The following is a 143733-nucleotide window of genomic DNA, read 5'->3' as shown; positions in this document are numbered from 1 at the left end:
TACTCCAGTTGAGGCCTTATCCCAGTTGAGTGGGAAATTACTTCTTGTGTCTTGCTTACAACGCTCCTACTAATACATCCCAGAATGATGTTCACTTTTTTTGCAGTGATACTACATAGTTGACTCATATTTAGTTTGTGATCCACAATAACCCCCTAACCTTTTCTGCAGTATTCCTTCCTAGGCAGTCATTCCCATTTTATATTTGTGCAATTGATTATTCCTTCCTAAATGGAGTACTTTGCATTTGTCCTTATTGGATTTCATCCTATTTATTTCAGACCATTTCTCCAGTTTGTCATGATCATTTTGAATTCTAACCCTGCTCTATCCATAGATAGATGTAAGCTATTGGTGAGTGTAGATCAGTGGTTCTCAAACTTTTGTACTGGTGACGCCTTTCACACAGCAAGCCTCTGAGTGCAACCCCCCTTATAAATTAAAAACAGGTTTTTATATATTTAACACCATTATAAATGCTGGAGGCAAAGCAGGGTTTGGGGTGGAGGCTGACAGCTTGCAACCTCGTGATCACGGGGGTCCCGACCCCCCAGTTTGAGAACCCCTGGTGTAGGTTATAGATCCCCTGCTATGCCTCAGATACGGAGGTGATGACTGTTACACCAGTAGCTAAGGTAGCTTGCCTGTTTTGCTCAAGCTGTGACAGATCATGCTTTGTTTTTTACTCTGGAGGTCACTGGTTCAATACCTGGTGTGTTAGCCAAGATGCTGACTATCACGTCAATGTTGTTAGCAAAATTCCAACTGTAGAGCATTCAGGGCCAGGTTATGGTCATAGGCTCTGTGATGTGGACACCTGACCATTAGGAACTGGGCTGAAACCCAGCAACTAATTTCACATAGGCTATTGAACAGCCAAGAGAAGGTAACAGCTTGGCCTTGGGATGGATTTGCTTCATCAGCCTAATTGTGAAAGGCTTGATATCCCATTACCAGTCCCAGGACTTCCAAGAAATGGGACTGTGGCAATAACTGAAACTTTTATAGGTGTCCTCTGTCCAAACTGTGATATGAATTTACAGCAAGATATGTGATTTTTGGAACAACATAACAGAATTTCTTTAGTATAAAGGTTATATTCTTAGTTAAAATATTACAGATCAAGTTCTGGTGTTCTGGAAAAGAAATTGAAACAATTATATAATTTCTCCTTGGGTTAGGGAGGCCAAAAGTAAAAATCAATACAACTTCTTTTCCTGTTTCAGAGTAACAGCCGTGTTAGTCTGTATTCGCAAAAAGAAAAGGAGTACTTGTGGCACCTTAGAGACTAACCAATTTATTTGAGCATAAGCTAGTCTCTAAGGAGCCACAAGTACTCCTTTTCTTTTCCTGTATCACTTTGAGAAAACATGAGTGGAATTAACACTTCACAGACTGTCTCTGAACTTTCAAGTCATTGGGATTCTCTAATGTTGCACCAAGAGACTTATTTTCAACATGATGACTCATCTCAAAGAGCACTGAAATTCACACCTGTGAGAAGTGAAATCTGGGCAAAAGTAATGTAGAATAGCAAACCCTTACATCTGTGAGCCAGAATGAAAAAAAGAAAGGGAAGTGCAAGTTGGGGGTGGGTAGAAATTATCCACAAACAATGTAAGATAATATCACTGTTTCCCGAAGCTCCAGTGTTCCTTTAAGCATCCAAGATGGTTGTTCCTTCCCCGGAAATCTAATCTCTTCAGAAACTATTATCCAGGGCTGTCTGTACTCAAGCTACTTTGTTCTTTCCATTCCTAGAACTAAGTTTTCAGTTTTCTTTCAAAATCTAATGTGTTCTATCAGGCTTCAGGATGCTAAGTGTTCTTTTGACAGGTTTCAGAGTAGCAGCCGTGTTAGTCTGTATCCACAAAAAGAAAAGGAGTACTTGTGGCACCTTAGAGACTAACAAATTTATTTGAGCATAAGCTTTCATGAGCTACAGCTCACTTCATCGGATGCATGCAGTGGAAAATACAGTGGGGAGATTTATATACACAGAGAACATGAAACAATGGTAACAAGAGTGATCAGGTAAGGTGAGCTATTACCAGCAGGAGAGCGGGGAGCTGGCACTTGATGGCATATATCACATCGGTAGATGTGCAGGTGAATGAGCCTCTGATAGTGTGGCTGATGTGATTAGGCCCTATGATGGTGTCCCCTGAATAGATATGTGGACATAGTTAGCAATGGGCTTTGTTACAAGGATAGGTTCCTGGGTTAGTGGTTTTGTTGTGTGGTGTGTGGTTGCTGGTGAGTCTTTGCTTCAGACTGGGGGGCTGTCTGTAAGCAAGGACTGGCCTGTCTCCCAAGATCTGTGAGAGTGATGGGTCGCCCTTCAGGATAGGTTATAGATCCTTGATGATGCACTGGAGAGGTTTTAGTTGGGGGCTGAAGGTGATGGCTAGTGTTGTTCTGTTATTTTTTTTGATCGACCTGTCCTGTAGTAGGTGACTTCTGGGTACTCTTCTGGCTCTGTCAATCTGTTTCTTCACTTCAGCAGGTGGGTATTGTAGTTGTAAGAACGCTTGATAGAGATCTTGTAGGTGTTTGTCTCTGTCTGAGGGGTTGGAGCAAATGCAGTTGTACCGTAGAGCTTGGCTGTAGACAATGGATCGTGTGGTGTGGTCTGGGTGAAAGCTGGAGGCATGTAGGTAGGAATAGCGGTCAGTAGGTTTCTGGTATAGGGTGGTGTTTATGTGACCATTGCTTATTAGCACCGTAGTGTCCAGGAAGTGGATCTCTTGTGTGGACTGGTCCAGGCTGAGGTTGATGGTGGGATGGAAATTGTTGAAATCATGGTGGAATTCCTCAAGAGCTTCTTTTCCATAGGTCCAGATCATGAAGATGTCATCAATGTAGCGCAAGTAGAGTAGGGCGTTAGGGGACGAGAGCTGAGGAAGCGTTGTTCTAAGTCAGCCATAAAAATGTCGGCATACTGTGGGGCCATGCGAGTACCCATAGCAGTGCCGCTGATCTGGAGATATACATTGTCCCCAAATGTGAAATAGTTATGGGTGAGGACAAAGTCACAAAGTTCAGCCACCAGGTTTGCCGTGACATTATCGGGGATACTGTTCCAACGAGAGATTGCTGAATTGGAATTAATTTGCAAACTGGATACAATTAACTTAGGCTTGAATAAAGACTGGGAGTGGATGTGTCATTACACAAAGTAAAACTATTTCCCCATGTTTATATCCCCCCTTCCTCCCTCCCCCTCTCCCCCCCCACGCTACTGTTCCTCACACATTCTTGTCAACTGCTAGAAATGGTCCACCATGATTATCACTACAAAAGGTACCCCCCGCCCCTGCTGGTAATAGCTCACCTTACCTGATCACTCTCATTACAGTGTGTATGGTAACACCCATTGTTTCATGTTCTTTGTGTATATAAATCTCCCCACTGTATTTTCCACTGAATGCATCTGATGAAGTGAGCTGTAGCTCACGAAAGCTTATGCTCAAATAAATTTGTTAGTCTCTAAGGTGCCACAAGTCCTCCTGTTCTTTTTTCTAAGTGTTCTTGTAATCCAAAGGAGTAAACAAACACATTACCTTTGGCTGTGCCTGTTCGGGACAGCAAACCTACTCATAAGATTCTCAATAGCTTGTGTGACCCATGCTCCCCAAAGCAGTGTGTGTGGCAAATAGGAAGGAGCATTTTCCATGAGGTGTCCTTCAATCTTCCATTTGCTTTTCTCCTTGGTATGCCAGACCCCAGATTTAATTAACCTTGCAGGCATTTTGCAATGTCCATCTGTTTTCGTGGGCTTCAGGCAGACATGTCTATTTATATTAGTGTGGCCAGTTCTCACATTTCTATCGAGAGTATTGGGCTACTTGGTATTTTTCCTAAACCCCCAACACCTCGAGAGTCATGTGGCTACAGGAGACCCTTAGCTTTCATTTTTAAAAATGTAAGTATGCTGTCCTCATGGTTGTGCAGAAAAAGCATAAACATGTGACCCTAATGTATCCTAAAGGCTAAAAACCAGAAGGCGAAAAGAACACAAAATGCAGAGCTATTTTAAAATAATCTCATGATTTCTAAGCCAATCTCATGATTTTTGGAGCCTGACTCATGATTTTGAACATTTGAGATTGGCAGTACTGTTAGAGGCACTAAGGTAGACCGGGAATATAACTGAAGAGTTGGACTGGACTTTGCTTTGTATTATTAATTGTGAAACCCCAGGAAAAGGGTGTTTTGACCCAACACAGACTGTGCTGTAGTGCAGGTGTGCAAGTCACCTGTTCATAGTACTGAAAACAGTTGTTTTTGCAGGTTACTGCATGTTTCCATGATTTTACGTGCCTTAGATATTAATTTCCCCTGAGATCTTTGTAAAAATTGGGGTTCACTACCCCACAAGAAAAGCCTTTCATAGGGTACCTCAGTCCTGCCAGTCACATCTGGACCCTGGAAATGCAGAAGACAAAAATGAAAAATAAGGAGAAAACACAGTTGTGCAAACTTCGAATCTCACAGAAGGTGTGGAGAATGGTGGGCAGAGGTCTGTGGGTGTTTTAACTCACTTAAACTTGTTTGTGCCATCAGTTCTAACCAATGGGTATTCTGGATGCATTTAAAATCAATGCCAACACTACATAAAGTTGCTCCAGGAGTATTTCATAACATTTGAAGAGGGTTCTTACTACAAGAAGAGAAGTGGAAGTCTGGAGTGTGAGTCAATGTACCTTAAAATAGCAACTGATTATTAGGCAGAATTAAAGTGGAAAATGAAAGGTAAAAAAGAAAAGTGAGTGGAAACTAGTGTGAGCATTTCTGAAGCAAGTGAGTGTTACAACACAAGCTATGTGAATCAGACATGCTCTTCAGTGTCCATTTGGTGCAAGCTGAATAGACTTTCCATATGAGTAAATGCAGTCAGGTGTTCTCACAGTAAGATTCCAGGGCTGAAGTCATGCTGTAACCACTTCCTTTGGCCACGGATACTTTGCACAATAGATTGGCCACATGTATTCTTTTCTGGGCAAGGACATTAAAATATAAAGCCATCTCAGGGTTGTAGCACTGCACTGTAATAACGTCACTGTTCTCCACAAGCTCTGCAGAAAGAAACAATAAAAGGAGAAAATGCAGTTAAAGGGATGCAGCTAAAAAAAATTATATCTATGTAAAATCCCTTCCTGTGTTATTGATAATGTCTTGGACTATTAAGTCTGAAAGAATTTTTGTAAAAAAAAAAAAAGTCTATTTTACTCTTCAATACTTGTGAGGAAGGATGGTCCTGTGGTTAGGACAGTAGACTGGGAATGAAGAGACCTGGAAGCCGAAACTTGTCAAAGCTGGCAGTTGTAGGGGAAGGAGAAATGCTACCTGGTGTATCACATCCTTTGCTGATGCAATACTGCAGAGGGTGCATGGCTGGGGGTACACTCTCAAGTGTGCATTACAGATTTCAAGAGCAGCATACACTTCCCCTCCCCATTGCTGCTGGCCATCCTGAGTGCTGGACATACCTCCAATAATTTCCTACATGCCCCATACTACCATATAACAGTAAAAAGGCATATCACTCATCTCTACATAAACATGTCTCCTAAAACCAGCTGATGAAGAACAGATGTGGATATGAGGCCATATTTGGACAGAAGGCAGAGCAAGACAAGATTTTGTTCACTCTCCAATAAACTTAATTCAGAAAGGCTAACGAGCAGCTGCGGATGGGTGGCCAATTTCAGCATTCAGATACGTGCATCCAACTCTCACTGAAGTCAAAGGGTGGAATTTTCCCCTTAGTAAGTCTTTAGCATGAAATGACTTTCCCTAATTCTCTTTTACAAGCAGAGCTGTACTGCTAAAAACAATCCTTGGCATTCAGTCAGCGCCTTCCATTCAAAGACCTCAAAGTGCTTTAGACAGGTGAGAAAGCATCAGCAGGGGAGATTGGCCTAAATGAAAGAGGCCTAGCAATTGAATTCCACTGCTGCTTTTAAAAGCATCTGTTGGGAGGGTGAACAGTGAAACAGAAAACTTGGCTGTGTCCCAGCCCTGAGGTTGCATAATTGTAATTGCTTGTTCTGCAGTACCTGCAGCAGACAGCCCGTGTATGCTAATAATGCCAATGTCATGCCTCGAGGAGCTTCTGCACTGATAGGAATGCTGCCTCCTGGCAACTGTGCATGCTGGAGATGAGAATGAGGTCCAGTCACTTTCAGCCTTACTTTATTTTATGATGAACTCTTCCAGTGTTATCAGTTCCTGTCTTTAGCCACAAGCAATGGTATTCATGCTCTTCTAAAAGTGCTTTCCTTACCCTAAGTCACCCTTCCTTTGCTCACCTCTGTGCATTTACTCTGCGGGCATGATTTGCTGTTCCTTAAAAATGACCTGCAAGCTATGCTCTGATGGGAAGAAGGCTGGTCCAGCTTTTAGGGCAACGGCGTACAATTTAGAAGATCTGGATTTCAAGTCAAGAGAGCACAGGCATAAGAATGGCTCTATAGCTGGCTGGTTAGAACAGTCCACTGGGAGGTGGGAGACCCAGGATCCAGTTCCACTACTCCATTGACTCTTTAATTATTTATCCAGAGTTACAACAGCTTCAACAGGAGAGACTGAGAGAGCCCCCCCAGGAGACTCATAGCCCGATAGTTAGCACACTTGCCTAAAAGGCAGCAGTGCCCCGGCTCAAATCCCTTCTCCCGCTGAGGAACAGCATCGACATGAATACATCAACCATGGCTCAACACTGCTTGGGGAGTTGGTGTTCCTGTATCGGCATAAGGGAGAGCTTACATCGGTGGGAGACAAATTTAAGTGTAGACACATGCACAGCTAAGCCGACACAAGGCAATTTACTTTGATCTAACTTTATAGCGTAGACCAGGCCTCAAATCAGCTCTTCTCTGACAGGGTCTTTTAGCCCTCTTTGGCTACTGATAAACTTTCATTCTTAACGCTAGGTTTTAGATTCAAACTTGATTCCTGTTTGTTTATAAATTACTGAAATCACATTAATATTCATTTCAGTGAATCTTATCTCAAGCAGCAACAGACTTCTGAGGTTAGGCTGCAGGACACTAATACGTTGTTTTCTGGGAATCCACTAGGGTTGCCAACTTTCTACTCGCACAAAACCAAACACCATTGCCCCGCCCACTGTCCCTCTCCTCCACTGAGGCCCTGCCCATGCTCTGCCCCTTCTCCGAGTCCCCACCCCCTCTCACTCCATCCCCCCACCCTGTCGCTCATTCTCCCCACCCTCACTCACTCGCTCATTTGCACCGGACTGGCTCAGCAGGCTGGGGTGCGGGAGCAAGTGAGGGCTCTGGCTGGGGGAGCAGGCTCTGGGGTGGGGTCAAAAATGAGAGGTTCAGAGTGCGGGAGGGGGCTTCAGGCTGGGGCAGGGGGTTAGGGTGTGGGGGGCGAGCTGGCTGGGTGTGCGGGCTCTGATATGGGGCTGGGGATAAGGGATTTGGGGTGCAGGTGGGGGCTCTGGGCTGGGGCTGGGGGTGGAGACTCTGGGCTGGGGCTGGGAATGAGGGGTTTGGGCTGTAGGAGGGTGCTCCGGGCTGGGACCAAGGGGTGCAGAGGGTGGGAGAGGGATCAGGGCTGGGGCAGGGTATTGAGGTGTGGGGGGGGGTGAGGGCTCCAGCTGGGGGTGCAAGCTCTGGAGTGGGGCTGGGCATGAGGGGTTTGGGATGCAGGAGCATGTCCCAGGCTAGGATTGAGGGGGTTCAGAGGGCAGGAGGGGGATCAGGGCTGGGGCAGGGGACTGGAGCACGGGAGCGGGTCAGGGGTGCAGGCTCCAGGCGGCACTTACCTCAAGCAGCTCCCGGAAACTGCAGCATGTCCCCCCTCTGGCTCCTACGCGGAGGCATGGCCAGGCGGCTCTACATGCTGCCCCATCTGCAGGTGCCATGCCCGCAGCTCCCATTGGCCATGGAGCTGTGCAGGTGGCGCTTGGGGTGGGGGCAGTAGGAGCCGGAGCGGGGACATGCTGGCTGCTTCCCGGGAGTTGCACGGCATGGAGGCTAGCAGGGAGCCTGCCAGCCCCGCTGCACAGCGCTATCAATGGCCCAGCCAGCAGTGCTGCCCGGAGCCACCAGGATCCCTTTTCGACCCGATGTTCCAGTCGAAAACTGGATACCTGGTCACCCTAGAATCCACTTTTACTTTAATGCTATCAACAATATGCATTTTGGTGGGGAGAGATTGGCTCAATGGCAAGAGAGAGCACTGTGCTCTATTACGGGGGCTTATTTCCCAGTACTGCTCCCACAAGAAGATATGTATAATTACTGAGGTAGGAATTGCCATATCAAATCAGACAGACATTCTGATAAGTAAATTATCCAGCTTCTTGCCACTCCAGATCAAATCACTGGTCCATCTAAGCAACCCGTCTCTGCTGGAAGAGCATTGTGTGACAGAGATGGCAATTTCCTGCAATATCCTGACAAACCTTATGAAATTAAGTTAAGCCTTATTGAATTAAGTTTAAGTAACACTATGGGCAAGGGATTGTTTGTAATTCTGTGGGGGAAGGAGACCACAGACCTCCAAGAATTAAGAGCAGAGCGGGTGATTAAGCAAATTCACTCAGGTTGTAACACTTCCAATGAGCTACCACCATCTGGAGAGAGGCTCATATGTACTGGATCAAACTAGAGTCTCCAGGGAGCAACAGACAAAGAAAGGATTTTGGGATAAATAGCCTGAGTTTAAACTGACTCAGGGCCTTTTGTCTGATCCAGCAAACAAACAGGACTGCTGGTCCAATGGGGCCCCAATCCTTAGGGAAGGGTCGGAGGACTTGGGCCTACTGAGGCCCCATTAGACTGCATGTGCTTGTTCTGAGCAGAAGCTGTGATGAACTTGTGACCACAGGAAAAACACTGAGTGGGGTCTGAAGGACGTTTACTGGCCAGAGCCCTTGTTGGAGTCTGGTGCAGTTGCCCTGAATTGTGACACACACACAATGCATTTTGCAACCCCATGATTTTTTTCATTTAAATAATAAAATTATAACAATAACAGTTTGGTTCTTTTTATTTGCCGTCCGATCATTGAAACTTTAGGATGTACTCTGGTTACATTTTCAAGTTTGCTCTGCAACCACAAGGACTGGAAACTTACTTATCTTTTTTAATTGAAAATTGAGATTCTCATGAAACAACATGACTCTGGGAGCTGGGGTTTTAAGATAATCACCAAATATCACAAGACTGAAGATACAGTTTGCAAGAATTAACATATTAGTTTAGTGGCAGGGCTGGGATAAGAGTCAGTATCTCCTGATTTCCGATGTAGTGCTCTATTCATAGAACACACTGCCTTACAGATGCACCAGTTCTCTTTCCTGTTGTCTCTGGTACAAGCATGAAAGGAAAGCTCAAAAGGAATAGCCTCTAAATCTCCTTCTGGACTCATTTTCATACTTCCCCAGTTACATAAATAATCTTGTAAGTGATATAAAACATTTCCAAAAAACATACGTCAAAAGCATGTACCACTTGAGAGCCTCTGCCCAAACAGACTCTCTCCCTCTCCCCATTTCAGTGAATGCTCAGGCAGCCTCGTCATTTGGATAATTAGAGGTGCCAGATGGCCGTAAATATGCTCACAAACCTTCTTATCCAGCTCCCTTCTATCTGGTACCCACATCGCTTTACCCTGTAGCAAGCACCTGGCCTGTTCCAATTCTGCCAACCTCTTCCCCTCTCCTCTTTTGATCTAAATTGCTTCCTCTGGTTTTTATTTTCAATGCAGATGTAAAAGGAAGCTCTCCAGGTCTGGGCTTTGTGCAGGGTAGTATTCAATAAGAATCCTCATCATTGTCAATTAATGAATAATATGTTGCCCTCTCTTGAACTCTTTTGAGGCAAAGATCTCAGGGCTCTTTACAAAGGAGGGTAAATGTCATTATCCCCATTGTGCAAGGGAAGATGCAGAGATACAGAGGATGAAATCCAGCCCTGTGCAGAGAATCAGGAGAATGCTATGCATCATGTGAATCCTATTCTGAGGACTTAGGTCTCATGCTGTCCTTTCACATAGGGGTCAGTTTCACCCAGAATAAGCATGTGACTCATTCAAGATCACACCAAGGGAGTTACAACAGGCCTGTGCTCCAACCAGAAGACCATTTTGCCTCCTCTCTCAGTGCACACTATTTTTGCCCTGGAAGTTAATTATAGTCAGTGTATTCCAACCCTTCCACCCTTAGTCTGAGCTCTCAAGGGTAAATGTCACTACTACTGGGATGTTTATTGGTCAATGTATCGCTTTCAGGACCTGTCAGGTATATTTACACAGCAACTAGATGCTCATGGCTGGCCCATGCTAGCTATCTTGGGGCTTGTGGGGCTTGGGCTGGGGTGCTCTTTCATTGCTGTATAGACTTCCAGGCTCGGGATGGAGGCTGGGCTCTAGGACCCAAAAAGGTGGGAGGTTTAGTGATCAAACTCCAGTAAGTGGCAGCCCTAATATAATAATAGAAATGTAGGGCTGGAAGGGACCTCAAAAGGTCATCTAGTCCATCCCCACAACCTGAGGCAGGACCGAGTATACCTAGACCATCCCGGACAGGTGTTTCTCCAACCTGGTCCTTAAAACCTCCAGTGATGTGGATTCCACCACCTCCCTACATAACCTGTTCCAGTGTTTAACTATCCTTACAGTTGGAAAGTTGTTCTTAATATCTAACTTAAATCTACCTTGCTACAAATTAAGCTGATTACTTCTTGTCCTCCCCTTGGCAGACATGGAGAAACAATTATAACAACCTTTCACATAGCTGAAGACTGTTATCAAGTTCTCCCCTCAGACGTCTCTTCTCTAGCCTAAACATGTCCCGTTCTTTCAATCTTTCCTCACAGGTCATATTTTCTAACCCTCTTATCGCTTTTGTTGCTTTCCACGGGACTCTGTCCCATTTGTCCGTACATTTCTTAAAGTGTAGTGCCCAAAACTGTACACAATACTCCAAAAATCTTGCAGCTCCACTAAGGTTTAACTGAATTCCTATATGAACCTCTGTGCTGGAACCATGCTGGAAATTTCACAAGAGTGGATTTCCAAATTTCTCTGAATTCAGGAGTCTTTTATTTTTAGGATTACAGTATTTGTGCTTTAATTTAGACAACTCTGTTACTAGTGGAAACATTTCAAGCTTGCTAAGCAAGTCAGAAGAGGAAGTAGGACTGGTGAGAGGGTGTTTAAGCTGTTTAAAAAGTTGTTTTCAAGAAATCTTAAAAGATACACAATTAGTTTTTTTAAAAAGAAATCGAGAGGAATAAAAGGTCACAAGCTGTTTTTGGTGATTCATTTATGCTAAGGAAAGCCATACAGAGCAAAAATTCCAGATTACTGCAGAGGTTCAAAGGGTTAGCTTTAAAGGTTGATACATGTTAGTTTTTGCAGATTCTGAATACATTAATTTGGACTGTTACCCACATTTTATATAACAAGGCATAGTCATCTCTATCCTACCCAGCCACCAAATCAGTACCCTAACGAATGCTCCAAATGGCTTAAATGTAGTGGAATCTGGCTCTTGATCTCAGAATTGTTCAGTGGAGTTAATTTGGTTATTTCAGGGAATCCAGTGTAGTGTTTAGAGCAGGGCCAGCAGTGATCTCTGTGAGCAGGTACTCTTGGAATCTATCTCTTGACTTGCTGTGTAACGTGGAGCCCGTCAATTTAACTCTCTGTGCTTCAGATTTCCCATCTGTAACAGGCAGATCATTCTACTTCTTTACTTCCAGAGTGCTGTGAAGCTTAATCAATTAATGTTTGCAAAGCACTTCAAGAAACTCCCATGAAAGATGCTAGAAAATTTAAAGTCTTACTGTGCTGAAATCATTTCAACTTCTTTTTAACAGGGTGATTCTGGGAGGTGGGCTGGATTGTTTAATAAGTCTTTTCTATCTGTTTCTTTGTCTTTTTTTTTTTACACAAGTGGTCAGCATCTTCGTTTTATATCTCAGTCATAGCATGGCACCTCCCATAGCACAGCACCTGTCATCACCACAATAGGGTGGTGAATCAATACTGACCAAGACTACTACAAGCGGCAACTTGGGTTTTCCTTGGCCGTCTTGTATTCAAGTAGGCACCTGGCCTAACCCTATGTAGTTTATGAGATCTAATGTGCTTATAGCACTAGGTGATAAGGTTTAAAAAGATGTGACTTTTAATACTATCCTTGGGAGGAAGAAATATGCCCATCCCCTAAAACGCAGAGGCTGGCCCCTTTCCTGAGCATAATCATCCACTTCCAATGCATTAGCAATTTCTCTTTTAAACAGCTATGATAAACATTTGCCACCACTGGGCCCATCTGCTGAAACCCAGTCCCTTAAAGTACAATATTCACCATCTCCCCCCCAGCAGTTCCAGTCAATGCCAGCACTTGTGCACTGTTCAGGATCGTATTGTCAATCACTAATTATTGCAGCTCCGAATAATCACCCTCTGTCTGCGTGTGACGCTCGTATGAATCCTTTATTCTGACCACAGAGCCATGGAACGTCTCCTTCTCTTTATCAGCCTGAAAGGAACAGTTTCCAGAAATATACAGCTCTTTTGGGAACAGGCAAAAGTCATTTATATGCATAACTCCCATGCCACTAGCGTCATAAGGGTCGACCACCGACATTTAGAACTCTGACTTGTCCGACCCCTCCCATGCACTCAGGAAATTCAGGAAGGGCAAAGAAATTTCATTTGGTTTCCTCTGAGTTGGGCGATTTTGAAAGAGGCAAAACACAGCATTGTTTGGCTTTCATATCATCAAAAATTAATCGAGTGGAAGACTCTATATAGGTTTTTGCATTAAATAGTTTGTAGAAGCGTTCAAGAGACTCTACATGCCCAAAAGTATAGCAGAAGATTTCCTGTGCTGAGCCCTGTTGGTATAAATATTTCCAAAGAGAATAACCAGCAGCAGTAGTTCTCAACCTTTTCTATACCAGGACATCACTTTACAACAGAAGTTTCAGAATTCCCCCATCTAGCCATAAAGCAAGAGAGAATGGTCGTGATGCCTTGAGACCTGTTAATGACTCCAAGGAACAAGCTGTAGCCTTAAAAAACAACATTAGCATCTTCAAAGTGCTTCTTAAATGGATCATTCCCCCTAGGATCCCTGCGAGGTGGGTAAAGGATCATCCTAATTTTATAGATGAGGAAATTGAGGCACAGAGATCAAAATCTCTTGTCCAAAGTTACAGAGGGAGTCAGAAGTGGTTAGAATTTAAGAACTCCTGGCTAGAGCTGTGGAAATAATGGATTTTTTAGTTCACTGACCACTCCAAAAAATCAGAAAAAAAAAAACCATTTTTTTCAGATTGACCCTATAATGAAATGTTTCTGAATTTTCCTCAAATTGAAAATTAAAAAAACTTTCATTTTGCGTCAAATGCTGTCTTAGGGCAATTGAGGTTGTAAAGAGACTTTTATCCAAAGGTTGGCGGTTTGAATTCAGTCCAAGTTCATAATGACTGAAAGGCAGAGGCTGTCTAATGGCCGTTTGGTGGCCTATGTGAAATGTGTCCTTCTCAGTCCAGTTTGCAGGAGGAAGGCTTCCACATCACAGAAGCCACTGCTACTAATTGGCAGCCTCAACGAAGAGCCCAAGGATCTGAATGGGTGACAAAGACTGTTTAGACATGTCTAGAGGCACTTCTTGCAGAACAACGAGGGGACGACGTGAGTGGGGCCGGCTGTGGAGGAAGTATATATTGTACCTATTTCATTAGTAAGGGACTTCAAGATGGGCCAGTGGTTAGGGCCCTAGCCTGGGCTTTGGCAGACTAAACTTCACTTCCTTTCTTTGCTCAGGTTTCAGAGTAGCAGCCGTGGTAGTCTGTATTCGCAAAAAGAAAAGGAGGACTTGCGGCACCTTAGAGACTAACCAGTTTATATGAGCATAAGCTTTCGTGAGCTACAGCTCACTTCATCGGATGCTGTAGCTCACGAAAGCTTATGCTCAAATAGATTTGTTAGTCTCTAAGGTGCCACAAGTCCTCCTTTTCTTTTCTCTGCTCAGACTCCCAGATTATGTGTACGCCCTAGCAGCACACCTGTAGTACTGCAACTGGGTCACTATAGATGCGTCCTACATTGACAGTCGACAGAAGGCATTTTTTCATCAGTGCAGGCGATCTACCTCTCTGAGAGGCAGTAGCTAGGCTGATGGAAGTATCCTTCCATTGACCAAGCTGCGTCTACACTAGGGGTTAGATCAGGGGTTGTCAAACTAGGGGTCGGGACCCCTCAGTTAGTCACGAGGTCATTACAGGGTGGGGTTGCAAGATTTCAGCCTCCACCCTAAACCCCGCTTTGCCTCCAGCATTTATAATGGTGTTAAATACATTAAAAAGTGTAATTTACTTTATAAGGGGGGGTCACACTCAGAGGCTTGCTATGTGAAAGGGGTCACCAGTACAAAAGTTTGAGAACTGCTGGGTTAGATCAGTCTAACGACAGTGCTCAGATCACAACATTTTTCACAGCCCTGAGCAACGTAGCTAGGTCGACCTAATTTTTAGGTGTAGACCGGGCCCCAGTATCATGTTGACCAACTAGCTTGGGACCGAATACTCAAAAGAAGTTAAGAGCCCAACTCCGCCTAAGCATTTAGTCCATAGTACCCAGTTCGTCATCTCTACTATGGAGATAGTAGCACTTCCCTATCTCAAAGTGGTGTATGAGGATAAATACATTACAGAGTGTGAGATGCTCACACACTACAGCAATGATGGCTGGATAAGTATCCAAAACCTTTCCCAGATGCTACATTCATTCCACAAATTTTTTAGACCAGGGTCAAATTAAAACAGTGATTCTCCTAGCTTTTGTTTCACTCCTTTCCCAGACACACCTCCACTCTGTAAGCGCTCTGTTTCATAGCCGGTCTGTATGGACACACATGATTACTTATCACTGTCTGTCTAGGCTGTGATCTGGTGCATTCAGTTAGGTCAGTGCTCTCTCTCTCTTTTTTTTTTTGTATGACACACACTGTATATTCAAAAATAAATAAGGCCAAACTATGCTTTTCTTCACCAGAGAAAATACCCTGCCAGTGTTTGTCCACACAAGTATCAGCAAAAATTTGGATCCTAACCAAATCACTGCCAGCCTCAATTACCTGTGGTGTAATGAGAGACCCAAACGCACTCTTAAAACTGAGCCCAATAATGGGGAATTAGAACAAAAGATGAATCAGTGCCTTTTTGCTTATGATGCTGTTTCCTTTCCTATAGCCCTGATTCAGGAAAGCACTTAATCACATGATGAAAATTAAGCACATAGTCTGTATGCACACACATTCACACATCTACTATACACAAGTACACTCACACATGGACATTTGACATCTAATAATATTGTCATATTTGAGATTTTTTCTTCTTTAAGGAAAGAGAAGCTGTTCTCAAGGGAAGCTGAATCATCCACATTAATTCAGGAAACAAGCTAGATCTTGTTAAGTCAGTAATTAGCACTTGTGAATATAGGCCAAAGGATCTCAGGAATATTCTCTCTCTTTCCCTCCAGACTGAGAAGAGACTTTCATTTGCCATTAGTCTATGGCATTAAACTATGAGGTTACATAAGGATTCTCTACAGACAGAGCTGCTATCCTTTCCATGAGAGGTTTCAGAGTAACAGCCGTGTTAGTCTGTATTCGCAAAAAGAAAAGGAGTACTTGTGGCACCTTAGAGACTAACCAATTTATTTGAGCATAAGCTTTAAAGTGAGCTGTAGCTCACGAAAGCTTATGCTCAAATAAATTGCTTAGTCTCTAAGGTGCCAGAAGTACTCCTTTTCTTCTTTCCATGAGTGGCAGCCTATCCTCTACCAGTCAAATATCTGAAAGATCCCAGGAGTTCAGATAAATACTGTGAAACTCTCCAGTTTCATCCTGACAATAGGCAGCTGGCAGCAGGGCTCCTTCAAACATAATCCTTTCCTGCTCACCTCCAGTGAGGTGGTCTTTCAGATTATTTTGGCTGAACCATATCCACACAGTGGACCAAATTTTGCTCTCAGTTACACCATGTAAGTGTAGAGTAATCCCAGTGAAATCAGTTGGGATACTTTAGATATATATATCATAAGTGATAACACCATGCATGTTGCTTCAAACAAACATGCAAGCCTTCAAACATCCTGTGTTAGGCCCCCAAAAAATCATAATTTAAAAAATAATAAATTTGGGGTGCTTTTTATTTGCCTTCTGGTTTTTGAGCCTTTAGAGGTCACATTTTTTCAGCTTTTCTCTGCAGAGCTAGAAACATATTTATTTGTCTCTTAACAAAAGCTGAGATTCTCACATAGTCACCAGAATCCAGGAGCTGGGGCTTGAAAAACAACATCACATACTGTGAGACTTGTGATTAAGCTGTGAGATTTGGCAACATTGTGAATGAGGCCAGATCCCTTGATTGGAGCCTCTGGGAATAGTGAGAATAATAATAATTAATTAATTAATAATTATGTGGATGGCAGAATTCAAATCCTGCTGAATGTATTTGGCATAAATTATTCCACTGTAATCTGCTGTCAGTGTTTGAAATAAATGGGCTCAGAGCTCTTGCCCCGCTCCAGAAATAAACCATCTCTCCATCTTTTCAACATACCCTGCCTTGGCAGGCAGTATAGCCTAGTAGATAGAGCACAGGGGTGGGGACTCAGGAGCTCTGAGGACTAGTCCCAGCTCTACCACTGACTTGCTAGGTAACCTTGGCCAAGTCATTTCCCCTCTCTGTGGCCCACTTTTCCCATCTGTAAAATGGAGGTGATACGTCAAATGCTTTGAAATCTACTGATGAAAAGTACCATATAAAAGCTAGAGATTATTATTGTACCAAAAAAAGAAATCCCTTCTGGTGCTCTGTTCTCCTCGCCAGCGCACAGCAAGTACTCGCAGTCAGATCAGAAACCTGCATTTATCCACCCACCACGCTAGCTTCAGAAGCCTGACGGCGTGACTCACGATTGTTGATGCTGGGTGGTGGTTGGGTTTTTGTGTGTGTGTGTTGTTTGCTACTGCAATGGAAGCCTTGCATGCCGAATGCTTCTGGAGGAATATGAAATTACCCACCCAAGTTGTATTATCATAGACCATATTTTTGTAAGATGGAAGTACAGGATGCAAAGTGTTTTTATTTACACCACTCTAGCAGTGTAATGGGACCTTCAGGTGGGTGTAACTTCTAGTCACATCCCCCTAAAAGCCTCTTAACGCTACTGGAACAGTGTAAAGGGACCCTAGGGTACAACAGAATCAGAGTACTTACAGAGTACACGGAAGCATGACAGACATTTGCCTCACTCTGTCTATCTTGCTGTTGTATTCACCTCATCTCTTGAGTGGCTCTTTGTGGTACGGACAGCCTGTCTCTGCTGTGTTGGTACAGGGCCTAGTGCAATGGGGCCCTGATTGCTGTGGCGTGCTTACTACCTCGACCAAAATATACTGCAGCACAATTACCTGCCTTTTTATGTGTGCGAGGAGGTATGTATCTGTCACAGGCCCTGAGGGACCAATTAGGTCACCTGGCTGCACCTGGAGGGAGTCAGGCCTAACTGAACAAGAAGCCTAGGCTGGATTTTAAAGCCAGAAAGTTTTCAGCAGAAGGGGACTCTAGGGAGGGAGTCTGCAGGCACTCTCTGGGGGCAGAGAGGAAAACCCAAGAGGGAGAATAAACCCTGGGGTTGTAGCCCTGGAAGAAGAGTCAGCCCCAGAGGAGTTGAGGGGAAAGCAAGCTTGAGAGGCTAGGTAGGAAGAAGCCCAGGGAAACAGCAGCAAAGGGAAGGACTGTGGAGACCTTGGCTGCTTGTTGTAGGGACCCTGGGCTGGAATCCAGCGTAGAGGGCAGGCGGGAGTTCCCCTACCAGCCACTGGCAAGTGGCACAGGAAGGCCGGAGATGTCAACCGGACAGCTGGTCTGGAGAGACTTTGTTACCGCAGATCGGGGGCACTACACAGTGACCTGGCCAGAGGGCCGAGTCACGAAAAGGGAGCACCCCGAGTCCTGAAGAGAACGAGGGGCGGGGAGGGGGGTGTCACTGCTCGAGTAACTGATGGAAGACGACACCAAGCTGGGTGAGAGCTGACCCCCAGAGCAACCACAAGGAGGTGCCACTCACAAGGTGACAAATTTTTTCAGCTGTGAAATGTCTGTTTAACTGGAGTGTCATGTAGCCAGTTTGAATGTACTGATCACGAAGTGCAGCCCATTGTTGAGCGTATGTTATATGGCCCCTATGTGCCAGAACCACAGAGAATATCAGTCTCTTAGGATATGGGCCGCATGTGAGTACTTTTAGCTCAAGCTGCAGCAGTTTATGCTTTTAGCTCTAGAGGTTCCCTGGTTCAATCTCCGGGGTGTTAGCCAAAGATGGTGGCCGTCACCTTAGCATCCCCAAAATCTGAGTCAGAGATCCCGGAACTTTTCCAACATGGACCCCATTTTAACACAAATATGGTCACATTTGCCCCTTCCCATCCAAATTACAACCATGTAATGTTCCTGGAGAGCCACAGCAATGGCTCACGTGGAAAAGGAACATTAGGGGAGCGTTTAATGTGTGTTTAGGTTCTCTGAATGGAATTTAGGAGCAGAGAATCAGGAGGAGTTGCTAGTACCGTGTGGCCAGCCAGCTCCCCGCAAAGAACCCAGTCCCCTTGTGATCCACTGGTGAGTGTGTAGTACCGATCTCTCTCTGACAGGGTGTCCCCAGAAATTTTTCACCTGGTACACCCCAGGGCTCCCTTCCAGCTCTCTCCGGGCTGGCTCCCTGATCAGGCCCTCACCACTAGTTCTGTGGGCAGACCGGAGGGGACATGGGCTCCTGGAAGCGGGGCAAGGCCAGGCAGGGGGTAGTCCTGGTGCAGGAGCTGTTCCCACAGCACCAACGAGGAGGAGCAGCTCTGACAACACCACCGCCTGCTCAGGATTGGTCCTGTGGCCCGCTGTCCTGATGGAGTTGTGGGGCCAAAGCTGAGTGGTGCTGCTACCCCCTTGCATACCACTGTGGGTGCCAGTGCTTCTCTGCGCCTGATCTGTAGAGGACATGAGTTTCTTGCAGCTATGTTTTAAGGAGCTTTTGCTAAAGTTGTAACAGCGCATTCTTCTAGCTCTGGTGGCCCCCTGTTCAAACCCTGGTAATCAGCCAAAATAGCAGCTGTCGCTCCTAAGGGCCACGTTTTGGGAACTTCTCTGCCATCTCATTTATTCTATAGTTTTGCAACTGAACATTTATTCTTTTGTTATGAGAATTTAGTGCTTGTGAATTAACGACCGTGGAGCCTGAAATCCAGTGATGGAAGAACACAGTCAACAATACACAATCTAACAATCTTCCTCCGGCTGCTCCCCTTGCACCAGTATGTCTCAGCCTGGTCATGGAGCTGCCAACGAAGGGACTGAGAGGAGAATCTTAGCCTATGTGGTCTCGTCAGCCTTGGCTAAATGGCCAAACAGTATCAAAGACGCTGGGGTTCATTGAGCTGTAGTCACCTGTCCATTGGGAACTGAACTGAGACCCATTAATGCAGTTCATATAGGTCAGGGGTTCTCAGTGCATGGGTCACAACCTCCCTGTGCTCGGGGTCTGTCCTTCTTACATTGCAAAACAGAAGGGGAATCCCAGCGTGGTGAGGGGGGGAGTCTCTGGATGGAAAATGTTCCTCTTGAGACTGTTTATTGATGGTTTGTGTGAAAGGCGTCGCTTTCCATGATGCAGCACAGCCATGTGACTGCTCTGGTACACTCCCCAGAGGGGAGACCGTGGTGCACCATGGGAGATGTAATCTAACCAGGGAGCCTGGCCTCTGGAGGGGAACGGGAAGATGAAGCACCCCAAACTACAAATCCCGAGAAGCACCACGGCAGCATTTCGGAATTTAAATATTTCAAGTGTTTTTTGTTTGTTTGCTTATTTTTGTTTTGTTTTTGTTGTTGTTGTTGTTGTTTTTTACAAAAACTTGAAATCTCCTGTGGAAAATTTTGCTGAGAAGATTTTTTTTTTTCATCAAAATCTTCTGTGGGAAAACACCCCCGTTTTCTAACCAATGCCAGCTGATGTAGGTCACTGAACAACCAGCAGATGCTAACAATTTCCATTCACTTCTGATCCACGCTGCTGGTGAGTGAGCCCAGTTGCCGATTCCCCTATGCCACCCCAACCTATGTGCCAGAATGCTTTTCAAAAGGTAGTATAACTTAATGGTGCTCTGACACCCATGTTTCTGCTACACGGCTCATTTCCAGTGCTTCTGACCTGGTGTAGAAGTAGGGTCAATTGGTACTGTTAAAACTGCTGACTACCTCTGATCTTAAAAGCAACACAGTTCTTGGGTGTAGCAAAAGCCACTCTAGTTCTTAGCGTGAAAATAACAAAATATGTGTAAGACGGTTTGCAGATGTTAACAAAGGGTTTTGCATGTAAAGTTTTGCTTCCCTCCAATCTGGACTGGGCAGAATTTAAGGAATATGCAATGATGACTCCCCCTTACCTCCCCCTCTCCCACCGCACATGGATACCACTGTTGTCTCCATGGTGCTGATTCCACTAGACAAGATGCCGTTTGCAGGAGCATTCAGTACAGTGCTGACATAAGCTTTCTGCTGTGACAGGAGGTTGTTGCCTCGGTTAGTAGGTGTACGATTGTTGGGACACATGGTAATGAAAGGTGACATTTGGATCAATTCAGCAATCCAGTGATGGGTGGCTTTTAATATTACTTGTGAAATTGAGACGTGTGATCTAGGGTTGCTCCTCTTTGTATTTCTCAGCCCGTCAGCCCCAGATTGTGGCTCGCAAATAAACCTGACATTTTCCAGCAATACTGATCAGGTGGGAACTACAGTGAGGCAGTGTGCCCAATGGAGGGAGGGTTACAAAAAGTTCTGCTTCACTTTGCCTGTTGCTAGTGTCCCTTTTGCTGGTCAGGTGACTGAGTTCTGTTTGTGTGTGTGTACATGCGTGCTCAGGATTTCCTCAGCGTTACTTCTCCTTATATGGTGCGGAGCTTGAGTAAGTCAGTGATTGGCTGGCGGGGCAGCCAGACCAGAGGTAGTAAGGCAGCAAAAGAAAGAAAAGAAGAAGAAGAAGAAGAAGGGGGGTGGGGGGAGAGAATGAGACTTAAGGGAAGTGATCTAGCTGGCCACAGAGTGGCAGCTGACAAGCAAAGCAAAACGACCCACACACTCAGAATTTGTCAAGCAAATCCAAGCTATTTTAAAACCACACATGTAGCCAGCACATTTCGGCTGATATCCCATGGCCTGATCTGGTGTCACCAATGTTTAGAAAGAAATGACCCTCCTCCCACTCTACCCCTCGTGTGTGGTTTTAAAACACAATGATAATCATGCTCATAATTTGTTGGCCTGTGAAGATCTACCCAGACTGGCCCATTCTGTGCTATGGTGCCAGGCTGCTCTTTGTTGTTGTTGTTCTAAAACAAATGTCTGTCTCTGGAGCGGAAATAATAGAGCTGGCCAATACAGCCAGCTCCCTCTGGGAACAGCAGCCTCTCCTTGCTCCTCTTTGGGCCAAGTGTTGCCTTTGTGTGACTTTTATCCCCACATGGGTAGAGTCGAGAAAATGTCTGTGCATGATGTTTAAAGAAAGAAAAAAAAAAGGTCCGTGCTATTTTTGTTTGTTTTTTTGTTGAGGCTGCATGATGGTTCACCACAAAGATGTGAAGTTCTTCAAAAATGTCTTGAGTTGACGCAAAGGCTAGGGATGGCATAAAGGGGCAGGGTTGCTGAAAGCTCGGAACCAGAGGGCAACAAAATGAGGGGAGGGGTGGTTAAGAAGGCAGCCTGGGATGGAATAACAAGAGGCTGCAGTGAAGCTGGAGAGAGGTCTTGAAAGCGAAGACCCTGGAAGGAGAAGCCAGTGCAGTGATTCAAAGGATGGGGACAACATGGTCTGCATGGTTGGGAAAGGGATTTTGGCTTGGGCAGGTTGGAGGCAGGGGAGGTCACAGTAGTATTTAGTGTCGCCAACTGGCACAATATTTCATGCTTTTTCTTAAAGACCCAGGCTGCTGGAGTCAGGTGATGATGTCAGAATCTCAGCTTTCATTTTAAAAACACCAGTAAGTTCTGGCCCTCACAGTTGCAGAGAAAAGATAGAGAATGTGACCCCTAAAGGCTCTGACACCAGAAGACAAATATAAAGAATTCAGAAGTTCTTGTTTTTAAAAAAAAAGGCGTAAAATCATATTTCAAGATTTTGGGGGGCCTGGCTCATGATTTTTGAATGCTAATGATGCAGCAATCAAAGCAGCAGAGACGACTTTCAGTTATTTTTCATTTTAGTGCTCCTGGGTTCTATGTGGGACTCAAAGCACTGAAATGCCATGGGGAACGAGTTAATTCCTCAAATATCTCCAGACCATCTTGGCGCAGGAAGGATGAGGAAATCTGAGAAGTCTGTTGCGTAGACTCCCAGATTTCGGAGTGCTTATCCATATCAGACCTGAACTCTGAACCTTTTGAGGTTCTCCCACCACTAGGAACCCCCTTTCATGCGGTGAATTGCAGTTAGGTGACGACAGACCTGCTGCAGTCACATGTGCCCTGTGGTCAGTTTTTGCTCGCTGTGCTCTTTAGAAGCTTGCCATCTTGAAGGAACTATTGGGAAGCAGATTATTTTACCCCCAAAATGAAGAAGTGCAAAAGACTCCATGAAATCCAGAAGGGAAGTTGCAATTGCTGTCCATTCTGTGTGCAAGGCACTCAGCTACTACGGTGATGAGCATCAGCATAAAAACTAACTAGCTAGAGGGATGTGTATGGGGATGGATGGATAGCTAGATAAGGTGGTTTAAAGCCACTTTCTCCCCTTGTCGCCAAGATGTACATCTTAAAAGACAGCTCAGAACTGGGGCAGCTGAGAGAAAAATATGAGAACAGGGTTTATAAACTAGGTTATTTATTGCAACATGGCCTTGCATCCTAAGTGTAAAGCGTGGATTTGCAAATCAGGACTTTTCATTTAGGGTAGATTGGTGTCATTTGTAAATCTCTAATAGGATTTGTAAATCTGCAGCAGGATTAATAAAACTAGACTCAGATTTGTAACCAGAGGGGGAATGTAAATCCTACATCCTGGCTCCTACATCTGGTGAATGTTTTTAGCTAAATCTGATGTTTGAGAAAATGTGTTTTTTTAAAAATCAGACTAAAGTTGTTGGCATTTGCAGGCAAGATTGTTGTAAGCAGAACCAACATCCATTGTATATCTCATGCTCTAAGAGCAGGTATAGAAATCTACCTAGCAATTCATATTTCTGTCTACTCAGTATCTGTTTTTACCATAGGTTCTTCATATCTCAGTTTGTGTAAATGCTACCTATAAAAAGAGTATGCAGCTTCTTTATGAAAAGTGCCACTTACTGCTAAAGAGGTTACGATGCACCAAATCTCGCTCCCAGTCACACAGGTGTAACCTCAGAGTAACTCCACTGAGTCCAATGAAGTGAAAGGCCCATTCATGGAGTTTGGAACCTGGGCTTTGTATCTGGGTCTCAACTACAAGTTATTAAGCTTGAGGTAGGAATCACTGGGTGAAACTCACTGGCCTGCATTATGCGCTGGACTAGATGATTGTAATAGAACTGTTTGGCTGTCATATATATGGAAAGATTCCCCTTGACCTCAACTTACTTGGAATGAAGCCCTTACTCTGGGGTAGCTGAGAACAGACCCTCTCTTTGTAATGGTGGGAACTTACCTCTGGAGCACCCCCTGGCTATCTGGAGTAGAACTGCAGTTATGTCTTTGCCTCAGTTTCCCCTAGTGCACTTTCATTAAGTTCAATGAGGCTTGTACAAGGGAACAATGCCCGTTCAGGGTATGTAAACAAGCCTTCTCCTTCTGCCATAAGACCTATGCTTCTCCAGGGCCTGGAGTTCTGCAGTCTCTTTCCTGCAGACTCGGGGTATGTCTCAGGCCTCCCTGCCTGGACAGCTTTGTAGTCTCTCACCTCTGGAGCTCTTTCTCTTTGTGCTCTGGGGGCTGTTCATCTCTCTGGGAGCCTTTGTTCTCCAGGGAGATGTCAGGGGAATAGCTTCCTACCCAGCTCCCCCGAGGAGTGCTCGGCTCAGGATTTTCCTTTCTGTGTTTTAACATTTTTATCAGTGACCTGGAGGAAGACATAAAATCATCACTGGTAAAGCTTGCAGAGGACAGAAAAATTGGGGGAGTGGTAAATAATGAAGAGGGCAGGTCACTGTTACAGAGCGATGCAGATTGCTTGGTAAACTGGGCGCAAGCAAACAATATGCGTTTTAATATGGCTAAATGTAAATTTATACATCTCGGAGCAAAGAATGCAGGCCGGACTTACAAGATGGGGGACCCTGTCTGTCGTGGGAAGCAGTGACTTTGAAAAAGATTTGGGGTCGTGGTGGATGATCAGCTGACGTGAGCTCGCAGGATTAATGCAATCTTTGGATGCCTAAATAGGGGAATCTTGAGTAGGAGTAGAGAGATTATTTTACTCTGTATTTGGTCTGTCACAGGGAGCCTGGATGCATGATCTCTCAAGGGTCAGTTCCCATGACAGTCCTGTGAAGTGCAACAGACTATTATGTGAGTGATTCAGAAATATTCTGCATACTTTAGGTTATCAGGAACACCGAGATCTATGGTATTATTATTATGGAGTGGTCTTCCAAAAGAAGAGGTGGAAACTCTGTGCCTTGAGTCATCTAACAGGAGTGGACAAAGCACTGGAAAATAGACTGCCAGGATTAATTACCCCTGGAGGATGGAAAAGATGAGCTAATACTGGTATCTGTTCTGTTCAGGTTCTTATACTGTGGCCTTCATCATCATGGTATCTGAGTGCCTCTCGGGTGGGTCTTTTCCAGCTTTAATGTCTGTGATAGTTGTATGGCGTATTGCCAACATTACAATTTAACTATGACTACGTGTATTTTGGCAGTGTTTTGAGGCCCCAACTGCGATCAAGACCCCATTGTGTTAGGCGTTGCACAGACACGGAGTGAGAGACAGGCCTGTCCTTGAACTTGCCATTTAAAAGGTAAAAGCCAGTAGGTAATGCAAGAGGCTGCCATCTGATGGCTGCTTGGTGGCTTATGTGAAATAAATTGTTGGGTGTCAGGCAGGTTTCTCTCACTAAATCACAGTTGGTATTAACTTGTCTCCTGGCTGGCGGCATTAGCAAAGAGGCCAAGGACTGGAGAGAGACTGGGCTGGATAGAGATGGAGCCTTCTTAACAGCAGAGGTGGTTAGTGGGAGCCAGGCCCATGGCCCATCAGTAAGGGGCAGCAAATGCATGGATGTGCGGAGAAGGTCTGTCCCCAGAGCTGTCAATCCAGTGCTTTTGACAAGTACTTAACCCACCCAAAGCAAAGAAGTCCTGGCTTCCTTGCTGGTGGTTCCAGCAGGACTAGTCAAAGGGGGCTTTGTTCGTAAAACAGAAGAAAACAGGGTATCGCTCCCTGCAATGGTTCTGTGCTTCCAATAGAAACCCAGAGCGAGATTAGCTGCAAAGGATGGAAATAGACACTATAAGTCCTAACTGAGCTCCCAGCTACTGTCTGCCCTCTAGTAACCCCCCCCCCCCACACGCCCTACACACAATCCCTTCCTCTGTGGAGTTAATGAATCCTGCCTGAAAGGCTGGTCAATGGTGCTGTCAGGCTCAGCAGGTATAGAGGCATTACCAGACGCTGATGACCTTCCATGCAGCAATGAGCGAGGAACTGGCCTACCAACCTGCTGCTTTGCAAATCTCCAGCGGGAAACTGAGCTGGTTTTTAAAAGCTTCCAGTCATAGCAACACAGTAACAGGCTTTTATTTTTTATTGATTGATTTTTTTTTGCTGCTCTCATAGCTGAAAGCTGCTGCTGTGCTGGATTCTCCCCAATAGGCATAAACACACGAAGAGCTTGGACAGCACGGCCGAGTGGAGGGAAATGATTGCTGTGTCTCTGAATAGTGACGGAGTGTATTTTGAGGGTTTCCATGCATCAAAGGGGCCTACTCCATTCAAATGCTGTGTTCCCTTCCGCACCTCTCCCAAGCCCCCGGCCAAAAACCCAACGGACTTCCCAATGGAGAAGCCATTAGTGAATAAACTCTGGCTTTGAAATACTAACACTCCCTGAACCCATGAATTTGATGCCAGTAGTCGACCCAGCATTTGGATACTGTGCACTTCGTTGTGTGGGTATATCCCCAAACCCAGCATCTTATAGGTACTCTCTGTGGCTGTTAAAGATCCCAAATTCTTTTTCTTAATTGTGTTCATGCCTTGTTTGAAAGCAGCAGCCGCATTGGTGGTGCGTGAGATGTAGTGAAAGCTACGAGATGGAAACAACCACGCCATCCAGCAAAGGCTCTGCCACCTATTGAGCAGAGATGGGCTCAAGCCACCAGAGTTGGATCCAGATTTCAGGCAGCCCAATGTTGCAAGGTTTGGGTGAAGCCCATTGCAAAGAGAGGACCATTTTGCACAATTCCAATCAGGGCTCAGGTTTCCCAGAGGCGGGAAGTGTTCAGATCTTGGATTTTGATCCATGGGATGTGGTGTATAAACCCCACACTGGCTAAACATGGGTTAACAGGAGCCTGAGCCCAGTTAGCACCTGTGGAGGGGTGTGAGGCATAATTGGCATTTGGCAATCAAACCCAGCTCAGGAGGAGTTGGGGCTTCAAAAAGGAAGGAGCGCAGGGAAGTGGGGGAGGTCTAGGTGGGATATTAGGAAACACTATTTCACTAGGAGGGTGATGAAGCACTGGAATGGGTTACCTAGAGTGTTGGTGGAATCTCAATACTTAGAGGTTTTTAAGGCCTGGCTTGACAAAGTCCTAGCTGGGATGATTTAGTTGATGTTGGTGCAGGGGACTGGACTCGTTGACCTCCTGAGGTCTCTTCCAACCCAAATATTTTATGATTCTATGAAAGGCCAAGTGAGAATTAGCTGGGAGTTTCCTCTCTTGGTCTAAAGGCTGAAAGAGGCCTGAAGCTGGGAGTCACAGCTAGCGGGGCCTGAGCCAGGAGGAACCCTTTGCTCTGAAATAAGAACAAGACCGAACTTGGCAGGCATTAGGCTGAGCTCCAACATGAAGGCCTGAGGAAGGAGTGGGGCATGGGGAGGGGAAGACCTGGAAAAGAAGCCTGGGAAGGCCACTGGAGGGAGGGAAAACCCTGGGCAGTTAAAAGGCAATGGCTGCAGAAAACGGTGATGGCTGCGGCCCCAAACTGTGCCTGCTGAGTCACAAGAAGAGGAGGACCACCACAGGACCGTCATGACCATCACCAGGAGCACTAGAGGAGCTCTGCCACACCCAGCCACAAGGTCATGCACCAGTGCTGAGTCAACCCCTCTACAGTCCATTATTATGTATTTGTCCTGCAGTGACACCCAGCAGCCCTAGCCCTGGCCCAAGACTCCCCACGGTGCAAGGTGTTGTACAAACAGCGAACAATCTAAGTGTTTGGTCCAAGCCCAAATCTGTGGCTGCCGTACAATGCAATGCTGGAACCTCTAAAAGGCAAGTGATATCAAAGCAGATTCACAGCAGGCTTAAGAAGGAGGCTCAGATATAGCCAGCTTCTTCTCTTTTAAGGGTACTGCTTAAAATCAATCTGCCCCCCTGCCAGTGAAAAGAACTCTCTTCTGGTCTCTCTCAGAGGTTTTTTGGGAATCGGTAAGTTATGGGTTCACAAACAATGGACCTGGAGCCCTTTAAGACCACAGGGCATGCTGCAGTGCTCAGCAAAAAGCTTGTTAGATGAGAACCAGTCTCCATGTTTATTATTACCAACTGATCAGCAGGGGCTGGGGAACGTACCATGTGTGCTTCTGAATAAAGCCGCATTGCCAAGCCGTTCTTCTCCTTGCTGTGCTCAGTAATTGGATGTCTTTCCATTTGCAGGGTACAACTACAAGGATAGTTAAGCACAGGAATACATTACCGAGGGAGGTTGTAGAATCCCCATCATTGGAGGTTTTTAAGAACAGGGGACAAACTCCTGCCAGGGATGGTCTAGGTTTACTTCGTCCTCCCTCAGGGCGAGGTGGTAAAGGGGGTGGACTAGAGGATTTCTCGAGGTCCCTTCCAGCCCGGCATTTCTATGATTCTATGACTGCAGAAATCAAGTTTGTTTCACATGCTCTATGTTATTGGCTTGCAAACATGCCTCAAAAGGAGCTGCTGGAGGGGCACCCAAACACCAACGTCTCGTTGGAGACGTTCTGGGTTGCAAAGGGCTGCACCTGATATTTTTGGTCTGACACCACAAATAAGCACCCACCGCCTCATTACTTGCATCGGCACAGACTAAAAATGGCTTATTGCTTGCGTTCACCATCCGTAGAGATCTGCAGCGCGTCACAGCTTCTGACTTTAGGCTGAGAAGAGGGATACTCCAGGGCTCCATTTGGCCTGATTTTTTGGAAAACTGGATTCCGAAGGGTTAACCTCCATGATAGGGGGTGTGTGGCTGCTCAGAGGTAGATTCCAGATTATTGCCCATGTCTCCCTTTGTAAGCAATACTGTGCATTCCGCTTTGTTATAATGCCCTCTATCTAATTACCTGTTCCCAAACACAGTGCTATAACTGAGAAATGCTCCCGGGAAAGAATTGGATCCATCCATATGGAAAGATGCTCCAGGTGCTCAAAGTATTATACCTGGAAAGAAGTATCTGTACTAGTGAAGCAAAACCCATAAAAAAACACACTTTCTTCTCGGTTTTTATTGTTTTTAAATTCTCATTTTAATTTTATTTTTTTTTGTCACAGTCTTAAAATCAATCAAAGTAAACAGAGCTGCAACAGACTGGAGCAATGCCCCAGAGTCTGTACACATGGGAGGTTTATTTTACATAAAAATCAGTGCAGATTGTTTTCCGAAAGGAACACAAAAAAAGCGGAGAGGAAGAGGGAGAACTTTAAACACAAAATACAGATGGGGGGGGCGGGAGAGAAAAGAATAGAATTGGCCAATCAAGCAACAATATAATCCTGTTAGAGAGACACAACTTGGGTGAGGTACTATCTGTTATCAAACCTACTTCTGTTGGTGAAAGAGACAAACTTTTGAGCTTCAGACCTGAAGAAGAGCTGTGTGTAAGCTCAAAAGCTTGTCTCTCTCACCAAAAGAAGTTGGTCCGATAACAGAGAGCACCTCGCCCAACTTGTCTCTCTCATACCCTGGGACCAACACTGCAAGTGGAATCGTATCACATTTGTAAATAGTTCATTGAGTGGCTGTAGCAAAAGGTTGTAGCATCTTCAAAGCCCCTGGATACAATGCACTCTTAAGATGGGACTTTCCAAGACAATTAAGGGAGTAAGTGGTGGAATTTTCCTCAGTGCCTAAGGCCCAGACCCTTTATGGTATTTAGGTGCCTAACTTCCATTGAAATCAATGAGGATCTGGGCCTCAATGACTTGACTTTCAAAGGATTTGTGCTCCTAAATCTCTTAGAGAGTCTGAAAAATCCCTCCTTTGTTTCCCATTAGCCTCCTTTGAAAATCCCACCCTTCTCTCTGAGCCAGGACTTGCTATTTGAGTTGGGGGCAGAACCACGAGGTTCTTTAGGCACAAGGTATCGTAATCATGAGGGACTGATTTTCATTCACCGTCTCAGTTCTCACGCATGGAGTCTAGGGCAGCAGATGAGCACGGAGGGAGATGGGAAATACATCGGGGAAGGAAGTCAGCAGAATTTTAATTACAATAGCAGGAATAAAGATGAGAGGGGGAAAGTGGTATCTGATTCCTTCAAGTATTGGATATACAAAAATACACTTGTCTGTTAACAGTCGAGTGAAAAAGGGAAAAAGCTTCTTTATAATACAGAACACTCTAAAAATGGAAGTTATTCCCAGGAAAGGGAGATCGGGTGGTACTTTTATTAGAGATGGATCTGAACAAAATCCCAATATCCAAGTTTTCGTGCACTGTGAAGAAGTTCCAATGGGATCTAAGCTTTGTAGCTGGTTTCTGCTTCTATAATGCGCTGAGCCTAAGTCCTGGAACCGAAACCCAGTTATATCCCCCACAAACTTAGTTCAGATCAGAATTTTCTCCATGTGGCGTATGATGAGTGGGACTGGAGATAGAGGGTCCAATTCCAGGAAGGACGCTATTTGGTGGTTCAAACAGGTGGCCAGACTACGACTGGACAAACACTGGCCTTTATGCATGTAACATTGGCCTTGTGGTATGCTCAATAAAGATCTTACCTACAATTCTGCCTGCCTAATGCATCCCTCACAGCTAATGAAACACTATGTGCCTCAGGTCCGTCTCTAACCTCAGTTTAGGTGGCAGTACTAGGGGAATGTTTGCAGGCAGGGGTCTGTGTCCATTCACACCGGTTTCCCCCCCCACACACACACACACTCAGAATGCTAATAGTTTTCTATTTCTGGATGCACCACTCTTAAAACAATCTGGTGCAAGATTCCACAGCTGATATAAAGTGGCATGGCTGCATGGAAGTCAGCAGGTCACCAGATGAGAATCCAGCCCATTGCTTTTAGAGCAGCTGCTACATCATAACTAAAAGAATCGGTCTCTTTATTTACCAGGTGGAACCAGATCATGAGTTTGGAACCCATAAGAGGGGCTGCCCAAAATTTGCAGTGCCCAGGGCTGTGATGGCAATTCGTCATGATCACAATCTGCCTCTGCTTTTGTAACAAATAAATAAAACTCATATGGCCCTGAGCACCATCCGCATGTGACAGATGAACAGAAATGGCTCATTGGAGGAGTTCAGCAGCAGTAAGAACCACTGGCCAGTCAGCATTTGTACTGGCTTTCCTGTGATACGGCAGGAGCAGCTGCAGGTTCCATTTGAGGATCCTGGTTCAGTAAAATACTTAAGCAGGTGCTTAAGCACATCCCTGTCCAGCAAAGCACCTGAGAGCAAATTGCTGAATGGGGTGGACTGCTGAAATGGGACCAAACTTAGCCCTTGGGCCATGCCCAAATAGATCTGCATGTAGGTGTCTCGACTGCTTGCAATATACTCTTAGCCCAGCCCTGGCTTTGCCCACTGCACTCATTCTCCCTCCGCTTCTCTAACCATGACAGTGATGACAGAAATGGTCTATGACACCTTCGCTCTCTCTTCCCTTCTCTAACCAGCTTGGGAGAGATCCATGTGCCCCCTGCCCAGAGATTATCCCACTTCTCCTCGGGCTCTGGCGCTTATTTATAGTCTCATTTTATTGCTTTTAAAGAGTCCTATTGCCGTCTCCAACAGCTCTTCTCTCTTCACCCCCCTGCAGTTCCCCCACCCCATTTGTGTCATAATCATCCTCGTCCCTGTGTTCTGTTCCTCCAGCAGCCTTTTGTTTCACTGCGGTTTCCTGTGGTTCAGCTACAACCATCTCCCAGTCCTCTGGAGAGCCCGTCAGTGTTTACTGGGAGGGGGAATGGGACCATCACTTATTTCCCAGCTTGCAAATTGAAATTCAATGTCAGTTTAGCAGGGGAGGAGGGGCATGTGGGCGGAAAGCTAAACTAATCACTTAGGGGTTTAGCGCCTACCTGGACCGGCAGTGTCCAACTTACTACTGAGAGAGTTAAAAAAAAATAAATAGATAATCCTCCACCAACGTTGCTAGGAATAGGAGCCTGCAAGAATCGGGGGGCCCAGTCTGCTGGCAGAGGAAGGAGAAAAGTTGGCATCTTGTTTACTGCCTGTGTGGTATTTGTGTTTGTTCATTCCCACTAGACAGAGACATTTGGAGAGGCCAAAATAGGGATGTATCTGTACTCCACTGGGTTTAAGAGGGACTTTTTTGGAGGGACGTGAGTGTTTAGGAGTGTGTATATCGGGGGGGTGGGGGTGGTGAGAAATATTTCCCTGAAAAAAGAATACAGGGAGCGATTCTCTGAAATGAAAGGATAGACAGCACAGAGTAGGAGATTCAGGAAAACTGTTTGGAACCATTCCTAGAGAACTGGTTTAAGGACAGGCAGTTCTCTAAGGGCCCACAAGCACGGCTGTGTGAGGACATCCCAGATTCTGGGTTTTGTTATGAGCCCTGAACTTGAGTCAGGTTTGTTGAAGTTAAGATATTCTGAGCAAGCCCAGGGCTGGGTTTCAGACGAGATCAGGGCAGAGTATCAAGCCAGCCTGGGGGACAAGTTTCAGACAAACCCAGGTCTGACTTATTACTAAACTCAGTAAAAACCCACTAGATACAAAACCACAATAGAGCCTCGTCTACACTAGTCTTTTAAAAATCTCCCATTGTTGCTCTCGCATTGGTGGTGCCAGCACTAGTGTACACATGGCTCATATGGCCCCTGGTGTTTTCACTTCCATGCCAGCTACACTTCTACTGAACAGTAGTGGTAAAACCCCACTGTGCCTCAGTTTCCCCTCTCACCCCTTGTCTGTTCACACCATGGATTCTTTGGAGCAGGAACTATCTCTGTCTGAGCAGCACCAGGCACAATCTGGGTTGGGGCCTCTAGGCCCTCCCGTCCTATACATCAGTAATCCCTAGATCTGCACAGCAGTTCTCAACACTCTTTATCAAAGCAAGTCAGGTTTACAGTGATCTTTTTGCACAGGGTGGGGGAGGGGAATGGCGGCGCAGCAATGACATGACTAGCCCAAGGTCACGCAGCACCAGAGCCAGGAATTGAACTAAGGTTGCAGACTCCTAGTCCAGTCCCCTAGCTACTAAACCAATTCCCTTAGACAGTAGCAACAAGATGCATGCAACAGTCCCAGCTTTTAAGTCTGCCTTGCCCACTTAATGCCTTTCCCCGGGACCCAACAAACTCGCTGGTGGAATGGAGGCTAGGAAATAAGATTTTGAAGTGAGCTGCAACAGAACAGAGCTTGAGAGTCACTGTTGTGCCATAACACTCTTCCCAGCAGTGCTGCACAGGAAAGCACCGTGGTCTGGTGATTTTCATTGCTGAGCAGCACCGTGGTCTCTGGTGGTTTGTTTTTTTAACCTTTGAGCAGAGAATGAGACTAACTGGGGAATGGGTGGTTTGGTGACCAGTAGCTGCCTCACTGCAAAGGGGAACTGTGAGACAGAGTAGCTCTGCAGAGAGCGAGGGGAGATGTAGACAGATGAACAGCCAGACGGCCTATTCCTTGTCATGACAAATTTGGATAGAACCCTATTCCATTGGAATAGGAGGTTCCCGCAAAATTAGATCGATTTTGCTGGAATTTTGTTTTGGGGGCGAAAAAACAGGGTGGGAAAAAGTTCTGACAATATCAAAACATCCTGATTTGACATGTTCGGAATGAAAAATTTCAATATTTCAGTCTGAAACAACTTTTTCTTTATATATAATATAATGCAACTCCGCCAGTGCCGGACCCAAGCCAGAATCGAAAAGGAGGAGGGTCCCAAACTGAGATCAAAAAGGAGGAGGGTTGGTCGATGCGGCGGCTTCCCATCACTGTAAAAAAACCCCAAGTTCTAGCTACAGAAACTACTCACATAAACCACATAAACCAAAAATCACAGCCTGAGGAGGATGGAAAGTGACGAGAGAAAGTGATCAGGAACAGTCAGCATGGATTCACCAAGGGAAAGTCATGCCTGACTAATCTAATTGCCTTCTATGATGAGATAACGGGCTCTGTGGATGAGGGGAAAGCAGTGGACGTGTTGTTCCTTGACTTTAGCAAAGCTTTTGACACGGTCTCCCACAGTATTCTTGTCAGCAAGTTAAAGAAGTATGGGCTGGATGGATGCACTACAAGATGGGTAGAAAGTTGGCTAGATTGTCGGGCTCAACGGGTAGTGATCAATGGCTCCATGTCTAGTTGGCAGCCGGTATCTAATGGAGTGCCCCAAGGGTTGGTCCTGGGGCCGGTTTTGTTCAATATCTTCATTAATGATCTGGAGAATGGTGTGGATTGCACTCTCAGCAAGTTTGCAGATGACACTAAACTGGGAGGAGTGGTAGATATGCTGGAGGGTAGGGATAGGATACAGAGGGACCTAGACAAATTGGAGGATTGGGCCAAAAGAAATCTGATGAGGTTCAACAAGGACAAGTGCAGAGTCCTGCACTTAGGACGGAAGAATCCAATGCACCGCTACAGACTACGGACCGAATGGCTAGGCAGCCGTTCTGCAGAGAAGGACCTAGGGGTGACAGTGGACGAGAAGCTGGATATGAGTCAACAGTGTGCCCTTGTTGCCAAGAAGGCCAATGGCATTTTGGGGTGTATAAGTAGGGGCACTGCCAGCAGATCGAGGGACCTGATCGTTCCCCTCTATTCGACATTGGTGAGGCCTCATCTGGAGTACTGTGTCCAGTTTTGGGCCCCACACTACAAGAAGGATGTGGATAAATTGGAGAGAGTCCAGCGAAGGGTAACAAAAATGATTAGGGGTCTGGAACACATGACTTATGAGGGGAGGCTGAGGGAACTGGGATTGTTTAGTCTACGGAAGAGAAGAATGAGGGGGGATTTGATAGCTGCTTTCAACTACCTGAAAGGTGGATCCAAAGAGGATGGATCTAGACTATTCTCAGTGATAGTAGATGACAGGACAAGGAGTAATGGTCTCAAGTTGCAGTGGGGGAGATTTAGGTTGGATATTAGGAAAAACTTTTTCACGAGGAGAGTGGTGAAACACTGGAATGCGTTACCTAGGGAGGTGGTGGAATCCCCTTCCTTAGAAGTTTTTAAGGTCAGGCTTGACAAAGCCCTGGCTGGGATGATTTAGTTGGGGATTGGTCCTGCTCTGGGCAGGGGGTTGGACTAAATGACCTCCTGAGGTCCCTTCCAACCCTGATATTCTATGATTCTATGATTCTATGAAAGCATTATGACAGTGGATGATCAAATCCATCGGGAAGTCACCCACTCGATGGTCCAAATTCTGATGGCCAAAAAGAATACATCCATAGCTACCTGGAATGTACGAACTCTGAATAGTGCAGGAAAAGTAGCACAGGTAATCAAATAAATGGATAGATATAAAATTGACAACCTAGGACTTTGTGAAGTTAGATGGAAAGATGAAGGTATGATAACATCTGGAGAAAAAACAATGTTATATTCAGATGGAACTGAACATGAGGGAGGTGTAGAAATCATCAGGAATAGCGCTGCAAAGAAATCACATATGAATTGGCAGCCAATATCAGATAAGCTACTGGCAGCTCGATTCCACTCTCGGCACATTAAGTGCATCAGAGTCCAGGCATATGCTCCAACATCCGATGCACATGAAGAAGAGAAAGAGCGATTCTATGCAGAATTGAACAATGTAATGAAAGAAATACCAAACCACGATCTTGTCCTGGTTACGGGATTGTAATGCCCAAATTGGAAGTGAAAGAAGAGGTTGGGAAACAGTCATCGGTCCACATACAACTGGAACAATGACAGACCGTGGCACAAGACTTCTTGAATTTTGTGCCAAAAACAATCTTAGCATCTGCAATTTTTTCTTCCAACATAAAAACATACACAAAAAGACATGGATTTCACCAGATGGCAGAATTCTTTTGTCGACACCGCTGCGTCTACACTGGGGGTGAGGTTGATCTAAGTGCAGTGCTCAGGGCGTGACATTTTTCAGGGGCTGCATTTACCCAGTTCCAAACCAATCCTCCAGATGCCTTGTCTCCCTGGAGTGTCAACCAAAGGGCCCCTGCTGTCGCTGCACTGCTGTGCTCGTGGGAGCCACAGGCATCTGCTGTGTTTTGGTAGCACTCCTGTCAAGCGCTCTCCTTCTTGGGCTATGCCATTTCAGCCAGCTCAGGCTTGACACGAAGGGCTCTATGCAAAATGGATCTCGTTTTTTAAATCAAACTTGATAAAAACATTGATTACCCATTTCTTTTTAACCCTTTGACTATACCTATCCATCTTGCTATTTTCAGGGAGAACCCACCCGCAGTGCTGAATGCCCCAGGTACATACAGGTGGAACACAACTGCTGAGCTCCTGAATGTGCCATTCGAGGTGTCCTCCACCTGCCACGCCCAGGAGGCGCAGCTGGGGGAACCAGCAATGCCTGCCATATAGAGCGATGATTTCATTGCAGTGTGACTGGGTTTTGGGGCAGGTGCAGTGAGAATCAAGGAGCCAGCAGCAAAAGATTTAAGTAAGAGGCATGCAAAAAAAAAAAGTTATTGGCTTCTGGGCATATTCTCCCCTTGATTTGGTCTTAGTGGGTGGGGAGCAAGGATATAAAAGACCCCTTCACGTAGCGTTTTCCATGCTGCTTTATTCATGACCCCTTTTTCTCGGTCTAAATGAAAATTTGCTGGCAATTAGAGCCACGAATATGTGGCTGCCTGGTGCCAGGGGCAATTCCGGACCCATTTCTTTAACTAAGTTAATTAATTAAATAAAGCCACCGAGAAATTTTAAAGCTGAGCCTGCTGCTCTGTCTTTTTAGCTCAAGCTAGACACGAGCTCGACTCAGCTGGCTGAGCGCAGAGCCGACAAATGGGCGGACCGCACTGAGTGCAAAACTAGCTTTGAAGCCCCCAAGCTTGATTTTTTTCCCAATCATCCTGCACCCCATTTAGACCAGTGCAAAGTGGGGGCAAACACTGGTGTTCTGATTCTGTAGCATTATAGCCCACTTGGCACAGGGGTGAATCACACATGGTGCAGGCAATGGAGAATCGGGGAACCATGGCCACCGTGTTATTCACTGTATGTTTTGGGTCATGGGAGTCACAAAATGCCATTTGAGCAGGGGAGCTTAAGCCTTATTTCCTCACCCCGCTATTTCATAGGCTCCTTGAGTTGACGGCCAGAAGGGACCATCAGATCGATCATCTAGCTTGACCTCCAGGATATCACATTTCACCCAGTTACCCTTGCGCTGTGCCCAAAGATTTTAGTTAGACCAAAACATTTCAGTCTGCAGGAAATGAAACTGCACCACAGCCAGAGAACGAGTGGGAGGTGCCCCCAGTATCCCAAGCTCCTGCAATGGGAGGGAATTGATTAGCTGAGATGTCCGGATGATCACAACCATGCTACAGAGGAAGGTGGGGGAAAAAAACTCTAAGGTCCCCTATTCTCCCAACATACCCCAACTGATTTCAGTGGCAGGTCAGTGAGAACAGGAGAATGATTCCCTTCCCTGGATGATTGCTGGCTTTGTCTTTCGGGAGTTACAATCCTTCGGTTGCAAACCCATTCACTGCAGCTACGCTCTTTGTAGCCCTTGGTTCCTCAATTTGCCCACGGCATTGATGCGGCCTGAACGGCAGGAGTGGAATTTGACCTCAGGAGCATGGGATACAGTATAACAGAGAAATGAGCATGCAGGCTTGCTCTGAGGGCCATCAGAGCTGCCACTGGCAACCTTGGTCAGACAGTCCCTTAGCTACACAGTGAAAAAAATGGCCTTGCAATTGCTCCAGAACCAGAAAACCTAATACCAATACAAACTTTCCACACTAGTGTGCAGTGCCTTATAAACCAGACAGCAGCTAGTCAGCGCATCATAATATCTAGCTCTTACAGAGCACTTTTCATCCATAGATCTCCAAGTGGTTTACAGAGAAGGTCAGTATCTTTCTCCCCATTTCACAGCTGGGGAAACTGAGGGAGAGAGTGATTTGCCCAAGCTCACCCAGCAGCAGAGCTGGGAGTAGGATGCCGATCTCCTGAGTCTCAGTCCAATGCTCTATCCACTACGCCATGCTGCTTCCCAATATGCGCAGCTGGATTGAAAAGATCTGACTATGGAGCATCAGTGAAACTGACTCGATTTTTTGTTTCTTGATGCACAGAAGGTTTAAAACCAAAAATTGCAACTTGCTGTGAAAGATCAGATGAATCAACGACACACAGGATGTGGGGCCAGGTTCTCTGTTTGCCCTGCCCCTTGTTCAGTCATTTGTATCAGTGCATAATGGGTGTAAAATGCACCTTCTTTGCACTGACGCAAATGACTGCACAAAGTGCAAAGGAATGGAGAATCACACCCTTGGTCTCTTTACCCCACCTCCTCCCTACGCAGACCCCGAGTCCTCACGAACATTCCTCCCACACATTATCTCCCTTCCCCACCACAATTCCTCATGCCGTTTTTAACTCAGAAAGATGTGCTCGGAAAGGAAGGTAACAGCAGTACTAAACTGATTGGCATGTTTTCCGCACACATGCCACTCTCTCTTGTATTTGGCTTTTCTCTGTAATCCCACAAAAGGGATTGACAAATGGGGAAAATTTGGTGAAATTTAAAATAAAATAAAAGAGATTACAAGTGAATGGAGGGGGAATTATATCCCATGTTGGGGGCAAGGTCTGTCTCTTTGTTCTGTGTTTGTACAGCATCTAGCGCCATGGGACTTGATCCATGACTGGGACTCTTAGGCGCTACTGTAATAGACCTACCAGCAATAAAAATGTACCACATCTCACACAGTGAGTCCTGATACCTGACTAGAGCTGTGTGGGAATTGGAATTTCTGTTTTGCAGGAAATTCAGTGATCTCTAAATTTGCGTAATTACAAACTAGAACAAAACCAAAGAATTTCAAAATTTTCCAGAAACTGACATTTCTGAAAAAGTTTTGGTTTGGGGCCAATTGAAATGTTTTAGAGCTCCGTGTAAGCGCAAAAGCTTGTCTCTCTCACTAACAGAAGTTGGTCCAATAAAAGATAAGACCTCACCCACCTTGTCTCTCTTGTTTCAGTGTTGGCGTTTTAAAATGAGTTTACATTTTTGTAATATAAATTTCAAAACTAAAATACTGACGTGTTCCATTCTGAAAATGTCATAACAAAATGTTTCGAACTCATCAAAACTCTTGTTTTCCCCCCTCACTTTTTTCCCCCTGAAACAAAATTTTATCAAAATTGACATGTTCTCATGGGAAGTTTTGGTTTCCAAAGGAAAAACATTCCATTGGAAAATTTCCAGCCCGCTCTACAAATAATGAATGACAATGTGAACGTGCAGTCTTACCAAATTCTCTGGCAACGCTGCTGGGTGAGGGAAAGGCCAAAGGAGTGGGACAGGCCTGGCCAGCTTTGGGGCCTCTCTTTGTGCCACAGCGTGGGATTGTAAAAGCCAAGTGCTGTCTACGCTCATCGACCAGGGAGGGAGAAGGAGAGATGGAGGTGGGATATAGAAGGGGAATGAGCACCTCAAAAATAACCCCTTTGTTGGGACCCTTAAAATCTTAAAGTTAGCTCTGCTTCAAATCAGAAGGTGGAATCCTGGCTTCACTGATGTCAGTGGGGCCAGAATTTCACTCAGAAGCAGCTGCAGTAGGCATTTTGGAGGTGCCCACGGCACGGAAGGGTCATGAAAACCTTGGTGATGTTCATGACCCAGGCACAGAAACAAGGAGTGGGAGATGGCCCACCGTACCTCTTTCCCTCCCACCCCCAACATGAGCTCTGAGCTCACGGGCAGGGGGGACTTTAGGAATTTGATTGGATGGGGAGGATTCCAATTCCTTTGAGTTGCCGCTCATCCCAGTTTTTGTTTGGGTGATTTTTGAATCCCTTCCTCTTGGGATGCTCCAGGGTAAGATCAATGTCACCGTGGCATGAGGAGGAGACCGTGATCTCACAGCATCACATCATGACTCTGTTCTGATGCAGAATCATGATGTCCAGACATAAATGCTGTGGCTAGAGCTGTATGAAACTTGTCTGTTTTGGTTTTCAGGGGCACTAGTGTGATGGTTTCTTTTTTGAACTCACTTCACTGGGTTTGTATCACAGGACTTTTGGGCTGAACCAAACCCACAACTGCCCAATTCAGGCGTCAAAACCATGCAAATCCATCCGGAATGGTTCCCTCTACAAACCATAACTCTTCCCGCCCCCGTTTGCTCAGAAGTCCACCCTAGGTTAGCAGGAAGGTTGGTGAAGCTCAACAAAACCTGGTCCCAAGCTGAGAACCTGTTGCAAAATTTTGCACAGCTCCAACAACTACGTGACCTGTGAGTTTTCGTTGTAGGACAAACCTGCTTCCAAACCAACAGGTGGTCTCCTGCCCAGGTGCTGCAACTCCTTAGCTCCATAAATATACAGAGTATGTCTACACTGCAGCCACAGGGTGTACCACCATTCTTGTCAATAAACCCAAGCTAGCTTCAAGGTAGCAGACCTACTGTACAAACCTGCCTGGAACCCTGGGTAATTACTCCCATAGAGTGAAACTTGCACCAAGCCCCACCTCCAATGGACAAATCCACCCCTGTCTTAGGTGACTATTCAAGACACCTGCCAAGTCTCTAGGACTGTTTTGTTTTCCCTATAGTCAGATAACCACCCCTGTTAACCAAACAGTTTTTGTCATTACCTTGGCAGGTTGCACAAGACAGATTTTTAAGGAGCAAGTTTCTACATAACTGTGGGTTTCTTGGGTGTGTTCAGTGACCCCCATATGCGCCTTAGACTTTGGGCATCTTGCTAGAACTGTATAACCCAATCAGTGTTTTTACATACATACATTTTGATATTATTCAAGTGCCTAGAATCTCAACCCCACTCATGACACATGTCCATGCTAATCCAGTGTAATTAGAACCTCTAGATTTTAAAACAGCTTTTCTATTTTGAGAACTGGGTTATTTTTAATGCTTAACATTATATCTGAAAACTATTTGAAGATTTTTTTTCTTGTTTCCTTCTGGATCAAAGAGAGATGACATAGAAGGGCACTGTCAGAATGGCTTACATGTCAGGGTTTTTTTTTAAATCTCTCTTTTTTTTAAGGGATTAAATTTGATTCCACAGACTGTAAAAATGCACCCATTGAGTGGTCAAAATGTTAAAAAAACAAATCAAGAAAAGAATACTTCTTGTAAATTCTGTAAAAGCCAAATCTCCCCATTTCTATCATGACAGCATGTCTGTGTGGCTTTGTGATAAGAACTGAAGTGAGCCAGAGATTTTTCTGACGTTTGAAGGATAGGTTTTGAAAAGAGATATGAATATCTTAAAAGGACATTGTGAGGTGAAATTGGGCCCCAAATTTAAGCTTTGCAAACAACCAGCTGTTAAAGAAGCTTAGGCCAATAGAAATATTTCCACCAATGTTATTTAATTCCAACTGGTGGGAGCTTTTAAAAAACACAGATCAACATTTCCTTGCAGCGTTTGCAACCCAAACATCACAGCCTTAGCCGGCAATATGAGTGAAACTGACCAGACACAGACCTCAACATAACTAGTCTCATTTCAAATATGTGAGAGGCACAAAATGTAAACAGTGAAAAGGAAATTAGACATTAAAACTCAGTTGTTCTTAATATTCTCAGGGGTTCTTTGCAACATAGGCAAGGAAATTAGATTTCTTTGAAAAAACAACTGATGTTAATTTGCCAGTGTACTTTAAGCCCTGAGAGAAATCTTAGCATATTTCCCTCTTGTCCTGCTGCTTAAGTGCATGAAAGCTGAGCCACCTACTTAGAAAAGTGCTAGACATCAGTGAGGCGAGGATATCTGAGCTCTAATTTGGGATCCATTTGAGTTTCAGTGGGCCTGATACTGACCTCACATCAATGTCAGCTAAGAGACAATTGTGTGAGGCTCAATCGTGTAAATGGAGTGTGAGCGAGAGCAGCATCAGGCCCATTAAACCAACAGCAATTCTCAGTTTTTCTGTTGCCCTCTGTGCCAAACCCTGACTTTCCATTTCACTCCAGCCTAAATGAAGGAAAGAACAATGAAAAACAAATAATGACGGCCCGTTGGACTCCAGGCCTTGATCATCTGCACAAGAAGGAAGACATTGTGGTTGCTAAATCTGATTGCACCGGGCCAGAGGGTGTCTCCGAAGCATCGGCTGACAGACAGGGTTAGTTTTAACACAGATTGCATACCTGTTGCCTCTGTACAGAGGGCTGTATTTGTACCACATGTATTAACAGCTGCCTGCCACAGGAGTTTGCAAAAGAGGGTTTGGGATCAGTGCAGGAACAATGCCAGGGAAGAGCCCTGTTAACTGCAGTCCAGGAAGGAGCTCCCGATGCTCTCATGACACGTCAGACTGCATTCCAGGCTGGGAATCGCCTCGTTCTGACAACGGAATTCCAACCCCGGCTTGGATGTCACTGGCAAGCATCTTCCAGACAGTTTTTGGATAACAGGGACCTCCACGTGCTGATTCTTTTTTAAAGAGGAGGAAAAACGTACGCCATGTTGCCAATGCTCTTGGTCAAAGAGCTGTAATGCAGGACACTGGGTTCAGAGCAGCAAACCCAGGGCTTCTATAGAGGGAGAATATCTACCCCTGCTGCTGTGCATATGTCCCCACAAGTATGCCGGGAGCTTTCCAGGTCTTGGTGATCTTCCGTCCTGCAAGCATGACACGAGCAGCCCAAGAACGCAGAGAAAGGATACTTTGAAAAAAAGTAGGAATCCAAACTGGTTTATTTGAACACCTTTTGTTTCATCTGGGGATGGGGGGAGGGGGGAGATCTGGGGAGGGGAAGGGGTCAAGCTTGAGGAGCAAGTTTTGATGAGAACAGGCACCTTGTACTGTTTCGAACACTGTAAATAATAATAAAAAGAAATCACCACCATCCCACCCTGAAGCGTGCCTTCACATCATGCTCTTCCTGTACTGAGACTGTGAGATCTGTTTGGGTTTAGGGTCCAACGGTTGCAGTTCTAACTGTTTGTACAGGTCCCTCAGCTCTTTAATCTCCTGTAACACCTTCTTGGCTTGGCTCCAGGTGGAGGAGGCCTCACCCAGCAACCTCTCTGTCTCCCGCAAGATGCTCTCAGAGTCCGACTTGGAAGAGGAAGAAGTGGTGGTGGCGGCAGCGGCGAAATCTTTTGTCTTTCGCTTCCCTTCCCCATAGCCCTTCACCTCCGTCAGCAGTTCCTGAGTTTTTTCTAGTTTCAGTGCAACCAGTTCCTGTATCCGGGCCAGCTGCTCGGGCTCACCCGAGGCAAACTGAGCCTCCAGCCCCTTCCTCAGCACCGCCCGGTGCGCGGAAGAGTCCCGGCGAGACAAAATCTCCTCCATGGAGGCACATTTGTTCTTTTCCGAGTGCGAGAGCTTTTTGGGGACCTGCGGAGTGTACATGGTCCCTTTGTCGAAGGCGTCGTTGCGTTTCCCAGTTTTGTCCCACGAGGTCGCCTCCCGTCTCGGCAGGCTCACTGTCCGGCCTTTCTCCAAGGACTTGACGTTCTCCGAATCCGACCGGCGCCGGCCGGCAGCGAGGTGTGCCACAGACTTATCCAGGTCCACCCGAAAGCTCTCTTCACAGGTCCCGTGGTCCTCTGGAGAGGTGTCTTCCTCTTGGATAAGGTCCAGTGTCAGCATGCCATCCGACGTTGAGGTAGATGCCTGCAGAGCGTGGCGAGAAAGGCGGGAGTCATGAGCAGATGGACGAAGAGGCTGCCCACCCATTACTTTGAGCATCATAGCAACAATGGCACTAATCAACCTCTCTGTGCATTTCTAATGAGCCCATCAGCAGGGGGAGTCTAGGGGCTGAGGCTCAGGACACCTGGGTCCGGTTCCCAGCTCAGACACAGCCGCCTCCTATGACCTTGGGCAAGTCTTTTAATCCACCCTGTGCCTCAGTTTCCCACCTGTAAGGCACTTCTGTACTCGGAACTAGAATGAGACATGCCTTTTCATTTCACACAGGCCAGGAGACAGCCATCAGGCCTCACCAACCCGGGTTGCATTTCAACCCAGGGATAAAAGACTCTGTACCTTCTTCCATCCATTTCAAAATAAATAAATGTATAAGGGATTGCTAACATCGGAGGTGACCTATCTGAACTTGTGCCCAGGGTTTAGCTTACGTACCACAGCCATCAAGTGTCCCCGTGTCGGAGGCCGTCTGGAGTGTTGGATTTTCGCTCTGTCGCGGGTCGGATGGGCGAGGTAGCTGTCCTCCTCAACAGTCACCTGCAAGGACACACAAGCATGACAATAAAGGCCGTCAAGCATCCCAGTGCCTGAGAAATGCAAACCACAAGCCATCACTCCCTGCCTCTGCAACTGGAGCCGGGTCGATAATTCCTGGTGCATAATTTATTTAACCAGTTTTGTCTTTCTGTCTGTGATCTGTCCATGAGCTGATGGCAACACTTTCCAATGTTGCCACTGTGCAGAAAAATTTGCTCATTTCTTCAGGGAGGAACTCTCAGCCGGCAGATTGTTTGAATTGCAAACTGCAAATCCGACAGTCAAACATACAGTTTGCAGGTCACCCCTGGCAAATATGCCAGCTAATAAGAAAATCCAGCTTTGCATTATGAAATGCACCAGCGAAACCCAAAAGCTCTAACATTTGCCAAACACCATTTGACTCAAAACTTGCTTTGAACTGGAATCAGTTATTTGGGAGAGGCAAAAGAATTCCACTGGCGGTAACTCATCCGAACATTCCAGACACTGGCAAAGATTCACGTGATGTGCTGTCTGTCCTTGAAAGGCATTTGCAGAGCACTAAATGGTAGAGCTTTTGGTAGGGTCAAAAGCAAGAGAATTAAGAGAATCTAATCATCTGTCTTAGGTTTTTATACTGCCACCCATCACTGTAGTATCTGACCAGCTTCCGTGTAAAACAATTCACAACAGGGAAGTCCCTAGACTTGAATTACAGGTGAATGTGGGCTGAATTGATCACAGGGCATCACATCTGAGTTCTGGGAGAGGGACAGGCTAGTGTAAAACCATCTGCTAGGCTGTTAAACCATTTCGTGGCCCTCCTTTGACTTGCAGACCCCATATCTGCCATGGTAAACCATATGCAAGAGCACTGCTTTCCCAGATTGAGAGCTGCTTGCACCAGTTGAGAAAAAAGGTGCAATTTTATGCTGATGTAGTTAAACAGATGCCACTTTGCGTGTGGACACTCCTACCTATTTATACCTTGTTTGCATCAGTTTTGCTTGTGTTGATAAATGTAGGCCTTGTTTGCATGGGGAAGTTGGAACAATACATCTTTGTTTTTTCCAGCAGAAACTCCCTCGCATCCTCACACAAACAGCCTTGTTTTGGTTCATCCCGCACTTTAGTTCACAATAATGCAGCGACTTTGGAAGTGACCATATTCTAACAGGAGTGAGATCATATCCCCATGCTGGCCTGTGCCCCGACAGTTCGTCCTCCTGCTGCTATCGTACAGAGCATTGGTGAACAGCTGGATTGGCCTGTCTGGTTACCTGTGTGCACGCCACACCTACAAGCGCAAGCTGAACAGAGACAGCCAGCTTTAAAATGATACAAGTGCATTGTGAGGTGTTAGGCTCCAGCCAATCCCTAAGTTGGGAGCTGGTCAGGTGACTCACAGGGCAGGTATATAAGCCTCACGGGAGACAGAGCAGCTCAGTATGCCCAACGTAGCTTCGTGGCTTGGAATTGTCCCGTGCCTGAGAGAGGTGACAGACTTCATGGGCCTTAACCTGCTCCAGCCCAGCTCCCAGCCCTACTCTTACCTTGTTTCCACCCTGCTCTTGACTCCTGATTCCAGCACTGACCCCCAGGCCCAACTGCCACTGCTCTAACCTCTAAGCATGACCCATTCTCACCTCGGTCCCTGACATGCATCCACATAGGGCTTTTCACTGGCTCAAAAACCATCTTGAGTTAACCTGGTGCAACTTCTGGGTGCAGGCAAGGCCTTGCTCAGGGCCTCATTCTCATCTTTACCCCTTTGCATCACACTTGCCATGGGGAGGTGGGAGGGATGGGGCGGGGGATGCTGCTCTCCGGGTAGTTAAAAATACAAGGCCCAAATTCATCCTTGGCTATTAGCTAGGCCCTGCGCAGACACTTATCTAGAGACAGTCCTGCCCCAAGGAGCTCACAGTGTAAACAGACAAGACAGACAACAGCGTGGATTCCTGTGCACTTTGGTGAGGGCAAGATGGGCCTCGCATCTCATCTGTTTTCCAGGTGACCCCCTGGGTGCTTTATGGGGCTGTGCCTCAGGAGGCTGTTCTCCCAGGATAGATAGCCCCTGGAGATAACCTAGGAGTTGCCCGAGGCATATGGAAGTCATGCCTCGTGGCATGTAATCACTGCTGGCTTATTACGAGCTAGATGGTCACAGAGGGTCCACCAGAGCCAGGATTGCAAACGCCGATCCCCCCACGTGCCGACTGCCCTTAGCCAGAGCCCAGTGGCTTTGCACCATTGGTTTTGAGGCTGAGAAAGAGGGACATGCTTGCGCTGGGCTGGGAAGTGCGGGCGGCCTTCCCCACGACAGGTTCGTCTCCTCAGCCAGCGGCAGCTCGCAGCAGCCAGCTTCCCAGCCCGGGCTGACACATTCAGGATCACAGGGCTCATGCTACCGTGCTAAAAATAGTCGTGCAGACTGTGCTTTTAAGTCGTGGTTCAGGCTCTGAAGCCCACCCCCCACCCCAGACTTCATAGCCCGAGCCACAGCCCCTACACAGGCTGGGAGACTGGCTGCTATGCAGTCATACCTGAGGCAGGAGAGCTGAAGCCGAAGGCTTCACTCAAGCTTAAGGCTGAGACAACAAAGCTGGGGCCCGGCCCTGAGAGAACTTCTCACCTCGTCTAAGATGCGGTTTTTGGCTCGGGTGATGGCGGAGTTGAGGGCGTTGATCCAGGACTCTTTCTCTTCCGGACTGACGGCCAGGAAGATCAGATTTGGTGCCTAGGAGAGAGGGAATTCATGTCAATGCTGTGCACAGCGCCCGGGCGGCAACGCGTTGGCTTGGTCCCCGGCCACCGTGACGCCGCCAAGAAAAGGGTGTGGGAATATGCACAAAGCCCGGAGTCTCCGCTAACACAAGCCAGCGCAGCTCCACCCAGCACACAATTTATGGTAGCAGAGAACTAGACTGGGGGTCTGTTTTATTTCTCAGGAAGAAGCATATCCAACCAGCCAATCCACAACTGCCACTAACAGCTGAAATGTTTCCAGTCTTGCTAAATGGTTCGGTTACCGGTGAAGGATCTGGTCCACGTTGAGACCATCCCAAATGCTTTGCCTGTCCCTTCTTTAGACTATATAAGAACATAAGAAGGGCCATACTGGGTCACACCAAAGGTCCATCTAGCCCAGTATCCTGTCTTCCGACAGTGGGCAATTCCAGGTGCTTCAGAGGGAATGAACAGAACAGGTGATCATCAAGTAATCCATCCCCTGTTGCTCATTCCCAGCTTCTGGCAAATAGGCTATGGACACCATCCCTGCCCATCCTGGCTAATAGCCATTGATGGACCTATCCTCCATGAATGTATCTAGATCTTTTTTTAACCCTGTTATAGTCTTGGCCTTCACAACATCCCACTCCAAGGATCTGGAGCTAAATGATTGGCTTATTTAATTAGAGAGGCCAGAGGCTGGATTCTGCTGCCATTACAAGTCAATGGCAAAAACTCCTAGTCATCACTCAACACTGCAGGATCTACTGCCTCCAACAGATGGAGGTTCATAGGTCTTAAAGCCAGAAGGGACCACTGTGATGATCTAGGCTGACCCTCTGCATGGCACAGGCCAGAGAATTCCTCCCAGGGATTCCTGTGCCCAACCCAATAATTTGGGCGTGGGCGGGGACACTAGATCTTGGAGAAAGACAAAGGGGGGGACTGGGCTGTTGACTCATGCTGCCATAGTCAGTACAGCCTGATCTCTTGGTGAAGGTGAGCACAAGCTGAGTAGGAAGCTGTACCGTGTTTCCAGGCTGTTTGGAGTGTGCTAGCGTGAACTTGCTGTGGTTCTTTTTGCTTCTGCTTTTGGACTTCCTGAGCTCTTCGCATTTCTCATAGTCGCTCAGGTCAAACACTTCCTGGATGTTTTTTTCATCTTTGACCTACGAAGCAAAAAGTAGCAACTGTCAGTGGCGGGCTGCAGCCGACAAAGGTCTTCCGCTCCAGACTAGCTACTGCTGGGATGGCTTTGGTGGAATCACTCAGGGTTTATACATTTATAGCGTGTGTGGTGTAACTCTGTGTGTGCTTATTATAATTGCTTTCCGTTGTTGGAGCTGCACTGCATATCTACAGAGCCCCACACCTGATGCTAGAGCATTGTCTGTAGTCCACCCAGTACTGATGTCAGAGTAGTATACTCATTTATTTTTGAGGGCGCTTTCCAGTGACACACTTTGGAGTTAGGTGTCCACCTACCCTTCAAGAGGAAGGATGTGGTTAGAACGCTAGCCTGGCAGTTAAGAGACCTGGGGTTCAAATCCATGATTTGCTGCTGGCTTCCTGTGTGACCTTGGGCAAGTCACTTTGTCTGCCTCAGTTTCCCCTCTGTATAATAGCACTCTATCTCGGAGAGTTGGGGGTTGTGAGGATCACTATATTAAAGATTGTGAGGTGCTGCTCAGGTACTACAGTGATGTGGGGTCCTATAACTATCACAGGGACCTGATTCCCATTGAAGGTCAAATTCTATCTAACCGTCCTTTGAACTTTGAAAATCTGCTCCATTGATTTCTAACCTAGTCTGGGATTTTCAAAGTCAATCTGCCTTGTGCTCCTCTATTTAGACCCTTATGAAAATCTCCTCCTTGATTCCTGAGGGATTTCAAGGGGGTGGGGGGGGGGCAGAGCGCCCAACTTCCTTAGGCCCCTCAAAATCACAGCCCAAGCGCTAGGCACTGTTATAATTTTTAAAAGCCGTACACACAATGAAATTAGCCATGTAAATTGCAACACGTACTGTAAGGAAGCCATTAACGGCCCCCCCACGGGCTTAGAGCTCATGGCCAGTGTTTCCTAAAGCGGTGATGGGTACGGGGTTCCTCAGTATTTGGGATCCCCATGTGAGACAGCTTGGGCAGGGCTTCCACAACACCAAAGGAAGTCACCAGCAGAGGTAGCTGCTCAGGTCTGAAAATCAAGCTCCTTGGGAGTCTTAAATGGGGCCTCCAAAATCAGGGCCCCCTCGTGGACCATAAGTCCCAAGAACCCCCTGCCCCATCCAAGAGAACCAAACCTTTTGCCCCGTTTTGTGAGACGAATAAGATCCCACTCCTTGGCTTGCGGGGTGGGTTTGCAGAGAGCTGTGTGCCACGCAGCAGGTTACACACACAAAACGGTGGCCATTATCTGCAGACAGACCTGTCGGAAAAAGCTACAGTTCTCCCTTGGACTCTCATAACTGGTCACATCCTTGCCCTGGCTAACACCCCTCCCTGCCACTTATGCATCAGACCAGACAGCGGGCATAGGCTGGAGGAAGGAATATATCTAGTTCTATATTGAAAAACATGGCTTTGGTCTTGTTTCCCTGCCTCGAAAATCAACTCCAAACGGTGCCAAAACACTGCGCACGATCTGCTGAGCTAAAATTCAGGCACACTCCACCTTCTGTATCATTTTTACACCAGTGTCCCCCTGTTGACCCCGCTGAGCCAGACTGATCCTGAGTGACACCAGCGTCAGCAAGGGGCGCTCCATCTTTGTGCACGCGCTTGTGTCCCGTTGTGTGTGTGCATGCGTGAGCCGGAGCGTCTGGAAGCGAGTGGGCGTGTGTCTCTAGATTAGCAGATGCAATCACATTAGCGCTCAGTGCCTTTCGAAAGATGGCACAACAAAAGTTCTGGAGGATAAAGATTAGCACTTGCTATTTTTAACCTGGCTGCATTATTACAGCAGCCACGACAGCTGATTCAGGAGCCAGTCCCAGGTTTCTGATATGGCAAAGAAGCCACTTCCCCTGTTGCTGGGCCTCACCTATCACGAAGAGGTGAACAAGAAAAAACCATCAAAGCACAAAACTTCAGAGCACAGGGTACAGCAGCCTGGAACCCAGACAATTAATGGTGGACATGGACTGCTAGCCCAGCTCATCAGCTGCTTCCACACACAGTGTGTTTATGCAACCCCTTCAGAAGAGAATGCATTTTCAGGGCTGATTTGCATTTATACTATGGTCCCTCTATGCAGCATCCACCATACTTATGCACCTATATGACCCCCATTATCATAGATTCTAATGTATTTATCCTCACAGCCCTCTGTGGGGCAGGGCGGTGCTATTATCCTCATGGTATAGATGGGGAAACTGAGGCACAGAGCGAGGGAGTGGCTTGCCCAAGGTCACAGAGAAAGTATGTGCTAGAGTAGGAACTTGATCCTAGGGCCTAGGCTAGTTCCCTAACCACTGGGCCACCCTTCCAGTGCAAAGGGCCCTTAATGTGGGTATAACTGTAACTTACATCCACTTTAAGGCCTTTATGGAAGAGGGGACACCTGGAGGGGAGCAGTGGCTGTGGATCAGCCCATGCATTCCTCCCCAGGGGAATTCCTGACCGCCCAGGTGGATACATTGGGTTGGGGGCTGGGAAAAGGGTTTGGCCTCTTGTGTACAACAGGGCCTGAGCCCTGGCCAGGCTCCTGGGACTCCAGGCTTCATCTAGTCTGAGCCTTCCCCCATTATAGGATGGGATTTTCAAAGGAGTCTATATGAGTTAGGTGCCCAGCTCCCACTGATTATCAGCAGAAGCAGAATTGTGCCCTACATGCAGTCATGGGGCTTTGTAATGGAGTTTGAGCAAAGATTGCCATGGAAACCATGTAAGTATCTATCTATCCATACTTGAACAAGGCAGTATATAAATAAAACCCAACTATGGGCTAGATCCCATAGTCTGTGCACTGTAGAGCTTTTATGTACCGCCAGTATCTTCCAAAATACCGTCTCTTTCGAGGGATCCTGTTGATCGCTGCCCTGTTCACTTGCGATGGGCAAAGAGACCCCCCTGCTGTCACACTCCAGCCAACAAATTACTCATAATTCCAGATGTTGCCTCATTTAGGCCAATGGGACTTCACTGACCCATAAGTCCTTTCATGCACGCAAGAGCTCACCCCATCACTGTCAGGTTTGCCACCTGTCACGGGCAATGGAGAAAGTGCATCTCAAATGTCTTGCTTCTGGCACAGATTAACGCCTACAAAGCTCTAGAGAACTCAAGTGCACAACAGGCCGAAACCAAAACCCTGGATTTAGCCACTCTTGATCTCTGAGGAGGTTAAAAATCAAACGTGGGATTGGATTCACGGTTTGCAAATGACCCCTGTCTTGCTGATGGGTTGAGCAAACACCTCAATATCAGTGCACCCCTGTAGCTTAGCGCACTGAAATCCAGATCCAGATGCAGCCAATCTTTACAGAGAATGCATCACAATGGATCACTAGAATAGACCGTGGCATGAATAACTGTAATACACAGCAGCAATTGTCAACCTGTGGTACGTGTGATAAGCGTGGTTGGTTTAATTTGGCCCCCTTTTATAATACCGTCCGCAATTACATGAACACTGTCTTTAGTTCCATGATCACTGACTGTTTTTCCCTCAGGATCCCTGCCTCAGTCAGCGCACAGAATGGAGGAGGCTCACTAATGAGCAGCAAGTCAATATTTTGTTTTCTGCTGGTTACTTGTGCCCGTTGCTCCAGCTTGATGCCCCCGGAAGCACTCCCACTGATTTCCGGGGTGGGGGTGGGAAGACACAACTCACTCCTGTTCGCAGGGATGGATTTTGGGGAGCTGGATGCTTTGAAAATCCCAGCTTGAATCTGTATCACTATAAATACCCAGGGCCTGGTTCTCATTTATTCCAAGGCTCTGGCATTGGAAAGGGGACGTAAACTGAGTGGAGCTGTAATTTACGCCCATTTGAAGGTGCCTTTGTGCTGCCAGAGTGGTGTGAAGGGGACCTGGTGGCACTGAGAAATCCGGTCCCTTAGCGGTGACGTGCTTTTCACACCTGTGACATTGTTTTCACAAGCTGCCAAAGGTGCCCAAGCCTCGGATCACAACAGGACTCAACAGCTGATCCCTCCCACCTCCCTGCTGCCTCGAGATGTAGCGAGAGAAATAAGCAGAGAAGCAAAATGACCTGGATGGTGGATTCAGTGAGCAAACTGCAAGGCCAAAGAGAGAACCTCACAGGGAACCATCCACTTCGGTATTTCAAAGGTACCAGCCGGCCACCTCTGCCCCATGTGGGAAAGTCAGACTGACAGAAAAAAGGGGCAAGTGGGTGGAAATGTATTACATCCATGAGTCCTCAGCCGCATGTCAGAGAAGGGAACACTGACAAATACACCCTCTGAAATGAATCACCTGAAACAATCACCCTTGGCAAAGCCCGAGTTATCAAATCCCAGTGAACTGAGTGTCCCAGTTGCCTGCAGTTTGGTTCTGTCCCTTAAGAGCTGCCACTGCCTTTGCCTGAGAACGGTCTTTTTTAAAGAGGCTAGTCTTCAGCCAGCACAATTGCTTGAATGCCAAGTAGTTCACAAGGCTGGCTATCTATCGCCTTAAAGACGGGGCTCCAGGCATATAGCCTCTTCTGAGCTAGTGTGTCTCTCTCCGCTTCGCACTGTTCCATTCAGTATGGTGTTTTTGGCATGATCTAGCCCCACCATTCAGGCCAACCCTCAGTTTCTCCAGATTCCCAGTGCTCCCCGAGACATGCAGAAGAAGAGGGTTATATGGGATATGCCCAATTCTCTTCTTGTGTAAAATGGAGCATTTCCATTGATTAGGATGGACTGCCAATGACCCCAGCAGAGAACCTGACCCTATGTCTTTTCAGAATTCAAACAACATATGTTTCTTTGGAAGAACATTTCAGGTTGCCTAGAGGACCTAGGAAGGATGCAGCCGAAGAGGCTTAATGAAATACTGCGGCTATTCCTACCAGGGAATAAAGTGCAATTTCTCCATCAGCTCGAGTGATCTGTAAGGAGAACAGCGAGGAGTGGAATAAAGCTCTTGATTTTTGCTTTTCTCAGAATGACCCATCTCAGTTAATCGCAGCTCTGGTTGGCTCTGCCTCTCCGGAGTTAACCCCAAACTCAGAATGTTCATTGGGATTGTTCGATTTTTTTTCCCAGTTGAAAGAGTTTGGGGCTTAGAGTTTCAAAAGTGAGTAGTGATTTTGGGGACCTCTTTTCTGGGGGAGCCGAACCTGAAACACCCTTAAAGGGGCTTGATTTGCAGAGTGCTGAGACCAGGCACCCAAAGTCTCTAGCCACTTAATTTTTTGCAAGAAACAAAATAGAAGGTAAAAACATGATGATTTATGATTAGCATAATTCTAATCTATATTCTTTGTACTACTCTAATAATGTATCCATATAAACACCCATGATCTAATCTCTCTAGCTAATCTGATCTGCTTTCTTGAAACACGGTAAAGCAAGGAAGGCTGTCCCTGGAGACTGGGAATGGGATATGCAGCCTTTCTCCTTGAGCATTTTGTCTTCAAATTTTTCCCCGTTCAGTTGCTGAAAATCTTTGCCTGTGTATTGGCTTATGTGAAATGAGTTTGGTTGGGTCTCAGCCCAGGTCCTAGGGGGTAATGCCACCATGAAAATCAGCCTGATTCTTTCCAGGCAAGGATGCAAATGGAGATCGAGCTCCCTGCTCCCTCTTAGAGGGGGTTCTCTCCCAGGCAGGGGTGAGACATGTAACCAACGCAGGTTGGGGAGGACACTTGCCCTGCTGCTGTATTTGGTCTGTGGAGACCTGAGGTCTCCAGTGCTATTGATCTGGCGTGTTTCATTACACTCAGATCCACTGCCCTCTTTTGTCATCCATGCCCCGTCACTGAAGCCAATGGATTTGCACAGGTTTCCCTTTGACTGGTAGCTCTTTGGGGCAGGGACGGTCTTTGTAATCTGTGTTTGTACAGCACCAAGCACAGCAGTGTCCTGGCTAATGGCTGGGTCTCCTAGGCACTACCATAACACAGCTAATACATAGTAAGAATAATTTAATCAGGCAGAACGTGGCCCAAAATGAAAAGGAGTCTACAGGGGCGTTAAGTGGGTATTGGTCAGGCAAGCAACGAGCCAAGCTTACATTATGCTACATCGTGTTCATTTTGTTGCCTCATCCTCCTCCCCATCCTATCTGTCCCTTTCTAGCTGCCCATTGTAGTAGGAAGAGGGCCTGACACATAAGCCCCTGTATCAGAGCCCTGGTATGAGTCAGGACCTGCTCACAAGAACAGGGCTGATATTGCAGAAATAAAACATTCCTAAGACGTGCTAGGCACAGAGTGCTCACGCAAACACATCCCGATATCAAGTGGTACCAGAACATCCCGGTATCAAGGATGGTACAAAAACATTCCCCAAGGATAACAGGAACACACTGACCCCTCCTAAAAGATAGGATCAGGATGTCAGTATGTAACAGAGATGTTTTAATCAAACCAACATGTACAAGATGATGGGTGATAACTAGCAATGTCAGGAGGCAGTAACTAGCTGTGTCAAAGAAGCAATACTAACTTGTTTGTATCGGGGCATAAAGATGTATCTCAGAGGAAGAAGTATCTTTGTCTGGAAAGTCCTGCCGTTCACTGAGCTGGTCCATTGTTATGGGCATACATGTATCAAGGTCCAGTAGAGTCTGCGGGATACTAATAAACCTGGCTGGGTGCCTTCGTCCCTTACCGGATCTTGTGGTCATTGGGTGGTTCACTCAAGGTCTGCCGTGCCAGCTATCTATGCAGGGCTGGGGCATCACACAGAGGGAACACACACACGCAGCCAAACATCTATCAATGTCTAACCACACCCATCACAGGTCTGACATCTGGGCTGTAAATGCTCTGTCACCTAGTGCAAGTCACTTCACCTTTCTGTGTGTCAGTTTCCCCATCTGTCTCATGGGAAGAATAATACTAGCTCTCCTTTGTAAAGTGCTGTGAGATCTGCAGATGGAAAGTGCTTGATGAGATGTTGGGATTCTTATTATAGTGAGCCTGGTCCTTGATTGGAGTCCCTGGTTCTTAAAGCTAAAACTCAATGCATTGAGATGATGGTGATATTATCATAATAGCCACTGGGAATCCCAGCCATAGGCCAGGACCCTTGGTACTAGGCACTGTACAAACACAGAACAAAAAGACGGCCCCTGCCACACAGAACTGAGAATAGAATTCATTAGTACCAAGACGAGAGGCTTCCCCACTTCACCTTCTAACTTCAGAAAAGAGCTTAAGTAGCTAAGGAGTTTCTTTTCCTTTGCCAAGCAGATCCAATTCAGTGGACAGAGAGGTAATTAGTGTAGACAATACGGTGATGAAATGACCCAGTGAAGAGTGATGTTATCCTTATGTCAGGTGCGCCATTAATCCAAGTTTGCAGTACCTGTAGGTTTTGATCCTCAGTTGTCTGATGCGCGAATGCACTATGCATCTATAGGGCCCTATCAAATTCACAATCATGAAAAACATGTCATGAACCATCAAATCTAGTCTTTTGTGTACTTTTACCCTTTACTATACAGATTTCACAGGGGAGACCAGCATTTCTCAAATTGGGGGTCCTGATCAAAAAGACGGTTGTGTGTGTGGGGGAGGGACAAAGTTATTGTAGTGGGGTCGCAGTATTACCACCTTTACTTCTGTGCTGCCTTCAGAGCTGGGAAGCCAGAGCGCGGTAGCTGCTGACCGGGCGCCCAGCTCTGAAGGGAGCACCCCGCCAGCAGCAGAGCAGAGGTACGGGTGGCAAAACTGTCCCATGCCACGCTTACTTCTGCACTGCTGCCTTCAGAGTTGGATCAGGACCCCTGCAGTTAGAACACCATGACATTTCAGAGTTAAATATCTGAAATAATGAAATTTACGATTTTTTAAATCCTATGACCGTCAAACTGACCAAAGTGGACTGTGAATTTGGTCTGGCCCTATGCATTTAGCTACCTGCCTACCTGATAGCAGAGGATAACCAGAAAATAATTACATGAATAATAATAGTCCATAGCTCTCATCTGGCACTTTCCATTAGTAGATTTCAAAGTTCCTTACCAAGGAGATTGGTTTAAAAGATCTGCTCTAGGAATTATTTTGGGGGAAGTTCTATGGCGTGTGATATACACGAGATCAGACTAGATTATCAGAATGGCCTTGGAATCTGTGATAGCATCAGATAGGGAAACCGAGGCAAAGAGAGAGGCAGTGACTTGCCCACAGACACCCAGCAGCAGAGCCAGGAATAGAACCCAGGAGCCCCGAGTCCCAGTTTAGTGACCTGTCCCATAGGGCACACTGCTTCCCTGAATGAGTTAAGTTACCCTGTACACATAGCGAGACTTCAGTATATCTTTAGATCAGAAGACTAAGCCTCATATTTATCTGGTGCTTTGGGTCCTAAATGTCCCCTCAGCACTGAAATGCAGGCCCCTCTCACTGGAAAATGTGAGCTGTTTAACACCATACAGCAGTTTGGGGCAGGAAGTGAAATGAATAGTGTCACCATTTGAAACTCCAGGGGGAATATAGGAAGGCAGAATGTAAACCCCTTGAATTACAGTTTGGCTAGGACACACCAGCTCTTGTGAAAAATGCCCTAGTAACTACAATGACCCCAGGGATCTTGAATACCACATACCAGGGTTTTTCACATCTCTTCCAAAAGACAGCAGGTCTGAAAGAAGTCCAGTGCCTCTTTAAATTTACGTATCCCTGATAAAGGCCTACAGAACAATGAGTGGGACAGAGAACTAGATCACATGCTTCAATTGACCCTTTCTGATAAGACCAAGGAGCTGCTCAGTGCAACCAAAAGGCAACCCCGCTGAAAACTGATCATAGGAATTTTTTTTAACAAAATCAAAAATTTACCTTTGGAACCCCCAGCCACATGATATATGTGAGTTCAAGAGCTTAGAAGGCCTCTAAAAAGTCTCTTTGCTAATGAGAAATCCTGAGTTACATTAGCTCAGGAGTCCTGGGGACATGGTGCCATGATGACCCTAGGCATGTCATTTAATTTCTTTATGCCTCAGTTCCCCCATCTGTACAATGGGGAGAATGACAGTGCCGTACCTCTCAGGGGGCTGTGAAAGAGAATGCTGCATCCAGTGGAAACTCCACAGGGGATTCAGGAAGGCAGGATACAGCCCCGTGAAAGGCAGTTTGCCTCAGATCACCACATCGGATCCATTCCTGCTGGGGAGTGCTCAGATGGTCCAGTCACTACAAATAACCCTCTTGCTTCAGACAGATCAAGCTGGGACAGATCAAGCTACTCAGATGAGGAGAGCCACAAGAAGTAAGGGGGTTCTGAGGACAGCCTGCTGGGCTCTGCTGGGGGAGGAATACCTTGGTTTTGTTTCAGAGGAACAGCCGTGTTAGTCTGTATTCGCAAAAAGAAAAGGAGTACTTGTGGCACCTTAGAGACTAACCAATTTATTTGAGCATGAGTTTTCGTGAGCTACAGCTCACTTCATCAGATGTATACCGTGGAAACTGCAGCAGACTTTATATACACACAGAGAATATGAAACAATACCTCCTCCCACCCCACTGTCCTGCTGGTTGTTACTTTGTGAGTTTTTCCTTTGGAAAATCAAACTGCGCCCTGAGGGAAGGGTCTGAACAGACTGTAGGGGTGGTATCAGCTAGTGCTTAATTTGTAATGAAAGAGGTGCCCAGGCTATGAACTGCCAAGCCTAGAGGTGCCAGGGCTCAGCCCTGGCAAGCCCCGGCACAAATTAAGCCCTGGTATCAGCCCTTACAGGCCAGCATCTGCACTGGGCTAAACAGCTAGCGGTCTTTGCTGACAGAGCAGTTCCTAGGTGAATGTTTTAGGGCTGTGAAGTGTGAGCATCATGCAGCTGAAGGCTCTGAATATCTTGCATCCTTCCCTGTCCCCTCCTCCTCTCCAAGTCCCGCTTTCTCCCTTGGCTCGACTATTTTTCTTTCTTGCACGTTCCTGGTCAGCAAAAGTCATTCCCAAGATCAAACTCAGCCCAGCAGGGCATTTGCAAAGACCCATGTCAGCAGCAGGGAGAGAGGAATTTTTTTCAGACCCACCTATGCTAGGGTTCCCCGTGGCAGCCCACACTGTAGCAACCCAGAAGCTGAATGGCTCAAGGAATTGGGAATGGGATTTTGGTTGGGGTCATTAGCTCCCATCTGGTCCTGGTTGGGAGGGGCTGGCAATCACTACTATCTAATAGCTGTTGGGTGTAATGAGTTGGTGGGTCTCAGCTTAGTGCACAGATCACAATGTTCCCTCTAATTTTTGACAGGCCGTGTGCACAAAAAATTTCTTCTGTGCAAATTTTTGTGCTTCTGTGCATCGGTTTGTGCGCGTGGTGTTTCGCCGTGTGCGCAGGGTTAGGATCTGTGTGTGCACGCACACGCACACAGCTTAGAGGGAACAGTCATAGGATATGTCAAAGCTTTGGGCTGGGGATGTGATTCCCAGCTCAAGCAGGCCTACTCGCACCAGAAACAGAGTGGTGGAGAAGGGACAGGAACAGCTAAGTCCCTGAGTATGTGCCTAGCGTCTGGGATAGGGACCGATTCAGGGTGGCTAGCTCTTCCCACTGCTGTGGCTAGCATGGGTGTGTCTCCTCCAGCAAGAAATCACACCTTCAGCTCAAAGCACAGATGTGCCCAAATGCATCACTGTCTAGGGCCCCCCTGTGTAGGCAGTCACCGTAGAAAGGCCAAGGGGCGAATGGGCCAGGGAGACAGATCTCCATGCTCCCAGGGCAGGGCTGCGGCGTGGCTGCTGGGGAAGATTGCTCAGCTGCTGCCTCGCTCTGTGCATACAAAGGGATTCCTTCTCCCAGGGATCAATCTGGCACCTTTCATAAGCACTGAAATAATAAATAAGAGCGAAGGCCACAGCGGGGAGGAGTGTTCCATGAATGGAACATCCACTAACGACACTTACAATGATGAGGATGATGATTTATGTTACAGGAGCTTCTAGAGAGCCCAGCCAAGATGCAGGTGGCAATGCAGTGGGGGCTGCACAGAGACATAGGACCAGATCCTTAAAGGGATTTAGGCACCTAAAGATTGAAGTTAGCGGGAGCTGCTGGGGCTCCAGATCAGGCCCTTGTCGGCAGAGCAGTGAGTCCACAGGAGCTAATTCGGTTTGCCACTAGCAGGTGGTATTTTGCTGAAGTCACCACTCATGCGTTATTAAAACTCTGGCAGTGGGTCAGATCCTCCCCATTCCTCACCCTCGCCCCCCACATTCCACACCCTTCTCATTGCCTCCTGCCACCCCCCGAGCACTGCAGCGTCAGCGCTAAAGCGCAGCGAGAGATAATATCCCCAGCTGGGCACGGGGTACAGGAATCTAACTACCTGGCCCAGGCCTTGTTGGGCAGAAACTTGGGCCAAGGAAGCAAAAAACCTGTTCTCAAAGGCTGCTGGGGGTAACTCTTCTGATTATCATCAAGCGAACTAAATCTAGAGGGCCTGGCACTCATCTACACGAAGGCCCAAATGCAGCTTACACTTGAGACAGACACCAGGGAAACTGAGGCACAGAGCAGGGAAGAGGCTTGCTTAAGATCACCCAGCAGGTCAGCAGCAGAGGCTGGAATAGAACCCAGGTCTACAGAGGTCCTGTCCTTATCAATGAGGCTGCACTGGCTTCTAGCTTAGAGCACCCCTCTAACGCTGTACCAGCTGTGAACAGAGCAGCCTTCGGGCCGGTACCTTCCACCAGCAAATTAATGACATTTGTGCAGATATTTGTGCAGAATGATATTTGTCCAGACAATGCTGGGGCCTGGGACCACCATGACACAACATGGACTGATGCAAAGTGAGTTATCAGACCCTAAAGTGACCCATCAGGCATCTCTTAGAGCACGAACCAGGCTCTGCCATGCATGTCTACCCTGGGCCGCTCTTGGCATGTCCCCTCTGTTGGGAAATCCCATATGTTTTTCCTCCCCGAGGACCTTTTGAGCAGCAGCATTAGGGCAGAGACAGGACTCCAGTGTAGCAAACCCAAAGGAAACTCTTTGCTGAGCAGGTTAAGTACAGGCTGAGATCTCAGTGCTTCTCCTGGGTTCTCCAGCCCTGTCCCTAGGGAGAAGACAGGAGGGTGGGAGGATAGACAGGATAGAGTGTGGGATCTGCTGCAGAGGGCACAGCGGAGGGGTTGATGGAGGGGAAGGGACTAGACTCTGAGAATGGAGAGGTGGCGGGGAGGAAGTTGGATAAGGGAGGGCAAAAACAGGAATAGGCCAGGATGGAGGGAACAGTTCCCAGCCTCCCGTGCTAACTACCCTCAGCCACGCCGGTCCAGAGGACGAAGTGGGTGCGTGGAAGGTGGGCCGTTCAGAACTGTCACACCCATGCATGCTCACACGACAGCGCCACCTGTAACGCCTTCCAACGCCCGTAAGCATGCACGCACGCGACGGCACACTCATGCCACGCTCGAGGAGACACGCCACCGCTCACGCACTGTGCACATTCCCCCAAACACACGCAACAAGCCCACTCCTCACAAGCGGCAGTGCGGAGTCAACACACGCTCCTCCTCGGGGGCTGGGGCGTGCCAGGTGAAGAGCACAGCTGCAACCCCATGTGCCAGGTCACACCACCGCTCACACAGGTTTGACCCGGCCACCCCACTGTCCTGATGGGGCCGGGCCACACCTGAGCAGCGCTGCAACCTGGTGCTTCAAAGCGGTCGGGCTCTGGCCCGGATGGGCTCCCCAGCTCCGTGGCCTGTGCTGTTCCAAACACACGCACAAGCAGCACCACCTTGTACACGCACAACGTACACAAACAACACCACACACACCTCCCAGGCTGCACATGCAGCTCAACAGCGTTCAGACGGGCTGCAGCAAACACGAGCCAAGAGTGCAGCCAACTTTTCGAGGGCTCTCGAGCTCACTGAGGCGAGGCTTGCATTAGCGGCTTCAGGAAGCCCACCAGAAAAGCACCTCCTCATTAACTTCTTGTGAGCACAGAGTCCATTTTTGATGGCCATGGGCTTCCTGGCAGGAAGTGGTAGGAGCCCAGCTGTGTGCTGTGTTAGTCAGGCTGTTATTCCCGAGTGTAAATCAATAACAAAGCCGTGCTAGAAAGAACAGAACAATTACCAGAAATGTGGGTTTGGGGAGGGGGATAGGGGAAAGGAATGCAAAATGCCTTGCTGCTTACCAGAAATCAACTCCAACCAGCCTGTGTTTTGTTATTGGGAACTTTCTGGCCACCGACCAAATGCAAAATAACAAAGGTTTTGCATCGTTTATGGGACCAATTTGCAGCAACGGCTAAAGATTTGTGTGTTAGGTCGATGCAATGGGATACACAAAGCCTTCGGCCCCTGCTAGCGTTTGGTGTGCCGATGAACCAGCAAAAGGTGCGTGGCTTTATTAAAGGGTGCACTAGAGGCAGTGCAGGTCAGAGAAGGTCTTGCACAGATTCCAAACAAGGGTGGGGATCAAACTTACATTAAGACTGTTCACATTTCTTCTTGACAAAACTCAATACACTATGGCTGTGGGTTTCAACCCACAGTGGGGTCCGGATTTCAGAAGAGCCCATCTCCTATGTGGGCCCCTAAATAATAATCCCTTGTTCTTACCCAGCACTTTTCCTCAGTAGATCTCACAGCCCTTTAAAAGGAGGGCAGTGTCATTCTCCCCATTTTACAGAAATTGACAGGCAACATCAAGGTTTGTTTCCTAGTTAATATGAGATTTAAGAGCAAGAGGCCCAGGTTCTCGGCTGGTGCAAATCCACATAGCTGCCTTTGATGGAGCGATGCTAATTTACACCGGCTGAGGAGCTGTTACTGTAACAGAACCTTTCCAGAGTAGCAGCCGTGTTAGCCTGTAGCCGCAAAAAGAACAGGAGTACTACTCCTGTTCTTTTTGTAACAGACCCTGGAATCTAGTCTCCCATCAGCATATGCTCTCTCTCTACTACCCAGGGAAGTGAGACTGAGATTTTACCCCAACATCTAGGCAACCTCCACAAGCTATCCCCGCTCACATCTCCTGGAGGGGCCTGCTCTTCCGATCCCTCCTCAGCTGTATCGTCCCCCTTCACCTCATTGGGGTTGCCTGTAGCCCCTTCCTAATAGCAGAGTGTTGTCAGTGGAAAGCTATCTCAACTCAGCACGAAAACACAGCAGGGGCTCCATTTCCTCCATTGGGCGTAATCTGGTGTGTGAAAAAACAAAAGAGGCTGCGTTCTGCTCTGCTCGACCAACCCAGATTTATTAACCTATTTGTAGGCGCTGCAGGCACCTGTTTCCATGAAAGCTAGCTTGCACAGGATGGCCAGCAAAGGGGAAGACCTATGGTTCAGAGAGGAGATGAATGGGGAACTGGCTACGGGCCTGCTGCTTGGAGCGGGAGGAAATGCTAGCTATAAATGTCCTTCCATCCGTTCTTGTGAGTTTGCATTTGTTCTCTAGAATGTCCAGAGATCCAAGGGCCAGCCACGGCCAAAAGAGAGCAAACAGCGGGGTCAGATCCTAAACTGCACAAGATCTGGTTTAAAAAGAGTGTCATACTTAGAAGTGCAGAGAGAGACCGTTTTACGCACATGGAACGCACCATATGCACCCAGGCAGAACACACAGATGTTGCTTGTTTGTCCGCAGAATGTCACATGAGGGAGAATTGCTCCACCCCAGGCATGTTCATTCGTATGTTGAGACTCACAGAGACATATCCCACCTGCACATGTGCCCACTCTTCATGTATGCAAACACACACACACATTCACAGAGACAAATTATTCATTTTGATGCTGACATATGCTGCCAGACGTTACCCCTTTAAGACATATATATCCACAAACATGTTATTCTTCCAGGTAGACACACACATGTTCTCTAACGCGCATTACTCATACCCAAATGCACACAGTCTTCCATGCACATGTTCGTTCACACACATTGCTTATTGTGACACACGCCTTGTTGTTCCCTACCATTCGATACATGCCTGGTCACTGACACGGATACACATTATTCATTTAGAAACTGGCATTCACATGACTGTTCAGATGCAGACAAACTGCTCATTTAAACACCTGCTCAGGGCACACCGATACTGTGGTGATAGGCAATGGATAGATGTGTTATTTCTCCCTACGTACACGTTCGCTGGCACAGACTCACGTGATCATCACTGAGACTCGGGTACAAACACGCGAGTTCTCAGTCAGACACGCACGTTACTCCGCAATGCCCAGGGCCATTGCATGGCACCCCAGGGCAGAGTCTTGGGCCTGTCTACACCACAGAGACGCATGCCCTTCAAAGAAGAGGAAAGTAGCTCCTCAAAGAAGAGGAAAGTAGCTCCAGTGACAGTCATTCAAAACCCAGCCCCATGCAGTGCTACTATTCCTGGGCCCGGGCTACTCAGGTGTCAGTACCAGAGGCCGGGCTGGGCCTTTACATTAACCCTTGACCAAGCCGGCAGTAGGTCACTAACCAGAAGATCCGTCTATTTGCCCCCCAGTGCTCCAGGAGCATGCACGGGATGGGGGAAATTGGAAGAGGGGAACTCTGCCTGTCCTGGAAGTTAGACACAGAGTAAAATCCAGCCTGCATTGCACTCCGTGGGTGTGGGGAGGGGTGATCCCTCCCCCACACAGTGGGCTCGCAGACAGGACAGCTGCCGCAAAGCTCACAAGCACCCAGCGTGTGCACTGGGGCCTCTCAGCTCCTGGCTATTTCAGTCTCTCCCCCTGCAGACTCAGGAAGGTTACACAACATGGGTTACATATAGGTCATCCCCGGAGAGGCTTCCTCCTCCCCAACCAGGGCTAGCATGCTAGGGTGAAACCCTGGCCCCAGTGAAGGCCATGGGGGGCTTGCCATTAGATTCAAAAGAGCCAGGATTTCACCAGTTTTCAGAGTAACAGCCATGTTAGTCTGTATTCACAAAAAGAAAAGGAGTACTTGTGGCACCTTAGAGACTAACCAATTTATTTGAGCATAAGCTTTTGTGAGCTACAGCTCACTTCATCGGATGCATACTGTGGAAAGTACAGAAGATCTTTTTATACACACAAACCATGAAAAAATGGGTGTTTACAGAGATTTCTGATCCTGCACAACATAAGAACATAAGAATGGCCCTACTGGGTCAGACCAAGGGTCCATCTAGCCCAGTATCCTGTCTTCTAACAGTGGCCAGTGCCAGGTGCCCCAGAGGGAATGAACAGAACAGGTAATGATCAAGTGATCCATCCCCTGTCGCCCATTTCCAGCTTCTGTCGAACAGAGGCTAGGGACACCATTCCTGCCTGTCCTGGCTAATAGCCATTGATGGACCTATCTTCCATGACTTTATCTAGTTCTTTTTTGAACCCTGTTATGGTCTTGGCCTTCACAACATCCTCTGGCAAGGAGTTCCACAGGTTGACTGTGCGTTGTGCGAAGAAATACTTCTTTTTACTTGTTTTAAACCTGCTGCCTATTAATTTCATTTGGTGACCCCTAGTTCTTGTGTTATGAGAAGTAGTAAACAACACTTCCTTATCTACTTTCTCTACACCAGTCATGATTTAATAGACCTCAGTCATATCTCTCCTTAGCCGTCTTTTTTCCAAGCTGAAAAGTCCCAGTCTTATTAATCTCTCCTCCTATGGAAACCGTTCCATACCCCTCATCATTTTTGTTGCCCTTTTCTGAACCTTTTCCAATTCCAATATATCTTTTTTGAGATGGGGTGACCACATCTGCAGACCCCAGCTCCACATCCTCACCCCTGAATCATGGCTTTCTGCCCTCCTGCCTGGAAAGGCACAAACTCAGCTACACCACTTAGACAGCTACAAATGAGGATATTGGTTAGCAGTCCCGGTGATGTTACCGCATCTGCTCAGAGAATCATAAAGCGTCCTGCCAGCGCCATTAAACATCTGCCTGCCTGTTTCAGCATAATCCCTGCAGCTCACTGTAAATTTACAGTTATTATTGTCTGCCAATAATACAAGCTATTCCCAGCCCCTCCCTACCTGCACCGATGGGATGGCTCACGGTATCTGGGTGAAGCAAACAGCTCACCTTTGGCTTATGTGCAGCAAAGTGAATTTCTCTTCTAGGCCCTGATTCAGGCAAACACAGAAGCATGTGCTTAAATTCCATCCAAGTCAACTGGAGTTGAAGAAGTTGATCAAAGTTAAACTTTTGGTTACGTGCTTCCCTGAATCAGGGCCCTCGTGCAGAAGAGCAGTTAACATGCAATGGTAGCATTCTGGGCAGTGAATAAGGAAACATTCTCCCAACCATTTAATGCACTGATCTATCTATGTCTCCATATCTGCATATCTATCTGTCTGTCCGTATAGCATATGATCAGAATCAGTCTTTCCATCTAGAGTATCTTGCTACAGTAGCTAATCTACCTCTCTTGTCTATTTTCTCTTGGTCTGTGCATTTCTAATGTGCTGATCCCCTAGTTCCCAGGCCTAATTTACAAGGAATAAGCCCCAGCCATGCCCTGTTTCTGTGGCCATCGAGAGCATATTTGGAGTGAGTTGTGAAAAACTGATAGATGGGAAGCCCAGACCAGGCTCCCCCCCAGTTAGTTCTCCAATCATCTCTCCATTGCAATAAACTCAGATCCATACATGCTCTGCCATGCTCAATGATGTCATTAGCCTCTTTGCCAAAGGATCCTTCTCCCTCTGCGCCACGTTATTTCTTATCGATAACCTGGGCAATGTTACCTGACATGCAGGCAGTGGGACCTTCCCTTGGCTGTACACACATGAGTAAGGGCTGCTGGTGTGAACCGTGCTGCGGGATGGGGCCAAGGGCATAGGTGCTCGAACTAGGTGTGCAGGGGATGCTTCTGAACCCCTGGCTTGAAGTGGATTCCATCATATACAGGGTTTACAGTTTTGTTCAATGCTCTCAGCACCCCTGGCCGAGGAATTTGATTGTTTATCTACATCCTGGCCTATCTCTCCATCCTCATTCACACCTGTAACCCCAGTCCGGACACCGACACCCTCCTCGCTTCTGGTACACATGGTACACATGGCACCAATTAACACCAAGATTTTATTTTGAAAGATCCATCTGGTTTAAAACAGACAAACAAACAAAACCCCCAATTGGGTGGATTTACCGATCCCAACATCTGTGTAACAGGGAAGGGATGAGCCAACCCCTGCTAGATGAGGACAGTCACAGATTGCAATGCCTGTGCTCAGAAAGCCACATCCAATAAAATCCAATACATTAAAACAAAAACCCTCAGACCGTTGGAACTGAGACAGGGGTGCTTTGTCCACCCTCTGCACTAACAGAATGTCAAAGCAGTGGTTAAACTTTACTTGTGTCCTTTCCTTTGGAAAAACAACTGAGCGATAAGGGACTGGGCTTGGAACCTAAAACCCCAACTTGTAAATCGGTCTGTCTGGCATCCTAACCCTGCTGTTATTTCCATTTGGAAAACGATCAGGGCGCGAGGCTGCAAACCAGGCCATTGTGGAACTCGATAACAGAGGGCAGACATAAGGAAATACGTGACTATGGGGAAAGGAGAGATGAACAGCTTTAACATTTGCCAAGCAAATCGTTTCATGTATCGGCGCTGGAAAATGTCTCCCCGCCAGTCCTCTGTGGGAGACTCCAGGGCACCGTTGTGGTGGTTGTTGTTGTTAGAATCAACACACAAACCCAACCCAGGTCTTGTTTGAACTGACAATGCAGAGCCAGACAGCAAAAAGAGAATTCCCCATAGAAACTCTCCAGCTAGCAAATTACATGATGGTTAATAAACACCACGGATGGAGACTCCCCGGTTTCGAAGGGGTGTTGGATAAACACTTTGGCTGCTCAGTTTGCTTTCAAAAGGCAAAGGGAGGATGGGTTGCAGGGGGAAGCGGGGAGGAGAGACATATTAAACAAATCCTACCTCTTTTTCTGAGATATAAAGCTGATCTCCCTTCAAAACCACATAACGGTTTTTCCAGATTTCCCTAAAAATGCCTTTCCCGCAAAATTTCCGAACCCAGCCAACCTTCTCTGGCTGCATGGATTGCTGGTTTCCATCCTGTGGCCCCTGACACAAAGGGAGGGGGAGGAAGAGAGAGAAAAGGGATTATTAGAGGGTTTTATTCCCCTATCCTTCACCCTGCCTTTTTCTCCAAGTTTGCCCCCTCCACCCCCACCTTGCCCACTCTCCACCAATGCTGAGACTTAGGTACTTTGCCAGTTTCACTCTGCAGAGATTCCCCCCTACAGACACGAAGCAAAAATAATAATACCCAAGGCATAGAGCAAAAATCACAAGCTATATCTCATTCTGTGCATGAGACGAGAACGGCTGTGATGTTGCATCCATCTCATCCAACATGCATTTGCTACCGGGGAGGGAGGAATTCCAACTAACTGATTTTTTACTGCAGCGCAAATTGCATATTTGAGCCTTTGAAGAAGAATTTATTCCTGGGGGTGAAAGGCAAGCGCAGGTTTTTATTTGCCATCTCTCGAAAGGCAAACAGATACATCCATAGGTGCGCTACTCAGAGACTCTCCATATAGGAGACACAGAGAGATACACAATGTCTGTTATGTGTGTTTCATGCCTTCCTTGCAATCAAAATGAAAACCGCATGCTCCTACATCCTTTTTTACACTACACAACACGACTGGATTTCCTGGCAAATTTCAAGTGAGGAAGAGACTGTGAAGCTGGAGAGAAAGAAAGAAGGGGTGGGTCAGGGTTTTTGTTGTTGTTGTTTGGTTTTCTTTTTGCAAAGAGAGGTGGGAGGAAGTCTCAACAGAACAATAAAGAAACACACACACACACACACACACACCCCAAATACCCCAGAACCCCTCACCCCAAAGAAGAAGCCGTTTCAACTCACCCTTTTTGTAGAATTATTTTTTTTCATCATTCCTTGGTGTGATCAGGCTGGAGGGGAGAGGGGGAGGGGTTTGGGGTGGGGGGGATCAGAGCGGAGCTCCTGACAGCAATGAGGCCGGAGTTGATGTGTCTTTTCTTGGGTGGTGGGGGGGGGATGAGGGGGGAGGGTATATGGGAGATACACCGGGCCCCTCCCCTCTCTCTGCTCGCCCTTTGTAGATCACAGCAGCTCTCCAGTTACACTACAGAGCAGCCAGCCCCTGTGGCCCACACACACCTCCATGGCCAGGCACATGGGTTTGCACGGAAGGGCTGATTCGGACCCCACAGCTCCATCTACAGCCAGGCGCGCGTGACGTCCCCGACTTCAGAAGACGGGGCGAGTCCCAGCCCGCAGAGGGGTTTCTTCTTTGTGTCTGACTCGCTGCTGGCTCGGAGGGGCCGGGGCGAGCCTTGGGCAGGGCTGGGAGTTGTCAGATGTCCCAGGCGAGCAAGGCGCTTTGCCCGGGCACAGGGCGCGGCGGCGCCTGTCAGCCAGGAGCACCCCTCGCTGGGATCTGCTGCAGCCACGAGCGGGGACGGGAGAGGGGGCTTTTCGCCAGGGCTGGTGCCCGGTAAAGACGGGCTCAAGCGGCAATAATGCGGAGTTTAGCTGTCACGCTCCCTGAAAAGGGGGGGTTGGCGTGGGGGCGGGGGTTTGCCTGGGGTTGGTGTTTTGTTCATTTTGGGGGGTCCTTCGCCGGGTTCTATAATTCCCGAACCATCACAGGGCAGGACTGGTGCCGTGGTACCTTTGGGGCTCACATACCTTGTTGATAGATAGAGGGGGTGCATGGGGATAGATAGATAGATAGATAGATGGGGTGAATGGGGATAGATAGATAGATAGATAGATAGATAGATAGATAGATAGATAGATAGAGGGGGTGAATGGGGATAGATAGATAGATAGATAGATAGATAGATAGATAGATAGATAGAGGGGGTGAATGGGGATAGATAGATAGATAGATAGATAGATAGATAGATAGATAGATAGAGGGGGTGAATGGGTATAGATAGATAGATAGATAGATAGGGTGTATGGGGATAGATAGATTAGATAGATGGGGTGAATGGGGATAGATAGATAGATAGATAGAGTTAATGGGGATAGATAGCTAGATTAGATTAGATTAGATTACATTAGATTAGATTAGATTAGATTAGATTAGATGATATAGATATAGCCTTACAGTGGAAATGTTCAACCTGATTCTTTAGTCTGGCACACACCCACCCTTTGCTGATAGCCGAGTATATTTCAACACAAGTACTTTGGAAGTAATGCTGTGAGAATACTGATGATGTACTTCTGTTGTGCTGTTAGCATCCTCTTAATACATTATGTGCTGGAAGCAAAAATTGACATTGAGCACTTGGAATATAAAGTATTTCAAGGCCATTTGCAGAGGGAGCGATGGGTCTTTCACCCCTTTTTCAGCAGCTGGTATGTCTGTGGAGACCCCCGGTGCTGGGGTGTGCACCCCATGCCAGCCTTGGTGGGATTAAGGAGGGCCGGAGTGGCCAGTTAGGCTACTGGGCATTGCTTGGGAGAGGGCGGACCAGGGTTAATTGAAAGTGAAGCCCAGCTGGGGAAGGGCTGGGACAGCATTTGAAAGACAGGAAGCTGCAGGAGATGTGAGGGGAGAAGTTTGTGGGCATTCCCTGGGAGGCTGGGCTTATTAGGGGGCAAGGGGAAATCTAGGGGGAGAGTCACCCCTGAGAGCCTGCCCTGGACTAGGGTGTCTGGTAAGGAGCTAGAAAGGGGTGCGGTAGCCACAGGGAGCAGAGTACACTCCCACAGTAAACCCAGAACCAGGCACGAGAAGATGGAGAGGCTTGGTAGAAGGAGCGACAGCGATGGGGCACTGGGGCTGCTGGTTATAGGATCCCTGGGCTGGACCCTGCTGTAGGGGTGGGGCTGGCTTCCCCTGCTAGCCAGCAGTAGAGTGGCAGAGAGCCCCACGCTGGGGCTGACCACCATCCAGAGAGGGCATTTAGACAGTGGTCCTGCTGGACTTTGTAACCCTGGACCAGGGGGGCTGAATGGCCAAGTTACGTGAAAGGAGGCTACTGCAGAGCAAACCAAGGCAGAGGGGGGCACGCAGTGCAGTGACAGGCTTTCCCAGACTTTAGGGTTTGTCTACATTTACAGCGCTGTAGCACTTAGTGAAGATGAGAGCACTTCTCCCGTCAGCGTGGGTACACCACCTACCCGAGAGGCGGCAGCTATGGCCACAGGAGAAGCTCTCCTGCCGACATAGTTCTGTCTGCACCATGGGTTAGGTTGGTATAATGGCGTTGGATTTTCCACCCTCCTGACTGACGGAGTTACGCTGCCATAAGTTTTCAGGGGAGACCAAGTCTTAGACACCGGCAGATGCACTAGCCCATTCGCTGCCCCCGTCTCATGTGCTGTGGGATACACAGAGTATGTGCAAGTACATCCCAGACTGCTAACTAAGACAGAGCCCTATGCAGATTGTCAGCTCCTTCTTTGGGGCAGGGACCGTCCATTAGTACTGTGTTTGTACAGCTCCTAGCACCTGGGGGGTCCTGCACCGTGACTGGGGCTCCTTGGTGCTACTGCAACTGAAAATCACTAAAAATAATAACCACAATGACTAGAACTATACAATGTAGAACGATACATATACAGTAACCACAATCTACAATACAGTGAGACAAAACAAATAACAATAATGATCTACTTAAGGCCCTACTTGAATCACAGGATGATAGTCAAATAATTGCAGTTGAGTCGTGGACAAGATATGGAAAATCACAGAAAAGTAATAATGGATCTTTATTAATTGTGGTAATTTGGAAAAGCCGAAGAAGACCTATTTGTTTGGAACAATATAAACGCTCAAGTATTAAGTTATGCCTGCTTCTTTTGAAAAGCAGACATTTTGCTGCAATTATATTTCAGTCATTAAGGTGTGGGGCTGACAGCCCAGGCCCCAGCCGATGTCAGCTCGGATAAATGGGGAACTACTGTACTAATGGGGTAAAAAGGGTGTGTTGTGAACCCCGAAATGTGTCCAAAATTGCGGACTGTGTAAAGTAAGCTAATTAAAATAAAAAATGTGGTGGAAGCCTAATATTGCAGGATCTGCAATTTCCGCAAATTAAGTACGGCCTTAGATATACTTTTAATCGGCATTCATAGAGCATTATAGCATGAGTCACCAGTGTCTAGGCCCCTAGACTAGGACTGAGGGGACCTGGGTTCTTCTCCCACTCCACTGGGCTGACCTGTGACCGTGAGCAAGTCAGTTGGCCTCTCTGTGCCTCAGTTTCCCCTTCTGTAAAATAGGGATAATAATGCTTTGATGTTTAGTGCTATGCTCTACAGTTGAAAATTGCTCTGTATGGGCTGTTACTGTATATTTATTATTATGATGACCTTTACTTTCCAAAGTGAATCCAGTGCTGATGGAAGGTGCTGGTCTATTTGACTCCTGCAGGAGTGGGTTTCTGTGTGGCTTAGCACAGACCTACCAGTGGCTTCCCCATTATGAAGAGGTAGCTAAATACAGAAGCCAAATGAAAGGTGCCGGGATGAAAGTGAGGTAAAAGAGACAATAATCATAATCATTAGCTCTCAAAGCAGGTGAGTGTTATTATCCCCATTTCACAGATTGGGAAACTGAGGCACAGAGCGGGAAAGTGACTTCTCAGATGTCACCCAGCAGGCCAGTGGTAGAGCTGGGAATAAAACTCAGGTCTCCTGCGTCCCAGTCTGGTGCACTAGCCACATTGCCTCCCTTTCGACAGCAAGAAGGGTACGGAGCAGAGAACCCTGGGTAGCACCTGCTCTTCTAAAGCCCTGTGCCCTGAAAAAAAATCACAAGTCAGGCCCCTCCAAAATCAGGAGATTGTCTTAAAAATCACAAGATTGAAAAAAAATAACACGCTTGCCCAGCACCAAAACTTCAGCCATCCAGGGTCCCGGTGAGCCACTTATTTTGTGTCCTACAATGTATAGTGGTAAAGCCATCCAACAGGGCAAGGTTGGGTTCTCCCTGTGAGTATCTGGAGCCTCGTGCTGAATAAAGGAGTTGGTGGGATTTTATCCGACAGTGCTCTTCGATCTTAGAATATGTGCTCAGATCCCTTGGGGATAGGGGACCCAGTATGTATCTTACTGTGATGGAGTAGGTACCCTCCCCACCCCCGGTGGTAATGAAAGAGTTAACTGGAGACAGAGCAATGAGCACACCTGGTTGCATCTGGAGGGTGGGCCAGGCCCTGCCGAAGTTGAAGCCCAGGTGAGAAGGGGGCTGTAGGGAGAGTGGGGGAAGGACTCTGCAGTCCTGCCCTGGGTACTAGGGCATGGAAGAAAGGCCTAGAGAGAGGCAGGGGAACAGGAAGCCCAAAAGGGACTCGGGAAAGGGCCTGATGGAAGGCCAAGGTGGGAGGGAGTCCAGGGAGGCAGTGAGGAGTGTGAGGGAACTGTCAGGGCTCAGGGCCTGCAGCAGAGTCCATCTCTTGGCAACCCAACGAGTGCAGCTGGCCTGCAGCAGGCTCCCTGATTGACTGAGTGGTCAGGAAGGGCAGCTGGCTGGCTTTTAGCCCAGCAGCAGCTCTCTGGCTGCTTAATGGGTTACTGCCTGCAGCTGCCATCCTCCCTGTGCCTGCTGCTGCTCCAGCCATATTCCACCCCCCACTCCGAGCTCTGTTCCAGGCCTTGTTCCCCAGCCTTGCTCCTGCTCTGTCTGTACCTCAGCTGGCTCCTGGTGCCGGCTTCCTGGTTTGACTCTGGTTCTGACCCTCAGCGTGGCTCTTAATTCCCAGTTCCAGCTCTGACTCCTGGGTTGGCTGCTGCTTCCTTGCTCTGGCCCTGGGATCGGATGGGCTTCCCAGCTCTTGCTCTGATCACTAGGCCTGACTGCCAAATTGCTAATAGGAGACCTTCGCTGCTCACCACAGGGTCCCTGTCTGGGCTGCCCTCCCAGCCACTGGGAAAGGTGGTGCAGAGACCCCTTGACACAAGGGGGAGAGGGACTGTTGAATTTGGAGCTGGGCCTCCAGGGAAAAAGCCCTGGGAGCTGTCGCTCTGCACAAGACGGGAAGAGGACTCTGCAGAGTCCAGGAAGGGGTGAAGAATCCATGGAGGAGTGAGCCCGGGTCTGGCTTGAAGAGTTACGTTTGTTTGTGTTTCGTTTATTGGCTTCTCTGTTACCCTGGAAGGGCGAGACTGAATGTGACCTGGTCTGGGGCCGAGTCACAAGAAGAGGCAGACTGCCGTGGGCCCAGAGCAGGTGACGCCAAATGAGGAGAGCCTGCTACACCAGGCCTGCCAAAAGGGGCTATCAGTGGTGAGTCTACTCCGTTGTAATTAGATGAACGCACATGGGGATCGGTAGATTTAGAGACCCAATTGTAATGGGAGTCGTGTGTCTAAAACCCCCTTGTTTTTGAAAAGCTCATCCCATGTCTTCAAATCCTGTCATGGCACTGGTGCTTCTCCATCTTTCAAAGGAGACATAAAATCAAGGTCCTGGGTACTTGTGGTTATTAAAGATCCCCCGGCCTCATCGCTTGAGACAGGGAGTTAATCACCCAGTTCCAACAAGGTTAACAACATTTTACTTCCCTACAGTTCCTCCTGCAGTTTCAATTGGAAAAGCTGTTTTTCACCTCCTGTTCTGAGCTGCTGAACACCCTGGCAGTGGCTGCATTCCAGTGCCAGTTGGAGGGATCCCGGCAGAGCAGTATAAATTTATAATGCACCTTGAATCACGCAACTAGGGGCCAAATTCTGCTCTTAAAGACAATTGCCTAAATACTGAGTCAATTTGAAGTCGATGCAGTTATTCAGCAACTTGACTCGTCTGAGAGCAATACTTGGCTCTGTTTATTTTGTCTTGGGCAACGTTTTCCTAAGTGTCTCAGGCATGTGGGGCCAGATTTTTAAAGTTATTTAAGCACCTCAAGGGGCAGATAGATGCCAAGTGAGGTTTTCAAATGGGAGGTAGGTGCCCAGCGCTTTTGAAGATCTCTCAAGGCACATCTCTGTGTATTAAGGCACCTAAATACCAGTGAAGATCCTGCTTCTAGAAGCCTACATCTCACTGAAAGTTCATGGGACTTAGGCTCCTGGGGCTAGGTTGTCAAAAGTATTTAGGTGCCTCAGTCACTTAGGCTCTTTTTAAAAGTCACACTGCTGCTTTAACCCCTTGCCCTTAAATATGCAAACGGACAGGAGATCCCCAGGCGTGAAGGGGCCTTAATAAAAGACCCATGTCGTGCTTTTCTTAAGTGCCTGAAAATCCCATGTCTGTGGTATGTCGTGTTGCTATGAGGCTGACATCATTGACATGAAACAGGTTTTGTAGATTTAGGTCAGTGGCACTTCTAAATAGAAGACCTGGGAGTAGCGTCATTTTCCCTGGCTGGGGGCTGGGACAGACAGACTAGCCACTCTGAGTTTTTTAGTGATGGAGGCAGAGATTGGTTGCAACTGATAGCTGAGGGGCTAGGAGAGGGCCCCCTGTTGGTTGCATTTCAAATTGGACTGATACTCCCAGCATGCTTTGTGTTATCGCTTTGGCTCCAGCTTCACTGCTCCCTGCTCATCTAGCAGAGATCAAAGAAAAGGTCAGTAGGTCACTCCCAATGGCTTCTTCTGATCTTCTTCTGAATAAACTTTATTCAATGGCTGGCTCCCAATGAGCACCCCTCCAATGGCCCCCAATCAGCTGGTAATCAATTTCTCCCGACAATGTACAATGAAAGGAACTAAAAAAGAAGCGGCCCTCGCTTTGGGAAAGCTTTAGCTACGTCTCTGCAGTGCAATTAAGTCTGTTCTATTTGGGTTCTCGTACAATGACCGCCACTGTGGTGTGTGAGCAGCTTAAATGCTCAATCCACTTCCAACGTGAAATGCAGTGACAATGAAACTGAACGGCAAACCCAGGGGGGTTAGGCACGGGACTGCCAAAGAAAGGACAAGTGTTCCAAAAACAACTGTGTGAATTCTCACGGGTGCCAAGGACCCTTTGTGCCACCCTGAAAAACTTCCTGACGATTCTACTGAGCAATAACATCCTCCCCCAGCTCCCCAGGGAGTCTCTCTGTAACTGGCTTAGATAAATCTAGAGTGGCCACATCCGCCTCCCCAGAATACCTGACATTCTGGTACTTCTGGGCATGGTGTGAGCCCGCACGCACAGTGCAGGTGAGGTCATGCTGGTGGAGGTGAAGGGGGGCACTCTTCAGAATGGCCTCCGCCATCCCCTCCAGGATACCGGACAAAACCACATCCGGCTTGGTCTCAGTACCAGACAGGCAAAACCATAGAAAAAGGACGGTGCAGCTCAAAGCCGGACGAATGGCCAGCATATCTAGGGGGCGCTTTAGGAAAGCCACGCAGTCGGGCCAAAAGCTCTGCTTGAATATGCTGCCACTGGGCTACTTTGAGAAAATGTTGGCTCAGAGTCTTGGTGGGATTGTACAGGCTTAGCTCTAATGAAGCCAGTGCGGCGACAGTGATTTAGGGGCTTACAATTCAGGCCTAGAGGTGTCAGGGGTCAATGTGACAGTGGAGGGGAACCAGAGAAAATGTAACTTCATTCCACACTCCCTGTTCCCTTGCTCTAAGTGATCAGTAACCTCCCAGCTAGTGCCATGGCCATTCCAGACGCCTGTCTCCCTTTCAGGAGTCTCTTTTGTCTTGTGTACCCCAAGTTTCATCTCACTTAAAAACGACTTGCTTCCAAAATCAGACATAAAAATGCAAAAGTGTCCCAGCACACTATTACTGAAAAATTGCTGACTCTCTCATTTTTACCGTATCATTATAAAATAAATTGATTGGAATATAAATCTTGTACTTACATTTCAGTGTATAGTATATCGAGCAGTAGATGTCAGTATGAAATTTTATTTGTGCCGACTTCGCTAGCACTTTTTATGTAGCTTGTTGTAAAACTAGGCCAATATCTAGACGAGTTGATGTACTGCCTGGAAGACCTCTGCGCACCCCCAGGGATATGCGTACCCCAGGTTGAGAACCACTGAGCTAGTGGACTTATCCCTTACTCCATTGCATTAGCCTTTACCCTGATAAATATGTTTGTCCCATGGACACGCACAAACAACTCTCATGGAAATCGGCGAACATCGCATGACTGTATATCTAATGGGAGAATTTAGCCCCATCGTAGCTACTAATTACCTCGATCTGCAGCATCATGTCTCTTGTGTAGATTGTGTTCTCGGATTATTTATATTTCCAGTCTCCCTTTATTGAGGTTGCAGGAAAGATAAAAAGTAATAATTGTGGTGCAGTGAGGACTGTGTTGCAATTGCAACACAATAGCATTGGGTGTGGGGGTTTTCCTGGTCCTGCTTGCAGGCTAGAGGGCTCTGTATGGACATGTGCAATCTAGGCCTCACGGCACTCAGTGCGCAGACGGACTGTAGTAAGGTGGGGTGAGCTGGGCTGCTGTGTCTTGGGGAACAGCCTGTTTTGTCTCTCCTTTTGTTATCATTCTGAAAGCAAAGCAATAAAGTCATGTTACGTTGCAATCTTCCAGAAAAACTATCTGATATCTAACTTCTGTCTGTATGCTGTGAAACATAACCATAAATCACATTTAAATTAATATCGACTTAAGACACAGAGGACTGAACAAATGCATGTGTATAACCCAGGCGGAGGGAGGCACAAATATTTAAACTATAGGAATCCAAAACTATTATTGTTTATTACCTGTATGTAGGAAGGGCCTAGGAGCCCCCATCCTGGACTGTGACCTCACTGTGCTAGGTGTGGTACAGACTATACAGAGAGCTGCGCTGAAATGCAAAGTTCCTCTAAGCTGTGAAGCTGCAGGTGCAGCATGATCCAGTGGGGACCTAGGACACCTGGGTTCTATTCCTCCCTCCATTTCCCCTCTCGGTGCCTATGTTTTTCCTTCGTGCCCTTTGTCTTGTCTGTGTAGATTGTAAGCTCTTTGGGGCAGGGACTGCCTTCATCAGCACCTCGCACAACCCGGTCTCAGCTAGGTGTTGCTGAAACAATCCGTAATCCATTCCCCCAGGCCAGCACAAGGCCTAGACACCGTTTTAAGTCACATGTTACGGGTCCCATGGTAGAAAACTGCTGGATAGATGTTCTGGCTCTGAAGCCTAGGGCTAGAGGCGGTCGACCAAGTCCAAGCCACAACCTCTACGTGGCTGTTTGTAGCACCAGCCCAAGTGGGTGATCCAGGCACGAAGGCTTGCTGCCGCGGGCTGTGTAGACATGCCCATTAAGGCCACTCCAGGTCACCGGCGCAGCACCGCGGGGCCTGAGTGGAACCAAGAACTCAAACTGCGGAGGTCACTCGCCTTGAATTGACAACGCACGATCAAGGCGGGGGGGTGGCTGTGTTCGTGCAGAACCGAGCACTAGGGTGAGCAGACATCATGGTATCAGGACTGTCCTGATATTAGGGGCTTTGTCTTATATACACAACTCTACCCCCACCCCATGAAGAAAAGTGTCCTGGTTTTTCACACTTGCTATCTGCTCACCCTACCGAGCACAAGGGGAGCCTGACCCATGACAGGGGGTCCTGCAGTATCAATAATACCAGGGTGACAAGCTCTTTGGATTTTTACCAAGGAGTCACCTTGGGGAGAGCAATGAAAAGGGAAAAGGAAAGCGTGGCTTCCTAACTAGAGTGGAGTTCCCAGGCCATGTCTGGCAGCACAATTGGCTCTTATTTTTAAGGGATGCTGGGTTAGTAGGAAATCATTGGTAATCATGCATTTTGTTACATGAGACACAAAAATGGCATTGTTTAGAAGGGAGGGGGAAGATCTTGAAAACATAAGGCAGAATGAAAGGAGATCTTCCTGAAGAAATTATCTCTGGGCTTGCTGTCCTTGAACCTCCTATTCATTCACTTGGGCTTGGATGTTGCAATTTCATTCCCCATGATGCGCTGATTCATAATCAACAGTTTCCAAAATATCTTCTCGCAGCTAAATCAGAGGAACAAACGCTCTGGGGGTTGTTGTTGTTGTTTTTTTCTTCTCCCCCTCTTCCTTTTTGCAGAATTTCGCCTCAGGACAGCGAGTGTGTAACTGCACTGGCTGTTGCTTACAACATGAAATGGATTTTCTTGCTTCTGAAGATAATCACTGCATGGCAGGGAGCACAGGGAAAGGGGGAATGGGGAAAATATCCAGCTGGGCAAGGCAACTGTGCTACTGAAATCCCCCTTAAGGGGTGAAATTCAGACACACACACACACCCATCTGCACAGGGTAAATTTCACCCAAAGTCTTTTGGGGCCTGGCTACTCTGGTGACATGGTTATCTGCTTTCCAGTATCACCTAGAGTCCTCACCCAAGACCAGGAACCCCTTGTGGTAGGCATTGCACGTACACGTAATAAGACAGGCCTTGACCCAAAGAGTTTACAATCTAAATCAACCGGGCTGACAAAGGAGGAATTATTAATCCCATTGTCCAGATGGGGAAACCGAGGCACAGAGAGGGACAGTGACTTGCCCGAGGTCACCCAGCAGGCCGGTGGCAGAGCCAGGAACCAAACCCAGGTCTGTTGAGTTCTAGTCCAGTGCTCTCTCCTCTGGGAATAGCTACACAGGTATCAGGGAGGGGGCACAAGCTATTCTGGCACCTTATAAGGCTCCCGCATAACTGCATCCACATGAGGGGTTGTACTGGCAAAACTAGACCCGTTAAAAATAATCACACCTCTAAGACACAATGGGTATGTGCATACTACATGCTGGAAATCACAGCCCCAGCTCAAGGTTCAGACATTGACCAACTATCTAGGTTGCCAACCCTCCAGGATTGTTCCGGAGTCCAGGAATTAAAGATTATGTCACATGATAAAACCTCCAGGAATACATCCAGCCAAAATTGGCAACCCGAAACTGGTCCAAAGGGGCCTTGGTGTAAATGAAAAACAGGCCTGTGTTTCTCTGCAATTTACTGTAATTTATAGACTAGTTTTGGAGGGTTTGTTTTCTGCTAAATGAAATCCTGCTTCTTCCATCTGCTAAAGGTCCCATACATCTTCCTCCCCCTCCCACAGGCCCAGTGTGAGTGGAGATGTCTAATGTAATGAGCTGAAAGGCGGAATCAACCAGCATGCTTTAATGAAAGGGGTAGAGAAATACTGAACTGGGAGGTGCTGCAAACGTGGCTCAGGACTGGGAGATGATGTGAAGGGGGCCGGGGGTGGCTGTGAAGGGGCCACAGGATGCCCTTGGGCCTATGGCCCGGCCTCCTGGATGGCTTTCTACAGAAAAGAGCTGGGAAGCTGTGTGCCAGGGCCCAGCAGCCATGAAAACACAGCAGCAGCTGCCCTCCTTCATGCCAGCAGAGTGAATAGGGTCTCTCTGATGATTACATAGCTGTTCCTGGGACAGGCAAAGGGCCAGCAAGGATGCTTCAGTGAGTAATGCCCTGGGATGATGCTTGCGCTGGCCAGATTCTCAGTAGTGGCTGAAGCTTGGCTTGGCTCCTCTTTCCAGGGCACGAGGCCCAGTGCATCTGCCTGGTGGATTGCAGGGACGGGGCCTCTGCAGTGCGGCACTACTGCCCCCAACTCACCAGGGGCTCTGGCTGCCCTGCTGGGATCTGGGTTGAGTTGAGGGCTTTGGAAAGTGGGTATCCCATGCCCACCCTCTCCTGCATCCCCGGGGGCCAAGCCCAGGTGTTTAACTCAGATCTGTTGTCTATTGCAGCAGAGCACCCGTGCAGGTACAGGGCGGGTGGGTGCTTGGCTCCAGCATGGAATGCGAATCACCTTTTTTTGGGTCCATCTGACAACCCTCCCCGTGCCTGCTGTCACAGGAGTTGATGCACCCCCCCGCCCAGCCTCATGCAGACCCTCTCACACCCGTGCATACAGTCACATGCATGCACGAGCCAGCCGAGCTGCACGAAAACAGCTTGAATCTGAACTTCAAGGCAACAAAAGCCGAGAAACTTTAGAAGCTCAGATGGCAAAAGGCAAATGCTGGTGGTTCAAAGCCCCAGGCGGCTCCTGGTGTGGCACCTTGCTGTCCTCTGGCCCCCGCTCTGCTTCCCAGGCACAGAATTTCTGGGTGACGCTGAGATAATGAGCAGGGATTTAGGAGTTTGTTCACCCGATCTGACTCGTTCATTCCCAGATCTCTCGCGCATCCGAGGTCACGCGGTCTTTGCTAGTAATGCCACAGTTTGACAGAGCCTTATAAGCCTCCAGATGCAGGCCTGGGTCTAGGAACTGCCCCCGGGATGACAGTTAGCAAGGGCTGGTTGGGCCTTTGAAGGCAGAAGCTGTGGTTAGAATGGCTGAGAGGACACGGGCGGGCTCGAGTGTTATGGGCGTCACACTGGGTGGGCCCGGGCTCGAGCGGATAAAGCAGGGGCTGGGGAGTCAGGATTCCTGGGTTCTAGGCCCAGTTCTGCCTCTGACTTGCTGCCTCTTTCATGCTTTAAAGTGGGAGGATGGTTGGACGGGGCTATTGCCTAGGGTTTCGCTCCCTAACAAACAATACTACAGCGAAGGGCCCTATGGAAACCTTTCTGTAGCAAGAATGCACTGGCTCTGAGTCAGCCCCAGCATCACCCCAGTAACTCCATTGAAAAGGCTGCCCTGGGCAGGGGTCTGCAATATGGGCACCTTCCTCTGTGGCTGTAGCTCAGCGGCCTGAGACTAGGCGGAAAGGAGGCGAGTAAAGTGGTGGCGATGCAGGCGCCGGAGGGCCGACTGCAGAGCTGGGAGGGGGCCGAATTAATGCCAACTAATTGGGGGAAGGGAAGTTGCAATGCAGAGCTCGGGGATGGGGCTGAGCCCCAAACAACTCATCTCACGTACACACCGCAGCAGCAAAGAGATGGCCCAGGGACAGTTGCTGGACAGGCCATAAATCGCTCGTCTGCTACGTAAAGGCTCCATACGCCCCTGGCTGCTGCCTTATTAAGGAAACAAGGGACACAGAGACACCGCCCGCCGGGCTTCCTCTCCCCGCCCGCACCCCGGTGAACTGCCGCGTTTCCAAGAGCTGGAAACTCACAGCATCTTTGTCGCAAGTCTGTGCGTTTCCCAGCAGGCCCCCAGCTGCTGTTAATTAGAAGGGGACTCGCCGTCTGGCTGCAGCTGCTGGAGCATCCAGGGTTTGCAGCTGACGCCGGTTGCTTTACCCCACGGGCCGATTGCAGCTTGGCAGGGGGCTGCTCTGTGGCGGAAGGGGGAATAGGGGACCATTTGAAGAGTTATTGTGGGGGGGGGGTGGCGTCAAGGGATCCAGCAGAGGCTGCAGTACTGTGGCCAGCGAGCCTGTTCCCAACTCCTCTCTCTACTCTGCTAACGTGGCTGTTTGTATTGTACCCGCTGGCCCCCGGGGTGGCTGGAGCTGAACAAACCCCCTGGAGCTGAGTCCATCTCCTGGGATTGCTCCCTGCAGGGCTTCGCCTGGCCTAGTCTGGAAAGTCCTCTCTGGCTTCCTCGTTTCTCTCATTGGCTCAGCCGGCTTCCCCTGTGTGGGGCTGGTAAAGATTTTGCCAGTGAATCGAGCACTTAGGAAACTGATTTAACAGCCCTAGTGCCAGACGCTGGGCAAGCTTGCTCCTTCAGGCTCTGAAAACATGTGTGCTGACCCACAGCCTGCCTGCTAGCCCAGCGCAGGGCTCCCACCCCAGCTCTGCCGGTGCCCCTTAATACTGATCTGCAGCCCTGGGCTCCTCCCCTGGTTGTGTTGATGCCCCTTCATCTTGACTCACAGCTCCCCCACCCCACCCCGTTATCCCTGCCCTGAGCACTCCCCAGCCCGCCCCCCTGCTAGTCCAGCCCTGGGGTCCCCCTGTACACACACAACTGCAAGGCCCCATCAATGTACCGTGTCGTGGGGGGGCAGCGATATCTCCTGCAGTAGGGCCGCCCTCGCCCCATTGTGCGAGCTAGCTAAAGGAGCACACACACTGCAGCTGCCTTGCCTGCTCACCGGGGCAAAGTGGGAGGATTCCCACTCGGGCCTGGGAATTTGCCAGAACTTTTATGCCCCTGAGTCTGGGGCATTTTTGCTGGAGGTAGTTGTTCCCATGCTGGGTTCCTGGGCTGCTCAGGGCCTGGGCCAGCCTCAAGCCTCAGTCCTCAAAACTAGGCTCGTAAGTGGTGCATTGGCCTTGTGCTGCTGCTCCCTGCAGGGCGGAATCTTGTCCGTTCTCCATCCCTGCATCCCCCCAGCATGGTCTATGCTATATATATATATATATATATATATATATATATATTTACTTCATTTCCTGCCCACAAGTGCTGCTGTGTTAAACAGCTGCCACATTCCACCCCAGAGGTGGCTGCATCATGTCAGTGGCAGTGTCCTCCGCGCACAGCCGGCGGTTGGAGACGAAAGGCGCTCGAGAGATTATGCAGCCTGCAGCCCCCAATGAGCGCCCGTGGCTCACAGCTGCGGCTGGGAAGGATGAATTACTTGTTTGGCAGCAAGCGCCTGCGATGAACCAATAAATCCAGATATGTGGCAGGATTAATCACCCATGCCAGGGAAAGGAGTGAGTCTGAATGGCGGAGACTCCTCTCCTGGTCTGCCTTTCCGAGCACAGAACAATACCAGCCGAGCCACGGACCTGCAGATTGACGAAGGGAACCAGCCTAGCGGGCATTCTTCCCACCTCTCACCAACGGCCCTACTGGTTCCCCTCCAGCCTGGAGCTTTCCCTTGAGAAACTACCCTAGGAAGCGGGTGCTTCAGTGCAGGGGATTCCGTTCAGGATGCCCCACACCAGATGCTCACATGCTCCTCCGTCCAGCAGGAAAAACAAAATTCTCCTAAAAGCTGTCCCAACAGGGCCCTCCAGGACTTTCTCATCCACCTTCCCCCGTAAGCTAGGTGGCTTCTAGGGGGTTGAGCCGCAGGCTGAAACTGATTGGATCCTGGTCTGTACGTACCTTTGTGGGGGGAAGTTTAGAGCGGAGGGCTCTGCAATCCAGCAGACAAAGGGAGAGTGAGATCTGGTGGCTGGAAATTGAAACTAGACAAACTCAGGCTGGAAATGCAGGACAAATCTTTAAGGGGTGAGGGGGATTAATGATTGGAACAACCTACCCAGGGAGATGGGGGATTCTCCTTTGCGTAGAGTCTGTTGCTCAAGGCTGGGTGTCTCTTTCTAAAAGATACATACTGGCTCAAGCAGAAGCGAGGGGCTTGATGCAGGAATCACTAAGCATGATGCTCTGGCCTGGGCGAGGTAGGAGGTCAGACTAGAGGATCACTATGGTCCTTTCTGCCTTTAAAAATCTGATGGTGACATTTCTGGCCTCTTTGAAATCCATGGCAAAACTCCCATTCACTTCCAGTGGTCCAGGAGGTCATCTTACGGAGTCATCACATTTAGCTGTGCTGGATGGGCTTTATTTATTTATTTCGCACTGGGTGTGATCCTTGAGGGTCCGACTTTTCGCCCGGTCTGCCCGTTGTGCAGTCGTTTTACACCAATGTGAGTGCAGAAGTGCAACCCGCAATGCTGCACGCCCGCCTGCGCACTGCTGCGAATGCCTGCACTGTGGAGAACTGCGCCCGTTCCGGTTGACGTGCCGTAAAAAGTGCTCAGTGCTGGAGCAAATGGCATTGCTTTTGAATCCCATTTGACTCTGGAGCAATGATGGGGTTTGCATGGTGTAAATAGCCCCCAGCTAGAGCAGCCCTGCACCTAGCAGCCTGGGAATTGTTCAGGAGGAAAGCCCAGAAGAGGCAGGAGCAGGTGGTGTCTATTATTTTGTTTTCTAAAGACTAGGGGAGGGGGGGGTCCCTCTGCGACTTCATTACTAGCTGCTGCAACACAGATTGATTCCCCCCCCCCCCGCATTCCCATCAGCTTAATCCTTGCAAAAGAGGGGGACTGGGATGGGGACTGGGACATGTGTCTTTCTGCTCCAGCGAGCGGCTTGTAGACTAGACCAGGTTGGAATTGGCCAAAGGTGCCTTTTAGTAGCCTGGCTTTGATGGGTGATTGTCTGCTGGGAGATGGACCGAGACCCAACAACAGCCCTAGGAGGGAATGGGGCATGGGGACTGAATTGCTCGCTTCACCCTAGAGCTGGCCCATGCAGAGTAACCCACGGGTGTGTACGGGCAAGGTCCCCCCTCTCTGCCTGGGAGATGAGCCTGTTATGGTGCCAGCCAGGCAGCCTCCATGCTTCAGCTCAAGGGGTAGCAGCTGATGCTTTTAGCTGTGGAGGTCCCCAATTCAGTCCTCGGTCTGTTGGCCAAACCAAGAGAGGACTTGCCCCATCATGAAGTCAGTTTAGCTGCTAGACACCTTTCTAGGCTCTCTCCCCATGCCTCAATTTCCTTAACAGGAACAACAGCAAGCGAGCTCAGTGGGAGAGGAAGAGGGCAGGAAGGATTAGATCACAACTCGCTGTCTGGAGACAAATGCAAAGTATCCTGTCCTTAGAAAGAGAAATTACACTCCCAGCTGTGCAGGGGCCTCTGATGGCACCGGCCCAGCACAAATCACAAGCCCTGTCTATGTCATTTCTGTTTACCTGGTTTTGAACAGCGATTTGTTTTGCCTGCAGGTGAGTGCTATGCCATAGCGCGCCGGGCTGACTGCCTGAGGCCTAGGGGAAGGGACTGGATTCCCTGGCGGGAGGGAGGGTTTCCAGGTGAGACAGCCTGAGGTACAAGGCTTGAATCAAACTGCTCAAAATGCAAAGCACAATATGCTCCCCCTCACCCCCCCCCCCAGTCCCCAGGCCCATGTTTGCTTCGGATTAAATTGAGCTGATTGTTTACCATGACACTTCAAGCAGAAAGGAGGCCACCTTACATGCATTAGCTCTAATTGAAGCTGGTGCAAAGGGGGAGGGGGCAGGGGGAGTTCTGATCCCACAAGCTGTTATTACTCTTCGGGGGGGGGGGGGGTGAGATGGATCAAATATACGGGGCTGGGGTGGGCGGTCTGGCAGATTGCCCAACTGGTTTGTTTAACCCCCAAAAGCCGACAGTTGCCAACCCCTGGGGAGGAGATTGCAGACCCAAATGCAGGGGAAGGAAGCTGCCTGTAGCTGGCTGCAGCTTCAGTAGGGTCAGTGCAGTGAATCCCCGGCACCAAATCCTCTGGGGTCGCTTCAGGTAATGCAGCTCTTTGCTCTGGAGCGGAGCTGCCCACTCCGGTTGTGGCCTCCTGGCTGAACCTAATCTAGCCAGGACATCTTGCTTCATGACGTCGGTCTGTCTCGCTACTGGATCCAACAACACTGGCATCCCTGCCTTTGAGCTCCATGGGCTGATAACACCCGGTGTTCTTGCTCTGCAGAATGGCTTCCGATGCAGTGAGCTGTAGCTCACGAAAGCTTATGCTCAAATAAATGGATTAGTCTCTAAGGTGCCACAAGTCCTCCTGTTCTTTTTGTGGATACAGACTAACCCGGCTGCTACTCTGAAACCTAAGCAGCATAGACTTCCTAGAGGCAATACCCTCAACAATGCCTGGGGATAAAGATCGTGCCAGTTCCCCATTGCCACTAAACCAGTGATAGGGGAGAAAGGCGCCGCTCGTAACCCAGAAGTTGAACAGGGAGGATACCCGCAGTCGGGGGACGTTATGGGAGCTCTCACCTTTTCCAGTGCTGCTGCTCTCATGTGTGCCATGGAGCCGTTTTACAACATACATACATACGCCCAATAGGTTCTTAGGCGCTGCATGGTGGTTGGAGAACATCTGGGATCCGAATGTCCTTGCTTTGGGGAATTAAATCAGACAGTTATGAATTCAAACACCATAAGGATGGCCACAGCAGGTCAGACCAATAGCCATCCAGCCCCATATCCTCTCTTCTAACAGTAGCCTGTGCTAGATGCTTCAGAGGGAATGAACAGAACAGGGCAATTATCAAGTGATTCATCCCTTGTCATCCACTCCAGGCTTCTGGAAGTTGGAGGTTTCGCGACACCCAGAGCATGGGATGGCATCCCTGACCATCTTGGCTAATAGCCATTGATGGACCTGTCCTCCAGGAACTTATTATTTTTTTGACCCAGTTATTACTTTAGGCCTTCACAACATCTCCTGGCAAGAAGTTCCACAGGTAGACTGAGCATTGTGTGAAGAAACACTTCCTTATGTTTGTTTTTAAATCTGATGCCTATTCATTTCATTTCCAGGTGACCCCTGGTTCTGGTGTTATGTGAAGGGTAAATACCCCTTTCTCTCCACGCGATTTGACTTTATAGACCCCGGTCACATCCTCTTTTACTCACCTCACGTCTAAGGTGAAGAGTCCCAGTCTTTTTCATCTCTCCTCAGATGGACGCTGTCCAATCCCCCTCGTCATTTTGTTTCCCTTCTCCGCACCTTTTCCAATTCTAATATAGATTTTTTTTTTTGAGATGGGATGACCAGAACTGCACGCGGTATTCAAGATGTGTGTACAGTGGATTTATATAGTGGCATGATGATATTTTCTGTCTTATTATCTATCCCTTTCCTAGTGGTTCCTAACAGTGTTCACTTTTCCCCCTGCTGCTGCACATTTGAGTCGATGTTTTCAGGGAAGTATCCATAATGACTCCACCATCTCCCTCTTGAGCAGGAACTGCTCATTTAGATCCCATCACTTTGTATGGAGAGCTGGGATTATGTTTTCCAAATGTGCGTTACTTTGTATTTATCAATGCTAAATTTTATCTGCCAATTGTTGCCCAGTCCCCCAGTTCAGTGAGATTCCTTTTGACAGGTTTCAGAATTTCACAGCCGTGTTAGTCTGTATCTGCAAAAAGAAAAAGGGAGTACTTGTGGCACTTTAGAGACTAACAAATTTATTTGAGCAGGAGCTTTCGTGAGCTACACGAAAGCTCATGCTCAAATAAATTTGTTAGTCTCTAAGGTGCCACAAGTACTCCTTTTCTTTTTGAGATTCCTTTGTAACTCTGCAGTCAGCTTTGGACTTATCTTGAGTAATTTTGTGTCGTCTGCAAATTTTGCTACTTCCCTGTTAACCCTCTTAACACCCTCGGTGTGCCATAAGAATATGTTAATAACTCCTCAGACACTATGCGGTAGCTAAGAGGTGTTCTCTCTGTTTTACAAGGTGAGGAAAGTGAGCTACAGAAAGACATGCTTGAGGTCACGCAGCAGCTTGATAACAGAGCTGGGAATAGAACCCACGTTCCCACTTCTAGTCCCCTCCCACAGCTGGGAACAGAACCCGGGAGTCCAGACTCCTGCTTCCCTAGTCTAACTGCTAGACCATTCCCCAGCTTCTAGGAGTCCAGCTTCCCAGTTCTAGCCTCTAGCTCATTCCCTTCCTAGAGCTGGGAACAGAACCCAGGAGTCCTGAACTCCAGTTCCCTCTTCCAAGCCCTAGCCCATACTGCTTTGCACAAAGATTTCCAGCACCTGAATACCAACAAACTGCCCCAGGATTCCCCTATGGACAGGGGCAGATCCAAGCTTGCATCAGCTGGACTCTACCTTCCATTGGCTGCAAAGGAGAAATCTGATCATCCCACGGCTTCCCTTGGAAAACAGATACCACTGCTGGGTTATAGCTAACCTCTGCTAGGCCAGGGCAGGGTCCTGAACTGACAGCAGATAAAAGAGCAAGGGACATAGTCATGGGATCTCCTTTGGCACTAGCTGCCGGTGGGCTCCTTTCTGGTTCCGACATGGTGCATTAGCTTCTCCCCAGAATGCAACACGCTTGAGCTGGCATCTCAGCCTCACAGCTGGAGCTGTCTCTAGGAACCACGTACTGGAACCAGAGCAGGGGCCTGCATGGCTCCCAAGGCCTGAAGTTAACATGTTCCAAACCTCCCCACTACCCCCTCAAGACCAAGAGATCTAAAGAGGTCACAGCCCGAAGGGGCAAGGGATTGCAGGTTTCTGCTGGGCAGGATGGTCATGGCAAAGCAGCTACAGTGCCTATGTGGACGCTCCCTTCCCGTGGGCATCACATGGTGGCTGGGTCACTGGAAAGTCTCCATTTAACTTAGCAGGATCTCAGAGGCTCACTCCTATGAAAGGAGGCAGGACTGCAAGGCCTGGCTGCAAGCAGGTAGGAGCCAGGGTCTCAATTTCCCATCCCATGGGCTAGCCCCAGCCACGCTGCCGCACTCACAGCGTTAAGGATTTTGGCCCGGGCATCTGGAGGGGAAGGAGTTGGAGCCTTGGAACTCTGTTCCCAACTCACTCAAAGTTCGGTTTCTTCCCCTGAGCCCAGCCTAAGGCTGCAGAATGCAGCCCGGAGAAGAATGGATGGAGCTTTTGGCATCTTCCAGCACTGGAGGCATAAGCCACGGAATAACCAGGGAGGTGGAAATCCTGTCCCAGTATAGGCCCCACTGCCCAACTGTCAAACTCACAGGGTCAGGCTGCTGTGATCCACTGCCCGGAATGGAGTTATCACGCACTTCTACAAATGGGGAAACCGAGGCACAGAAGTGACTCCTCATTTGGGGTCACAGAGCATGTGTCAGGACCAAAGTTAGCACTTGATATAGCCCGGCTGCCAGCCCTATGATCAGGACTCTGGCATGTTCCTCCCCGCCATCTGCCCTGGGGTTATAATTCAGGCTACTCTTCCCAAACCATCACAAAACCAAAACTGTTGTTTCTGCCAGAAAACTGAATTTTATTTTTATTAGCGTCACACGAACTTTTCCCGATCACAACACGGGAACAGAAAGGGGGGAAGGAGTACAGGGGCCCGTGCTGCTCTGTCCCCCATGGACGCAGGGGCTCAAGAATGGGGCCAGTCAGGAATATAGCTAGTTTCATGGACATTATAAAAAGGAGGGGGACAAATATCTGGAATCATTTAAAATATAAGAGTTGGTCACAGTGGGATGTTTAATGAACTTCCAAACATACAGTCCTAGACCCTGAAAGTTATCGGTGAGGAGCTGGGCTGCAGACAATTAAACAAATAGAGCCAGAGGCTGCGAGAGCCCATCCAGCCTTTACCTTGGAGAGATCAACACACGCAGGCAACTGGAGATTCTGGGCAGGCCAGTTGTGGTTATGAAGAGACACAGAAATAGCTGGATTTTCAAAGGCGCCGGGCACCCAAAGGTAACGTTTTCCCAGGATCTGTGATTCCGCCACCTCCCTGCAGTTCTTCTGCTGCGTCCCGTTAAAGAGCCATGCAGGAAGGTAACGCCAAGGATGCTGGGATTTCGGGCCCGGCCTGGCCTGTTGAGGCAGAGGCCAGCTTGTGTGTTGCTTAGCAGCAGGATGGCAAGATGGACCGCGGGAGCGCCCGGCGCCGCTTCGACGCCGCTTCGACGCCGTCTGGTCAGCCTGTAGGAGCTCCAGATGGGAAGCGGCGGCGTCCCCCAGTGTTCACCGCCTGCTGCTCGCTCTCACTGTAACTTGAGAGCTCTCGGCGCCCCGGCCGCGGAACCCGGAAGCTGAAATTTCCTCGAGGAAGCTGCCAAGCAGAGAATCAAAGTTAGCGGAGCCCAGAGCCAGTGTTTCATTCTTCAGGCAGACAGCACCTGGTTTTGAGCCTTCCATGCAGGCAACGGGTGCTCTGCGCCTGCTCTCAGTACCCCAGGATGTCCCCACCTTGCATCTGGAGAAACTGAGGCACAGAGAGGCGCCATGACCTGCCCAAGGGAATCTGCAGTAGAACAAGGGATAGAAGCCAGGAGTCCCAGCCTCCTACTGTCAAGCTCAGTCCCCCAGACAATGCCCCACCTCACTAGCAGGTTTCCTTCAGACGTGCCGCTTCCTCTCCAAGGGGGAGGCATAGATGAGCTGGGTCAGCGGGCGGATGGGGGAGAAGGGGTGGGTGTTGACAGATGCTCAAGGCTTGTCATCTTCACTGCAGAGTGCACCCAGGTCTGGGCTTGCTACTCGTGCGGGGCCTGCGGGGACACAGGTTTGGCTCTAGGATTTCTGGGGGTGTCAGAGAGGAGTTATGCAGGGTGAGATCATAGGAGCTTTCTTCCCTCTCCCCAGCAATAAGGATTCCTATAATGTGCCTTGGGGATTTAACCCCGGAGACACTGAGGGGCAGAGTGGAGGTGAGGGTGCACGCCCCACCCACGTGCTTGCGTACACCAAGTACCATGCCAGGCCTGGGGACTGACAGCCAGCCTGCAGAGCAAAACCGCCTGATGCTTTCACTCAGCCCAGCCATTCAGAATTAAAGCAGCAGGGCCCACCTCCTCCTCCCAGAGCAGGGCTCAGGTCTCTCTCCTCCCCCAGGCAATGAACCACAACTCCGCCTGATCAGGGCAGCATTTACTCATCTCCCCGGCTCTGCCCCTGCTCTTCCTTGCCAGCATCCACTCACTCACAAAGCCAGGAAGCCGCTCGCTCTGGCTCTTCCCGAGCCACTGATGGAGCAGGAAGAGGCGAGGGTTGTAACCTCCGGCTAATGCTTCCTTGACATTTCACGCTAGGGGTTGGCAGGGTTCCTGCAAGGCAGTCCCTCTGGCTGGCTGGGCCACTGCTCCTCAGCTCACTTGCCAGCCACTCGGCCGGACTTCGACACAATGCAAGGGTCTCTTTACTTCCCAGGCATTCACAAGTCTATGCATTCAATTGAGAAATCACTGGTTTAGATTTAAATCGCATCCAGACTCCTTGGGCAAGCTGGCAATTAATTCAGCTGCAAGTCCCATTATAAAGAAGACCCCAATTTAGCAAAGGGTTTAAGCATGTGCTTAAATTTATCCCTAGTCAGCAAAGCATGTACAGATGGGATTGGCAGGGGAGCGTAAGGGAATTTAGATTCCAAGGGCAGCTGAGTGCCTAAATCTCTTAGGCAATGTTAAAAAACTCCAGACTTAAAGTACACACTTAACTTTAAGCATGTGCTGAAGAGCCAGTGAAGCCAATGAGACGTCAGCAGGTACCTGAGTGCCTCCAGAATCCAGGACCATTACGCCAGGCTCATTAAGTGATCACATGCAGAGGAGTAATTAACAAACCTGGCCATAAATCAAAACCCTTTCCACCTCCCCACCCAAACACAGCCTTCAGCCTTTCCCCAAACCCTGCCAAACAAAAGGCTTAGGGAGCGCACCCTCATTACTGCATGCCCAGATACTAGGATGACGGTATAAGAATTTACATGGAGCAGAGTCTGCAAATCAGTGACCCTTGGAGAATTTACCTGCCAGAAGCCAGCTCCTGTGAAACACACCGGGTTTGCAGACCACCCCCACACTCCCCCGCACCTCCTGGCAGTCTCTGGGAAAGGAGCTTGCAAAGCAAAGGCTGGGGCAGTGTGTTAGTGTAATAATCTTCTGGGGAGACGGGAGCTCCCCCCGAGCACGTGAGTTCAGGACTCCTGGGGTCTACTCTTGCCCCTGACTAATGCTTGCTGCTTCGAGGTCTTGGCAATTTCACCCCCTCTGATCAGACGGTCTGAAGAGGCTGAGATTATCCACACCCGGAAACGTGCCCCTGCTTTCAGTGAAAAGGTTTGCTCCTGTTGGGAATATGGAGTCACTTAGCAGCTGGGAGAGAGCAATAGGTCAAAGAGGATGTTGCACGGGGTGTGTTGGGGGTGTGGGCGTGTTAGCAGGAGAAGCAGGGATGTGTTAGAGCCAAACAGGGACTATCTGCATTAAGGACCCAGACAGACAGCCTGACCTGTCACAAATCACAGGGAAGCTTAATCCGGACTAGCGCACGCGAGCGAGAGGCTAAACCTTGGGAACACATTGGTTTAAATACATCTCAAAGTGGTTTAAGGGTTGGGGCTTTAATTCAATCCCTTCAGGAAAAACAAACTCCCAAAGGATAATGGGCTAAAGCCACTTGTGTTGTTTTTGATTCATTGTAGGCTTTTTACTGGCTCCTGCAGTATCTAGAGGCCTTGTGGTCCAGTGGGGAGGGCACTGGACCAGGCCTCAGGAGACCTGCATATTGCTTCCACTTAACCCAGCCCATCATAATTAAAGAAGCAGGCATCCCTGCCCCCCATCCCAGCAGGCCTGGGTTATGTTCCCAGCTCGGCCACGAAGCTGCTGGATGACCTTGGGCAAGTCATGCCCCTACTCTGTGCCTCAGTTTCCCCACCCATCTTTTGTTACCATCCCTTTGAAGCAGGGCCTGTGTCTGTGCAGCACCTGGCCCAATGTGGCCCTGGTCTCAGTGGGGGTCTCTTGACACTACAACAATATAAATAACTATAGCACAGCGTTGCATCTGGATTCATGACTATCCTCCCAGCCTCCTTATGAGGCAGGGAAGGAGCGTTCTCCCCATTGTACAGATGGGGAATGGAGGCACAGAGAGGGGAAGTGGCCAAGGTCATCCAGCAGCTTCGTGGCCAAGGTCACAGGGAGTCTGTGGCAGAGCCCAGAACTGAAGTCAGATCTCCTGAGGCCTAGTCTAGTGCCAAGAGCCCCCTTTTACGCTCTCTCTGGAACCCCCTCCCCCCACACACACACTTTACAGGTGTGAACTGCAGGGCAGATGTGTTATGAATCTTATGCAAAAACACTCTGTTGCTGGTGGGATCCCAGCTGTTAACGGCCATGGAATGGCAAAGGAAAGAGAATACCCACCATGCGCGAACACTGCGGCAAGCAAGCAAGCAACTTAACTTTGTTCACACAGCACCTTCCAGCCAGGCATCTCAAAGCCCCTTACAGACAATTCATTCAGACTCACCACCTCACTGTCAACTGGCTTTCATTGCCGCGGCCTACACTGGAGAAACCTGAGCTACTCCGAGAAGTAACTTGCCCAAGGTCACATGGCAGGCAGTAGCAGAGGTTTAATTAGCACCCAGGAGTCCCGCCTCCCAAGTGCCTTGCTCTAATCTTGAGACAACACTGCCCCCAAAGTAGGTGAGGCAGGAGAAGAATCACATGATTGGGTTGAAGTGCTGAGCCAGGAACACACATACCTTCAGCCCTCTATGTCTGCATGAGCACAGATGGGGCCAGAGGCCCAGCTGATGTAGATCAGTGTAGCCGCACTGAAGCCAATGGAGTGGGGCTGACTGACACCAGCTGGGGATCTGGCCCCAGCGACTCCAATGAAGCAATGCCCATTTACACCAGCTGGGGATCTGGCCCAGCACAGCCTTTGTGAAGCAGCTCAAGAGTTTTGAAAACGAAAGGGACGCCCCCCCTGTAAGATCTAATCAGGACCTGGGTTGCATGGATGATGGTTACGCATGCAATGTTCTACACGGTTACCAGGCTCTGGATTGATTCATTCCCTCAATGTGCTGATCAAGTTACTTTTAAAAAAAACAGGTGACACTGCAAAACACAACAAAAATTTCTGTGGAAATGTTATTCCCCCAAAATAGATCGTCAGAATCCGGGGCTGCCTGCCAAGGTGGTGAATCATGAGGCTTTGAAAGCAAGCACCGAACCAGATGTGAATTAAGCCCTGCATTCTGGCGCGGGTGAAGTCCCGACTGACGGCAAGGAGAGCCGGACCCGCGCACGCGGTGGCCGCTCGGTTCTTTGAAGACAGCTGTCAAGTTCCGCCTCCTGGTTTTATTTTTAGGTTCTAAAGGCAGCAGATGGAATCCATAACAGCGCCACAGGGACTGACTTGCTTTTCATTTTAAAGGGGACTCTTACTCGTTAACTTTATCTCCAGGAGGCTGGATTCACAGCTATGCTAACGCGCCTTCATGCCAGAACTGGCCCCTTGAAAATCTCCCCATGGAGGGGCCCTCCAATTAGAGTGGAGCTGATGAGGGTCCTGCTCCCAGCCCCCAGAACAGAGAGTGAATCGGGGCATAGCTACTGTGCAGTGTGCTGTAGCTATTCTCTACTTCCGCGGGGGCCCCAGGAATCAGAGAGCAACTTGGAGCAGCCTTGATGTTGCTCTAACTCATACTCCAATTTATACTGGGGGCCAGGTAGGCCTCTGCCCAGACCAAGAATACAAGGAGCACAAAGAAGTCGGGAAGCCCCAGATACAGGAACAAAGTGACTGAGAAGCAGGCCCTGTATCTATAAAGATCAGAAGCCTGGTAAAGATCAGGGAGCAGAGAGCTGGGAAAAGATTTGCCCAGTTCACGTGCCCCTAACCACGGACTTACTCCTACATCCATGTTAGGTAGCATGGATAACCAGCCTCTAGCTGCATGTTAAAACCACATTTAGCACCAAATACTTCTGGTATCCACATAGCTCGAGCTACTGGAGCTCTGACTAGGGACACCCTGGCTGGGGAGTGGCACATGGAAAACAACAGGGCTAATCCTGTAACTGGGTAAATGGGTCACCCTGTACATTCCCTGGGATTAGTCGCTGCAGGATTGTGCTTAACCTGCGCCCTGGACCTGTTGGCTCCAAAGCCGGATGTTCCTACCAGTCTCTTTCTCCTCTTTTTAGCCATCTATTTAATCTTTCCCCGCACCTCCAGCAGCCCTGAAACTCTACCAGTCAAAAGCACACAACTCTCCAGTGCTGGAAAACAGTCTTATGGCTCCCTAGCAAAGGATCAACCCTCACTGTGAATAAAGGGGGGGAAAATTGCTCTCTCCACCCGCAGCCCAAGGAAAGGGACGGGGAAGGAACTGTGATGAGAGACCAGGGTTTTAACTGCCCTGCTGCAGTTTCCTCTTCCTGATGTACTAGGCAAGTTCTGAGATCTGCAGGGTGTGGGCAGGTTTGCACAGAACAAGCAAGCAGAGAAATTGGTCAGGTGGGCATGGCTGAATTGAACAGGTGACTCAGTAGGGGGCGCTCTTCCATCCCAGTCAGAACTGACCCCAGTGGCCCAGCGTGGGATTAGGTGGTGCTGTGCTGCAGGACAGGGAGAGCGGGGAGTCAGTCGTGGGGGGCTCTTTTTTGAGTCAGTGCTGACTCCAAACACTTGAGCATAGAGCAAAGAGGTGCTATGGAGCCCGAGGTACAGATTTTTGGAAATGAGGTAAAGCCATTGGCACACAGATAGATGGGAACAGTCCCAGGGAATTTCTATATGAGACAGGACGCTAGCATCCTGGCCAAATGCCATATCAGGGAACTCCATTCTATCTGACTTCTCCCCCATTTCAATAGTGTGCCACACTTCTCTTCACTCCTCGCCCAACACTGTTGAACAGCATTGCAGGTGGCTGTTAAACAGCTGCCACATTCCACCCCAGAGGTGGCTGCCTTTCAGTGACTCTTGCGTACATGATATAGATACAGTTTTAGAATCCTTCAGGATGGAAAGCAGTAGATAAAGCCCAAGACATTTTCATGACAGCTCTGGACTTATTTCTGTCGGATGGATTCGCCCTGAATCCTGCAGGCAGCTGCAAAGATTGTTAAGATCGAAATTCAGGACTGGAACCATGCCAGGCATGGACATTTGCCTTCACAGTAAATAAAATTAAATGAAAAAAAAAAAAGACTAAGTTATGTGTATATATAAAAAGAGGATCTACCATTAATACCCCAAGCTTTTCAGCCCTTCCATTATTGTTCATTATGCTAAAGAAAGAAGCAGATGGGAGCTGGAGTCAGAGGTTTATATTTAGCAAGTGGTTCCACCAACGGGCAGATGCAGCGAAATTGCCTTCAACCTAATCTTCAATGTAGGCCCACTATAAAAGAATTTCATTAAGTGGACAGATGTGGCAGTTCATCGCTCATACACCAGATCTATCTTTATGGTGAGTCACTGCCTGGTGTTCTTCACACACAGAACATGGCCACAAAGGCCCTTTTACCTTTTTGATAAGTCGTAACAAGGGTATTTTTAAGCAGATCTGCCAGCTCTAATTTAAAAACAAGGGAGGTAGCCCATCTGATATTATTATAAAGACACGGAAAATTCCTTAACAGGTATTTATACCTTGCTAGTGTTTTCCATCAGAGGCTCTGAAAGCATTTTACAGTCATGAATTTTCAGCTTTGTGGGGAGATGAGTTAATGATCCTCTGTTTACAGGCAGTTAACTGAGGGTAAAGGCCTGGTTTCTACTAGAATCATAGGACTGGAAGGGACCTCGAGAGGTCATCTAGTCCAATCCCCTGCACTCATGGAAGGACTGAGTATTATCTAGACTGAGTATTATCTAGACCATCCCTGACCGGTGTTTGTCTACCCTGCTCTTAAAAATCTCCAATGATGGAGATTCCACAACCTCCCTAGGTAATTTATTCCGGTGCTTCACCACACTGACAGTTAGGAAGTTTTTCCTAATGTCCAACCTAAACCTCCCTTGCTGCAATTTAAGCCCATTGCTTCTTGACCTATCCTCATAGGTCAAGAAAAACAATTTTTCTTCCTTCTCGTACAACCTTTTACATACTTGAAAACTGTTATGTCCCCTCTCTGTCTTCTCTTTTCCAGACTAAACAAACCCAGTTTTTTCCAATCTTCCCTCATAGGTCATGTTTTCTAGACCTTTAATAATTTTTGTTGCTCTTCTCTGGACTCCCTCCAATTTGTCCACATTCTTCCTGATATGTGGCACCGAGAACTGGACACAATACTTCAGTTGAGGCCTAATCAGCGCAGAGTAAAGCTGAAGAATTACTTCTCATGTCTTGCTTACAACACTCCTATTAATATATCCCAGAATGATGTTCACTTTTTTCGCAACAGCGTTACACGGTTGACTCATTTAGCTTGTGATCCACTATGACCCCCAGATCCCTTTCCGCAGTACTCCTTCCAAAGCAGCCATTTCCCATTGTATATGTGTGCAACTGATTGTTCCTTCTAAATGGAAGGAAACTGAGCATGCATGACTCCCAATGAAGTCAACGGGATCTGCAAATCTATCGATCAATTGATCGTGCTTATCTGCCTTCCATCACTGTAGTATCTGAGCCCCTCACAATCTTTTATGGTTGTATCCTCACACAGCACCGTGCAGCAGAGCGGTGCCATTACCCCCCTTGTACAGGTGGGGAAACGAGCACAGAGAGACAAAGAGACTTATCCAAGGTTACATGGGAAGTCAGTGAAAGAGCAGGGATCAGAACACGTGTCTCCAACCACGGCACTATCTGCCCTCGCTATGCTCAGATGCTCAGTCTGAAGGTCCCACATCAGGCTGAATTCTCATTCACACCGGAGCGATGTGACCAGGCCTTCATGCAATCAAGAATCAGGCCCCCTCTTTTTAGGCTTGTGCCTATGACTTGCCAGGGTGGTGAGCATGAGCATGAGCCAGGTCACAAAATAAGGCAGCGACATAACCCTCAGATACTACAGCGAGGAGTGCGCAGAGAGTACCCGAAGAGAGCCAAGCCCCTAGGCTTCCAGACCTCTGCTCTAAACACTAGATCGCAAAGAACAAGCCTTCTGCAAAACTCACACCCCTAGGTGTGGCTATGTCCCTGCCCAGCTGATCTATGTGCACGGCCACTGATCCAACATACAGCAGAGCTCTCGTGTGACCCAGCCATTGGCATCTCTGCAGGGCAAGACATCTCCTAGTGTCCTCTCCCTGCTATGGCTTTCTGGCTGTGCGTAGCTGCGTAAGCCAGGACTTACCCCTTAGAGTTTAGTGCAATGGTTACTCTCATAAATTGGGCATGTGTCCACATCTCTCGGACACTATGGTAAGATCTGCACATCTCAAAGATGTGGATCAGCTGTGAAGCGATGCCCCCCTCCCATGGGAATATGGGGCTCTTCTTCATTAAGGCAATTAAAAAAATGAAAATCAGCTGGTATTTTGGGGCATCCCAGGATAAAAACACAGGCCTGCCAGCACTCGGAACTCCCCGCCAAGTGACACACCCCGTGATACGTACAGAGCGCTCCCGATGGATCGTTCGGGAGAGGAACACACGAAGCAGCGAGAGGAAGGGATGGAGACAAACCCGCCGGGCTGGAAGAAGCTGGAGTCTGGCCCTAGAAGCTGGCCTTGTACTACTAGTTATCAGCTGAGACTAGAGCTGCGGAGCGGTTCTCGCTCTGGAGGAATGATACTGGCACCCGCTGCTGGAGTCAGAACCGCTACGGGCAAACCGCCCCCTGAGAAAAGCCTGCTTTCATTGAACTTATAGAATCATAGAATCATAGAATATCAGGGTTGGAAGGGACCCCAGAAGGTCATCTAGTCCAACCCCCTGCTCAAAGCAGGACCAAATCCCAGTTAAATCATCAACTTAATAGATAAGGCTTTGTCCAGTGACTAGGGCACTGGGATGCAGGGGGATTCTGTCAAGCCCAAGCTTGAATTTCAAATCCGTTGCAGGCTGGGTGTTGAATTCCACACAAAAGTAGTATGATGCTGGTCATTTACCAATGGAAGGAGCCTGGGCCAAGCCCATGCACTGTCCCAGTGGAGGAAGGTCACATGGAGGAACAGATGTCCTGAAAGGCTCCCAGTTACATTTTAAATGGGAAAGCTCCCCATTCAGAGCTAAGTCACTGCTCTCGCTATCTGCGCTCAGGCCTAATCCAAGTGGACACTTTAACGTTTAAATAGCTCCAGGCTCTACAGGGGAGCTGTTGCTGCAACACGAACGCGGCTAATGTTGCCATAAGAAAGGGCAGGGTGCTGGGGGGACCTGACCCAACGCTTTGCCAGCAAGGGCGAGCACAGGGATGGCAGAGCAAATCTTCAAGCTGCTGCAAAATGACATTTGCCAAGAGCCCTGTTGCGAACAGACTGTACAGCATACAGGGATACTCAGGGCCCAATCCTGTGCAGCAGCTGGCTCCTTCAATTCCTGCTAACACTGAGCATCTCTTAGGAGTGCTCAGTACTTCGCAGGATCAGGCCCCGTGGCCCCTGGATTCAAACCTCACTGAAGCTGATAGGGGTCCTATTGATTTCAGTGGGCTTTGGATCAGGCCTTGAGAGACAGATTTTTACAGGTTTCTAGGAGCCTAACTCCCACTAAAGTGAGAAGATTTTATCTGCAGTTTCAGTATCATTAAGGCCTGAGGGCCTCCAGGTTGGTAATAGTCTAGCAAACAACGCCCCTGTTCCTTGTAGAATCACTGGCATTTCGTTCATTTGCAAGGATGGACTCAATTAGTGGAACATGTTACATTTTTGAAGTGTAATTTACTTACACGGAATTCCTTGGAATGCATGCTCCACTGCCGCCCCCCCCCCCCCCACACACACACACTTCGCTCACTGTGCATGTATGGATATATACACAAAGTGAGCAAAGTATAGTTGTGTGTGTATATACACACACCCCTCCCCCCCAGCTCCACCCGGCCAGATGCTCATTTACACTAAGGTTCCTTTACGTTACACACAGATTTTTGCCCACTTTAAGGCCCCTTTACACTGCCAAAGTGGAGTAAAGGGGCAGTAATGCCAAAAACAATAAAGGCTCCCACACTGTAAAGCATCCACTCCCAGTACCTTAGGCTTACGCCTATACATTGTACAATGCACGGGGTATTTAAACAAACACCATCACAAAGATACGAACCACAATAACACAACCAGCTCCAAAAGCGCATTTGTCTCCTGCTTAGTTAAAAACAACCAAAAAAGCAGAATCGTTTCCCCTGCCCCATAGACACAGCTGTTGATCAGAGAGTGGAAGTTGGACTGGTAAGAACAATGAAAGCAGAGAATTAAGGTGCTTACACTGGCTGCTCAGAGTATTAATATAAAAATCTCCTTGTTTATTGTGAGATATCCACTCTAATCCAGAAGGAATAACAGAGAGTTCATTACAGGGAGGCCAGTGGATTACCAGAGGAGTTAGAATGTGATGGAAATATAATAAAACCCTGGGAAGGCTTCCTTGTATTAAACCGCTCTGTCAAAACTGCTAAATTTCCTTGGATCCCACTGCACTGTTAAAAACCTTCTCTCAATGTGCAGTCAGTGAGGAGGGGGTAAAGTGGAGTTGTCTAGGTCGGGGTTCTCAATCTTTTTCTTTCTGAGGACCCCCCAACATGCTATAAAAACTCCAAGGCCCCCTGTGTCACAACAACTGGTTTTCTGCATATAAAAACCAGGACAGGCATTAGTGGGTAGCCAGCTGGGCAACTGCCCAGTGCCCCACGCCACAGAGGACCCCACAAAGCTAAGTTGCTAAGGATTCGACTTCAGCCCTGGGTGGCGGGGCTCAAGGCCCTGGACTTCAGCTTTCTGTCCTGGGCTCCAGCAAGTCTAACACCAGCTCTGCTTGGTGGCCCCTCTGAAGCCTGCTCACGGCCCCCTGGATCCCTGGTTGAGAACCACTAGTCCAGTTCACAGATAATCACAAAGAAACCCCAGGGGGTCGATACATGTCTGATTCCGTCAATATTTAATAATGACAAATCTGCCTCGTTTGACATTTGGGCTCAGGACAGTAACTGGAAGAAAGTCTCTGGCCTGGGCTACGCAGGAGGTCAGACAAAAAGATTGGAGGATCCCTTCTGGCCATAAAAATAAATAAATCTACAAACTTCACATCCTGGGATTTTGTGTAAAGTAAGTGGTTTACATTTACACAAAAAGCAATGGTTTCAGAGTAACAGTCGTGTTCGTCTGTATTCGCAAAAAGAAAAGGAGGACTTGTGGCACCTTAGAGACTAACCAATTTATTTGAGCATAAGCTTTCGTGAGCTACAGCTCACCTCATCGGATGCATGAAGTGAGCTGTAGCTCACGAAAGCTTATGCTCAAATAAATTGGTTAGTCTCTAAGGTGCCACAAGTACTCCTTTTCTTTTTACAAAAAGCAATGAATCCAAAAGGATCTGAAATTATAACCGTTTGCCCTTTTCTCTGGAAGAGAAAATTTACAAATCCCCCAGACTCTTTGGAATGGAGCCGTTGTGGTGTAATAGGTCGACATGGTTTTAGGGTTCTGTTCCTGCAGGGTCAGCAAATTTACCAGGTCTTGCCATATTTAATGTATAAAGTCTATTAGCAAATAATCTTACATTGCCATGGTGCCTTTTGTCTGAAAGGCTCCTGAGGTTTGTGAGGCACTAAAGGAATTACCGAGTCTCTTGTCCAAAGGCAAATCACCTCTGGGGTGGAAAGCAGCAGTTGCTTTCAACTGACGGCAAATGCTTTGCAAGAGGAAAAATGATGTCCAATAGAGATTGCAGGAGGAATTTCAGGTGGGAAGGAGCATACAGTGTTAGCCAAATTGAAATTTAGCTGCAACACTGGGATTCATTGAATTGTCTCAAGGGGTCAGACCCCGCATTTGATCCCTCATCTGAATAATGGCACTTCCAGCCATACAGCTTCTCCTAGCACCGGGGGGGAAACATTGGTTCAGCACGAACTTGGGGAAGACGACTTCCGGCTTTGCTACCTGCCCCTCTCCCTGTAGCATGTGGTATTTTCCCCTTGGAGCTCTCCCATCCAAGTACTGGCCCATGCCCAACCCTGAATGGTTTATAAGACCAGAGATCACAGCCAAATTCAAAAAACGACAGGATACCATGTCAGCGAGTTCCTTTCAATGCATTGCCCACGTTGTTACAGACATGCTCTCTGTGGCCTCATCCTGTACCACGGCACTTGCAGACATGCTGTAATTACCCAGAAATTCATAGACTAAGGTCTAAAGGGACCGTTACATCATCTCGTCTGATCTTCTGTATAACCAGACCAGAGAATTCTTCCCACTTACCCCTGGACTGAGCCCAGTAACTGGTTTGGCTAAAGCAGCTGCCAGCAACACACCCAGTCCTGATTTGAAGACATCAAGAGCTGGAGAAGCCACCGCTTTCCTTGGCAGTTTGTGCCAACAGTGACTCTTCCTCGCTGATAAAGAATTGTGCCTTATTTCTAATCTGAATTTGTCTGGTGTCAGCTTCCAGCCCATGGGTCTCTCTCTCTGCCTTTCTCCGCTGGATTAAAGAGCCCGTTAGTACCTGATACTTTCTCCCTGTGAAGGTCCTTATACTCTAATGGAGTCACTCCTTGATCTTTTCGATACCCTGTCTGGCAGGCGTTGTTCCATCACTCAGCCATGGCCTCATCTTCTGAGAGCACCCGAAGGGAGCCGGTTGGTGCCAGCTCTGAAGCGGCTGGCTTTTTGGGAGAGGAAAGCCTGGCTCCTGAGAACTGTCTGAGACACCAGCTCCTTTCACCTATGTGACACCAAAGAACCATCAGGGAGAGAACTTTCAATCTCTACCAATCCAGGCTGGATCTGAACCAGAGACCTGCAGAGGAAAAGGGGCTTGCGAAAGATGTCAGAGCTTTCTACGGCACTGAAGTTCATACATTATGGGTTGGACCCTTCTCTGCCTTGCACCTTGTGTCATCATTTTCACCAATGAAGAGTGAGTGCAGAGTGGGTGTAGGATGCTGCTATTCTGATCTGGTTTCGTTTTACACCCAACATGCACAGGTGTGAATGACTCTGTAGGGCACAAGAGAAGTAGAAAACCAGACCTTTGTGTATTTGATGGTCATGTTGCCATAGCCACTTCCCTTTACTTTTACAGCTAAGCCTCAGATTTTAATTAAAACTGTATTTTCTTCTTCAAGTCACGGCTCCGGTGCAAAGCTTGTCATCCACCTCTTTTCCTCTTTCGCTGCAGAACAGGAGTAGTAAAACATCCACTCTCCTTTGGAGACTAGTGCATCTGACAGTATTTCCAACGTAACTGGCTTTTCTCCTCTTCCTGATTTGCCTGTGATCTTGCCCGATCGTAGGAGTGCCGGAAGTGAGTCACTTTGCTATCGGCAAGCTATGCGTCCACAGAAAGACATTATTCTCTTACCCAGGGTCTCGAGTAATTGTGCTCCGAGTCTTATCCATGTCCTTTGTAAGCTTCCAGCTCTCCCATCCATGCAGGACATGGGTATGCCACACCTCAGCAGTCTCGTGCGGATTTTTAATAAGAAAAGCCCTGACATTTTACCCAGACACTAGTGTCCCCCAGTGCTCTGCAGGCCAGAATCACAGGCTCTTTTAACTCCCTGGACAAAGCCTGCAGCAGCAAAGGCATGGTCCAGAAGCTACACTGCTAGACTAGGAATCGGGAGACCTGCACTTTGCCCAAGTCTCTTTTCCCCTCTCTATATCCTAGAGCTCCTGATACTTGACCTTCCTTTGGAAAATGCTTTGAGACCTATGGATGGAAAGCACTGATTTTATCAGCATTACGGGGATGCTTGCCTCACCCGGTAGGTGAAAAAATGCAAAAATTATTCCAATTCGTGTCGTTTTCAGATGAGGATCCCTGCACATGTGGGCAGGACCCTACAATAACATGACATCCATCTTTTTTCTTTCCTTCTTTGAAATGCAAATGGAGGTACTGCATCCTACCTTTTCTGTAAATAATTCAGAGACGACGCCAAGCTGCGGTCAGGGGAGAAGGCCTAACTAGCTGACGTTACTCAGTACAGCAGGAATCTAAGCCCAGCCTGAAAGGGTGGCTCCAGCACTCGGCTTCTGGGATCCCATCCCAAAAAGACAACGCACCAGCTGATTTAGAAAAACTAGCAGCTCTTTGCCAGAAGCTACGAGAACAATCAGCATTCTGACATCCTCTCGGGTGATCAGAGCAAAGAACCACTGTCTATATCCCGGTGTGTCATTTTCATTGACAGATTCCTTCTTCTTGAACCTTCAGCTAAGGCCAAGTGCTAGATCAGTTTAGTATCAGGCGTGCACCCTGGGGACACCCAGGTATGGAGTGTGCTCAAATACTATGGTGATGGGCAGTGGAATAAATCCCTAAGATAAGCTTTTCCATCTCTAAGTTCTATGGGTTACCTTCCTCACAGGGCCCTGATAATTCTAACACCATCGCTATGGCTAATATAGGTCATCTCTTAGCAAGACTGCTCCATGATTAACTGCATCACGCTAGTGCCTAGAAGTCCCAACCAGAACTGGGACCCCACTGAGCAAGGCACAGACATAAAAATCGGAGACCGTCCCCACCCTTCCAATCTAAGGGTGTGTCTGCACTGCAATCTGAAGTGTGACTGAGGCACAGGTAGCCAGACCTGCACCAACACACCTGCAAAAAAGCAGTTTAGATGCAGTGGAACAGCTGCAGCATAGGCTAGCAATGCAAGTACAAACTCTGGGTTCTGGGCAGCTTGTGTCATGTAGAAATACTCTAAACAGACAGAGGGTGGAAAAGGAAACTTAGGCACAGACAGGGCAAATGATTTGCCCAAGGTCACACAACTGATCAGTGGCAGAGGTGGGAATGGAACCCATCTCTCCTGATTCCCAGTCCAGTGCCTTATCCATTGGACCATGCAACCTCTTCTGCCCTCCTCCAGCCTAATCAATACACTGCTGCCAAAGTCCTCTCTATCCCAACCACATCACCCCAGTCCTCCAAGCCCTTGGCTGACTTTGATCTGTATCAAACAGAAGCTCTTTATCCTCACAACCAGGGACCCTGCCTATGTGTGTATCATCACACACACACACACACATTCTCTCTCTCTCTCTCCCCTCCCCAACCCACAGATGCAGAATCACGCAGTGAATACCAAAAATGAAGGGTGAAATTTTCAAAACCAAAGTAGGTCAGCGGTTCTCGACTTAGGGTTACGGTCTCCGGTGGGGTAGGGTCTGGGGTCACAGCCACCCCATCCTTCCTAAATTTCTAGAAGGGAGATAGTAAAGAGCCTCTGGAGGAAACATCTGGAGAAGTTCCTTTGCTGAGCCAGTCAAACTTTAAGCCCACCACCAAACAGACAGGAAAACATGGCCGAAGAGCCCTGCCTCCCCTCTGCTCTAGGGACACAGCTAGGAGATGCAGAGCTGTTCAGTGGAGCGTGTTAATGGTACTACAATTTCTTTGCAGAGCCCTTCCAATACGCGTGGCCTCCAAGTGTCTTACAGGACACGTAGTTCAGTTCAGTACACAGATCCTCTTTCAAGGCAGGTTTCAGCCTTCAATACTGGGTGAAAGTTATACCTGTCAGGAGATCTCTGCTATCGGTTACCTTCTGCCGTTGCTCCGTGTTTCGTTACGGCGCAAAGGCTGTCAAGCCATCAAGATTTGCAATGGGGCTTCCGTTATAAGCCTAATTTTACCATTCACCAAAACATCTGATCGGTCTCAAAACGGGTAGACTGGACCTGGGGATGAGGCAGAAGCTTCTCCCAAAATTTCAAGTGTCACAAATTGGGGGTTCCAGGATTATGGCACCCTTAGAGCTGTTCAACACTTGAACCTGGTCTCTACCAGCAAAATTACCTCTTGCTGACAACAGGTGTCAGCAACGGGTGCATCTAAACATGGATTAGCTGCAAACGTTACATCATATTTTCAGGACAGTTTCAGAAACAGCGATTAAGAGCTGCCTGGTACGGGATTCAAATGGAAGAGGGGACAGGACCTCGAGGCAGGTCCTACAAAACCAAATACTTGCAGTGTGCTTTGAGCATGCTGGCTGAATGGCACTGTGCAAGTGCAAAGCAATAGTGGTACAAGAACGAAGAATCTAAAATTCAAAGGGCTCTCAAGAGTGACGGGTCCAAAACATATTCCCGTGTTCTAAAGTGCACCATGGATTGTAGCCAAGTTGCCAGGGGGGAGGGGAGAACTCAGTCATCCTGGGATCATGTTTTGGACCCATCACCTGCAAGTGGAGGCATGACAGGAAGGATGGTCCAGTGGTTAGGAGGGAAATTCTGGTCAATTCCCAGCTGTGCCACAGACTTCCTGGATGACCTTGGGCAAGCCTCTTAACCTCTCAGTGCCTCAGTTTCCCATCTGTACAATGGGGATAACAGCACTGTCCTGCCTCACAGGGGTGCACAGGATAAATAAATGAAAGATGGGGAGGTGCTCAGGTACAATGGTGACAGGGCCAGACCAGGACCTTAGATAGACAGTGTCCTTTTAACTGTGCTGTGCGATCGTCCAGTTTATGCAGGTTCTCCAAAACAAACCTCTTGGCCCTCAAGCTGGGGAGCACCCTCCAGCCTCCTCCAACCCTTCTCACGGCTTCTGTTCCAGGGTCATTAGAAAAGAGGGATTCAATTGTAGGCGGCACATGGCCAAGTACACCAGCAGTGAGGGGAATCTGCCTTTGGATGATGTGCAGTGAGGGATGTGCCAGGACTAAGTCACTAGCTGGAAAGGCTAAAGTGTCATGTCTCTGAAATAGATGCCACCGCCCCCCTCCCCAGTCTTCTCTGGTAACTGCATCTGCTGCCCCTTTCTCCCCATGCACCCTGGGAAGAGCTTAGATCAACAGCAATGATGGCAGTTGGCAGACAGCCCTGCTGGGCCTCTGAAAAATGCTGATTCTGGGTTGGCACCTGTGTGTCATCTTAATGCTACCAAGGTCTGACAGTACAGCCTTGGGTATGCGTACTCTGTAGATGGGGGGCATAATTCCAGCTTGGGCAGAAGTCCATGCGTTAGCTCTGCTCAAGCGAGGGCAGTTGATGTAGTGGCCAGGCAGCCCTGGGAGCAGCTGGGGCTAGCTGCCAGAGTACGTCCCTAGACTCTTAGATGGCGCTGTACTCTGGCAGCTAGCCTAGGCTGCAGCGGGGACACCGCCGTAGATGTAGGCCATTAAGCTCAGGCCATGGCCAACCTCTTAAAGTGAGGAGCTTAGCCAGAGGCCTCCAAGAGTCATAGACCAGGAGTTCTGTTCCTGGTTTTAATACTGACTTGCCATTGGCCTAGGGCAACACATGCCTCTTTGTGCCTCAGTTTCTCATCTGTAAGGCAGGAATAGTTACTACTTACTTCAGAGAGTCCCCCCCAATTCAGGAAAGGCTCCCTGGTCAGCACCACGCTAAGTAGATGCTTAACTCCGACGAAGCCAATGGGAATTCAGCACACGTTTAATGGGACTAAGTGCTTGGCTGAACAGGAATGAACTTAAGCAGATGCTTAAATGCTTTCCTGAACCAAGGCTGCTGGGAGGCGCTATGCTTTAATTAGCCTGGCATTTTCCAATGGGAGTTAGGTGCCTACCTCCTTTAAGCTCTTGGGGGAGAATCACAGCCTCGATGTGTGGAAAGTGCTCAGAAATGACCTGATGGACGATGTTATAGATGCAGTAGTATTGTGCTAGCTGCAACATTAAACAAGCCACTGCAGAGAACAGTTTACAGGGTTCAGGCTCCTTTTCCAGACTAGAGATCTACAGGGTCTGGGTTTTACTTGGTTTCTCTAATTTGGGGGCCCAGTCTGCTTTCGGCACCTAGTATCTCTAAACATCACTGGTGAATAGCCACCAGGTGGGAGGGTTTTGACCCAGTTTCCAATCCTGCAGGAAGCTGTCATTCAGCTTGGAAATGGATCTAAGCGACCACAGGTGCATTGTCAGCCTCTGCGCCACACCCTGGGATTTCTTGGTTTATACAAGCTCTTGCATTTGGGAGGGAATGTACGTTGGGCTGTTTGCTGGGAATTAGAGTAAATGGAACACCAGGAAACTGGTTTTCAAAGTGATTCAGGAGCAATGAAGCCAGCTGTTTTCATCATAGTTGCATTTTTACAGGCTGGGTGCATCTTTCCAAGATGACATTTTAGCAACTCTCTTTTTCCGGAGGGCCTATTGGACAAGGAGCAGTGAGCATGACTGCAAAGTACTTTATCTTTCCGTTTCTAGCAATGCAGTTTAGCTCCAAGGCTAACCATGGAGCGGGGCGGGGTGCAAATGGAAAGCTAGCTAGTTTGGGTAGGATTTGGTCAAAATGTGGGCTAATACAGACTTGCCTTTGTAACCCAGTTCATAAGAGCCACTTGCATCTGGACTGGTGTCCAATTTGAGGGCTTTATTAACTGAAGGAAAAACTAACAGATTTCAGAGTGGACACTGCTGCACATATGTAAAAAAATATGTTTGGTGGGAGTGGGGGGTGAAAGCCACTGGATCGTGCAATACGATACAAATGATTGCTGTGCAAGCAGCTATGCAACCTGAATATATCTTGTGGGAGACGGAATTAGGATGGAGGTGCAGAAATAAGGCATTTAAAAGTCCAGCATAATAGGTATAGTAGCAAATATTTATTGGGCTAAAATTGCAAGTGTGTGTGTGTAGATAATAGATTGAATGTACCCAAATGCATCCCTCCACATGCTTTGATGTCATTTATTTTCCTAGACTGCAAGTTCTTCTGGATGGGGACTGTTTCGTCCTATGTGTTTGCACAGAGTCCAGCACAATGGAGCCCTGATCTAGGCACTACCAGAATAGAACAATGATAAAGGCTCACAAACTTGGTCCAGCTGGTGAACAAACCTGGGACAGATTTATGGCTTCAGCAGCCCATCCAGCCTTGTGGGTTGGATGGCTAGACCCAAGAGCAGACATGGGTCCTTGGGGTGTGGGTGTGTGCAACACAGGCCAGTTAGAGTGTCTATGAGAATGTTAATACTCAGAAATTGCAGAATGTGGAGGCAGAGATTTTCAAAGCTGTCTAGGGGATTTGGATGCTCCACTCCCATTCATTCTAATGAAGTCCCATTTGCCCAAAGCCCTTAGTCAGCTTTGAATATTGCAGCCTGAATGTTTACATGTAATGTCACCAGAATGATACAGTTTGCATTTGAAGTTTAATGAGGTTTCAGCCTCCCCTCCGTCCGTCCCTACAGGGCAGAGGGGTCCCTTTAAGTTCAGAGCAGCTGTTGGACAACTCCAGGGACTGTTCCAGCTCTTAGATTTCACCACATTTTCTGATCGAGCACATGGGATGGATTCAGGTCACCTGTCACATTCCTTCTAACTTTACCCTCCTGTTCCCCATCAACTGATTGGCTACCGGCCCAGGAGACTTAATTATGAAAGGGGAGAGAATGGGATATTTGGAGGGATGTGGGGGAAGAATTGAAAGAATTCTTGGTTCTCTGCTTAGCTAGCAGCTGGCATGGGAGAGGAGGAGATACTCCTGCTTGTTCCCCCACCCCCTGGCAGGAGGTGGTACAGATGTATGGTCTAATTTCCCCCTTACTAGGATAACCGAATCCTGACTTGGACGCTCTGATCAGCACTTAGGCCTGTGAAATGGTGCCCATGTTTGGAAACTGGGCTCGTAAGTTTCATCAGCTGATCACATCACACAAGTCCCAGTTGTTTTCTGGAGAAAGCAAGATGGTGTTCAGAGGAACTAACAGGGAATTTTAGGATTGGATCACCTGCTTCCATTGCTGGGGCAATGCAAGCTCAAACCCACCAAGAAGTGAGCTGCTTGGAATGTTTCAGGGGCTGCACTGGTAACATAGGATCAAAGAGAATTAAGGGGGATCGGCATACCCAAGAGTCTTGCAGGATCAAGCCTGCTGTACACATGGCCCATCTCCTAAGGGAGGATATTGAGGTGCACGGTGGGTTGGGAATGACAGCTCCTTTTGTAAGAGAGCGACGTGAAGAGCAGTCGGTACTGTGCAGATCTGCAGGCAGCACAGAGATCGCCATTACTGCAAGCACAGAGCCTGCTTCCGATCTCACTTACACCAGTGGAACCTACCTGACCTCAGCAGGTTCGTGGCTGATTTACGCCAGAGTGACTGAGAGCAGAATCAGGCGTGGGGTCTGGATTTCCGGGCATTCCCTTACCTTCCCATTCAGACTACGGTGGGCGTCAAATTCAAAGCAGGAGAAACTATGCACATACGTCTCTCTGTACCTAGAACTTTTATCTTTGACTTTCAAGTTCCTTAAACCTTCAGCCTGACAATCTCTTCCAGAGCCAACAAGGCATTTGGGGCTATACCTACCAGGCAGGGCGGTTAGACCAGAGATCTGACTGTTCAGTGGTACCCTGAAATGCTCCTATGTCACAGACCTAGACACAAATAAACCATTTTCAAACCCAGGGGATAGGGCTCCGGTCCTTGTTACCTTTTTGTGTTGTGGATGGTGGTCCCTCCCAATACGATCCGGACCCCAGGGGTGGTGCGGTTAAGGTTATACACAGTTAACGCCTCTTCATAGGTTGCTCCTCCAATGATAAACACAATAATATCTTGAGGCCTGCAATGAAAAGGGAGAGCTCTTGAAACGGAGCAGGACAAAGCATTAGACAACACAGCCTAGGGATAAATCCTGCCCTGGCCAGGGACACAAATTGAGCAAGCCAGTGGATTTTCCCTATATCTAATTTCTGTGACGTACAGGGCCCTGAGGGGGCAATGATGCAATAGCACATCATGTGGCATTTAAACACTTGTACCTTGCTAAACACTTACACAAGGTGTGAACAGTTCTGAAAGGCAGGAGCAGGCAGCGTCTGTGTTCCAACTGAGCGCCACCATGACACATCCACCAATGTTTAATGCACGAGCACAACCCTGCTGGGGCTGTTAAATTAAGATCAATTTAGGAGTCAAATAAGGGCATCGACAGCGTTGCAGCCATCTTGTTTCAAATCAGATGCAGTCTTTCTGGCTCATTACGGAATAGGTGGGATTATGCCTAGTTCACCTCTGAGATTATAATCCCTAAGAAGTTTAGGAGCACAGGATTTTGCAGGGAAGTTGCAGGGCTAGGGTGCTTTCACCTCGGTACATGCAGAGAGACATGTGGCCCTGAATATTTTGCTTCCCCAAAAAAGCCGGCACTTTGATCTCTCCCTCCTCACACCCCCAACCCCATTTCTCACCCCCCAAGTCACCCAGCTGGCCCAGAGGTACAAGAAGTTGGTTCTGGCTCATGAGGCACCTTTGATCTGTGAACCCTGGAGTGCACTGTAGGGGTTCCACAGGATACGGTGCTGTGCATCCTCTCAGGTGACTCCAATAACGTACATTACTGAGTCCAAAAGCTTCTCTCTACAGGGCAGCTAAATTGTGACACAACCTCCTGGTTACCTTGCTGCTGTGCTCCCTAAGCCCTCAAGCCTGATCTCTGTTCTCCAGCCAGGTATTCTCTTAGACTAGAGCTGCTTGCTGCAACAATCAGCAATTAGTCTGCGTGGTCCACGCAAGCTCCTGATCAGCAGCAAGGCCCAAAACTGTCAGAAAGTAGTTTCTAGTATAGGGTGCCCAGAATCTGGCACCTCAAGCCAGATTTTGGAAGTTCTTGGAAGCTGCAGGTACTTGGCCCATCTGAAAATCAGATCCTGGGTGCCAAAACTTTAGGTGCCTAATATTACAGGGCACTTGGAAAAACATGGTTCTCAGAGTTACGTTAAACAAAGAAATTGCTTCCTGAGGCATTCAATGGACTTCAAACACAAGTTTCATCTGCAGTCAGTGTATAATCTCCTCTTGCTGTTCTTTGGAACAGCGGATAGTGGCTTAGCTTCAGCTGTGTAGCTTTCACGAAAGGACAGGGTTTTTAATCAGAAAGGCATCCCTTGTAGAAAAGGCCTAAAAAGGTACATGAACACGCCAGCCTAGCCGTTCCACACTTGAGCTCTGCAGATACAATGGTGCGATTTATCATGCAGATGTTTTGGGCCATCAGTCCGGAGTAGTTATATGGTGGGAGAACTATCAGGATTTCAGCAGCACAGCGTACGTTGCGTTCACAACATTCCCAGTGAGCTAGGATTCTGTGCAGTGATCGCTCCCCGAAGAGTTACAGAGTCCCTTGAATAAAAGCAAGCTGTGAAACCTTCTGTATGGCAGCCTTAAGATAAGCAGGTTATATACAGCGACTGCATGTTCAGACTGTGCAGATTCAAATGTTTCACTATAGCAGACGAAGTTTCTATGCACGAGCAAGGATGCGAGTCACTGAGCCAGCCCCGGAGGATGGAGACTGCTCTGCCATGGCTTTTAGCTGGTTCAGACATGCCTCTTTGGAAACTGGATGCAAATTTGCCCAGCTCTTTCGGGGGTGGAGAAGGGGAAAAAAAAAAAAATCTAATAAACCATAATCTGCGGTACTGAAGAGTATTTCTGAATCCCTTTTCAAGACCCACTTCTGCCGTGATGCCTAGGAGAGATCAGCCAAATCACTGATGGCTAGAAAGAGGGGCCAAGGGCACCAGTTGACAATGTACTTTATAATAATTGAAAGCGGGCCGTGGGGGGTGCGTGGTACTGCAAGCTTAACAGATAAAATCCCTACTTTATTAGACAGTTGCACGTGCAGTTAGAGGACACAGCACACAGCTGGGAGTCAGGACTTCAGGGTTTTATTCCCAGGTCTGCTGGCGACTCCCTGTGTCTCTCCAGGGCAAGTGTTGTTTGCTCCATTGGGAAGTGGGTATAATACCGATCTGCTATGGGGGCCACAGTGGTTATGTCTCACAAATCCCAACCAGCCAATTACAGCTGTTAAATTGAACTAGTGACTGTAACTGGATCAGTAAAGCAACAGGCAAATAAAACAAGCAATTTAGCACAGGGAGTCACTTAGTTACAACCTCCACCCAACCCCACTTCATCCACTGGGTCGGTCTCCAAGCAGCTCAGGCTCACAAGGCCTGAGGGATTTACGTCCCCAAATATCTCCTTTTGGCTCCTTCAGAATGCCCGGCCTCAATCTTGGCATCATAGCACACGGTCACCCTTGTTTTCAAGGCTTCATGCACCACCACCATAAAGTGCTTTGAGATCTGCAGATCCCAGGAGGTACAGCAGCCCCAGGCAGGCAGCGAGCCTGCCCTAGAAGTCAGGGCTACGTTGCTGTGCAGGAAGTTGATCCCAATGCACGAGGCCGAGAACACACACTATCAGACTAGCAGCTCCAGCACAGCAGGGCAACACATTTGCTGGAGGGAGCAGCAGGGGCTTGCTGCCCAGATGAAGCCCCAGACAGAGGAGTCTGGCATTGGCTGTTCTTGTCCCTGTGTCCAGAGACAATCAGGTCTTGGCCGCTTCCAAACGGTGCTCAACAGATTTTTTTTAAAAACCACCCCAGCAAAGGCAGCTAAGGAGGAACCCAGAATGCATATGAAAACAGTATCAACACAGCTCATCCTGACATTACTCCTCCGCCTACGCTACCCCTGCAGTAGCTTCAGTGAAAGCACGAGCAGCCTTACAAATTAATTGGGGACGTCTAGTCACACTTAACATCATGACCCAGAAGAGGCAGATCAGAGTGAGGCTGCTTAGCTCTGCAGTTGATACCAACTTGGGAGAAGACATGAGGACTGAATTACTTTGACGGTGTCAACCATCTTTCAAACCGTCCACTGCTCCCCCTTCTCTATCGCAACCAACCTAAGCTGATTGAAAGTGAATACCCGGCCTGGCTGAGTCAACCCTCACCTACCTATCATCTCATCTGCTATGGAGCTGTTAACGTTCACCTCCTATCAGCATCTGGTGCCGGCCTCCACTGCCCACTTGTTAAATTTTCACACAAGCAAGGAGGGAGCTCCCCCTAAACATCTGCCTTCAAATCCCTCCTTCTACAAACTCTCCTTTGCCCTGGTGCCTGCTAAAACCTTCACAGCAGTTCGGCTGCTGGTGTGCAGAGACCGCTGCTTAGTGTCACTGACCAAGATGGTCTCATTGGTTAGTTGTACTCCCCTGTCTGAGGGTCTCCACCCATTGGTGGAGAAGGACCTTGCCCGTTTTATGAGAAATGTTTGGAAACCTGGTAGTATTCTTATTCTGAAGAGGGCAAATCCTCATTTGAGTGGAGTCCAGGTCACAGAAACCATCCCAGCTGGCACACCAGAGCACAGATCTAGCTAACCCAGTAAGCTGAACAGCTGCATAGCAATGCCATTGTCAGACAAGAGTATGGCGGAATCAAGCCCCTGACAAGCATTTTAAGAGGAAGGATGGTCTTGTGGGTAAGGTACTGGGCTGGGACACTTGGGATCGCAGCCCTGCTACAGACTCTCTCTGACCTTAGGCAAGTCACTTCATCTCCCTCTGACTCAGTTCCCCGCCTGTAAAACAGCGATAATAATCCTTCCTTTCTCCCAGCCTGTGTGTATCTTGTCTATTTAGACTGTGAGCCCTTTGGGGAACTGACCGTCTCTGACTACATGTATGTACAGCACCTAACACAGTGGGGCTCTGATCTCAGCTGGACCCTCTATGAGCTACTGTAATACAAATAATGAGCTTTTGGCGAGCTGTCGCTAGCATGACTCACGCAGTAGTGTCGATGGGCCTGCACGTGTATGGCAAATAGGAGGAGAATGACATTTAAACGGCAGGAAAAGGAGAGTTGGAAGCGAAAGATTAAGTGGAATTGCTTGGAACCCTGCTCGATGATTTACAGAGATTCCCCCCCCCTCCTTGCTGCTAATTTGGACCAGGAGCTTCTCCTCCCCCACAAGAGCATAATATTTATTACGGAAAGACTCATACACTGAGAAGCCTTTAAAAATTCTTTGCCGTTCAAGCGGTTGCCTCCCTTTGATGGTGAAATACAAATGTTTCATCCTGACCTTTTGCTGAACTCGCATCAATCACTGTAACGCCGTCCGCTGAAACCACACGTGGCAACACACTCTAGTCCAGTTTGCCCTGGGCTGGGTTTTAAGTGATTCCCTGACATGTATTATCAATGTTGTGAAGTTTAAGGTGGCTCCTCTCTCAGTGCCTTTGGAATTTTTCGGGATAGATTTTAAGGCCTGATTAATTTTCCATCAATCTATCTAAGGTACTTCTGTGGCCCCCCATGACCCTGGAACTTAAGTACCTCACAATCTAATATATTTATCCTCTATGGGAGAGCTGGACTATGATCCCCGTCAGAGAGAATGTGAGGCGTGCTTATAATTCCTGCACTAGGTCTGATTGAGTGTAGGGGCCGCCGGGGCTTGCGGGCCAAGTACATCCCTAGCTCTCAGATGGGACTGGACTTGGGGTGGCTAGCTTGTCCCGCCACCCCACCGACACTTCTATTTTCAATGCGTTAGCTCGATCAGAACTAGCATGCGTATGTCTCCTTGGGCTGGGAATCACCCACAGCTTAAAGTGACTTGCCCCAGGTCAGACAGGAGCAGAGAAATGAATGCAAGTCTCCTGAGTCCCAGGCTAGTAGCGTAATCACCAGGCCATCTGTACACTGAGCCCTGGATTTCCAGTGCTCCAGCACCTTAAACTCACTGGGGTACTTTCTCCCCCATCAATGCCTGCAGCCAGACCATCTAGTGCTCTCAGCCAGCCTCATGAGGCAAGGTGGGCCTGGAACAGGAGACCAGGCAAGTGGTGCAGCAGGAAGCAGTGCATGCATCTCCAGGGGGCGCTCCGCCCCGAGCCAGTGCTGCTGACCCTCATGCCACAGTGGCACTGGGAGAAAAATACACGGCCACCTTCTGACCTCATCTAGGAGCAAGCGGCAGGTCGGTTTACATTGCCCACTTGGTCCTTGGCCTTTCTGCTGACATGGCCAGCTGTGCTAGTGGGTTTTGCCAAGAGGACTCCTGTCTCTTTGGAAGCAGTACAAGACCAAGTTAGGCCAACTTTCAGCATCTATTGCCCAGCCCCCCCCCCCACACCGCAAAAATAATCAATCAAGCACTGAATTATTTTGTACTTTAAGAAAGGTGAAAATAACCCCCAGCTTTTATCTGGCACGTCTAACTGTAGTTCTCAAAGCGCTTTTACAGATAGGGAAACTGAGGCACGGGATGGGTCCTACTCAAGGTCACCCAGCAGGCCAGTGGCTGAGCTGGGAATAGAACCCAGGTCTCCTGAGACACAGGCCAAATTCTGTGTGGACTAGGCTACACTGTCTCCCGCTGATAAAGAGAGACAAGAGTTGTATTTCTAAACAATCCCAAGGGGCTGCAACAAGATGCTGGCATTCTGGGTACACCTAACTGTCCAGTGAGACTCAGCTAATCTCATGCCCCTGTGCTATAGCCCTCCAATGGACCCCGATGGCTCATGACAATCTGTGGGAGGCTCCACAATGCAGCCATTATTTAATATTGCGCCCAGAGGTTCCAGTTGGGATCACCTTGCTAGGCGCTGTACTAACCCCAGGGAAGACCTGCTCTGAAAAGCTTAGGGCAGAATATGGTTTGGCATCTCTGCCATTGCCTTTTGGGGTTTGTTTATTTTGCTGAAGTTATAAGAACTCCCTATGTTTACTCAGTCAGTTACGGGGTTAGGCTGGTGCTATGGTGCGGGGTGGGGAAGAGATGGAAAGTTGTTTTTTGTCCAGCTTAGCTATATTTTGTTTTGGATCTAGGCATTTCTGACAATCTTATTCATTGGGAAATTAAACCCTGCTCCCATTCCCTGAGGAAATCCCTTAGCACCGTGACGTCCCCAAGGGCAGATTCTTGCACTCTATGCCGCACCCCTGGAGATGAGCCCTTTTAGGGCCATCTCATTGGCAACCAGCACGTTTAATGGCAGAGGGTTAAACGAAGCTAGAGGCACTGGCTGGCTCAAGGGGCCCTTTGCCCCACCTTGCTGGCTCCAATCAAGCGTCTGGAAATGGTTATTGCTGTTTGGTGGCCTGTGTGAAATGAATTGGTGGGTCTCACTTCAGGGCCACTGGGCAAATGCCCACGTCAAAGAGAACAGAACTGGCCCCTTTGGCAGGCTGAGCAGAGAGGCCAAGGAGACTGAAGTCCCATCTCAGCCTAGAGCAATCCCTCCAGGGCCAGGCTGGAGCATTTCCTAGGAGGAGAATTCCATTTCTTGACATTCCTAGGAGCAAGCTTGCGTTTCTGCTGCCTTCATCCCCATCCTGGGACAATCAGATGCTTTTCCCTTTCCAGCAGCCCCTTCCACAAGCCCCACAATCCACTGCTGGATTTTTAAAGGAGCATCTGGCATGAGGCAGAGATTTCCTGGCACGTAGACAAACAACACATCTCTTGTGTGCCCATAATTCTTTTATCACTCAGAAATAAAGTGGTTAATGGCCTCGGCTGTCAAGCTGGCGTGGAATCTGGACGCCTTTCCGTTCTGAAATATGTTTTCACTTGTATCAGCTGGATCGCAAAGCCCTATGGTGGGGCTAAGGAAGGAAGCGAGAGCTGTGCTGGGTGTACCTCCCAGAGCCAGAGAAATTAACGAGCATTATTGGACACACTTCCTCCCCTCCCACTTGCTCAATGTAGCTGAACCTCAGTCCCGAAGTCCACTTCCCTTCTGCTCTAAATGAGTTTGCAGTTTTAATTTAACCCAGCCTGCCCTGCAACAGCCACCCGATTTGTTGAAAATTATTAGCTCACAAAATGTGGCAGCTGCTGATAAAAGCTGGCAGGATCCGGTGTGCGAGGGGGGTGAGGATTGTTGCAACACTCTGCATATAAAGTGCCTTCCCCAGAGGGTCGCCGAGCGCTTCGCTGTGCCAACCCACCGGGGCTCATCAACAGGGAGTGAACCTAGGATAGTCAGCATCAGAAGCACAGGTGTCTACCTTTGGAGCCAAAGGAATAACTCTAAGCTTGCAGCAATGGCAGGCTCTTATCCTCTAAGCAGATTGTTCATTAGAAGTGGCTTGAACACCCTGAACCAGTATATTACAGAAGCAGAAACTCTGATTTACAGATAAGGAAACTAAGGTACAGAGGGTTAAGTAACTGGTCCAAGAGCTGGGACTAGAAACCAGGTCTCCAGCCTTCCAGTCCTGTGCCTTAAACCACAAGGCCATGACTTCCTCTCAGAGGTCATTAAATCATTGGAACCTATAGCTGCCTTTAATGGCCATATTGACAATGGACCAGCTCAGCCCTAAAAGGGCAGCCACATTCTTTTTCAGTAAGGACTACTAGCCAGCTTATTAGCCACACTGGGCGAGGTCAGGTTCTCACCAGAAAGAACAACCGGCTCAGGAGGGCAAGTTAGCCATACTTTTTTAACTTGCTAGCAAGAATACTGTGGGAGACCATATCAAAAGCTTTGCTAAAGTCAAGATATATCATGTCCACCACTTTCTCCATATCCAGTTATCTCGTCATAGAAGGCAATCAGGTCGGTCAGGCATGACTTGCCCTTGGTCAAATTGAGACAGATGTTAAGCGACTTGCCTATGGTCAAACAGCAAACCAGTAGCAGAACTGGGAAATAGAGATCAAGTTTCAGTTCCTTGCTTCACCTCTAGAGAGTGCTGGTGTCTTGAGGCAACTGGAAGGAATCAAACTGACAAACAAGCTAATACTCTTAAAGCAGAGCTACAGAGCAATTCCATGCATGCAGTTGTCTGAAGGCAAAGGGAAAAATATAGGGGGAGATTTCCAGAAACGCTCCAGGACTTAATTCTGCTGTTCTTACTTTTACCATCGATAGGGCAAGATCGAGTGCTATGGAATCCCCTCCACATCATATAGTTATTAAACAAAACGTTATGATGTTTCCTGAGCATATTGGACACGGGTATTAACTATCCCTTATTTACCCCAAAGGGGTTCTCCTGTCCCCAGCCTGCCCCCTCCGTACCTGTCCCGGAGCGTGCTGGGACCCAGGTAGGGGTACTGGCCATCCTTAAGTTTTCCTTTGATGAGCTGATCTAGAGTCTCATGCAGGAAGGGCTGATGCTGCGTATACACGTTCTCAACGCCCTGCGATACAGAGAGAAAGTGCTTTTAATTCAAGGCAGGAAGCGGAGAGAGCGGGCCAGCAAAACCATGATCCAGAACGACCAGCATCCAGCGGACGCAGCGATTGTTGGTACAGATCAACTGCCTTGTGCCCTTGCAGTGTGCTGAGCGCACAAATACTCCAACCTCTGAAAGCCAGGAAACAAGGTGTACACCGGCCCCACCCCGCAACCTTAGCTCCATGCCCAGAGCTGGCAAGAGTCACTGGAGATTGCTTAGTAAAGGGCAGCCCTGGCTGAAATAAACACAAGCTGACAGGAGGAATGACTATAGGTGCATTGCAGGTGGTGCCTGGTGTCCCTTGGCATTGCCCTCTCATCCACCTGCATGCGCTCCGTGTTAGGGACAGCTCTGTCGCATGGTGCTGGCTCTCATGCGACTGCCTCACGGCAACGCTACACAGAGCCCCTCGGGTCCCTTGCACGCCCCCTGTCCTTGTCTGGGCTTTGCCAGGGAACACGCGGCAGAGATCTTAATACCTTCAGGCCTTTGAGGAACTGCTTGGTAATGGCGACGGCATCCTTGGGGCTGAAGAGATCGCTGCCCCGGACCCGCTTCCCACCGTATTCCACAACCGCTGACACCAGCTGTCCAGAGAGAGAGGAGACCGGAGACCAATTAACATGAGGAACTAGCTTCAGGAAAGCTTATGTGGATTTAGCATTGATGAAGGTGCTGGAGCGATGCCCAAGGAGCCAAAAGGGACTCCAGCTAGCCCCAACCTGATACACAGGTGAGGTGCAGGCCAAGTGTCCCCTGTATGCTCCCAGCAACATATTCCTGGCGCTGCCTTGGAGAGGTGCCTTCAGAGGGTTGAGAGGGGGAGTTTAATTTCCATGGTCTATTCAAACTGCAACTTCTCTGCCAAATGGGGACCCACCCCGCAACCAAGCCTCTCTTGGTGTTGGGTCTGAGACCAGTAAAAATTAAACATAGAACACCGCAGCAGTGAACTAAATAGGCCATGGGGCCAGAACTCCTAAGTGAGTGGAGGGGTTAGCAAATCCAGCCTACCCACATGAGAGTTCATACAGCACCTAACACAAGGGAGCCCAGTCCTGGATCAGGGCCCTAGGCACTACTGTAATAAATAAGAACAGCAGGGACAGGGATTTTGAATTGGGTTTTAGTTGTTCAAAATGAGCGGTTTACTTAGGAGGTGGGAGTGGAGGGAGGACCTGGGACATGGGCCAAGGAGGATGATGCCAGTCTATAGCTCCAGTCTCACAGCGGCTCTCAAAGCGCTTTGCAGACGTCAACCAAGGCCATTTGAGGTATTTCAAAAGGAATACAGACTAAACACGGCTGTTACTCTAATACCAGGATTGTCCTTCAGAAATTTCCTTCTAATTACAAGACTTTTGTCACCTCAGTATCTGATCGCCCATCTGAGCCAGGGTAAGAGTCGCCTCGGGTGGGGAGAAGTCAGCAGTATCCAGAGAGATGGGGACAAACTCCAGAAGCGGATGTGTTCTCCCAGATCATTAACTGTATATTTTATAGTAATGCCCAGAGGCCCCAGTCGGGCTCAGTGCTGTACAATGTGAGAGGCAGATACGGTACCTGCCCCAGGAAAGCTCACAAGTAACAAAGGATGGAGGAGAGCTACACAGACCACATCCCATAATAATTCAGATATTAGCTCCCACCCGGGGACAGCTCCATTGATTTCAGTGAAGCTAGGACCATTGATACTTGCTGAGGATATGCCCCCTTGTGTTTTCCTATCCGCTGCCCACTTGTCCCAGTTCTGGAAGGATGGGTTAACAGCTGCAGCTACCTTCCGATACTTCTCGGAAACCCCTTTGTTCTTGAGGTCCATCATCAGCCCGGGCAGGCTGTTGCTGCTGTGTCGCTCATAGTGCAGGGCGTAGAGCATCACCAGCCGCGTGGCATCGAACTCTGTCACCTTGGGGTTCTGCAGGAGCCGCCGCACGTTCTGCAACGATAGAAAGGGCCCCCCCCAAACACAGCGTTCAAAGGCTGGGGTTTTCTTGGCCCTGCGCATTAGACCGGCTTTTCTAGAGCCGTTGTGTAAATCACGTCTCAAACCTGCCACGTAGGGACAAAAGAGCCGCGTGTGTAGAAGGCAAAGTCTCAGGCAGTCTTTGGGCAGGAGGAAGCATGCAGCAGGGAGAGGAGGAGAAAGTGAAAGGGCATCAGAAGTACGCAACGGGAAGAGAAGACAGGGATGAAGTGAAGCACAAAAGGAAAGAGTTTTTGCACCAGAAGCAACAAAAATTTACTGCCATCACGTTTCCAACATTACAGTCTCATGCAATCCATCGCTTTAGCTGCTACAGGGACAGGATGTCATTGCAAACAGGAGGGGAGGCGTCCACTAGGGAGTCTGCCTAAGGGCTTGTCTACACTACAAAATTCAGTCAACCTAACTTACGTCGGCAGACAGCCATGGCAGTAATGACATTGCCGGTGCGTGTGTACGCTTTGCTCCTGGCGAGTCCTCACCAGGAGTGCTAATATCGATTGTACCGTCGGCATGGGGCCTTGTGGGAAGGCTCCTGAAAGCTGGTAACAGTCAGTGTAAGCAACGCACCATGTGTACGGACACTGCTCTGTCCTAAGTACGTTGACCGTGACTCGCCGCCCCTTGTGGAGGTGGGATTACTAAGTCACCGTAGCTGGGCAGTCACGGCGGCAGGAGGGAAATTGAAGTGCAGACACTTCAATAGTTAGGTTGATGTAAGATGCCTTGCCCTGTCCTAACTCCGTAAACAACATAGGCCAGGCTTAAGATGTGACCCAGGTTATAAAGAGTTTCACTACCCCTGCTGTATCCCACTAGTCCCCAAACTGTGGGGCATGCCCCCCCCAAGGGGGGGGGCGCAGAGGAACATTCAGGGGGCACAGCAGGGCCTGGGGCAGCCCCCATGGGAGGGTGGGACGTGCCACTCAGCCCTGCTCTGCCCCCAGCTCTGCTCCGGCTCTGCTCCTGGCCCTGCCCCCAGCCACAGCTCCAGCCTCAGGCCCCACTCCCAGCCGTGACGGCAGCTCTGCTCCCAGCCCTGGCCCTGACCATGGCTCCCAGGGGGGCACAGAGATTCCGTCATGGGTAAAAGGGGGGGGGGGGAGAGAACCACTGCATTAGCTACCTAGGGGTTGGAGATGGGCAATTATATTGTGTGTAAACTGGCCTTTGACCAGGATCTACCAGCCTAATGTTATTCCCTCCTGTTACAAGAAACAGCACCGTTACTTCTCTCCCCCACCCCAACATACATCCCCTCGTCAGCATGCACGGACTCTGCAAAGTTGTACAGTTGAGATAATGGCGCAAACAGCGCAGCCAAGTTGGCAGATGCGTAAGGGAGCATGGGGAAGAAGTAACCTCTTAACTCTCTGCTTTGTGCCGGATGCCAGAGAAGAGGCGTCAAGGACTGAACGAGCCTGCAGGCCTCCCGTCAGGGGCAGATAACTGCTGTAGGATCCTCTGGACAGTACAAATCTGCCACAGGTTCAAAAGAAAAGCCAGCCTGTGTCAGCTCAAAGGCACAGAAATGAAAGCGGCTCCGTCTTTGTGATGAACTAGAGAATGTGATCTCCGAGCGTTCTAGCCCTTGCTAAGGCACTATGGGATATCCCCCAGAATCCACTAGCGCAGACAGTCAGGCAAAGCAGACGCACAAATCTGGTTGAGTCGAATTGCGAACAGGTTCCCATCTATGGACACAAGTTGCTGTAACTGGATTAGGTGACAACCACGAAAACGTAGGGTGAAATCCTGGCCCCACTGAAGTCAATAGCAAAACTGCTGTTCATTTCCATGGGCTTTCACCCACAGCGTGGATCCTGCAGGGATGTTTGCTTGCGGATTTTGGATCCCTGGCTGAGTGCATAGTGACAACGTCCATATAAGAAAGTGGGCAGCAGATGAAACAGAAAAGCAATTGTCCACACAGGAGAAGATGGGATTCAAAACCTTCCAGGCAGTCGTCTCTTCTAAGACTCATGTACAATGTCGCACTTACTAAGAGACCAGGAAAGGAATAACTGAAACGTACTGTACTCCAGGGGCCTAGGGCACAAGTGAAATTATCCACTGCTGAAATGACATCAGAGAGAGAACAATTCCTTCTTTCTTTGGTGCAGTGGGTTATTCTTCATTGTTTCTGTGGCCTTTCCCCTATGCTACCAGTAGGAGACCATGACAGAGAACTGCCTGGGGCAACGCAGCTAAAGATATACTGATCACAGGCATTTCCATGTTTTAAAAAAAAAAAAAAAAAAAAAAAAAGCCAACTGCGTGGTTTGCATGTATTTATTTTCTAGCGGCTTCACGAAGGTCCAGTCAGGCACTGGCTGTACCATAGTCTCCTTTAGCCAAGTGGCCGCAGCACACTCCAGGAGAGTTTGTGCAGTGGAAGTTGGAGCAATACTCCAAAAGGTTTCTCAAGTGTGCAGTTCATAATGTAGCTGCCCCGTTGCTCGTAAAGGTGCATCTCGGTCCTTCCAGGATTAGGGCCAAGGGGGGATTCCATTAATGGTAGAACAGTAAGAGGGGAGACCTCTATTTTCACGAGTGGGCCTTGATTCCAAGTGCCACCTAGGCATAGATTTTCAAAGGTGCCAAACGCCTGCAGCTCCTGTTGTATCCCAGGGCTGAACAGTTCCAATGGGAGCCAAATGGCCCCATATGTCTGAAGACGGGCACCCAAACACTGAAGCATCCTTGATTAAAGGCCACTTAAAAAAAAAAAAGTCACAGCAGATCTTCCAAAGAGCATATCTGTTGTCAGAAAACATGGCACGTTCTTACTCCACGTTTGTGTGCACTCAGGCCCTAAGTTCTCAGTTACAATAAAGGCCATTCACACCCCTCTGACTGCATTGAGGTTTCTTACGGTAGGTGCACCTCAGCCTTTGCACTCACCTTCAATCCTCTTCATACTAAGTAAGTAAAACCCATTTATTCATGTTGGAATATTGGTGACATCATAGCAGAATATTCGGAAGCTTTCTCAACCTGTTGCTGGCTTCAAACACTCCCAGTGTGATCTGCCCACACACCATCTATCCACCTCCTCGCTGGTCATCCCATACTATGGTGGTCCACCACCATTCCTTCCATGCTAACTTTAAAGGTTATTTCCGTCTCTGGGCCTGATGTGACCAAAATACACTAGCTTGCGTCTGTTAATTTCCAAACAGCAGAATCAGCTTCTCTCCAATAATGCTTCTAATAAGCTTTCATCTTGTTCTGAGACCAGAAGATAAGCACAAGATACCACATCTCAAAGGCTTACATTTCTTCTTGCCAGCAGCAGTAATTTCCCCATAATTTCTGCCATGGCAGTATAAATGGATTTTAGTGCAAGTCCTTGTCTACACACAAAACATTACACCATTTTAACTGTACCGGTATAGTTAAAACAGTATGTTCCCCTAGCGGGGCCCCAGTTAGTTATAGTAGACCAATATAAATGTGCTTATACCAGTACAGATTACATGGGAATGGAATGGAAACCAGTTATCCTGCTATAAGGCACTTTTACTGTGGAGCTCTTTGCCAGAGGATGTTGTGAAGGCCAAGACACTAACAGGGTTCAAAAAAGAACTAAATACATTCATGGAGGACAGGTCCATCAATGGCTATTAGCCAGGATGGGCAGGGCTGGTGTCCCTAGCCTCTGTTTGCCAGAAGCTGGGAATGGGCAACAGGAGATAGATAACTTGGTGGTTCCCTGTTCTGTTCATTCCCTCTGGGGCACCTGGCACTGGCCACTGTCGGTAGACAGGATACTGGGCTAGATGGACCTTTGGTCTGATCCAGTATGGTCGTTATTATGTTCTTATACCCGTGTACCTACATCCACAGTATACTGGTACAGCCCTTAACTATCTTGGCCCTGGTCTACACTGGGGAGGTGGTGGGGGGGTGTCGACCTAAGATACGCAACTTAGTCGGCGTATCTTAGGTCGATTTACCTGGCCGTGAGGATGGCGACAAGTCGACCACTGCTGCTCCCCTGTCAACTCCGCTTCCGCCTCTTGTGAGCTGGAGTTCCAGAGTCAACAGGGAGAGCATTCGGGGATCGATTTATCGTGTCTAGATGAGACCTGCCGGGGAGTGGGGGGGGGGGGGAACAACTATACACACACTTCTAACCAAAGTAGTTATGCAGATACAAAAACGGTGTGTAGACAAGACAGAGGCGAGAATTGGGCTCTTAGCATCTGTTTTACAGCCCCATCATTGCTACCTAACAAGTTCTTACTCCCATTTCCCCTGCAGGGACTGATACCGCTACAAGAGTGGAAGATGGAGTCTCTTCTGCCTCTTCCATCACTGAGTGCATCACCAGCTAACAGGATTTATTTTGTATTTTTTGCTAGCACTACGTGCTAGGCACTTGCCAGAATCTCTGTTACTGCTGATGGGAGAGGCAGAAAGATGTCAGCAGCTGCACGTGGTGCTGGCAATGAGAATTCAAACACTGATTTATAGACAGTTTCTAGATCACATTTGCTCCATGAGACAGCATAAGCCAGGGACTCCAAGGGAGTGTTTTAGCAAGTCCCTTTTATGGCTAAGACTCCACATTAGTACATCCTTATCAGAACATAGCAAATGAACACAAATCGACCAGGTTCACAGCTGGATTAAATCTGCATAGACTTCAACCTTATGATGCTGGTTTACACCGGCCAACATGGCTATATTGGGCTCTGTAGGTGCACATCTGAGGGTCTGGCCTACAGATTAGACTATTTGGACAACTAATATCCTATAGCCACCCTCTTGGAGCACTGAGCAACACAGATTAGAAAGACATGCATTTCAAATTCTTTGCAAATGCTGATCGTTAATGCAATACTTTCCTACTGTGTGACAGCATTTATTACACTATATAGCTTTCATTTTAGTGGAATCTCTTTTTGAAAGTCATTTTCAGTACATAGATCAGCAGCATTTTAAAAATGATAAATATGGAGTCTGTGGCTGCATTCTTTGTGTGTCATAACACAGTCACCCTCGGGAAAAAAAAAAAAACCCAGCAGCATTGTTTAGTCAACAGCCTCAATGCATCATTATTGACGTACTGTCAGATTCTGGGGCAGGTCATGGAATTATATGAGCCATCAAGGGGTCAGAGCATCAGTCTCCACACTCAGCTGTCAAACAGAAGTCCCTTTTCAAGGTTTTCTGAGCCTTTTGCCAAAGAAATCCTTTATTTAAGCAGCTCCATACGGTTTTAAAAAAAAAAGTCAAACCCAAAATAAGGGCAGAGCTCAGAGGCAAGGGCTTCTCCCAAACACAGTCAGAGCACAGTTGGATTTCATGTTTTAGATTGTTGATTCTTTTCAGTTTCAAAGCTCTAAGGCCGTTTCGTTCTTTCAGCAACAGCCATAAGTGATGATGTTTGTTAATGCTACGTTACCAGTACTGTGTATACAAGGAAGAGCGGCAGAGACACTCGCAATATAGTTTTGCTCCATTTAGGTTGGTTTCAGATACAAATAAGAGGAATTGGGATTTCACAACATCTAACAGGAATACAAGTGCTTGGGATTTGTGTGCGTGTTAATGTTAATCATAGTGAGGTTCCTTCCAGCCGTACGTCAAGAGGTCATCTAGTCCAGCCCCATGTGCTGAGGCAGGACCGAGTAAACCGAGACCAGCCCTGACAGGGGTTGGTCGAACCTGTTTGTTAAAACCTGCAGTGATGGGGATTCCACGACCTCCCTTGGAAGCCTGTTCCTGGGCTGAATTAGCCTTGGAGATTTTTCCTCATATAATCTCAATTCCTAACCGAACTCTCCCTTGCTGCAGATTAAGCCCACTACTTCTTGTCCTCTCTTCAGTGGACATAGGGAATAATTGATCACCGTCTTCTTGATAAATCTTCGAATAGGGTAAGGACTGTTATCAGGTCTCCCTCAGTCTTCTCTTCTCAAGACTAAACATGTCTAGTTTTTTTTAATCCTTCTTCAGAGATCAATTTTTCTAAACCTTTTACCATTTCTGCTGCTCTCCTCTGGACTCTCTCCAGTTTGTCCACATCCCTTTTACACTGTGGCACCCAGAACTGGACACAGGACTCCAGCTGAGACTTCGCCAGTGCCAAGCAAAGTGGGACAATGACCTCCCGCAGCTTACATACAACACTCCCTCTAACACACCCTGGAATATTAGCCTTTTCCACAACAGCGTCACATTTTGGACTTATATTCAATTTGTGATGCACTATAATCCCCAGGTCCTTTTCAGCAATACTTACAACTAGCCAGATATTCCCCATTTGTAGCTGAGCATTTGATTTTCTCCCCCCCCCACCCCCCAAGTGTAGTATTTTGCACTTGTCTTTACTGAATTTCAGACCAATTCTCCAATTTGTTAATGAAAAGACGCTTGATTTTTTTTTCGGTCTTAAGTCATTTCCTTGTGGCTTTGGAAACCCAAACCGTATGCATGGGGCATTCATCAGATGACTAATTTTAAGTCAAGGCAACTGACAGTTCTCTCACCACCTGCTTTATGTGAACACAGCAAATTATACATGCCCTAGCTCACACAAGAGCTAAGTCAGACTTAGCACTTGGCTCAAAAGGAGCTCAGAAGCTACCCTCAGGGATTGAGAAATAACATTCTTGCCTCTAGCCTAGTAAATCTGATGTGGGACTCCCACTCCAAAAATATACATGCCCGATAAGGACGCTTGGGCATAGCTGCCACAGAGGGCAATAGAAATAGTTGGAGCTCTAGCAAAATCAACCCAAGTCCCCCAGCAAAGCACCCCATGAGCGTCTGTAAGCACCAAAGGTCCCACCATAGAGGGATGCTCAAATTTCATCCAACTGCTGGCTGCAGTGGCAGCTTGCCATGAGATGGGGGCTGCATATGATGAACGCACAGGCTAAGGACAGTTGTATTCCAGGGTCCTACTCTTCAGGCATTATTCAGACGCTTCCCAAATATAGCAACAGAGCATGTTCAGCTGATTGTGGCTTGCAAACTGTGACAACCATTTGTGTTAGTTATCATTACTCAAGATTCATACCTGTCTGAATTACATGGATGACTGTGGAGAAGCTAGTTCTACCATCCGAGGTCCCAGCCCCGTAGGCTCCATGTGCACAACTCCCACTGACGTTAGCACTAGTTCCACAAGCAGAAGGGCTGCAGGATCAACCCAGCTGGAAACGGATAAAGGAGGTTTGGCTTCTGGGCTTTGGGTTACCTGGTGAGCACTGGAGTGGTCATTCTGGCAGGCCAGTTCCTGCTCGACCTCCGACACCTCCAGCAGGTTCCGCTCACTGGCCAGCCGGGAGAGCTCCCCCACCACAGTCACGTGCTTCGATACCGTGCCCGACATCTTCTTGAACTGCGGGTAGTTCTCCACAAATGCCTGCAATGGGGAAATTGAAACTCAAACCTCTTGAAAATGGCAAGCAGAATATAGTGACCAAGACTTGCACTGGGTTTTCGTCAGTGCATTTCCACTGGCTTCAGTGGAGTTGCTCCTGATGTACACCGGCCCGAGTGAGATCAGTGCTGCAGGGCGGGTACTCCCGGTCTCCCCAGAGAACGTCTGCATGGTGTCCCCTGCAGGGGGAGCTCTGCAGCTTGAAGGAATCTTTACATGGAGCAGCTGCTCTCAGTGGCTCACTCTCTTGGCACCCAGAGGATTTCCTAGTGGAAATCCACCCAGGTGTGGCTGCTACTTCAATTCTTGAACCATGGCCCCCGTTGCATGGCGCATTGGAGGTGAGCGGCTGTGCTGAAGAGGATTTTATTGAGACAGGGAGGAGGGTGCAGGTGTGGTAGTTATTTGTGTTGCCCTAGTCCTTGACCAGGACCCTGCTGTGCGAGGGCTGTACAAACACAGCCCAAAAAGACGGCTTCCACTCCCAAGGAGCCTACATGCCACAGGAGACTGAGTCACCAGGATCAGGGCACGAAGCAGGGATGTAGTAAATGCTGGTGATCTGCAATGTCCTGCAGTGGATTGTTTCTAAGATGCCTGATCAATCGCGTACGTCCTCTTTACCTTCATGTCAGCTATGGACTCCAGCTTCTGCTGCTCCTTCGGTTTCCTCCGCTGGAAATCCTCCATTAGGTTCTTGATATTGCTCCCAATCTCTGCAAAGTTCAGGTACATGTTCTGTGGACAACAAACACAGGGGGATGGGAGCGAAGGCGGCTCCCAGGAGAGCTGGTCCCTTTGGAAATCACTGCCCCCAGCTCCCAAAGCTTTAGGAGGGTCTATTGCTCACCCTCAGAGTGCAGCATGGGAGTATGCAAACGAGCTGTGGGGTACAAAATGGTTTCATTTAGGCAGTATGAATGGGCACTAAAGCCCACCTGGGACACTGTTGGGGGGAAACTGAGGCACAGAGCGGAGACAGATTCTGCCCAAGGTCACATAGCGACTCAGTGGCAAAATCAGGAATAGAACCCAGCCCCCAATTTAGACTGCCTGAGAGCTCTCCTGCTCCATCACAGCACCCAGCTACCTACGTTGGCATAAAACTCGTCGTTCTCAGCAGACAGAACCACCTCCCTGAGATCCTTGCTGATGCCGGGTACTCGAGAGAGGTCAATTCGGTTGTTGTTAATCCCCAGCAGTTCATGGACCATGGCCTGGTACGTCCACTAAGAAGGGTGGAGGGGGTGGGAGGAGGAAAGAAGAGACAAACGTTTGACTTAAATCACAACCAATGTAAATCAAGACTGAAATATAATGGGCCTAATTCGTATTTACAGTAAGGCCCCTTTACACCACTCTGGCATATAAGGGCACACCTACATGGCAGCTGGGAGCAGGACTGTTCACTTGTGTACCTGTTCTAGCTGCACTCTAGCCAGCTTGCTAAAAATTTCAGTGAGGACACTGCGGTGTGGGAGGCCGGCTGCTGCAGCCCATGCTGAGGCCTGTCCCACGGCACTCTCACTGCTATTTTTAGCGAGCTAGCAAGAGTAGAGCTAGCATGGAACGTCTATATGAGCGGCCATGCGCACGTAGTCGGACCCAAAGGGGATCCTTAAAGTGAATTATGGTTGCACCTACTTTAAAGCACCCCTGCACTGTCAGAGACCTTAGTGTAAATGAAAATCAAGACCAAGGTTTTTTTAAAACAAAACTGACAATATTCCCCGATTCCTTACACCTTGTAAAATGGAAACTCCTCAGGCTGATGGCCAGCATCTTGTAACAGATATCACATTTATTATTGCTAATAAGTTAGCACCTTGGGACCCCAATCCAGGATCAGGGCCCCACTGTACCGACAGCCAGGAACACAGTCACGGCTCCAGACAGCTTGTTGTATTTGTATTCAAAAGCAACCAATGTACTGAAAAGTAAAGACACGAAGACGTGATACTGGAGCAGTGGGGATTAATATTCCTGTTAGAACCCATTTACTTGCTGCCGTCATCTCCCCATTCTCTGCCCGTGAACGGGAGTGTATTTTTGGCTGCAGAGACGCTGCTGTTATAGGCTGTACTGTTTCCTGCTTGCTCCTCTGCTTCTTATGCAGGAGGAAGAATGTGTGGTTTTGGAGATCAGTGCATTATATATTTAGCCCGAGAAGCCTAATGTTATCGGAAGGGAAGTTTGCCAGCTGATCAAAGCATTGACATGTTCGCCACCCCATTTACTCTCATCTGAATCTCTGCACTGGGGCTGAAGAAGTCTCTGTTCTCCTGGGACCTATCCTGCCTGCAGTCCTTAGCCCTACAAGCCAGGACTTTAAAACATAGGCTTCTGACACTGCCAGATCACTCTGGTCAACGAGCTAGAAGAGCCCAGGGCAGTAGAGAAATTCTTCCCTACCTTTTGATCTGAGTAGATGAAGTCACCCCACAGGCACATTTAGCATCTGGGGGGGGGGGGGGGCGGGAAACTGTCTACATGCTGAACGAGCACAGGAATGTGTCTAGAGAGACCTTCTTTAGAATACAGCTACACTAAACACAACTGCATCAGGGGACCAGGTTACTCCCCCATTCCATAACTAGTGCATGTCCCAGGGTTTAGATGATAGAGTCCCATCTACACTACAAACTGGTACAGCAGGAGTGGGCCAAGGAGTAGCCATACTGTAACCAGGTCTCCCGACACAGGTGTGTCTGAAGCATAGATGGGGCCTTACCGGTAAAAGGGGAGGTCAGTCTCCATGGCCCGCTCAGTCCTCGGCCTCTCTGCTGAAGTTCACTGCCAGCTGTGATGGTGGTTTGTGGCTGGGACACTGGCCCGTTGAACTGGACTGAGACTCAATGAACTCATTTCACGCAGGCCGAAGAGGCTAAGGGTTTACTGCCCCCACTGACCTGTGCCCTGCATGGGCACTGATTTAAATCCAGCACAGAAGCTCCTTTCCCAAAGCACTGAACCATCCAGTCAGCTGAGAAAATTCTCCCAGCCAGAAGGAGAAAAAGTACTGGATGAAAACGGAGGAGGTGTTTCAGCTCCAAGCAGCGTGTCCCACCATCAATACAGATGCCCTGGCTGCCCTGTGAAACAGCACTTCTGCAGAGACAGCCATTACCCAACCATCAGGCCGACTGGTGCCCGAACACATCCCGAAGAAATCAAAGGAGACAAATAACGGGCTGTTCAATGCCGAAGTCTGCAGCACGGCCACGGTGCTGCTCAAAAAACCACCACCCACCATGCTAGCGCTCATCCATAACGCAGCAGGGAGAACACGCGGATGCAAGGTCATTTGCTAGATGTGCTGCCAAGCACATGCTACAAATAATCCGTTAAGAGGGACACAGCTAAGACGTTTAGGCCCTGCATTTAAAGCATGTTTTACAATACACAAATGGCTGGAGTTTCAGGAAGCCACCTGGATCTGCCACTGAAGCCAGCAGGATCTGGTGATGCTGAAAACTAGGCCAGAGATGGTGAGAATTTTTTAAGGAGGGAACCGTGCTTTATTTGAAATCTTTCCCTTGAGTGCAGTGAACCCAAACCCCAGGACCCTGAGCTAGTGCCAGAGAGCCATGGGCACGTCAGCATCCCACCTTCCTATCCTCTCCCATCCCTTCCAGCTGAGCAAGAGCTACTGTCACCTGGTTCAGAAGTGGGGTGATGGCATCATCGGAGCGGTCCAGAATAAGCAGTAATGGAGGAACTTCAGTGCGCCGGAAATCAAACAGCTCGTATTCTTTAGTAATCACTTGCTGGAGGGGCAGAAAGCCAGATAAGTCAGTCCGTCCTAACTGCAGAAGAATTCCCTGCAGCCTGGGTGCTAGGGAGTGAGAAGCAAATAGAGAGTGCAAGAGAGAGCGTGCTGTTCTAAGTAAGCACTGCTAACGGAATTTTGCCAGCGTTGTCAAAAAGCTTGACAAGAATCTATTTGTTAATCTCCACAACAACCCTAAGAGTTAGGGAACAAGCATTCTGCCAGTTCCACAGATGGGGAAACCGAGGCACCGAAAAGGGAAGCGACCTGCCCAACGTCATGCAACAGATCAGTGGCACAGCCAGGAATCTCAAAGAAGAGCAGCTCCCAAAAGAATATTTTTTTCTCCTCTTAAACGCTGCAGATTTGTGACAGGAAGTACAAGTAGATTGCCAGGATCAGTGCAGGGCAATTCCATACCTTGACACATTCAGCGAGTCTCTTTGCAGGATCAGAGGAGAGCTGGTAACGAATCATGGGGCACTTCTTCAGAGACAGAAGCAAAGCAGTCAGCCCTTGGGCTGTTCTGGACAGCTGGGCCAGATCCCAGCTGCGACCCTGAAAATGAAGAATACTCCTATAAAGAACCTCCAGTACTGCCCTGTACCCCTCTTCTGGTTAACTTGAGAGAGAAATGGAGGCTCCCCAAGCCTAATACAGAAGAAAAAGGAACAGCAATAGAGGAGAAAGTTTGTGCATTCACCTCAACTAAGGCAAATTGTAGGCCTCCACAATGCCAGTTAAGTTAAGGGCACTGTCAGAATAAAGTATTTTCTTTAGTTACATTGGTCCTGCCTCAGCTTCAGGGGAGCGGGGGGAAGGGAAGGAGACCAGATGACCTCAAAGTCCTTTCCAACCTTACATTTCTATGATTCTTCATCTGCTTTGAGAAGCACAGCACAGATGATGACAACCCAGAGAGTATTAACAATCTAGGCCCTGATCCCACAAAACTAGTTCTCAGGCCAAGTATGAGGTCCCACTTACGGGACTCTTCACGGAAGCCAAGTTAAGCTCACGCATTAAGCGTTTGCAGGATCAGGGCCTTCATCTACTTTGTTCATCCCCCTCGGCCCTGGAGGGAGAAACTCAAGCTGAGCAATTTTCCCTTTGGAGATTCTTGAACCCCAGCACAACAGCTGGGGCATTTGGCTTCTTCACATCACAGGGGATATTTATACTTTGTTTTTTTAAAATGGCTTCTCAACTTTAAAAAACAAAAACAAAAACATGCATAAGACATTTTGGTTTGTGTTTGGTTATGTCAAAATTTGCCTTGCCTAGCAAATCCTAGCTTTTGCTCTGAACTACTGGCCATGGCCCTTGAAACAAGCTCCTTTACTACTGAAAAAACACCGGTGCGATTTCCCCCAAATGCTGAACGAAACATACGCTTAAAGCTAGCACAGTGCCGAGGAAGAAAGAGCAGTTTTTAACGATACTGTAAGATCAAAAGAGGCCTTGAATCTGCCGTCATTGAAGTCAGTGGGAGTTTTACCAGTATCTTCAACTGGAGAGGGATCCTTTAGATGAGCACAGCTGCTAGCAAAAAAAAAAAAAAGAGAGACCACTGGCTTGTGATTCCTGGCAACTGTGTCAGGAAAGAGGGAACACAGTCACCATTTGCCAAAGCAGCTGCTAATTTGGGGTGTCACGGTTTTTGGGGTGCTCAGCCTGAGGCCAGATTTTCAGAAGTCCTGAGCAATCCAAACTGAAATCAAAGGAAGCCGAAAGTGCTGATACTTCTGAGTTCAGGATGAAGGGGTCTCAAATTGAGTGTCCAAAACGTGACACACAACACAAATTAGAGGATGCTTTTCAAAACTATCTAGTCGTGTGTATATATATATATATACACACACACACACACAGTCCCCCTCAGTTAGTGTCCAGAGCCTACTTTCGAAAGCAGAGCAGTAGCTCTGCTCAATATTTACTGGACACAGCAACAAAAAAAAAAAAAAAAAAAAAAAAGTATTTAGGATTAACTAATTTGGATCTTCTGAAGTATTTTATTTCAGTGGTGTCACACAGGCCTCAACCCTGCTATCTTTACTCATGTATCACCTCTGTCGATTTCAATGGGAGTTCTTCCTGAGTGAGGACTGCCAGAGGCACATAGGAATTGCCAGACTGGATCAGACCGAAGGTCCATCTAGCCCAGTGTCCTGTCTCGGACAGTGGCCAGCACCAGCTTATTTAGAGGAAGGCACAAGAAACCCACATTAGGAATCAACCTGATCTCTACTGGCTTATACCCTGAAGTGTGAGGTTTAATAAGCATGAGGACCTTAGTATTTTCTTAATTGACTCCTCTCTTTTTCAGGTTCCTTGCCTCCTCCAGGAGATGATCTAGGAGGTTTCTAAATAGCCCTGTGTGCATCTTCTCTCATTCTTACTGCTTGGTCTTTGTCTTATGGAATGTTTCTTATTGAAACCGTCCAGGTGGCTGCATGGAAGACAAACACCATGACACTTGAGAGGTTAAGGTGTTGGCTTGACAGCTGTGGGGTTTGAAGTCCACTGAGCAGGTACAGCAATTCAGGCTCAAACTACCCCATCTCTGCCCTTCAGGGAGTCCATTTAACACTAAGTGGGAGGACAATTTACATAGCACTTCCAATCCATGGCCTTTCATTTATTGACAAAGCGATCAGCTCCACAGCAAGGGTTGCAAGTTATAACAGCCTAGCTTCCCAGCTGGGCAACTGGCCAGCATGTTCAGATAGTTATGACCATGTTCTGGTGTCCTTCAATCCCAGCTATGAGCCAAAATGAGACCCTAGAGGAGGGTTAGCCTTTTCCATACCTGGCAGCAGCCCAGGAGGTTGAGGGAAAACACGTGTGGATTCACGGCAATGTAATCTCCATAGAACTCCTGCCAAGAAACACAAGTCAATATAGTTAACGTCACACCAACAATAACACCTCTTATGCAAGCAAATGTTTCAAACACCAGCTATTCAGTCCAAACATACGAACATAGGGACACGTCGTTAAAGTCGTAAGTGATTCTCAGCCCCAATGACTCCCAGCGATCCCCACTCCTCCCCCCACAACTCTCAGAGTTCCTATCTCTGCTGGCATTTCCAGTCTGTTCCTGACATATGGCTTTTACTCCACCTTTTGCATGTATGCCTGCCAGTCACCACTATGGGAGACACGTACCAACCCTGCTCTGGCAGAGGAGCTTGGAAGCAGGAGCTCTGGCAGCTCAGGGCAGATTATTTTTAGACAGTGTATCCATTCTTCTAATCCTAAATTGCTGCATAGTGTTGTTGTGCGCATACTGTTCAATGGCTGCAGAGGTTATTCCCCAGAGGTGGCTGCAGCGACAAGTATATGTAGCCTGTTGATCAACTCCAAGAGTACTTCGGGACGGAAAGAGTCATGTAAAATATTAGATAATATTACACGCACCTGAACTTCTGCCACAACTTCCTGCTCGTCAGCCTCAGCCAGTGACTTTACATCACTCTTACTGATCACATTACTGAAATCTGAAAGGAGACACGCAAGACACAGCGGGTCAGCAACGGCTGGGGTCCGAAGTTAATGCGTAATACGCGAAAGGACTTGCTGAAGAAAAAGTAATCAAGAGTCTTTCAGTTGAAAAGTGTAGAGGTCGAATCATAGCAGGGATGCATTTGACCCTCAGTCTGCATTCATTATGATAATTAATACACAGTCTAGATATTTATTATAACCCGATTTTCCCCCCCCATTAATGTCACGTGATGATTCAGGGAGCTGGGCTGATGGCCATAGAGACTGCAGCTTTCCTGCGTTTAGACACAGAGGGTCCAGCATGGACGGTGGCACAGGAGGTTTCCCCTTCATGTTGCTCCTGATCTAACGTGTGCCCAATAGGGCACTTGGCACTACAGCGGCAGCACCAAGCCCATGATATGCTCAATATACCAATAACAGGTTTCAGACTGGACTTCTACATAGAGTGCTTCCGCCGACGTGCACGGGCTGAAATTGTGGAAAAGCAGCATCACTTGCCCCACAACCTCAGCCGTGCAGAACACAATGCCATCCGCAGCCTCAGAAACAACTGACATCATAATCAAAAAGGCTGACAAGGGAGGTGCTGTTGTCATCATGAATAGGTCGGAATATGAACAAGAGGCTGCTCAGCAGCTCTCCAACACCACTTTCTACAAGCCATTGCCCTCTGATCCCACTGAGAGTTACCAAAAGAAACTACAGCATTTGCTCAAGAAACTCCCTGAAAAAGCACAAGATCAAATCCGCACAGACACACCCCTGGAACCCCAACCTGGGATATTCTATCTACTACTCAAGATCCATAAACCTGGAAATCCTGGGTGCCCCATCATCTCAGGCATTGGCACCCTGACAGCAGGATTGTCTGGCTATGTAGACTCCCTCCTCAGGCCCTACGCTACCAGCACTCCCAGCTACCTTCAAGACACCACTGACTTCCTGAGGAAACTATAATCCATCGGTGATTTTCCTGATAACACCCTCCTGGCCACTTGGATGTAGAAGCCCTCTACACCAACATTCCACACAAAGATGGACTACAAGCCGTCAAGAACACTATCCCCGATAATGTCACGGCTAACCTGGTAGCTGAACTTTGTGACTTTGTCCTTACCCATAACTATTTTACATTTGGGGACAATGTATACCTTCAGATCAGCGGCACTGCTATGGGTACCCGCATGGCCCCACAATATGCCAACATTTTTATGGCTGCCTTAGAACAACGCCCCTACTCTACTTGCGCTCTATTGATGACATCTTCATCATCTGGACCCATGGAAAAGAAACCCTTGAGGAATTCCACCATGATTTCAACAATTTCCATCCCACCATCAACCTCAGCCTGGTCCAGTCCACACAAGAGATCCACTTCCTGGACACTACAGTGCTAATAAACGATGGTCACATAAACACCACCCTAGACCGGAAACCTACTGACCGCTATTCCTACCTACATGCCTCCAGCTTTCACCCTGACCACACCACACGATCCATTCTCTACAGCCAGGCTCTGCGATACAAGCGTATTTGCTCCAACCCCTCAGACAGAGGCAAACACCTACAAGATCTCTGTCAAGCTTTCTTACAACTACAATACCCACCTGCAGAAGTAAAGAAACAGACTGATAGAGCCAGAAGAGTTCCCAGAAGTCACCTACTACAGGACAGGCCTAACAAAGAAAATAACAGAACGCCACTAGCTGTCACCTTCAGCCCCCAACTAAAACCCCTCCAATGCATTATCAAGGACCTACAACTTATCCTGAAGGATGACCCAACACTCTCACAAATCCTGGGAGACAGGCCAGTCCTTGCCTACAGACAGCCCCCCAACTTGAAGCAAATACTCACCAGCAACCACATACCACACAACAGAACCACTAACCCAGGAACCTATCCTTGCAACAAAGCCCGTTGCTAACTGTGCCCACATATCTATTCAGGGGACACCATCACAGGGCCTAATAACATCAGCCACACTATCAGAGGCTCGTTCACCTGCACATCCGCCATCATGTGCCAGCAATGCCCCTCTGCCATGTACATTGGTCAAACTGGACAGTCTCTATGTAAAAGAGTAAATGGACACAAATCAGATGTCAAGAATTATAACATTCATAAACCAGTCGGAGAACACTCAATCTCTCTGGTCACGTGATTACAGACATGAAAGTTGCGATATTACAACAGAAAAAACTTCAAATCCAGACTCCAGCGAGAGACTGCTGAATTGGAATTCATTTGCAAATTGGATACAATTAACTTAGGCTTGAATAGAGACTGGGAGTGGCTAAGTTATTATGCAAGGTAACTTATTTCCCCTTGTTTTTTCCTACCGCCCCCCCCCCCCCCCCAAGACATTCTTGTTAAACCCTGGATTTGTGCTGGAAATGGCCCACCTTGATTATCATACACATTGTAAGGAGAGGTTTCAGAGGAACAGCCGTGTTAGTCTGTATTCGCAAAAAGAAAAGGAGTACTTGTGGCACCTTAGAGACTAACCAATTTATTTGAGCATGAGCTTTCGTGAGCTACAGCTCACTTCATCAGATGTATACCGTGGAAACTGCAGCAGACTTTATATACACACAGAGAATATGAAACAATACCTCCTCCCACCCCACTGTCCTGCTGGTAATAGCTTATCTAAAGTGATCAACAGGTGGGCCATTTCCAGCACAAATCCAGGTTTTCTCACCCTCCACCCCCCCACACAAATTCACTCTCCTGCTGGTGCTAGCCCATCCAAAGTGACAACTCTTTATGATATAAGCTATTACCAGCAGGAGAGTGGGGTGAGGGGGGGAAGAGAAAACCTTTTGTAGTGATAATCACCCATTTTTTCATGGTTTGTGTGTATAAAAAGATCTTCTATACTTTCCACAGTATGCATCCGATGAAGTGAGCTGTAGCTCACGAAAGCTTATGCTCAAATAAATTGGTTAGTCTCTAAGGTGCCACAAGTCCTCCTTTTCTTATATCAATAACAGCGTCTCTTGCAATGCGTTTGTATAGCACACAGCACAACGTGGCCTTGATCTCAGCTGGGGCATCTAGGCACCACTGTGTTCATTTATTTCTAATCTGTATGGAGCCACCACCACTTTTAACTGTACTTCCCCCCCCACACACACACAAAATCGAGACAAGCGTTTCTTCTCTGGCATCGTGTTCATACAGATCAACAATGACACCTAGTGGCTGGTTGAGCCCATTCCCATGAATCTCAAGGCAGAAAGAAAAAGGGTTGGGAACCTGTTTTTTTACAGGACTGAATTTAAACCCAATACTATGTGCGACTAGATCACTGAAGTTCCAGAATTACACAGCATGAACACAATACTAGAGAAACACCAGGCTGGGCCAGCAGTCAGTGAAAGGTTCAGTCTAGTTGTTCTAGGCACCCATGGACCAATACATTCCACTACATTCTAACCTTGGCTCTGGCTCAGATCCAAAGCGAAATAATGTCACTCTCTCAGCCTTTCTACCTCAGTTTCCCCACCTGTAATATAGGGATGGGAATGGCCTACTTTACCCCCAGTGGGAGGTTTAATTCATGTCTGTAGAGTGTTGTGAAGATGTAAAGCCCTAGAAGTGTGAAGTGTTATTGCGTATTGTGGAATGTACCGCCAAGTGGGGTTAGCGTTCACATTGAGTATTGCTGATGTGGGCAGCTGAGAGCGAGATCTGGTTGTAAGATCGTGATACTAGGAATCACAACCCCTGGATGCTGTTTCTGAACATGACACTTGCTTCTCGTGTGAAAGCTTCACCTTTCTGTGCCTCAGTCCTCCCACTGGAGAGCGACCCACTGCCCAATTGCTTTGAGATCCTTGGATGAAAGAACTTTGAAGGACAATGCATTTTCAAGTGCCTTTGATGAGCTTGAAGTACAGCCTGGAAGGAGGAGCAGCTCGGCATGAGGTTACTTGGAGGGGGCAGAGGAGGGACATATTGCAAAAACTCAAGGCTAGTGGCACATAGAAGGGGAAACAACATCTAAGGGCTTGTGTCTATGTAATGCTTTAACAGTATAGTTAAAGCGGTACAACCCCCTAGTGTGGCCACAGTTATACTGGTGCTTATACTAGCATAGCTTATTCCTGTAAATTTTGGGGGAAAATACACTAACCCCGTATAATCCCTATATAGATCAGGCCTTCCCGAGGTGAGACTGAGGATCAGAAGGCTGCTGAATAAGAACAGAAACAAGGACTTTAAGAATGCTTCGGGTTTAGAAGAAAATATTTGCATCATATCAGAGTCTGCCTAGAATGTCTGAAATAGTTGGTGAACCAGGACATACTTACAAATATAATAGATGCTGTACTTGGGCCTCCGCAGCTCCTGAATGAGGTATTCCACATTCTCCTTGATAAAAGGGAAACCCAGATGGAGAAGAATCAGAAAAGGTCCCAATAATTATGCAATAGGTGATTAGACTAATTAATGCTTCTAAGCTGGCAGCACTCTGGATCTGATGCTGCAAATCACTATGCTCTTGCTAAAATTACTGGAGGCTGGGGTTTTGCAGCACCACCCTTCTGGGAGCGCTCAATACCAGAGCCGGGTGGAAAATGGTTGGCCTGTCCTTTGACTATTTTCAAGATATTGAGAATTTTTCCCCTCCCAAATCAGGACAAAAGCCAAAATTCTGAGAATCTTCCCAAACTGAAATTCCAGGGGGGACAAAATTCAATTTGGGGCAACTGAAGTGGACTTGCAAACTATAATTAGCTTAAATTTTTTTTTTTTAATGTAGGCATTTCAAACTGGGATTTTTTATTGAAACTAGTCAAAACTAAATGTTTCAACAATTTCTAAACTTATTTTCCAAAAAAATTGCGAGTAAGAGAATTCATCAAAACTGGCCCTTCACTGCTAAAGGTTTTGGTTCTGACTAATTGGCATTTTCAGACCAAAAAAGTTTGAAAAACCAGCTCTTCTCAATGTTTAAGGACTCGTTCCAGCAAGAGGCCAGACTGGAATTCTCCTCACTCGTAGGAGAGGGAAAATCTACAGGAAGGACCTCCCCGCAAGCAGCCCTGGATGCAGCTGACTTGGCTGCTAGGTTCATGTCCTCCACAGTGGCCATGCATCAGAGCTCGTGGCTCCAATCCTCTGACCTCCCTCAGGAGGTACAGACCCTCCAGGACCTGCCCTTTGAGGCTTGTCTATCGACCTGACTTTCAAAGGAACTCACAGCCAGATTTCCATGTGCTCAGCGCCACAACTGAAACCAAATTTTCAAGAGAGCTCAGCTCCCATTTAGGCACTTAAAGCAGGGCCAGGTTCTCCTGAATGCTCAGTAGCCTCCAGGGACACAGTTAAGAACAGATTTTCAAGAATTCAGCCCACAATGTGCACCTGACTGCTGAGCTCATCTGAAAATCTGGCCATTTATTTGGGGCCTAGCTGGGCTCTTTTCAGTATTGTGACCTACATTTGTGCTAAGCAGTATTAATAAAAAAGAAATATTAAGCCATGAGGCAGATGTCTCTCTCCCTCTGGGAATTAGACATGGGAAAGGCCTACAGGATCATTGAACCCATCCTGCAAGTTCAGCAGACAGACCCCCAGCTACTACAGTGAGCATTACAGACACGTATTATAGCGAGTATTATAGACTAAATAAATGTGCCATTTTGCATGGTGGGTTGTGTCCCACAGAATTCTGTGTTTCACAGTACTACTGCTCCCACATGATGCCACCTCTCATGATTTTGCATTTTTCTTAAAGCCCCAGCTCCTGGAGTCATGTGACTACATGAAAATTCAGTTGTCAATTTAAAGAAAAGAAGGAAAGAGTACGTTTCTAACCCCTTGTTGTTGAAGAGAATAGCTTGAAAGCATGAACCTTAAAGGTTCTAAAATCAGATGGAAAATAAAAGACCTAAAATGTATTATTTTTTTAAAATCTCATGATTGATGTTTGAATGCTTTGAGTTAGCAAAACTACTCCAAATCCAAATTGGAGCAGGGTTTGTTCCTTCAACTTAGGCAAAAGGCTGAGTATGCTTGGTAAGAAGTTACAGAGAATTGTTGGTGGCTTTCATTATCTAATTAATTTCATGAATGAAAGAATTTTCATCTTTGCAAAGACTACCAGGAAATTTACCAGCCCAGGTATAACATCAACTCTCCCACACTGTATAATGGGGACAATGTAGGGGTTGGGGGGAGAAGGGGAGGGTTAAAGGGGTGGGGTTTTTTTGTTTTGTTTTTTTTAAAATTACTCACTCCCGGAAAGCAGACAAGGTAAAGTCTGTACAGCAATCAAACTAAGGCATTGATCGTGAAACACAACCTTGTGCTTAATTTTATACACATCAGACATCCTGATGAATTCATTAGGACTGCTCAGAAGCATAAAGCTAAGCACGTGGGAAAGTATTTCCAGGATCAAAGCCTTAGATAGCAGCATCATCTGCTCAGCTTGTATGTAGGACCTGGGCAGAGCAAATACCAATGCAAACAGCAGCTGCTTTTACAAAAGTATCTTACCTTTGTCGGTCGCAAAAAACAGATTGCTTTCAAGTGTTTCATAGTCTCTCTGTTCAAAGAATCGATACGCTCAAAGAGGTAAACTTCCTTCTGAAGGATTTCTGACTGTGTATACACCATGCTCACGATACTGGTCTGCAGGGAGAATGAAGGAGAAACCAAGTCATGTCAGCTTGCTGGGGCAGGCTCATGAGATACCGAGACAAGATACCGTTGACTATTGGTTAGTGCACAGGACTGGGAGTCAGGATTCCTGGGTTCAGTTCCCCCTGGCTCTGCCGCTGATTTGCTGTGTGACCCTGGATAGATTATTTCACCTCTTGTACCTCATTTTCCCTGGATAGTTCATTGCAATTTTATGTCAATACGCACGTGTGCGGCAGCTGTCGGTACACTGGGCTAACATTGTAAAGCATGGCCTCAGCAGTGTTCATGGAGCAGGTCTGGCAGAAGCTTTATTGATGCTTGAGAGCAGCCACCTCACACAAATCCTTGATACCCCCATTCTCCAACCTGCTCCTCGTCCCACTAAGGAAGCAGGGCAGAACTGCTTACAGCCTGCTCCCTAGCCCGGCACTGGCAGGGTATTCCCCCAGGAGCTAACTGCTTAGGGAGGGACATCAAGTTTGCGAATTATTAGAGCCAAGATGAGGAAAGGAGGAGGGTCTAGGAAGCCATAAACTCCCTCTACTCCCTGGCAGGGCATGCACTAAAGTAGCAAAGAGATCTTTATCTTCCTGTAGATCCACACCATCACAAGAGGAAGACGCCAACCTGTGGTCAGGGTAGAAGCCAAAGACAAAATGACAGAGACAAAGGAGATGCCATTGTAAATATAGAAGCCATAGGGGCTTAGCTCACCGTTTCTTTATCCATCAGGAGGACCTTCATCCCAGGCCCGCTGTCTTCAATCATCTTGGACACATATTGCTTCACTGCAAAGACTACATTCATTTTCACAAGCGATTGCTTTCCCCCTCCCTGCCCCTTCTGCAGTGGGTAATACTAGGCTAGGCACTGAGCAACCAACTCCTCCTTTCTCCTGTGCAGCTAGCTGCTTCCTTCCTTGTTTCCTCCTATTGCAGCACTGGGAGTTGTAGTTCACAAGGAGGAGGAATGTACTGCCAAGCAACACCCATCCTCTTTTGTAGGAAGGGGTTGCAACTACAACTCCCAGCAGCCTCAGCACAAATGCATTCAATTTCCTGCAGCGTGGGTGTGTTTTCAATGTACCTTACACTGTGGAGCTGTCAAGTCTTTCTCATGTGGAAGGGGGATACTACACTGGGGCTTGACTTGGGAACAGTGTTTAAAGGAGCACGCTCTTGCAATGAAGCATTTTGCTGCATGATTCCTTGAGGTGCAGCAAATCACCCTCAATGATATTATCACCACTTGACACCTGGCATCATTATGGTAGCTTAGAGGGGGTTTTGTCCCTTTTGGCCCTGAAGATCATCAGAATCTAAACTTTATTTAGGCTTCCAGACAAACAGCGCAGAGGCTGTTGCAGTCATTGAACTACAAGACAAACAGTTGCACAGAATCCCGAATGACAATTCTCCCACAACCCTTAATTCTATTATTTTTGGCCTAAAAAGCTCTAGTCTGAGCCCTGAGAAGCTGCACAATTTTGACAGTCAACCTGCGAGAAAACAACGGCATGCCTAATACCTGGAGAGAAAAAAAGAGGTGTGTTATGCTGACTGCTGCGTGGCTCTTTGATCTATGGACAACTGCAGACCTCATTAAAGCTGATGGGTCGGCTAACCACCCTTCTTTCAGGCCAAATGGAAGGAGCAATTAAACGCCCCTTTGGAGAGTGATAGTTGGAAATGGTAGGAAGCCACAGCCCAAGACAATGGGCTGAATGGCTAGGATGGCAGAAGCTAAGCTCTATGTGTTTCCTGGGGAAAGATTGCAAACACTGGGCAAGAGAAGATGTGATGAGTGTGGCCCTGGGACAAAGCCAAGAGACAGAGGTTCTTTTGGACACAGTACTCAATAGAAGGGCAGACCTACATTTCTGAGCAAATTGCTATTGTTTGTTTCTATTGTGTTTAGGGAAACAGGACTTTGTGTACATTCTTTGTAAATAAACAGGATAGCACCAAAGAAATATCTGACTCCTAATTTCTCCTCTTAACAGAAGAAACCTGCCAAAGTCCCGAATATTGACTAGGTGCTTGGGCCAAAGGGGGTTGTATAAGGGTTGAGCAACAACCTTGAACTTCCGTTGACTCACACTGAGGAAGGAGAGTAAACCTCCCCCATATGCTGCTCCTGTCCCCCCGTGCCAATCCTCCCTGCTGCTCCTGCAGCCCCCCCAGGGCCAAGCCCCCCAACTGCTCCTGTCCCCATGCCAATCCCTCCTGCTGCCCCTGCTCTCCAGTGCCAAGCCCCCCGACTGCTCCTGCCCCCCCATGCCAATCCCCCCTGCTGCTCCTGCTCCCCACAGCCAAGCCCTGACTGCTCCTGCCCCCATGCCAATCCCCCCTGCTGCTCTTGAGCACACACCCCAGTGCCAAGCCCCCCCATAGGCTGCTCCTGCCCCCTCCGTGCAATCCCCCTGCCGCTCCTGTAGCCCCCCAGTGCCAAGCCCCCCATAGGCTGCTCCTGCCGCCCGTGCCAATCCTCCCTGCTGCTCCTGCCCCGCAGTGCCAAGCCCCCTCATAGGCTGCTCCTGCCCCCCCGCTTCTCCTGCACCCTGTGCCAATCCCCCTCCCCAGTGCAAAGCTCCC

General features: G+C 48.1%; 2 protein-coding genes across 4 annotated transcripts; both read right to left on the bottom strand.

The window, feature by feature from the left end:
• Window positions 1-28742: 28742 nt before the first annotated feature.
• On the bottom strand, window positions 28743-68068 carry PLEKHO1 (pleckstrin homology domain containing O1). 2 transcript variants are annotated; one of them, XM_048827898.2, is made up of 6 exons: window positions 67547-68068; window positions 66589-66735; window positions 47614-47754; window positions 46488-46592; window positions 43769-43870; window positions 28743-43297 (listed from the first exon to the last, which is right to left on the bottom strand). In XM_048827898.2, exons 1-6 carry the CDS (start codon window positions 67574-67576, stop codon window positions 42545-42547), a joined length of 1278 nt encoding a protein of 425 aa, XP_048683855.1. In that variant the 5' UTR covers window positions 67577-68068; the 3' UTR covers window positions 28743-42544. The 2 variants fall into 2 exon arrangements, with proteins under 2 accessions (XP_048683855.1, XP_048683856.1); XM_048827899.2 differs by lacking the exon at window positions 67547-68068 and adding an exon at window positions 66941-67033.
• Window positions 68069-88181: 20113 nt separating this feature from the next.
• VPS45 (vacuolar protein sorting 45 homolog) lies at window positions 88182-142067 on the bottom strand. 2 transcript variants are annotated; one of them, XR_007353595.2, is made up of 16 exons: window positions 141854-142067; window positions 140993-141127; window positions 138799-138859; window positions 134390-134469; window positions 133779-133847; window positions 131390-131527; window positions 130857-130967; window positions 128295-128429; window positions 127825-127938; window positions 127015-127182; window positions 119595-119753; window positions 118294-118401; window positions 117654-117775; window positions 109234-109365; window positions 89273-89442; window positions 88182-89003 (listed from the first exon to the last, which is right to left on the bottom strand). XR_007353595.2 is itself a non-coding variant. In XM_048827896.2 (15 exons), exons 1-15 carry the CDS (start codon window positions 141944-141946, stop codon window positions 88916-88918), a joined length of 1713 nt encoding a protein of 570 aa, XP_048683853.1. In that variant the 5' UTR covers window positions 141947-142067; the 3' UTR covers window positions 88182-88915. The 2 variants fall into 2 exon arrangements, 1 of the variants encoding a protein (XP_048683853.1); XM_048827896.2 differs by lacking the exon at window positions 89273-89442.
• Window positions 142068-143733: the final 1666 nt, after the last annotated feature.

This window comes from Caretta caretta, chromosome 24, assembly GCF_965140235.1.
Source record: "Caretta caretta isolate rCarCar2 chromosome 24, rCarCar1.hap1, whole genome shotgun sequence".
NCBI classification, from domain to species: Eukaryota; Metazoa; Chordata; order Testudines; family Cheloniidae; genus Caretta; species Caretta caretta.
The sequence above is the reverse complement of the archived record's forward strand: the minus strand, read 5'-3'. Positions and strand labels throughout refer to the sequence as shown.

Coding starts and splice junctions, on each gene's coding strand:
- PLEKHO1 (XM_048827898.2), bottom strand. CDS start 67,576: ATGATGAAAAAAAATAATTCTACAAAAAGG. Junction 46,593..47,613: donor CCAAACAGCCTGGAAACACG/GTACAGCTTCCT, acceptor CCTCTCTCCTAG/GCACCAAATCTGATCTTCCT. Junction 43,871..46,487: donor AAAACCGCATCTTAGACGAG/GTGAGAAGTTCT, acceptor GTGTCCTTGCAG/GTGACTGTTGAGGAGGACAG.
- VPS45 (XM_048827896.2), bottom strand. CDS start 141,946: ATGAATGTAGTCTTTGCAGTGAAGCAATATGTGTCCAAGATGATTGAA. Junction 130,968..131,389: donor GACTCGCTGAATGTGTCAAG/GTATGGAATTGC, acceptor CTGCCCCTCCAG/CAAGTGATTACTAAAGAATA. Junction 117,776..118,293: donor AGTTCCTCAAAGGCCTGAAG/GTATTAAGATCT, acceptor TCTGTATCGCAG/GGCGTTGAGAACGTGTATAC.